This window comes from Corylus avellana, chromosome 4 (genome assembly GCF_965113065.1).
Source record: "Corylus avellana chromosome 4, dhCorAvel1.hap1.2, whole genome shotgun sequence".
Lineage (NCBI taxonomy): Eukaryota > Viridiplantae > Streptophyta > Magnoliopsida > Fagales > Betulaceae > Corylus > Corylus avellana.
Window position 1 is genome coordinate 31,738,615 of NC_142493.1, and position 136,579 is coordinate 31,875,193.

A 136,579-nucleotide genomic window follows, 5' to 3' on the forward strand; every position below is an offset into this window, starting at 1 on the left:
CTCAGCCGGACAATGTTTAAAAAGAATGAGAATCTTCTATTCCCTAATCTCCTTGGATCCATACAGGAGCACAGAGGTACTTTTACCCAACTCCCTACCAGAACATAACAGAGCTATTCTTTTTTCTATTCAATGTGGGAGAAGGGAAAGGGATCAAAAAGGGGACTTTTAGAGAGAAAGGAAACGAGGAAGTTTCGGAAATGCTTTTAAATACATTGTGGAAAACGACTTATTTAGAGACCAAGTGTGCAAGGGAGTTGGTGCATCTTGAAACCTTCGAAATGGTCCGCTTCTCCAAAAAGAAAAGTTGAACATGAATACGGTTAAGGTCTTCATAGGAGCGCAAGGCCAATCAGTGAATAAGTGACCTTGTTGGTAGCAAGCGACCAAAGGTGTTCTTAATAGCATATGATGTTCTCCTCACAACGTAAAAAACCTCTTCTTTCATGTCTATTTAGAGCATCCACATCCTTACTTTCAAACACTTTTTTCTTCAAATTTTGAAGAACTACACTATAAAATCACCATACATCTATTTTTTTTTTTCTTTATCGCACTCTTCATTTTAAAGAAAATGCTACAATGTTCTTTCATATATGAAAGAGTATTGTAGATCATTCATCTTTTATTTTATTCATTTCTCTCTCTCTCTTTAACCCTACTAAAAAAAACTCTTCCAACTCTCCTCTTTTCCTCTCCAAAGCTTCAAAAGCTTGAATATTTTAATGAAATAGAAAAGAAAAATAAAAAATCATTGATCAAAATTTGAAGAAAATTTTGGAAAACTGAATGTGAATGCTGTAAAAGCTATTATCTCTTCACAATTGGTTAAAGGCACTGCTATTTTAGCCACCCTTTTGCCTCATCTTCTGTCAACATGATTAGTAGCAAGCTAGGGATGAGAAGGGGGCCATTGATGCACTTGAGAAGGTGGGTCTCTCTAATATTTTAAGGATAGACATTGTTGGAATGTGGTAATGGGACAATATGATTAGTGTGGAGCCCAAGGACATTAAACTCTTTTTTAGATTTGGACCACATCATCACCCACTAAGTCCACTGCTTTCTTCTTCATCAATTCTTCAGCACATGTTGACAAAAAAACCTAATATTGGTCAGACCCGAAAAAGGATATATTGGTCAGACCCATAACACTTTCTGACTTTGCGCAATTTTACACGTGGCAAACTCTCATTCGATGTGTTCCTCACTATTATTATGCTTACCTGCCAAGAGGAAAAGAAAGTTACCCAACTTCAAAATTAGGCACTTGTGTTAATCCTCACTGAATTAAAAGTGGAAAAAAAAATAAAAAAAATCCTAGACTTCAATCACCAGCCAACCCTAAAAGTTGTGATGATGGCTTTATCTTTATCTTTCTCTTACTTTATTTACTTAATTATTCTAAATGAAAAGACCACATATGCTTCGGTGCATTTCCCTGAAAAACACTTGTTTAGCCAAAACAGTTTCCAAGATGAAATAATAACCCATAAGAACTATAAAATTCACACATAAATAGGCACTAACATGCACATATAACCATTATTTACTGCTAGCAATAAGAAATCTTTGCTACAGATCCATAAAAGAGTTGGTATATATGTAAATTAAATGCAAAAGAAGCAAGAACTCTCTTGCATTCAATCTGCTAGGTTTTGTTTGGAATAAGAAGACTGTTAGGTTCTGTGAAGTCATGGTTTGTCTCTGACCCAGTTCAATGTTAGAAGCGCTACGGTTTAAATGTGATTTTTTTCTTATGCTCGTCAGTGATGAACCATGTAAATCTAAGTGTTTTGTGATTGCTTATTTTTGTGTTCTTATTTTTTGCAATATATCTCATTGATTTTGAAAAATATGATAGATTTTCTAAAAAGACGAGATATAATGATAAGAGTATATATTCAGCAAAATTAATGGGATGGGATTGCCCATGGAACAACCATTGATTAATGCAAGAAGAGATATTTTTTTTTGTGGTGAGTAATATTAGCTGCCATTTGATATAAAGAGCTAGCTAGGGTTTAAGGGCTGGAGTCAATTGAATAGAGAGTTTCTCAAATACAATAATCTTATCTGTTTCTGGATAAACTTCTCATCTATCTGCTGGCTAATAAGTTGCTGATATCTCTCAAGTTGGCGTTGCTCCCCGAGTGGTTACGTACGTCACCCAAGTAGTATGCAAGAAAAGTCACAGCCATAATATAGATGTTGGAGACAAAGATTATATATTTCAATTTCTCCTATCATTATGCCTCACTCATCTATATCAACTACTACATTTCAACTCCATCAGTCAAAGAGACCGCATCTTCTTCATTTTAAAATTTGGAAAGAAAATAAATGTTAAATTGGTCCCTCCACGTCGGGTTGGACAAGTAGTTTATTGGAGTTTAAAAGGTGACTAAACACTTTCTAAAATAATAAATAAATAGGTATATATATGCCGTTGAAAAGATAAAAACCAAATATATATATATATATATATATATATATATATATATATATATATAAACCGACCACCCCTTTGGCCAAATGGGGGTGGTTGAACCCGAAAAACGCTTCTTTAAACTCTAATATTGCAAATGCCAACCATGCAACAACATATTTGTTATGTGCGCACAACATCACACATGAAGCAATTTTCTTCCAAATATATCATGTTTTATTCGTAGCAAAATCATCTTTCAAAATTTTAGTGGCGACATCATTGTAATTTGTATCCAGCATTGTCTATTGTTGTTGCAAACACTTTATTCTCGATCCCCCATGTGGTGAAACACTTTTGAAGAGCATCAGCAACAATAACCCCATTATTGAAAAACATATATATACAAAACATTTAATAGAATAATAAATACATAATCAACTAATCATATCAGATCAAATCATCAAAAACATCATAATAACTATAAAAAAATCCAGATCATACATATGAATAATTAATAAGAGAACACAATATATATAAAATAAACCATTTATATCAGAATTTAGAGCAAACACAACATAATAGCATTAGAAATTCATCATATCAGACATGAATCACATATAAAAAAGACAACACAGCCTAATAAAACAATCATATCAGATCAAATAATCAAATACAACACAATAAACCAATTATATCAAATAAAAACAACGTAATAAATATATGAAATTCAGAATATCATACATATATCAATAATAAATAAATGATAAACGATAATTAAACACTAAATAGTAAGTCAGAGATAAACCAAAAATAAAATTATTATTATTTTAGAGAAATAAAAGTAGATTTCTCATAACCCAAATAAAGAGCAAGAGAGCTAAACAGTGATTTTTGTATTTAATTCTCTCACGTTTTGTCATGTTGACTTTGAATTATCAAAATTTGCAATGCGATAATTTCGTTTCCCAACATCTTTTAATTTCACCTCTACGGTTAGAGTTAAGGGTTAAATTAAACGGAAAACGAGTGAAATGTCTTTTATATACCTGTAAAATTTATAAAAATATAAATTTATCATTAATTAAAAATTAAAAATATAAAAATAAAAACCTAAATGTGACCCATGACCAGTCCAGAACCACAGCCACACCATGAGTCACAAGGGAATTTTTACTTTCTTTAATTTTTCCAAAAAAAATAAAATAAAATAAAAAGATTTGAAATCAGGGGTTTTTTGACCAAATCAATATCCAAAAGACTTTTGAATTAATGGTTTCCCTTGGCCACTGAAAGATGATATCCTGACCTAATTTTCTGGCCGTTTCTTCTTTCCCTCTTCCATTGCAATCAACTCTAGCTTAGATTATGTATCTCTGCGCAAAACTAAAATCCATCCGTACCGATATGCTCGACTAATTCAAATTTGAGATTATTTATAGCACTAAAAATATAAAAATATATATAAATCAGAAGCATGGTGATGATACATATATATATGTCATATGATCATATATATTCTCTCTCTCTCTCTCTCCAATAAAAACTATATATCTAAAGAAAGAAGCTCATTCCACAAACATGATTTGAGCAAATGGGGAATAAGATAACTTTGACAATCTGCACTAAAAGAAGGAACAATAATCATAGGAATTCATAATAAAGTTAATTAATGGAGTGAATTCTTTGTTTGTTTTTTGGTCGTTTAAACCATGAGTGTGTATATATATATGTGTATGCATTGGTTTGGCAGATCGAGAAGATCTAGAGAAAATCTAGGCCATATGACCTGTATCTTGAATATTTAAATAATTAATTAATATATGTTCTAAAAACTGATGAAGATATATATAGAGACATTAATGATGGGTTTAGACCAAAATAAAGATATTCATGATGATTTAGCTTGTGAATGGTCTAAAAGAAACTAGGCAAATGCATAGATATTGCAGCACTTGGCAACTTGATAGATATGTTTTAATTAAGAACATGTTGTAATTTTGGTTGAACCTGTCACCAAATTCTTACGTTAGCAAAAAGGAAAAAGAAAGAGCAAGTGAGTCGTGGTCGTGATTATAAAGTAATTAGCTTACATTATGCGATATAATCATGATCGCTCATATATATATATATGCCCCCTCATCAATGGCTCTGACTTTGAATGTTGCTAGCTAGAGTGCGGGAACTATTAGTAGTAAGTAAACAAAAATAAAAGGTTGTTTTCTTTTCTTTTCTTTTTTTTTAACCTTCTGCACTATTCCTTTTATATATACATATGGTGAATAATTTTTACCAACTTCTACCATTGATAGATCCCAATTGACAATGGGTTTATAGAATTGGATTTGGGTTGAGATCTGGTGAAATATTTAGGATATTGTACGGTGCAATAACTTTAATATGGGCTGTTCATTTTAAATAAACGACTCAAAATCGATCACGCCATTAAAGGGATTGAGATGCCTATCACAGCTATAGTCATCGCCTAACGGCCGGCCACTACCAATTCTACCACCATCCACCATCACATGTCCACGAAAAGCTTCTCTCTCCCTCACCCATGTAGAAGCTTCTTTTTCATTATAATTTAATTTTAAACATCTTTTTGTAAAAATAATTACTTATTTTCAAATGCACTTATAGTTGTAAAATAAAAATATAGAATATAACATTAATTATTACTTGTTTTCAAATGCATCGTTCTCTTGGATACCCTTTGATCCACAATGCAAATAAGAAATCCTGCCTAAGATACTAAAGATTTCTAAAACACTAATTTATATGAGGGGATGATTCGATCTGTTCATATAGAGCAGATAGAAGAAAGATTGAGAGAGCTCCAAAGACACTGTTCACTACTTTCTGTGCTAAAAAATGAGGAGGAAACAGAAGAAGAAGAAGAAGAAGAAGATCCAATTTCTGTCGATGTTTGTGGGATATTCTCAACCTCTTCTTGCATGACCACCTTCTGAAAAGTTTCTTCTTTATCTTTTTTCTCTGTTTGATCATTTGCCACCCCTGATTGCTTCAGCCTTAAGCACTCTGGAATCCCATTGAAGGCATAAAGAGAAGCTGAGAATTTACGTTCAAACATCATCCTCTTCATGGTCTCTCCAAGCACTGAAGCCTCCTGATCCCCATGATTCTCCAGCTCCATTAAAGGCCCCAGTACCATTTCCTCAGTTATCTCAAAAGGTGAACAATAAGAGTCAGATCTCTCAGCATCCACAAACTGCAAATCTTCTTTTTCTTCAATTTCTTCCTCCATATCCAAGGCTCTCACACAACTACCCTCTTCAAATCCTCCAGTCAAACTTGATGATTCAAAACTTACAGTAGTAATGTTATCACTAGCATCAGCATTGAAGAAACTATCAAACTTATCATCATAATCTTTTACTTTTATTTCCTGCTCAACAGGCAAACAAGAAGTTGGTGCTGACGTGGCGGCAATGTGCCTAGCTTTTAGCCTAAGCAAAAGAAGATTGGTGATCTTTGAGGGAAGAGCCGGCGGCGTTGAATGACGAGGCCAAAAGTTTGTCCGGGTATTGGCTCCCCGGAGCAAGCAAGCAGCCTCATCGTAAGCTCTTGCAGCCTCCTCAGCAGTGTCATAAGTTCCCAACCACACTCTTATCTTTTGTATGGTGTCTTTTATCTCAGCAACCCATCTTCCTGAAGGCCGCTGCCGCACTCCAATGTATCGTTTTCTGTTTCTCCGAGCTCCACCTACTGCTGCTGCTGCTGCCTCTTCCATCATATTCTATCTTTTTCTACAATTCATGATCTTTTTCTACAATATATAAGAGAGAGAGAGAGAGAGTGGAGATTGATGGTGTAAGAGGCTCTCTTGGTTAATTGTAGGCATGTCTTTGTTCGTAGCTTAAAAGATCGGCTTTCTTGTCAATGCAAAAACCATATGGCCTGCGACTTCAGTTGAATATCAGAATCGGAATCTGGATCTTCCTCATGTGGAGTATATAATATATCTTCCTCAAGAAACTGCAAACTAATTAATTAAGCATTTCTTTGACCAAGTCATGCACTGCAATCTCCAAGTCTATAAATCAGGCTTTTTTTTTTTTTTTTTTTCACAAACAAAGGAGGACATATATTGTGTTAGAAAAATAATTATTTTTTGCTAGCTAGCTAGGCTTGACAAACGGCACCCTATGATCAGTGGCCTCAATTGGCATCAACTTTTTTTTTCTTCTTCTGTTTTTTGGGTTCTTTTACAAATTTTCATACTCTTAAAATCATTATTATTTTCTTTGAATTATTGCCCAAATTCGCGTGCATCCTTTGATTTTATTTTTAGCTACGATGGATCAATAATCCCTACATACTAGACTTTGTTTCCATTTATTTCTTTATTTTTATCATAACGCGTGCATTGTGCTTTGCATTGTAATGATAGTGATGTTTACATTCGCTTTTATTTTATTTTATTTTTAATGTTTATATTTGCATTTGAGTAGGACTAGAGCTGACACTTAAGTCAGAAACATTGGAGAGATCGATCAATCTAATGAAAGAGATATTTTTGGATCATTAATGTTGTTGTGTTGTAGATAAAAACATGCACTTAACGGTACGTTGAGGATTTTAATCAACCTTCGTTACTAACAACATGCAGAAGCATTCTCAAAAAAAAAAAACAACAACAACATGCAGAAGCAACATTTACTACCCAGGAAAAAATGAATACAATTATGTACATTTTGATTTAGACCCAAGATTGTGACGCACAAGATTATCAATTTTCAACCCAAACACTACAGATATAAAATACAAAAATCCAATAAAGCATAAAATCCATCCACACAAAACCATTCTATCCTGCCCCAAATGTATCAATTATAATACAAGATTTATACTATAGATTGATCTCATTATGTAACCTTAGCGAACGACCGGCCTGTTCACCTTCCTGATCTGCAATGGCTCCGTAACTTTTTACTTTCTTCTATAGGAATCACCTTGCCGAATGAAACTCTTCTGCTACGACGACCCAGAACTCTGGTGGCTGAATTTTATTTTATTATTTTTCTTGTAATTTGGTTGATGAAAAACAAATAGATGAATTAAATTTGTTTAGGCTCAAGGGTGTCTAGAAACCTTTTTACGAACAATGAAAAATAGTTTATGTGTCTTATGAAAGTTGTAGGTCATTAGGCTTATATACTTTAGAAGAAAACATATGTTTTAAAGCAAATTCAGCTAACAATTGTCTTGTTCAAATTGGATTAATTCTTGTTGGAATGCGAATTACTAGGGTTTCACGGATTCACCTCTAACTCCATCTCTTCAATCGACTGAACATCTCAAGTCTTAGTATTGGGACATGGTGAATGGGTTAGGTTGATTGACATTCGACCAAATGTCACGTGAGCTGCAGAAGAGAGGAGAAGTTGGAGGAAAGGAAGCATGTTAGTTAATTCTGTTAGGAGGCATTGCTGCATGTGTATAATAAGGTGTTATAGTTAGTGGAAGAAAGCTGTTAGAGTTAGTTGTGCAGTTGTGTGGTTAGTTGTAAACAGATTGTAACCAAATTGCCTTAATTGTTAAGCCTATATAAGGCTGGTTAAGTGCAAGGAGGAGGTATCTTTTTGGAGAATTGTAAAAGCATTGTGAGGAGATTTGCCATCTCGAATTGGCCAAGTTCATTCAATAAGAAGAAGTAGTTCCTTTTCTCTCTTTCTCTTCCATTTTCTCTCTTATATTCAGTTTGGCAGTAACCTTTCTGTTACAAGTGGTATCAAAGCCATTTGTTTTTTCTTTTCATGAAAACTAGATCTATGGGGCAAGAATCTGATTTAGCGCAATTCAAGAAGGAGTTTAAAAAGTTACAGGATGATGTATCAGCTTATAAAACTATTCAGGAGCAGTTGAATGAAAGGATTGATCGTAATGAGTGGAAGCATGATGAACATGCTAGAAAGCAGGAGGAGTATATGAGGCAGCAAAAGGAGCATATGAGGCAGCAGGAGGAGCATATGAGGCAGCAGGATGCACAATTTGCTCAACTGCTGAAATATTTCCAGGAGACAAAGAAGGCGCCAGAACCAAAAGATAAAAGTTCTTCTTTTGAGTCTATGGACGCAAATTTTGGCTCAACCTCAAAAGGAAGGAATCATGCAGCAGGTGGTGAAGGGTTTCAAGCAGGAGATGGATTCCATACTAAGTCCATTCGGTTGGAGTTTCCTAAATTTGATGGGGAGGATCCATTGAATTGGTGTTACAAGGCTGAGCAGTTTTTTGATCATTACTCTACACCAGATTGTCAGAGGTTAAAGATTTCTGCTTTTCATATGGAAGGTACAGCTTTAATTTGGTTTCAAGAATTGCATAAATCAAATTCTTTTGCTACTTGGGATGATTTTGCTAGAGTATTACAGACTAGATTTGGTATGGGGTCTTATGATGATCCTATGGAAACTTTGTCAAAGTTGAAACAAGGAGGATCTTTGGAGGAATATAAAAAACAGTTTGAGGTATTGGCTAATAGAGTAGCTGATTTACCTGAAGCACATAAACTGAGTTGCTTTATGGGGGGTTTAAAAGATGAAATTCGATTGGTTGTGAAGATGTTTAAACCTAAGGCATTAGTTGATGCTTATTCTTTAGCCAAAATACAAGAGGATTATGTGTTCAATTTCAGAAAAAGCAGTAAACCACAGTGGAGTCCACTCACTTATAATAATGCTGTCAGAAGTTTTGGGGGAGAGAGTAAGAGTACTGGATTTTTGGGAGGAAAAACTAATCTCTTTGGTCAGCAAAAGAGTCTTGAGAATTCTGTTAATGGTAATAATCAGAACAAGGCTAATCCTCCTGTTTCTGGTAAGGCAGTGTTACCAGTGCAAAAAATCTCTAATGCTGAAATGCTGGAAAGAAGGAAAAAAGGGTTATGTTACAACTGTGATGCTAAGTGGAGCCGTGGTCATGTGTGTGCTTCACCAAGATTGTTCTTGATTGAGGAGATTGAAGAGAAGGTGGACAAATTGAAAGAGGTTGATGAAGAACCAGATCCAGGTGAATTTTTTTTGGAAGAGTTTCCTGAAATCTCTTTACATGCAATTATTGGAAATCCTACTCCTAAGACTATGAGGATTGTAGGTATGATAAATAATCACAAGATAATAGTCTTGATTGATTCTGGCAGTACACATAATTTCTTAGATCATGAAAAGGTTAAAGGGATGGGAATTCAACCTATGGTTCATGAATCTATCAAAGTGAAGGTAGCTAATGGTGATGAGATTGTAAGTCCTGGAAAATGTAAAAACACAAAGGTTCGGTTGCAAGGTTATACTTTTGTGATTGATTTTTTTATCTTACCTTTGGCTGGTTGTGATATGGTGTTAGGGATTCAGTGGTTACGAACTTTAGGGCCTATTTTATGGGATTTTCTTAATCTCACTATGCAGTTTGTGTATGAGGAAAGGACTTGTTTACTGGAAGGGTTAGCTGCCACTATGAATGTTAGTTTAGAAGATGATGAATCTTTTCAACTGACTAGGGGTGAGAACAAGGGTGTCTTGTTGCAGATTCTTGGTCATGATTTGAACCAGCAGCAAGGGAATGAAGATGGGAGGAAACAGAACAGGGAAGTTAATCCTATGGCTCAGTTATTAGAAGAATTTGAAGATATTTTTGCAGATCCTAAGGAGTTGCCTCCTAAAAGGTCTCATGATCATGCAATCCATTTGAAGGAAGGTGCACAACCTGTTTCAGTGAGGCCATACCGATACCTTTTTTACCAAAAGGAGGAGATAGAGAAGATTGTAAAGGAATTGTTGCAGACTGGAGTTATTAGATGCAGCCAGAGTCCTTTTTCTTCTCCAGTGTTACTTGTAAGGAAGGCAGATGGTAGTTGGAGGATGTGTATGGATTATAGAGCCTTGAATCAGGTAACTATTAAAGATAAATTTCCTATACCAGTTGTGGATGAGCTATTAGATGAATTGTGGGGAGCTGTGTGGTTTTCTAAACTGGATTTGAAATCTGGTTATCATCAGATTAGGGTGGTGGAGGAAGATATCCATAAGACTGCATTTCGTACTCATGAGGGTCATTATGAGTTTTTAGTGATGCCCTTTGGTCTTACTAATGCTCCCTCTACTTTTCAAAGTCTTATGAATCAAGTTTTCAAACCTTTTCTCAGGAAATTCATCTTAGTTTTTTTTGATGATATTCTGGTTTTCAGTAAAGATTTCGAAGCTCATGAACAACATTTAAGGATTACTTTGGGTTTACTTAGGCAGCATCAGTTATATGCTAAGATGTCCAAGTGCAAGTTTGCTTGTAATGAGGTGGAGTACCTTGGCCATGTGATTTCTGCTTCAGGAGTTAAGGCTGACCATGAGAAGATTCAAGCTATGGTGGAGTGGCCTTTTCCAAAAAATCTTAAATCTTTGAGAGGATTTTTGGGACTTACTGGATACTACAGAAAGTTTATTAAAGGGTATGGATCTATTGCAGCCCCATTGACAGCTATGTTGAAGAAAAATGCTTTTTCTTGGGAGGAATCAGCTGTGGAAGCTTTTAATAGCCTTAAGGCTGCCATGACAGCAGCTCCAGTCCTAGCTCTTCCTAATTTTTCCCAGCCATTTGTGATTGAGTGTGATGCTAGTGACTTGGGAATTGGGGCAGTTCTAATGCAATCTAATAGGCCAATAGCATTCTTAAGTAAAGCTTTAAAAGGGAAAGCTGTTCATATGTCCACTTATGAGAATGAATTATTTGCTTTAGTGACAGCAATTCAAAAGTGGAGGCCTTACTTGCTTGGGAGGCCATTCATTGTTAAAACAGACCATCAAAGTCTGAAATTTCTTTTAGAGCAGAAGGTGGGCACCCCTTTTCAGCAGAAATGGATCACTAAGTTGCTTGGATATGACTTCACAGTGGAGTACAAAAAAGGAGTAGAAAACAGAGTAGCCGATGCCCTATCAAGAAGGGATGATTGGGAACCTGAGATAACCTTGTCTCTCCTATCCATACCTACTGCTAGTTGGATAGATGATTTAAGAGCTGAGTATGATACGGATTTGCAGCTGAAAGCTTTGTTGGAACAATGGTCAAAAGGGGAGTTGGATCCAGCAAAATTTCTCCTTAAGGACAATCTGTTATTTTATAAGAAAAGGATTTGCATTGGGAGTTCTCAGGCCATAAGAGCACAAGTTTTGCACTTTGTGCATAGTGATCCAATTGCAGGCCATTCAGGGTTTGAAAAGACCTTACATAGGGCCAAGAGGGATTTTTATTGGAAAGGGATGACTAAAGACCTCAAGAAGTTTATTAGAGAATGTGAAGTTTGTCAGCAAGCTAAGTATGAGAATATGTCTCCTGCTGGACTGTTGCAGCCTCTTCCCATTCCTAGCAGAATTTGGGCTGATGTGTCTATGGATTTTGTGGAAGGGTTACTTAACTCTCAAGGGAAATCAGTCATATTGGTGGTAGTAGACAGGTTGTCTAAGTATGGCCATTTTATTGCTCTATCACATCCCTTTACAGCCATTAAAGTAGCTCAAGTGTTTGTGCAAAGTGTCATTAGATTACATGGCATGCCTACTTCAATCGTTTCAGATCGAGACCCTGTTTTCACTAGTGTTTTTTGGAGGGAGTTGTTCAAGCTTCAAGGTACTACCTTGAAATTTAGTACTAGCTACCATCCTCAAACTGATGGGCAGACAGAAGTTGTCAATAAGTGTGTGGAGACTTATTTGAGATGTTTTGTACAAGATAGGCCTAAGCAGTGGCTGTCTTGGCTGCCATGGGCAGAGTATTGGTATAATACTACATGGCATACTTCTACCAAAATGACACCTTTTGAAGCTGTTTATGGTGTTCCTCCTCCACGGTTGCTCACTTACATTCCAGGGACTACAAATTTAGAAGCTGTCGATGAAGTTCTTAGATCCAGAGAACAGATTCTATCCTTGTTAAGGAGCAATCTGCAACAGGCTCAGCAGAGGATGAAGAGGTATGCTGATTTGAGAAGATCTGAGAGGGAATTTGAGGTGGGGCAGATGGTGTATCTAAGGCTGCAGCCCTATAGACAGCATTCAGTAGCTACTCGGAAGTCTTTGAAGTTATCTCCTAGGTTCTATGGACCATTCCAAATCATTAGAAAGGTGGGAAAGGTTGCCTATGAGCTAGATCTTCCAGTAGCAGCTCGAATTCACCCAGTTTTTCATGTGTCTCAGTTAAAGTTGAAGCTTGGTCGCCTAAATTCTCATCTTCCTAAACTGCCTCCAGTGGATGTGCATGGGGTCATCCAACCAGAACCTTTGAAAATTCTGGCTAGAAGGTGCAAAAAGAAGGATACTAGAGCCATTACTGAAGCCTTAGTGCAGTGGGTGGGCCAAACTGTAGATGATGCTTCTTGGGAAGAGTTAATTGCTTTACAGCATGCTTACCCGCACCTTGTGGGCAAGGTGCTTTAGAGGGGAAGGCTATGTCACGTGAGCTGCAGAAGAGAGGAGAAGTTGGAGGAAAGGAAGCATGTTAGTTAATTCTGTTAGGAGGCATTGCTGCATGTGTATAATAAGGTGTTATAGTTAGTGGAAGAAAGCTGTTAGAGTTAGTTGTGCAGTTGTGTGGTTAGTTGTAAACAGATTGTAACCAAATTGCCTTAATTGTTAAGCCTATATAAGGCTGGTTAAGTGCAAGGAGGAGGTATCTTTTTGGAGAATTGTAAAAGCATTGTGAGGAGATTTGCCATCTCGAATTGGCCAAGTTCATTCAATAAGAAGAAGTAGTTCCTTTTCTCTCTTTCTCTTCCATTTTCTCTCTTTCTCTTCCATTTTCTCTCTTATATTCAGTTTGGCAGTAACCTTTCTGTTACACCAAAGTCTGCCAAACTTCAATTCTTGACTTTTTTTTTGATAGCCCATTTTGACCTAATAAACATTTGAATTCAAAAAATTTTGTGAAAAAAAAAATATTGTAGCAATTTGAATCAGCTTTCTGACACCACGGAGATTTCTTTAGTATAATATCGGAATCAAAAGATATGATTGTTCTACTCCAATTAGGCCCTTTCTTGATAACATTTATGTATAAACTTGAGTTTTCATGTCTTGGACTTGCTTTTAATTATACAGACTTAATCCTTAACTCAAGCCTAAACATTGCAACTCATAACCCATATTTTAACGAATAATGCTATATATCACCCCCATTATCTCCTCATTCTCCCAAAGCTTATATGGCGTAGTCTCAATCAAAAAAATAATTTTCATACACCAAATACAATGGGGGACCTTGCTACATAAAATTTGGGATGGAAATTCGTATGAGATGGAAAGATATTTCTTAGGAATATTGATTGATTTTTGTTTTTATCAGGATCTCCATTCTGCTATCAACTAGTCGCACAAGTCTTATATATATTGAAAAGGATATTAAAAATAAAAAATAAAAATGCAGCCCTAAGAGTGAGGGGCAGCATGCTTTGTGAAGGGGAATAGTTTGCCGGGCAAGCCCAAAGGAAGCGACATAGCTGAATTCTCACGATATTCCTCATTTGCTGATTTTTTTTCTGGTGTTTGCTTGTAATCTTCGAAATTTCCACCCTTGATTAAGGCGTTAAGACACTCGAAATCTGCTGATAATAAAATCAGTAAATGGGACCCTGGCGATCCTAACGATGTGGCCGGGAATCTAGTTAGTGTATTTTAGAAGGGTAAAATTATCCAAAAAAAATTAAAATGACAATTTTATTTCTCTAAAAATACTAATTAATTGGATATTATCAATTTCATTTGAAACGCAGAGGATCATATTCCAACAATATGCAGGTACTAGTTCCTATTCTCCTTTACTCCAATTAAAGCTTTCCAAAAGCTTTTTGCTTTTTAATAGAAAAAACATACGCATTATTAACAAACAACTTCAAATATAAAATACTCAAAACCACTTTTACGTTTATACATTTATGTCACGTCCTAACATTTTTTCAACCAAAAATCAAAAAAATCAATACTCTATAGTTTATCATATAAGTACATATCATGCCAAGTTGACTGTTTGCCCACCTGCCGACCCAATTATCCAACCATTGTCTCACCATCCAATAACACCAAAAACCCTAAAATGGGTTAGAAGAAATTCATTCAATTTAGTCTATTAAATTAATATCTGTCGGTAGAATACGTAATTCTCACATATGTTTTTAAAATCGATAGATGTTACACGTTATGGTAATCTTATTAAAATGAACGAAAAATCACATGTTTTAAGGATAATCATTCAAGGTGAAGTAGTGCAAAGTCCCTTGAGTTAGGCTCGAACATCAATTGCACTATACTACTACAGGTGGAGTCCAGGCAGTTGACTAACGGTTAATTCCATAATTCCATATTGATGAAAAGGAAGGTAACACATTTGCAATAATTAACTTGTAGTTTGATCAATTTTGAAGAATAACTCTAATACTGTCTGTAATCTTGGCACTAAAGGGCTCTTAAGGAGCGATTTGTAATTTAGGCCAGCCATAAGAACTAATTTTGCATTTGTCCCTTAATAATATAAGGATGTTTTTCTTGAATTTCAACTGCTAATTTTACATGCAATATACGTACGTACATTAGCCATGCATATGCATGAAAGGTGGGGAAAATGCACACAAAGCATGCTTCTTTTTTTTTTACAGGACATTTCTTATTGCTCAAGTAAAAAGAATCAAGCATTAGATATGAAAAATGGCAGTCACTGTAATGTGGTAGAAATGCAATCATATCTGAGGCTCAAACTTGAGCAGATGATATAAGGGGACTGTGAATACTGTCGCTGTTTGAAGAGAAATGAATTGGCATAAATGCTGGGTCCTGATAAGCAGTGACCAAGCTATCGTAAAATTCAGCCATTGCAGCATCATTCTCGTCAGCCCTGTCTTTCTTTATCAAACTCTGAAAGTATGAAAGCTAAAGTCAGTGTCAAAGTGCAAGATTTGAAGGCATGCAGTAATGGTGTCAAATTCTAAAAGAGAATAAAGGGGGTGGGGAAAGAAATAGGAAAACTTGCTACCCCTTTGGCTTAGGGTCTTACAGGACAGGGCTTGTAAACATACCTCAGCCGGGTAGGCGGTGAAGACGGGTAGGAAACGTTTCCGGCAGTACTCATTAAAGAGGAGTGTGAGTATTGCAAGAGGGAAAATTAAAGTTGAAGCTACAGAGAGCTTCTTCAGCGTGAAGATTCCCACAGCAATAGCATGCATGAGTATCAGAGAAAATATCATTGAATTGTGTACGATAGGCCAAAACTTCCCTGCAGTTTCATACTTTGGTGCATATACATTTATGAACTGCATGGTAAATTTGTGGATCATTAGCACAAGCTATTTTGAGCTCAGTCCAAATGTCTTAATAAATTATTATGGTACACCATCAAAATAGGAAAATCTTACAAGGAATGTTCTTAGAATCCTTAGTACTTTCCAACATCAGTAATAATGTGCAATGAATAAAAGCTGTTAGTATTTTTTTTTTATTCGACTTACAACACAAGGTGTACAATGAGACAATCTTAGGGGCATGAATTGTTGATAAAAAAAAAAGTTTTGAGTTATTCGAATTCACTTTGTTGATCAATTTTGCATTTACCATACAGATAGAACCAAGTCTGTTGTGTGCTTTTTTACCCATACAAATCTAAAGCAGCCCAACTTCATTGCCTGAATAAGCAGGAATGAAATCAATTTTTCCAATCTAGGGCACTTTGACCTGTTATGGGGATCTGTCTAGCATTGCTAGAGGATGAAAATAACATCAAAAAACCAAAGCTTGCTCTCTTTTATTATCAAATTGTTGTTTCAACCAGTACCAGTTGTTGTGTTTCATTGAGTTTCAACTGGTACGGTGTTGTTTCGGCCGATTCAAAATGTACTTATGTTGATCATTTGTTTTCGGCTGGTTCAATTGGTTTTTGGGTCGATTCCGTTTGTTTTCGGCCTATTCATTTGGTTTTTCAACCAATTCAGTTTATTTCTCAACCAAGTCAGGGGGTTTTATGGCCTATTAAGTTCGTTGATTTTGTTTGTGATAAGTGGATTTTCCCTAAGATAAAACCATAAATAATAAACGTTAGTGTGGAAGAAAATAATATAAGCCCACCATTTATTTTTCTCAATTGTTATGAAATGCACCCAAAGAAGATTAGGAGAATAAGAGACAGTCAACTAACCTGGTTACGGTAGATGATGTATCCAAAACAGAAGTACACTAAAAGGAAGGGTAGAATGAGTGGAGCTAGGAAAAAATATGTAATCCCAAGAAGTCCAAAGAAAAGAAGTCTTGGAATGTCCCTGTGGTAAGGAATACTTGGAACTTCAAGTTCATCATCCACACTTTTTGTACAAGGTTTTCTTATTAGACTCCAAACAAGAGGGACAAGGCGAAAGAGTTCGGATGAAGCGCTTGTCCATCCAGATGTGACAACATAAGCAATGAAAAATGATGCCTGCAGCCAAAACAAATGATATCATAACAAAGAAAACATTTGAACCTGATGATTTTATATAATTGTGTCAAACATATACCCATGAATTTTGTGTTCCTTTTGTTCACATGTCTAAACTAAATGGAATGTCATTTGTATTATGATCTGTCTAGTTAAACATACCTGATAAAGCTTTTTAATGGCTGCATATATGCATAGGTACTAAGTGTGGCCATTACTTTTTCTTTTTTGGTCTAGCTATAAGTTGTGATTCGAAGGCAAACATGTGTTGATATGAATTTCAAAGCATATCTGCTACTCGGGCATAGGAGGAATTTTTTTTTTTTTGGTGATATTAGCTTGCCAGGTCATAATTCTCAGATTGTAAACTTCGATCAATGAATTTTATAAATTGATTTTGCTAAAACCAATTCAACTCATAGACTGAATCAAAAACAGGATCTGCCCATAAGCTCAAACTGGATTACTATCTGAATCCATTTCTGGGATTTGGGACAACAACTTGGCCATTATAGTCAGATTACCCTGCAAAAGTAACCAGAATTGAAAAAAGTATCATTATTCTTTTTTATTAGAAAGAAAAGAACCATATAGGACATCTGTACTACATCCTATCAAGAGATTGAATATGAAGATTTAAAAGAGCAATGACATCCAAGAAAGAAATCACAATGGATAGTGCCTAAGGCATGCAGCAAGTAGATCATTATCCTTTCTATATTTATTTTAAAATGCATAGACAGCATAATCAAATGAGTGCACATATCTTAAGATTCATTATCCTTTCACCTTCATGGATTTATTTGTGCCAGCCCCGAAATTTTTTTAACTAAATCAGGTAAGATTTTAAACAACGTTTCCACAGGGAACTTAGTCTCACCTGTGCCGGAACCGAAACTGCTAGCTTCGCGGGAATATTCCTGGGTTCAAGGAAGATGGAAACCTGATATAAAACTGATCCAGAAAATACAGTTGCAAAGAAAATGTTCCATATTGTGAACCAAAGTACTTTGTTACATGCACTCCTTTCTATGCCACTATTGGAAACGTATCCTTGAATGGAAGAAAGCAACTCCATCACAGGAGGCACCGTTTTCAGAAACAACATAAGAATAAGACTGGGAAGGTATCCTGTAATTACTTGACTAACGAATGTTCTGCAAGAAGACACGTAGAGTCAGTACTTTGCATCATCAAGAAATTAAAGAAAGCAGGGATAAAGCTTGCACATGAAAACATTCAAATGTCAACAAACTAGTGTGCTCTTGACTTTTAAGCTGCATATGGGTAACTACAGATCATATAGTATCACAAAATTACCATGGAGGTCATTGCATAAGAACAAAAGCAGTCTCCTTAAGCAAGAAAAATCAGTCAACAGTCAACACCACTGCAGTAATCATTTCTCATGCCTAATGGGTAACTGTATTTTAAACTACAAAGATCATGCTATATAATAAGTTATATGGCATCGATGGTAACTAGACTTCAAGACAATATTCCCCCACTCATTGCTCTGTAATCACTGTCACAAATCTCCTATCAAAGAACCAAAGTGCAAATTCCCCCTTTAAACAATTAATTAGAATAACAAAACAAAGTTAAACCTCCCAAGGACAGATGTACAGGGGGCATTCCCCCGAGCAGGGGGCACAGGGGGGGATGAGGTTTCCGGAGGTTTCCTGTATTAAAAGGGCATATCACTGTTCTGCAGTAAAGCAGTAAGCAATAGACGTGTGCATACTGTTTTAGAAAGAGAAAAAGTTTTCTTGATGTAGCTTGGTTAAAAGCCCGCATTTAGTTCATTCAACATATATTTCACAATACTAAATTTCCGGCCTCTCTTTTAGTGATTCTATACTTAAATTTTATCTGACTGACAATATCACTGCTTTAACAAGGAGATATTATAGTGCCACTGACAAGGGAGCACTGATAAAGAATCCTACATTAATAAGAAGTATTATACATGAAAAAACACGTATGATCATACACCTTTGAGGAAGAGCAGATATAATTAAGAAATCCCTTTACTAATAAGGTAGAACGTAAGGCCAGCTTTCAAATTGTAGCTTTGAATGATAGGGCTTAGATAGGGCCAGCCATTATTATTCTGACAATTTCTGGGAATATAGTGTCTCAAATAGGACCTGAAGCGAAATTATGTTCCTTCCAGTCAACTGCTAAAGCCACATGGTACAAGTAAAGGTAAAATGTACTACAAAACTAAATTCGTCATTGCTGTTTGTGGGTGTCAACTCAATAGATATGCAAAAATTTGACTCTTTAGACATCTACGAGTTTGAAGACTTCAATCTTGTTTATTCAATAGAATACAATTTTGGTAAGCTAGCTTAAACTTATGACTACGTAATGAAAAAATTAGGGGTGAATACTTCAGCATATACTCAAATATCATCTTGAAAAGTATAAATGTTTCAAATCCATTATGGTATGTGTACTCATATTGTTTATAAACCATTTGTTAGGTAGCATTACTCATTGGAAATTGTAGTTTAAAGATGGATGAATCTTGGAATCAAGAAATAGATCAGTTTCACAACAACAAAAACATGATTTTGATGATTACTTACATGGTAAGAAGGCTTTCCAGGAAAGGAAACCAACCTTCCAACTGACTCAGGTTTGTAAGACCTTGCACAACTACAACAGGGATAAGGAATAAGATTGTAAGAAGAATACATGCAACTACAACCACCAGCTTAGAAATCCATCTTCGCATAAATGATGAAGAGAAGAAAGGCCAGTAAACATCATGAGGCTCAGGTGCTTGCTCTGTGACCCATTGAGTGGGATTGATTGATTGTTGCAAGTGAAAAGCAATTGCAGCACCATACCGAGACTTGAAGGACACAAAGGCAGCATGGATTTCCTTTTACATTAGATCAAGAATGCAGGTTAATAGAATGCACCAGGTACCACAACAGTAACAAAGAGCCAATAAAACACTACGAATATATTACACTCATTTACAAGGCAGCTGGAACTTCCATTTTCATTAAATAAAGAATGTATGTATACCATTTTACACTCGGGAATAATACTTGTAACATAATTGCTATAAACATAAAGAATTCATATTATAAAAATGATGTATAATATTATTGCAATGTCTAATGTATACAGTGGTGGATATAACTAAATTTGATGCATATGATTCATACACAATAAATACAAAAACAAAAATACCCATATGCATGAATACTTGAATTTGTGAACAAGATCCCAACCAAAAAGATGTAAAATCTAACAAAAGACAATCTCTGCAAGATGACAAGAAAGTAGTTTAGCACATACTTCTCCAGCCAATGAAACCTCTGATTGCTCCAATCTCACATTCTCCTCTATGTCTTCTAACTTCTTTTCATAATGATCCACAAGATCAACATTGCGTCTAAACAATCCAAAGCAATTGAAACACCCATACCTGTGTTGCGTAGGATTTGACTGCAATCGAATAATCCTTTTGTAATACTTCTTGGCATCATTCTAGGGGAAAAAGTGAAACCACGTTACCAATGAGCATAGCAAGGTAGTCTACATATTCAAGGCATGTAAACTACGATTTAGCATTCATATTTCACATACAATACTCTAAATATCTCTTTAAATATTATACAAATTACTTTCAAAAATAAAAAAAGACTTCAATAAATCAAACAGAAATAAAGGCATACTTTTCCATGCACTTGCAACTGTTTGAAAGAAAGTGATTTAGGACCAGCAAGGTATTTGTAAAATATACTTATTGTAGTGTTATTGTTTGTGCTGGTATAGCTAGGGTTTTTAAGGATATTCACGTCTTTCTATTTATTATTATTTATGTTGATATTTATGGTCAGGACTAGAGTTAATTAAGAACTATGATTTAATGTCAATAGGGTTTTAGGTCTTTTTTCCTCCAATAAGTAGAGGCCATGACAGCTTTTTAATGGACATGGCAATGACAGTTTCACAATGGACTCGTGATTTTTTCTATCAATGAAGTTGCCTCTAGCTTGTTAATTCTTCTGAGATTTCAGCATCCCAGAAAGGTTTTCCTTTGTTTCCATTTGAGAAAGATGGGCTTCAAGAGAAGGTCAAAGTATGAATGTATTATACTGTGCCCCAACTGCATCATTCCAGATCATCTCCCTGCTTCACAATTCACATATTTGTGAACTGTAATTTCCTCTTTCTTTCATGTTGGTGTCCAGATGTTGTTTCTTGTAACTATTGCCAAGACATATACCAAGTAAATGCTAGTAATAATGCTCAACTATCCATCTATATACTACAACCTCAATCAAAAAAGTTATGCTTCAGAAATATATATCATAAGTAAGAAAACAAATGGATTCATTCAAATGCACAAAACAGAAATGGGAAACAAGTAAAATATCTGACAAGTAAATGAAGGACACATGATTCTGTGTTCTACCGGAAGAAACAAACATGATCTTTCCTGACAATTAAATTGATTTTTCATAAAGAACAATTCCATTATGAGAAAAGGGGAAACAGAAGTTTGTACATCTGAAAGGACAATAAACAATAGACTAAATGCTTACAATTAGATTCCGTAGTTTGTTTGTTCGACGAACAACCAGATGTGATAGATATGTTGAAGGGTGATACTCAGTAAAGAAGCTGTCAATACTGTCACTGATGCTGCTTCCGGCAGAAACAGGAATACTGCGAACTAAGATGGTGAATTGATGTGGCTGAGGTTTTGATGATAAAAAATAAGCAATCCTTTTTGAAGAAATATATTTGTATTCCTGCAGAATGAAATGCAAATCAGTAATCGTTGAAATAGAGGAAGGAAAATTTCGAGAAAGAAGAAGGAAGAATATATAGAGAATATGGTCTTATTTTCCTTGGTAATATTACTGATACAATTACATTGTGTATAAAGAGAACCAATACAGTCTAATATGAAAATACAATATATGGGAAACAAATGAAAAAAAAAATCTAGAAAATCATATCAGAATCAAATCAGCTGCATATCTTCAACAGTTTTGGCTCTTGTATGACTGTTATAACCATAACTGCCTTCATTTAGATATTCTGGACTTTTTCTTCTTTTGCTAGGAGTTCATACATTTTAACTAGCAACTTTAGAAGAATTCTAGGATCAGTATCATCAAATTCAGAAGCTCCAGTCAATATTTTCCTTTCAAGAGAACACCAAGTGGTGAGTAAAGGTCTACCACCAAGACATAAATCTAATATGTAATCCTGGCTTTTTCTTTACCCTCCATGATAAGTGTTCAGTCCTAAAATCATTAAAGTTCCAATCTCATGTAAAGGCATAGGGCTCTGGAGGCGTCAGTTAAACAAGTATTATTTCAGATCAAGTTAGAACTCTTATATAGTCATCCAGATAGAACTTCACTAAATTGACTTACGTAATACAGTAGAGAGCAGACAAACACTGTGACAATATAAACAGCGCAGAAGTGAATCCATAACCTGCACACACAAAAAAAAAAACAAAAAACTTTTAGGTTTTTCTCATACTTACCTCGGTTATAAGAGTACAAGATTAAATTCTGGATGGAATTAAAGGTCATCAAATTCTTAGGATATTTAAAGTATGAGTCAAGAATATAAACTACGAAATCATTTCATGTGCTTATTTAAAACATAATGTCTAGTAATGCAGGGAACATGAACAAAAATATTCTGAAGAAAAAATTGATAATAAATAAAGATTGGAGTAATTTGATACAAAAGGGGGGCATTTAATGACGAATAGGATCGCAGCAGCCAAAATGACTAAATATATAATTAGTAGGACTACTAACCATAGCAAATAACCAGAACTGCATCTAATAGATTTTTATAAAGGAAGCCCTTCTAATACACCAACATAAACTCGATCATTGAAGTCTTTGCCAGAGATAAAAGTAAAAAACAAGAAAACATCAACATTTAATAAATAAGCTTTGCTATGGTTCATGGACTCATGATCACTTCATTCAAAGTTTCATCTTTGAATATATGTAATCTTTAAAACAACTCAAGGCACAGCAAGGTAGAATTTCAGAAAAGAAAAAATCCTGCCAAGCTACATGACACTCAACCACCTGCAAATTATTGCAATCGACTTATAGCAACAGGTAAGTCAGATATTCTCTACACAAGATACTCGGTTACAATACATGCTCCACTAGAACTGGACAAAGGACCACAACTAGATTGGACCTTACATGATTGAAACCCATTGCCAAATGTATGAGTGCTTCCTCCACTCTTTAGTAAGGGTGTGGACCATTACTATTTTGAAATTACTTCACTCTAAGCTTTGCTAAATATTAATAAAATTTTGAGGTAACATTTACCTTTTTGAGCCACTGCTTACATTTGAAATGGTAAATACATCCAAGGAATTATTTGAAAAATCAACGAAGTCAACATCTTCAAGCTGATCTCCCGTGCAGTTCACTGGAAGAAGAACAAAGACCCCAATAATCCCAGCAACCACAAATACTTTCAAACTGCAGTATTCACATAAAAGCACGACTATGTATTAAGATAACAGAAGAGGAATGGGGGTAAAAGGTAAGCCCCGAAACCAATTAAAATGCTGAAGAACAATGTCAACGGCAAAAGCAACAGTTATTAGTGCTCTATAATGGTAGAAAATGAAAAAAATGTGTAAACACGCAAACAAACAAAATTTACATGACCAAAACGAGAAGAAACATTGGTGAATGACCCAGTTTACCAGAAGGTTATAATGCGCATAAAAACCACGGCATCCAAGCCTGAGGATGACAGTAGTTCCTCTTCAGAAAGCTTCCACGCTCTTCTCACCCAACCAGGGGACGGTATTAGCCTTTCTAGGTTGAAACCACTTCTCCGTGTAGAAGTTCCTTCAACCAGTAAGCGTGGTATATAAACATCATAGTTACTTGGTTGTTTCCTCAATATAGAGTACAATGTGAAGAATAAAACACATAGCCCAGAATTTATTCCAACAGATGTGAGAAGAGCAGAGACAAGCATTTCTTCAGAGCAATCTCAAAACCTCGAATTAGATGGCCTATCAAACACCAAACTGCACCAAGCATAAGCAAATACTTATGGATTAAGTCGAAGATGTAAGAAGCATATGAGAGTGCCAGAACAACTTAAATAAAAGTGTGCACAGACGAAAATTTATGAGATACAGCAGGGTTGTGCAACATAAATTAAAAAACAGAACCAGATGGAAATGCAGAAAACAAAAAGAATAATAATTCAAACAATAGTGACTATCCTACATAAATGAATATATGAAGTGTATGTGTGTGTGTGTTTATGTGTGTGTCTCATGTGATCCATATCATTTGGATCTTGGAACCATATAAAAGTGCAACTTATTTAAGAGTCAACTAAAACAAAAGCGATATCAATAATGCAAAATTATGATGATTGACATGGTTCTTTATCAATGCCATTTCAGAAGAAACTAACAAAAAAATGTGGATTCAGGTGACTAGTAATACATACATACATACATACATACATACATACATATGTGATATCTGCAAGGTAACAGCCAATACCTGCTGGTATCCGCAATCTATGGCAATTCTGACAATCTATTTTTTGGATGAATTACTCTGACAATCTACAGGTTTGATAAAATTGTATGACTGCGATTAACATGACTCATTATGTAAGGTCCGCTGCGGCCAATTACATTACTGATATCTGGGTTTTATAACACAAGTTACTAGATAAATACCAAAAACAATGCCAATTAAGCAATTAATAAATCTGTCATATCTTTCGTTTGCTAGGAATAAATCTAAGTCATTACCTATAACCAGAAATCTCCCTTTATCCTTTTCCTTTGTACTTCTTCACTTAAGTTTATAAGCAGTCAATGAATAACCAAAAACCCTGGAGGTTTTTTCCTTTTAGGGAAGGTTGGGATTCTTGTTGAGGATCAAATGCCAGAGTAGAAGTATCAAAAATTGAATCCCAGGAATTACAACCACTTGTACAAGTTCTAAAACAGGAAAATGTTGGGTTTTTTCTAATTCTTATAAGCTCTCACTCTCACACAATCAGACCCAAATACTTAATTTGGATTCAGAGCTCAAATGTTTCAACTTCAATAATCATAGAATTGTATAGCAAGAAAGAAGGAAAACCAATCAAAAGAACACACACACAAAAACAAACAAACAACAATATAAGCATCAAATTATCCAAAAGTGGGAGAGAAATTCAAACCTCGTGTTGTTGGCGCTGTGAAGCAAAGTGAACCCTACTCCTTGTAATGCTGATGCATCCAAAACAATAGATTGTAGCTACTGATGTTGGAGTTTGCAACTGTTTTTCAATGAAAAGTAAATCCATCCGGGATATTCCTACTTCCTGGTTCGATTTCTGGTTAGTTCCTAGTGAACGTAATGACAAAAATGTCCCTGTAACCCCGCTACGTACATCCACTATTATGTATTGTCGAAATAAATGACATGGACGGATCTTTTTGGGAATTCCATCTTCTTTGCTGACCCAGAAAATAAAAACGAAAGATTAGGGGGGGTTTTTTGTTTGAGGTGATTTTGGGAAGTTCAGGTTTATTAGTGGGAGGAAGAGCAGCTGGCGGTCCGCCAACTACCTACCAGTCAAAATACGCGCCAGCAGTTAGTTGTCCTTTTCTTTTTCCTGAAATTTAAATCTTGTACTTCATGGTGATTTTATTATCATTGATTATTTTAATTGACAAGGCACCACTTTTTTTTTTTTTTTTTTTAATTCCAAGATATAATTTTAAACCCATCCCAATCTAAACTTGAACCTCATCCCATTGTTGATCATTGAAACAATACCAAGAAACAAGTTGAAATCATAATGTCCAAATGTCCAACACTATTCATTCATGGTGTTTGTTAGAGCATAATTTTCGACTGGCGATCAGGAAAACATTTTTGTAAGAGAGTTTATCCGTCATTGTTACGAGTACTAAATCTTTTACAAAAAATTGAGTATCAAGATGTTGTAAAACTAATTATATGCTCTTTCCAATTAATCAGCTCTATGTCAATTTGATACTTATAGCATTTCTTATCGACCAAATATAATTCAAATGTAAAACACAATCATGGTGTTGAAAGTGAAAATCTCTCTACTCCATGCAAAATGTTTTTCTATTGATTGGGTTATCAACCAAACCATTGAGTATAAATATCGTGTTATCGGCACTTTTTTTTCTTTTTTTTTTTTTCATATTGATCGATTCTCTATCTCCCAAGGAAAAAAAGAAAGAAAAATTAAAAGAAAACCGACAAAAAGTCAATCAAGTCCCGAGTGAAATGGAGAAAGTAATTAAAAAGTATGAGGATTGGCACGTATAACGGTGTGAGTAACATGGTGAGGCATGTGGTGTTTAGTCATTACATGTTTTAATTCAGGGCACACGACACAGAAAAGAAAAAAAAAAAAAAATATATATATATATATATATATATATATATATATATATTAAAATTTATATTTTTATCTCACAATTATATTTGAAGTAACAGCCCTTTGATCCGTTTTCATTAAAAACAAAATATATCAAATGTTTGGTTGAAATTATCACATCAACATTATGAAATAATTGTAAAATAAAAATGTAGTACGACATTTTTCACAAAATATATATATATATATATATATATGATTATGATTTCAACCCAACATAATTTTTTGATTGACAAGATGATTTACTACCATTAACTATAGTTTATCAAGTTAATCATTACACGACCGAAACCTTGGGATCATGAAAGTACTTTTCATGCGAATGACCACCTAGATTTTGGAAAAAACAACTTTACTTGAAAAATTCTAGGCAATTGGAGAAGGCACTTGGCATCATTTGGAAGGATTTTTTTACTATTCATTCAAAAAAAATTTAACTCTCAATATTCTTACTTTTTACATTACATTAATTATTTTTTATTATTATTCAAATAAAAAAACCATTACAAAACTTTTTTTTTTTTTTTTGCTTTTTTATACCAAATATTTTTACTTTTTTTTTTCATAAATCAATTTTTGCTATAATTCTTATCCAGTAAACAGTAACTATCAATTGCCAAATGACACTTTTGGAGGAGTCACCTTTATTGGTAACTTTGAAAACATATTTTATGAAAAAACAAGCAACATATGTTTATAATCATCATTTTTATGTCCTAACCAAGAGCTAATACATTCTATATTATCATTATTTTATGATGTAATTCTTCATGGTGCCTAAAACCAAGTTCCCTAATACCAAACTACGCCTAACTAGTTAGTTGATGAGAGATACGAGCATTGAAGCAAATACAAATATATACGGCTATAAATAAAAGAACACACAATAATAATCAAGAATATAAAAGACTAAGCAACACAAGAATGAGTGATATAGATAGATATATTTGCTTGAAATGTACAAACTTGTTTACAGACCTTTAAATTATGTAACTTCCTACTTATGTATTTGAGTTGTTTGTTTTTATTTTTACCACATTAAAAAAAAAAAAAAAAAAAGACACGGCCTTCCTCGTTGTCGTCGTACCTTAGCCGCCAACTTTCTTCATTGTCATTTATTTTGCAAGTACATTCGACAGAAAAGAACCGGAACCAACAAACCCAAGCCTGTAAACCCGGGGGAGGGGAGGAGGGTCATTGTCAGTTATTGATGTTCGGTCCGGGTCCGCCATGGTTACAATAGTCTAGGTAGGCTGGAAGTGTGAATGACTTTCTCTGTTTTATTTTTTCTTTTAAATTTATTTACTCCTATTTATTTGTAGATATTTCTACCATAATATCCTCCGAATCCCAGAGAGATATTTATAAACCATATCGTCATACGTACGGTTACAGAAACCATAAAATCCAACGAAAGGAATGTAAACTAGAATGAATATCCTTGTTTTCTGGTCCTCAGAATTTCAGGCCTCGCACCCAAGAAATGGACGGTGCTGAGATTCCCGAAGCCTTCCATGAATGGCAGCAAATCCCGTCCCCACTTCCCCAAAACACTCCCACAGAGCACCAATTCGGTTTGGGATGGGAGAGTGAGACGGCGCTGGCGGTTGTCGGAGACAACTACCTCAACCCCAACGATGACGGCTTCATCTTCCCTCCTCCGGACCTTCAATCCCCAGAAGACCCAAACTCTGAAGGTGATGATGAGGAGGAAAATCGAAGGCCCCTGGTGGGATATGATCAGATAGGGAGGCGTTGTAGGGTGCGGTTTGAAATTCTGAGGGCCGCGGTCTTCCGGGTGGCCTCTAGAGTTCGTAACACTGCGGTGTGCGCCGGGGGGTTTTGGTCGATTGCATCCGTGACCGGAGTCGTTGCGGCGGTGTTGCTGTCATTCTTGTACGTAAGGGTGCGGCGGTGGCGTCAAAAAGTCCACCAACAGAGCAAGGATCGTTTTGTTTTTCTCATCAGAGAAAAAGACGAGGTTCGTTCATAAAGCCTTCAGTAAAGATTTAATTTTCTGAGTTATACTATGATTCTAGATTTCTTGTGTCAGACTTAATGAATTTTTTGATGGAATATATGAATCAACTACGGAACAATTCTGCTCTAGCCTCTTGCCACACCTTAAGAGCTTGTCTTGTCTTAATTTTTTTTCGAATTTTTGAGCAAAAAACTCGAGAGGCTGTCGTCTCAGTTCTAGGCTTCTGCCTCAGTTAAGGGAGAGATTCTCTGCAGCGCCTGCCTTGGCTGCAGCGGAAAGGCGATTGCTTGGTAATGGTAGGAAATCCTAAGATTAATGTCCATATATATGCGGATAATGTCTTGTCCTCGAGCATGTAACAGTAGTTCCACTCTTTTTGGCAAGGATAAGGCTGTTTCTTCTGTGATAGAGAAGAAGCATATTATATTTAATATGTTCATATAATTGTTCTGCGCTACTTATATTTGTTCTGACCATAAGATTCAATTTTCCCGGCAGAAGATCAACCAGCTCTTGCTCCACATTGCACAAATGAATGAAGTAGTATCAGCACGCCGCAGGGTTCCTGTGCTCAGAATTGGTTGATTGATCGTGCAAAGTCAGCCAACCAGATGTTGATTTAGGATCTGTCTCTCGCCTGTGCATTATGTGATGAAGTCGGCATCTTCTTGTGCATCAGAAAATGGAAAGAGATACATGCGTTTAGTTGCTTAGGTGCTTCTATATCATACCAAATTCTTCATATTGTATTAAGCACATTTTATCTCTCTATCTGAGTAGTTGTGTTCTTGTGATTATACTAATGGCCTAAGCTAGCAATACCATGAATTCCTTCTCAGTTATCTTTGTCACTCTCTGCTCCTACAGAGGTTTTTTTTTTTTTTTTTTTTTCCTGAAAATAGAGATAAGATAGAGCTCAAGTCTCATTAGAATGAATACAATTGTATTTCAAACACAAGCCTGTTTTTCTGTTCTTGTTTCTTTGCGTAGGAATGGCAGAGAGGGGGAAATGTGAATATGCCTTACCAGTAAGGTCAAAAAGGATTTCAATAAAGGAAAAAAAAAATCCCAACAAGAAGCGCACAGCTATATCTTTAAGCTGATTTGTAAGGAGCATCAAGCCAAATAAGTACAGAACAAGCAGCTACTCTAACCTGGTCCACTGCAAAACGATGAAAAGAGTTTCGAGGATTGCTCGTGTGATTTGATATTGATTGATTACCTGAGAAGCTGTTGATTCTGTCTGCAACATATGTAAATACCAACAGCATTATTAATTAAGAAGTTGGAGTAACAAAATATTCTGCAACATATCCTCGCCAATTTAGGCTGTCGACTAATGCAATCAAAAAAAAGGGGAAACTCAAACTACCCAATACTGCTCTAAAATAAACGAGTGACAGGAAGAGAGAAAGAGGTACCAGTTACCAAGAGAGACTAGTTAAAGGAGTAACAAATGGGTGACTCTGATCAAAATAAGCAGTCAATATCATGAGAACAACATTTTTACCCTGCTTTTCTAAGCAGGATGTCTGGAAACCAAGAAAAAAGGTAACAGATGATAAGACGAATATAAGATGTTGAGGAGCATGAGTAGTGAGACTAGATAAGATCAGAAATGATGCATTCACGATTTACCCATTATTCAAGAAAATGATACCATGAAGCACAGATATGAAAAGTTCTAGTATAGCAATTAGCTAGATGAAAATGAACTTCAAAAGCTTTGGAAGCACCAAAGGATTTCTGACCACCATGAAGAAGTTTAATATCTCATAAATAAGACCCAGTTGAGGTCATACTTGTAACACCATGGTTCCATATTAAGAAGATGAGAAGAAGCCCACATAGAGTGGATGGTTTATAAAAATAGTTATGAGTGTTAAGTCACACATTGCGTAGTTACTAAGTGAAACTAGACTTTATAATGAATTTTAGGGAAGCTCAAAATAGACTAGTCCTTTGGAGTAATAGTGCAGATGTGACTAGTGCTTTTCCCTGGGTCGTTACAAGTGGTATCAAAGCCACCTAGTAATGCCAGATCAGGTGGTATTGGAGCATTGCATGACGTGGCTCGGGGTCGTTATAATATGATCCTAGGAGAGAATCACCCGCTTTTGCTACAAGTCCATAGCTTCCGTTTCTTGGAAACCTACAAAATCTCTATGAGGAACTAGACAAAAACCTATTTGTTCATAACAGAACTCCGGTTAGGGAACTTTCACAAGTCCAGAAACTAGGCAGGAAGAGGAAATTTAGCAACACTGTTCCCCATGTAACCATAGCAGCCAATTTTCTGAGTCACATAAGAAGTAACAACCGTTACATAAAACATAAGTTTCTACTGAAAAATTTAACCTCACACCAAATAGAATACACATGTACGACCAAGGGCTAGTATGCGCATTATGGATTAAGCACAGTTGAAAGACTATGAAGCAGATGTACTGAACTTTTCCCTGTGTTCATTGCAAGAAACCTATATTTCAAACAGATGAATCCTAGAATCCAAAAATCATCTATTACTCAATAAAGTGAACAAGCTTAGTGACAATCTATAGCAAACAGGAAAATTAAAACAGAACAAAACAGATATGCATGCCGATGCAACGAGTAAGCACTGCTATGCTCCACTCCAAGAAACAGTGAGTAAAGGAATAGGATGCATGTCTCTATCAATGACAGTAATTATCGATCGTGCCAACTGAACCAAAGCAACATAAAGAATTCTATCGTATTTGTGGATTCCACTTTCAATAGCAGTTCTACAAAAACAAAACGAAGAGAGCCACTAACTCAGATATCAAATGGTGTTGATATCAGCAGATATCTGAAAAAATTACATTAGAAGACCATGAATGTATCAATCACAAGAAAAATGAATCACAGTCACGATCATAATCCCCTTTGTCCATCACGTGTTGAATGCCTAATATCAAACCGATCTACAGACTCTAAAGGAGTAGTAGTCTCATTCCTAATCCTCTTGATCTTAGGACTCAATAACCCCCTATGCCTAAACCCATACAAGTTGAGCACCTGATTATCTGCAAAATTGAACGCCCTCTCCATGCTACTCAAGCACCTCTCGACCGCATAATCCCCGTAGCTCCCACAAGGCTTGCAACCCACAAAATGCGTCACAAACGGCCACCTCTCGTCCCCCAATCCCGGATGATACTTCTCCATCATCTCCTCATACCTATCCACCAACCCAGCCCAGTACCCGTGCAAATAGTAAGAATTCTCTATGAAAACCTTGTCCATCCACTCATCCTTCTTCGAAATCAACAAGTATATCAACGCAGACTGATCATCAGCTTCGAAAGCCGGCCGTCCCTTCAGATTCGCCGTCAAAATCTTCCCGGCCTCGTCCCGAACAGGCCCCTTTGGACCCATTGGAGCCCAAGCATCGAGCAAATCCAAAGACCACTGGCAGTTCCTGAACAAAAAACTGCCAGTGTTCAACGCAATCCAGGACTTCTGATCGAACAACAAATCTGGGTACCCATGAATAACCAAATTATGATTGTTGTACTTCCATAGCGGAATCTCAAACACCATGTCCGTAAACAGAGCATCGCTGTCCAACCACCATATCCACTCGACCTCAGGGTGCGACAACATCAACCTCCGAAGCAATGGCAATTTTGCCCAATACCCGGCAAGCTCCTTATCCAAATGAGCCAAATTGTACACGATCTCAATCCCATGAATCCTACAATAGTCAATCTTGTTCTTAATAGACTTCAAGAGATAATGATCCCCAATTGGGTTGTCGCAAGGCTTCGGGGGCGACCCAGTGACGAGCAAAACCCGAGCTTTCCCATTGACGTGGCTGGGGAACTCGGGGTTCTTTGCAAGCCAGCTCTTTCTCTCGTCGTCCCAGTCGGAGATTTTGGGTCCGAGAGTGTAGGTGACGTTGGGGTTGATCTCGGGCTCGGGGGGCTCGTTGGGGTCAGAAGGTTCGTCGTCGGATCGGATCTCGGCGAGGATCCGGTTGGTCTCCTCAGCGATCTTCTGGGCGTCTACATCGGCGTCAGGGGAGCCAGTGAGGTTGCCGATGCCGATGGTGCCGCGGAGGACGAGAATGGTCACGAAGCCGCAGAGGATAGTCAGCTTCAGGTTGTTGAAGGTCCTCTTGATCTGCTTGCCACGCGACGCCGTCGTACGGCCCCTGGTTGTTGTCGTCGTAATAGTGCTAGTAGGGAGGCCAGCGGCTGAGCCTCGTTTCAGGGGCGAGAATGCGTCATGGCCCATCTCTCTGTCTCTCTCTCGCTTGTCTAGATTGGGATTTAACTAATGGTTCGCTTGTTTAGTTAGATTGGGATTTAACTAATGATTTCATTGCAATGGGGAGAAGACGTGGGGGGATGTTTGAGTTTGTGCGAGAGGTATGGGTCCATCTTCCATGGGAGGAGGCGTCACCGACAGGGAAGCACCGACGAGGTCCTGGTAAGAAAATCATTGTTTCAGTTTATTTTCTTATTAGGAAAATACAGGCAACGGTGGAGATTCTGACAAGTGGCGAGTAAAGGTCTAGACTTGATAAATTAAATATTGACAAATGGGTAGAGATCAGCTGTATGATTGTAAATTCCATGGGATTTTATAAGCCCAATCCAATGGGGATTGGTACCATCAACTTTGTTTTTATTTATTTAATCTTGCTTAATCATGCCACCTTGGCTTTTGGTTTTAATTAGGGCATCTAAATTAGTCATTTTTTGGTAATGCAAAAATTAATACGAATATAATAACCAATTTCTTTGGGTTGGACTCTTGGAGAACGATTAAGAACACAGCCTCAGATATATACGAAGGCCAAGAACAAGAAGTTGCAGTGAGCCATTGAGTTGTATCATCTGTTAACGGTTACCGATGGTCACAAACTGTTGATACTTGAATGCTATTGGGGAAAGAAAGACAACCTTGTTTGCCTTGTTCTGCTGTTGTGTGGTATTGATATGCGGATGGCTGTTTTTTTTTTTTTAAGTAAATCTTGTTCCTTTTAAGTAATAAAACATCAAATCATATGACTTTAAAAAATGACAACATCATGCAGAAAAAAAAAAAACCAAGATATTTTTCCATTCAAAAGTTCTATAAGTCTTATTGGACAACGATAGGAGGGATTATTAACTTTAAGAAAGTTGAAGGAATGTGTGTTAAAGTAATGATTAAATGATTAAATTTATATTTTTTTATTAGCTTAAACTTTTGGGATATCTGGTAATTTAACATGATATCATAACTAAAGATTCGATCCGGAATTGAACCTTAATTCCGTCAAATCATCTTCCATTTAAATTAAATTTAAAGTAATGATTAAACGATTAAATTTATCTCACTTATTTTGAGATAACTGGTAATTTAACGTGTTTTAATATCGAACTTGAAGCATCACCTAGGTTGAGATGTATGAGCTTTTTGAATCAGATTATTGAATTTCTATTAACAATCCTGTTTAACCAATTATTATTATTATTATTTTTATAAAATATGACTTTGGTAGCCCTTTGAATAAGCTTTTTAACTCCAGTAAAATTGTTTCATTCCATATTGAAATCATAAGATATGACCATTTTAAAAGAACTATATGCTTGTAAAGTAGCCTACATTAGAGTCTAATTTCAAGATATATATATATATATATATATATATTTTACAAAGACAAAATTAAAAAAAAAAAAGAAGGTAATTACATTTTGTACTCAAAATCCCATTCCGTCAATCAAATGCGTTAATTCAGACGGTCAAAGTGACAATGCATTGTAGTTAAAGGGGGCAAAGTGACAATACGTTGTAGTTCATGGGAGCAAAGTGACAGGTTGATCGTCTGAATTAACGCCTTTGACTGACGGAATGGGGTTTTGGGCACAAAATGATAATTTAATGGGGTCGGGTAGTAGGGTTGGCAGGGGGCAAAGTGACAATATGTTGTAGTTGATGAGGTCGGGAAGTAGAGTTGTCAATTCAACGGGACAAAGTGACAATGTGTTATAATTGAAGGGAGAAAATGTAATTACCCCTTAAAGAAATTAAGGTAAAAAAAGAAAAAAAGGGAGCCACCTTTCCTATATATATTTTTGTTTTAAGTTCTCAAGATAAATACATTAAGTAACAAACATCTAAAAATGCAAAACATTCATAAAATACAAACAATTTTCGATTTTGTGATTGGAATCAGCATTGACATGCCAAATTCACATTACATGACTCTCATATTGTGAAAAACCAACTAGAACAATGGGTCACCCAAAGTTTCTATCCACTGGTCTACAAATTCCAGAGGAGCAGTTGTCTCATTCCTGATCCTCTTGACGCTTCGTCGCAGCAGCCCCCTATGCTCAAACCCATATAACCTGAGCACCTGGTTGTCTGCAAAATTGAATGCCCTCTCCATGCTTCTCAAGCACTTCTCCACCGCATAGTCGGCGTGGCTCCCGCAAGGCCTGCAACCCACAAAGTGCGTCACAAACGGCCACCTCTCGTCACCCATTAGAGGCTGATCATATTTCTCCATCATTTTCTCATGCAAGTAGTACGAGCTCTCTAAATACACTTTCCCCATCAATTTTTCCTTCTTTGAACTCAGCAAATACGTCAATGCAGATTGATCATCCGCCTCCAACGCTGGCCTTCCCTTCAAATAAGCCGTCAAAATCTCCCCTGCCTTTTCCCGAATACGCCCCTTCGGACCCATAGCCGCCCAAGCATTCAGCAAATCCAACGACCACCGGCAATTCCGCAACAGAAAACTCCCCGTGTTCAAAGCGACCCGCGATTTCTGGTTAAACAACTCCGGCAAACCATGAAGAACCAAATTATAATTATCGTACTTGAAAAATGGAATCTCAAAAATCATATCTGTAAACAGAGCGTCGCTGTCCATCCACCATATCCACTCCACCTCTGGGTGAAACAGCATCAGCCGCCGAATCAACGGGAGTTTTGCCCAGCACCCAGAAAGCTCCTCGTCCAAAAGAGCCATATTGTACACAATATCAATGCCGTGAATCCTACAATAATCGATCTTATTCTTTATAAACTTCAAAAGATAGTGATCTCCTATTTGGGTATCACAAGGCCCGGGAGGCGACCCGGTTACCAACAAAACCCGAGCTTTCCCGTCCACGTGACTGGGAAATTCCGGATTTTTCACGAGCCAATTTTTCCTCTGTTCGTCCCAGTTTGAGATTCTGGGTCCCAGAGCGTGTGTTTGAGTGAAGTTGGGGTTGCCGGTAGTGCCGATGGTGCCGCGGAGGACGAGTACGGTTATGCACGCGCAGAGTAGAGTGAGCTTGAGGAGGGTGTTGAAGGTCTTTTTGACATGACAGGCGCGAGCTATGCCGAGAAGCGTAGAAGCTCCACCAAGGCATGCCATGGCAATGGTGGGGTTGGGAAAGGTTTGACGGCGAAGCTTAACGTCGGTAGTTGTTTGAATCTGGAGTAAGGAGAAAGACGTGCTGGGGTGTTTAATTTTGTGGTGGATTCAGATTCAAGTTCAACAATTATTTTATTTGGTCTTCGATCCGCACATGGCTTGGGAACCCCAAGAGTTCATTTTCTATTACGTTGGCAATTATTAATCATTACCTCTAACATGCTTGCCATTGCGATGCACTTCGATTGTTTTTCATCTGCCGGAGTTTCGCAAGACTAAGAGCTCGACACTTTAAGGTTGAAGGCGTTGGAGTGGGTGGCATCGAGGTGTTCATGCATCATTTTTCTAAAAAAAATTAACATCAAAACTTGTTCACTTATTTTACTCTTTTTATCACTGATTCACATCATTCATTTTTTAAAACAAATATTCTTACTTTTATTCAAAAAAAAAAAAAAAAAAAAATTACTTACAAAACAAAATTTTTACACTTTTTATAACAAACATTCTTACTTGTATTCACATCAATCTACATTGTAGTGTCTAAAAAAAAATGCTTTAACAAACAAAACCTTCGCTTGATCTAGTTTAAGAGTTGAATTTTATGGATGCAAACAATTTTTTAGAACTATCTTGAGTTTTACCCATTTATATGAGCCAATTCAGAGTTTATTTTTTGGGGTAATTACCTTTTGCTCCCATGAACTACTAATTATGACACCTGACCCCATCAAATTATCATTTTATGACAAAAAATCCCTTGACACTTTCCCCATATGAACTACCAACTATGACATCTGACCCCATCAAACTATCATCTTATGACAAAAAATCACATTCTGTCAGTCAAATGGGTTAAAATTGACTGTCAACTGTCATGTGCAAGTCATGTGCCATTTTAATTTTTTTTTCTTCCACTTTTGCCCTCATTTTAAATTGTTTTCATGTGATGGATTAGGGTTTAGGAGGGTATAAGCGTCACTTTTTCGGTTTGAAGTGAGGGCAAAAGTGAAAGAAAAAAATTTAAAATGGCACATAACTTGCATATGACCGTTGACAGTCAATTTTAACCCTTTTGACTGACAGAGGGGGCTTTTTGTGGTAATTTAATGGGGTCAGATGTCATAATTGGTAATTCATGGAAAAAAAGTGTAAAGACGCTGTAGTTCATGGGGGCAAAAGGTAATTACCTCATATTTTTTTTATAGTAAGTGTACGAAGTGACCTTGTCATAAGGATACTCTGTCATAAAAAAGCAAAAAGACCTGACAAATCCAATGGGATTCATGCCTCTATAGCTTCAAGATGAAAAGTACTTTGACTTAAGATGAAAAATAAATAAAAGTTTTGGCATGTATCCTTTTTTATGTGCCCTCATAATTAGCGGGGATCAAAGCCAATAGCTTCAAGAATTGTAGTCTTATATGGGACTTATCTATTTAAATATCTATCCCGCCATTTATTAGAGTAAGTCGGTCTCATATGAAACTCTTTACCGGGCGACTAGGAAACCCAATTTGCAGGACCAAAATAAAAATATCATATATATAAATACATATATGGCCTTGTGTATCATACTTTTAATCGCATCTCTCTCTCAGCAACTTCCATCCTTCCGCCGATGTAAAACACTCATCTTCGCCGATATATTATCATTGTTGTTGGTTGATGCATTTGTTCTGCGTTATAGATCGGTTATTTTTTTAGTATAGATTGGTTTTTGGATTCTTTTCTAGACGAGATTTGAGGTGCCTTGTCTTATTTGGATCTAGGGTTTTACCTTGCATGAATTATTCGATAAAATTTATAGTTCTCCGTAATTGTAATGCACAATGCTTAAGGTTTGAGTTTTTGGAATTGTTTTCATTCCTAACAAACTTCCTCAAAAAACAGAGAATAGAGAGAGGCTCATAGATATAGAGGTTGGTTCTGTTTGCCAAAATAGCTTGAAACCACTTCGGCCTCCTAATTTCCGCATACTAAAGGGCCACTATTTTTTTGTTTGATGAACTGCCGGCCCAAGGCGATTTTTGTTTTTCGATGGGTTATTTTCATTTTGCAGGACTTGGTTATTTTGAACCATCAACTATTTCTTCATCATATCTCCCAGCAGCCAGCAACAATTGATTCAATTGCTCAGGCTCTAGAAGCCAAAACCCCTGCTGAATCCATCTCTATTCTTTATCGTGTACTTGAAAGCCCATCATCTTCTTCTGAAGCCCTTAGGATAAAGGAACAAGCCATCACAAATCTCTCGATCTCCAAAAGTTTGAAACATTCTGACCCAATTGAGGCACAGCCCTTTTTTAACTACAGGCGCTCCTTCAAGTTCAACTGAGCCATAGTCTGATCCAGCTCTTGACTACTTGAAATTTTTTTTGGACCATTGAACTACTGGCCATTGGCTTATGGAGCCCATTTTATTTGGTATATATATATATATATATGAGGTTTGATACGGACACAACACAAACCCAACTCATGGCCAACTTCTCTCCTACGTATAAAAAAAAATTTGAATTTTAAACCAAACAAATTGTATTTTTTCCCAAATTTTCAGAATTTCAAAATCTTCTCTATCAATTTTTTTTTTTTTTTTTTTTAAATGATACATAGGAGAGAAGTTGACCATAAGTTGAATTTATGTTATGATCTTAACATTTTTCTCTCTCTCTCTCTCTCTATATATATATATATATATATATATATATTTTTTTTAAATATGGTATTTTGTTTGTTAAAAATATTCTGGACCTTACATAAGTAGCTTTCCATCACTAGTTTGACGGAAAGGTTAACGGACAAGGATGTCTCTGTTTACAAAGATTAATGTTATATAGTATATTTTTATTTTATTATGCCGATTTAATAATTATTAGATATTTTTAACGAAAGCTGGTAAAAAGGCATGTGAATCATGTGATGATAGAAAGATAAATAAATTATTGGTTGGGGAACATCTTAGTATCTTATTAATAAAAAATAGAAACGACAAAAGAATAAATAAAAAAAAATCTACCGCCAAGTTACTCCGCGAACAGACGAGAGAGACTATAGGCTGTCCCAATTGGACGTAACGTGAATTTTACCGTTGGTAAGTATCGGTTTTTACATCCAGATCCCTTCCTATGAAAGCAAACAATACTTGCAACTAAACTTCAGCGAAACGAGAACATTCCCCTCCAGATAGTCAAGGGACCGATCGATCTTCAATCAAAGGTAGATCTATGGTTTTCTCACATCTTCAATTTTGACGATTTTTTCTTCTAAATTTATTCGGTTCAGGTAGAACTAGGGTTTTGATCTTTCTGTATATGAAGAGGGTTGCATAGGAGGCTTTGAGAAAGAGATGAGTCAGGTATTCGAAGGGTACGAGCGCCAGTACTGCGAGCTCTCTGTGAATCTCTCCCGAAAATGTAGCTCGGCTGGTCCTCTTCCTGCTGGAGGTAATACCCAACTTCTCCCCTTTTTGAATCAACTATGCCAATTTTCATGTTATGTACTATTTGAAATGTTTGCCAAAGTACGGTTCTTTTAGAGTGAATCATTGTATTTGCTCTACTTTTGGCTCTTATTTGGACCGGTTGGTTGCTAAAACGTTTTTGCTTAACCGTTTATATGATTTTTTCTTTTCAAGTTTTTGCTTTCCAAAACCTTTTTTTTTTTATAAAAAAAAGTCTATGATGATAGTTGATTATTGTGGGTTTCTAATTTTCTGCTCATTAATGGGATAGTATAGTATCAAATGAACCCACGTAACATCTCCAATATAAGATACCCAAACCATTCTTGATTTCTGGCATAAAGCAGTAAAGCACTCACACCAAGGACATGGGATTTGATAATTGATAAGCCCCTATGTATATGAGCATCAGCCTCACTAATATATGGCATTTCAATCGGTTTTAAACTAAGAAACTGATGCTTCACTGACTGAGTTATGGAGATGCAATCGCACCAGGCAATATTTAGCAGGTGCTATTATCATTTTGATCTGGTATAGCTATGTCAGATGGTGTATCTACTTGGATGATTGAGGATGAAAAATTTGATTGTCAGGCTTTACCAGTATGCTTACTGCTTAGTAAAATCATTTAGTCTGAGGTGGGGGAATGGGGCTTGTATGCATTTTTAGGATTGGGAAATGCAAATTATCCATTCTGTTGCTTAAGATTTTATGAACTGGGAACCATTTTTGTGTTACTACGTGTGCAGAGCAGAAGCAGCAGAAGATTTCTGAGATTAAAGCTGCAGTGGATGATGCTGATGTTTTGGTACTGTGTAGAAAATATCAGTTTTATTTCCTTGCTGGATTTCCCAAATTCATTCATGTAACTTCTTTTTTTCTTCGAGTTAGATTCGAAAAATGGACCTCGAGGCAAGAAGTCTGCAGCCAAGTGCAAAGGCTATGATGCTTGCAAAGTTAAGGGAATACAAATCGGATCTAAATAAGTTGAAAAGGGAATTTAAAAGAATATCATCACCTAATGCTGATCAGGCTTCCCGTGAAGAGTTGTTGGAGTCTGGAATGGCAAATGTGCATACGGTATGTTTGGATCATATTGTTCTCTCACTCTTCCGTTGTTCTAAATTTGCACAAACTATTTGTTATTTTAAGAAAGTTATTTTCTCTTGGTTAGAGAGTCGTGACTTTAATTGGAGCTCATCGAAGATGATGATCGCTTGATGTAACTTTGTGGAACTCTATCTACTGTTGTGTCTTCTTAATAATTTGCTGTATAAGTGTAATTTATTTCAGTGCCAAAAAGTTATTTCATTTACAAATGTTTAAGATAAAATTGAGTTTAGGTTTTTAAGTATCGCTGGGATTGCATCTTTTCCATTTTTTTTAGATAATGGAGTAGACATTTTTGTTTTGAATGAGCAGAATGCTTTTAAGATATCTCCGTTTATGTTTTTCATATTATTGGTTTTAAAAAATCTCTGTTTTGAATCCTTGTTTACAATGCTTGGTCCTATTCTCCGATAGGCTGTGGAAGGCACACCCTTACTTTATCGAATTGCAGAAGGTAACATGGATTTAATAGTGTGAAAGTGTCTTCCCGAGATTTCTCAGGTTACAATTTGAATGCATATAGGTTCAGATTTCTCATGTTGCGATTTGAATGCATATAGGTTTAATCTCTTTCTCTCTCTCTCTCTCCCCTGATTTCCTAGAATAAGATACGATTTGAATGCAAAAAGGCTTGACATAGATGGCTTATATTCCATAACTTTGGTAAAAAAATATTTTAGTCATTTATGGATGATATATAGGCTTCTGCTGATCAAGGAGCGAGAATGGCAATGTCAGTTGAGAGATTGAATCAGTCAAGTGACAAAATTATGGAGAGTAGAAGAACCGTGCTGGAGACTGAAGAGCTTGGTGTCTCAATCCTAGAAGATTTGCAACAACAGCGTGAGACTCTACTACATTCCCATAAAAAGGTATGTTGTTTACTTGATGTTTTGTTTCTAATTGTGGTTCATTATGACTCAAACTTGATTTCTCCTGGCTTCCCTGTATGCCAATTGGACTCGTTTAGCAAGTCTCTCTTGTATACAATTACCTACTCCAAAGGATCAAAGCACGGGTTTATTTGTAATCATTCTTGTTGTAGTGCCAAGTACACAAAAACATGTGTATGATGCAGCAGCAGTGAGTAAATTTGTTGACTGATGATTATATTTCTTTCGCAGCTTCATGGAGTAGATGATGCCATCGACAAGAGTAAAAAAGTTTTAACTGCCATGTCGCGTAGGATGTCCAGGAACAAATGGATCATCGGCTCAGTTGTCGGAGTTCTTATTGTTGCAATCATCTTTATTTTATTTTATAAGCTTTCTCATCATTAACCTATACTTGACGTTGTTTCGGATACAGATGAGACTCGCCATTGCATTATCTGCTTGCTTGTATATAGATAGACTCATCAAACATGTACAATTTATCTGCATTGAATGCTTTAATAATTATATCATACTTGGGGTAGCTTACCCTTACATTATGTTTCTGCTACCATATGCTTCGGTTACAAACCAAGTGAAAAGACATCAATATTTTTACTATTTTGCTGTTTGTTGCCGTTCTGAATTCTGGATCCTTGAAGTTAATTGACAGGGGTTTCCTACCAAATTTTTGTTTCCCTTTTCTTATCATTCTTTACTTCTAGGTAATATTTTTATTTCATTGTGGTAATTATTTACTCTCAAATTGCAAAAATGATGCTGTATTGATTACATTGGGTGTAGAACTCAGCAAAGACGGCATCTTTTGTTATGTTTTATGTCTCATGTCGTCGTTAACAACATTTTTGAGGGGCAACTCTATTTTTCAAGGCTGTCGTGGCTGCTATCTAGACTTTTTTCCTTGACAAACGATTGAAGAATCTTTTATCCCACAAGTCCCATTATCAGTGAGACTCTACCCTAGACTTTAATCTCTAGAAGGAGATACCACTAGACTACCAAGGCTATTGGTGCCCTCCATCTTCTACTCGTAGTCGAGAAGCTTGGTTTGTTTACTTTTGTTTTTGAACACGAGTAAAACTTGAATTTATTACCGAACTATTGTTTACTTTTGTTTTTGAACACGAGTAAAACTTGAATTTATTACCGAACTAAATCATCTGTTAAAAAAAAAAAAAAAAAAAAACCTCGATTTATTTATTCTAATTGCTTAATTGTTTTTTCATATATATATATATATATATATATATATATTATTGTTAAGATTTTATTATTTAAATCAATTAGATAAATTAATTTGAATCTTAATAATATGTATATACACGTTCATTATACAAAGAGATTTTTTTTTTTTTTTGTCTATCTTCTTAAATATTTAAAATGTTCTCATTACAAGTTAAAAATAATACAATAATTATACGAGTTTTTTTTTTATTATTTAATAAACTAATCTTAAAATTTGTTCAAATACTGTTTATTTACCGGTCCTAGTTCTCGCTCGCACGTTTATAAGGCTCCGAATTTGACCCGTCGGCCTCACAGAAGCAACTCCGCCGGACCCACCACAGACGAGCGAAAAATATCGGCAGATTCGCGAGATTCACGGACGCCACCAGACCCCATAAGTTACAGATACACAGTCCTTCACGGCGAGAAATTCTTCCAAACTCATGTGCCGTATACAAAAGTAACAAAACCCGCCTACCCAGAGAAAAAGCTCAACCAAACCCAAAGGAAAGGGCAAACCATCACCCATGGATTCTCTCTCTTCAGTTTCGCCCTCCATAATTCTCCCCCCCAGCAGTGACCCCCACCGCCTACGCCGGCGGCGGCGACTCGCCGTGTTGTCTCTGGGCACCCATCGCGTTCCTCGTCTCTCTTCTTCTCTGTACGGTGTCCGATACTCTATGGACCCTTCCAGAAGGAGAGTTCTTGAAGTTTCTTGTAATTCGAGAGGTGCAGCGTCGGAAGAAGAAGATGACGGAAGAGAGGAGGTGGAGAGGGCGCTTCACCTGGACGGGACCATTCCCGGCACTTCGGATGAGTTCGTGAAGCGGGTGTCGTCGCGTGCCTACGACATGCGTAGACACCTCCACCAGACCTTCGATAGCAGCAGCTATGATGGTATTGCTTCCAACTGTTCCTTTTTCTTTGTTGCTTTTAAGTTTTAATTATAGCGGTTGCTCATCACAGCATTGTGTCTCTGCTTTTTAGTGTGATTTATATGATCTTGACATGCACAAAAATAACTTTACAATTAGGGCATAATTATTTATTTTTATCGATTTTTATTAGTTGACTTATGACTAAACCTTCAAACTCTTACACAAATTTCATATAATTAGCTAAGCAATCATCATAACACAAAAGTAATGCTGAATGCTAATTCAATCAACTTTCAATATTCCAAAAAAGTAATGTTCTTTTAATATTTGCACAGAATGCAAGGCATACCTTTAGTAATTCAAAGTTTTTGCAGCTACTTCATGTTAGCAAGTTCTTTCAATTTGTGCCTACAAAAAAAAAAAAAAAAAATCTGGCAATTTGTGCCAATCCTGCTAAAAGAGGTTATAGAACCTCAATCATAAGTAAAAAAAGATGTGTCAAAAGGTTAAATTCAAGCAAATCCACACAATTAAAAAAAAAAAGGAGAAACATTTTTTTAAATGTGAAAAAGATGTAGGAAATCTTTTCTTATTTCTTAGTCATTCATATTCTCTAAAAAAAAACCAAAGAAAAAGTGTTAAGACTGGGAGCTTACAATAATGAAGAGATTGTTCTCTCTGGTTTGAGAGGCAGCTAGGCACAACTTTGGTCAGCAAGATGGGTTTTCTTTGCCCTTTATTGTGACTTTTGACGGTTGAAAATCATGAAAGATAAAAGGAAAAGTAGAGAGAAAAGGGAGGCATGGCTTGGGTTTTGTTTTTGGGATTGGGATGGGCTGCTAGACACAGATATTTTTTAGGGCTACCATTGAGAAAGTGCCAAATATGCCTATAAACTTATTTTTTTCTCAGATCTTGGGTCTAACCAAGGTTGGGTTGGGATTTTTGGGGGCCACCATTGGGAAACTGTTATAGGTTTCTATTAGCCTTTTTTTCCCCCTATTATTTAGGGGGTCATGATCCTATATGGCCCCCCCATAACTTCGCCCTTGCTGCAGAGCTGTGCTGGTGGGTGACAGTTCATCCATCCTGACATAATATAACTCTAAAAAGAGAAAAATAGCACCCCAAATGGCAACTCAATCAGCTAGGGATGACACCTCATGAAGTGGGGGTAACTAGTTTGAATTTTTTCTTCCCCTCCCTAGTCAATTACTTATTGAAAAATATGAAGAAAATAAAAAAATAAAAATAAAAAGGTGAAGGCAGTTCAAATAAATCTCACTCTAGCATCACGTGCCTTCCACTTGGCATGATATCAATTATGACATGTGGATTTTGACATTTCCATATCTTTGCAATTAGATTGAATCATCGTCTATTATATCCTTTCATTCTAATCATTGTCTAAGCCTCACCAAACTTCTTTGGCCTCAGCTGATTGGAGCTTTTTCTACTTCATTTACTACCATCTTTAATACATTTTTTTTTGGAGTGTTAGTATATTGGCCATCACCAACTGTCTGATATATGTGGCTTAAGAGTAAACTATTTACTTGAAACACATTTGCATCTTTTTTTGTCTCTTAACCATTCTATCATTGTGGTTGAGAAATATCATTATTAGTGATATTGCTGTCTCTCTCTCTCTCTCTCTCTCTAGTTTAGAATGCAGGGTCCATTTGTATTTCTTATTTGAGTATTCCGAGTGTTGCTGATCATTCATTGTTCAAAATTGCTACATCAGTATATGATGTGATATGCTTTATTTCTGCTAGGCTTGGTGTTCTGTTCTTATATAATGCCCTTTTTTTTTTTTTGTTCATGTAAAATGCTTCTCATTTTCTATCATTTTTATTCTGGTACAGTACTGGAGGCCAACCCATGGAGAGAAACTTCAAAGCCTGTCTATGTACTCACCCACAGGGAAAACCAATTGTGCACAATGAAAACCCGAAGAAATCGCAGGTCTCATTTGGTTCAATAATGTTCCAACTTTCTTTTGGATAATTGTTACTGTTGCACCAGATCAATTTGTTTGTTCTTTCTGTGACAGTGAAGTTGAAAGGGAGCTTGGGTTACTGTTTTCTAAGGGGGGAAAGTTGAGGTCTGGAATTGGAAATCAAACTAAACAATCGAGAACTGGGACAAAGTTTCAGATGCTTGTGGAGGATATTAGGGAGGGAGTGCTAGTAAGTGGTTAAGCTTGGTTTTCCCATATTTGTGGTGTTGGAAGCAATTTTTGTGAATGCAAATACATGAGCAAGAACCCTATGTTTGTTGAACAACAAATTTACAGTTCATGTGCTCTAATTATCCGCTTGCTTACCCGCCAGGACCCCTTAAAACAAGAAGCTTTAAACACTCTAATCACCGCTTTCCATGGTACTTTCCTGCGGGAATAGTTCAATGCAGGCCTAGATCTTTTGCATTCTCTCTGATTTGATCTCTGGTTGCAAAAAATCAGAAACTTCATTATCGTTGCAGGTATTTGAAGATGAAAATGAAGCTGCAAAGTATTGCGACTTGCTGCAAGGCGGAGGTAAAGGTTGTGAAGGTGTTGCAGAGATAGAAGCCTCATCAGTAAGAAACAGAGCAATCTAAAAGATGTCGCTCACTTGCTCAGTATATAAAAATGAGTCTTTATAATAAGAATTTCTAAAATTATCTACAGGTATTTGATCTTTGCCAGAAAATGAGGGCGCTTGCAGTTCTGTTCCGTCGAGGAAGGACACCTCCTCTACCTCAAAGCCTCGAGCTCAACCTGAGGGCCCGGAAGCGGTCTCTTGAAGACACCGAGGATTTGGCATGAAGCTCCTGTAATTGGAAGAATATGTTCATGAAATTGTGCTACCAATGCTGAGGGTTGGAACTAAATATTGTAAACCAAGTTTTTTTAGCTGGATCTATAGTATGTATTCATTTGTAAGTAAATTATACAACTCAAATGCTCAAGGAAAAATAAAAGAAATTATACAACCCACATAAAATTTATATATTTTGTTTTTATCTTCGAAGGCCATGATAGATTAGTTCCACATGTCGCTAACAAGCCGAAGAACATCCATGTGGAGCCAACATGATCAAGTTCGATATGCATCTTCGAACGTGAATTTGATAGTCTTTCAAACTTTACAGTGCTATTCATAAAAGTGATAGTCTTTCAAATTTTACAGTGCTATTCATAATGTATAAAACTTTAGACACATGATGCAGATTTGGGACTTAAATGAATTCCTATTTCTCTTTTTTTTTTTTTGTGGACATGAAAATAATAATAATAATAATAATAATTGTATTAAAAAAATCAATCTCGACCCGTTCGCATGTCGGTAAGCTTAGGAAATCCAAATATAAAGTAAAGATTAAAGCAATCGCAAAAGAAAATGAAATAAAGAGAGAGAGAAGAAAGTAATAGAAAGTAGGCACGCTATTCACACACTCACACTGTCGAAGGCACGAAGAAAGTCGGAGAGAGAATCACATTCTGTTGAAAAAGTAAAACCGGACTAACGGACATAAAAGTGATAAAACTGACATTAGACCTACAGGCTACAGCGCCCCAGCTCTCTCTCTCCAATTCATTTCCCACTTTTGCTAAAGCTAAAAACAGATTCCAAAATTCGCCAAGTCACACAGCTAAGCTGCTGCACAAAATCTCGCGCAAAGCAGCCAATCACAATCAAATCTAGTTGATCCGATCCGATCCAATCGCTGGTGATGAGCTCGGATTCGTGCTCCGGCGGCGAGAACCCCGGAAGTAAGGGAGGCTCAACGTCGGACAAGGAGAAGCAGAAGGAGAAGGCGAGGGTGAGCCGGACCTCGCTGATCCTCTGGCACGCCCACCAGAACGACGCAGTTGCGGTCCGCAAGCTTCTAGAGGAAGATCGGTCCCTGGTCCACGCCAGAGACTACGACAACCGTACTCCGCTCCATGTGGCCTCCCTCCACGGCTGGATCGACGTCGCCAAGTGCCTGATCGACTCTGGCGCCGACGTCAACGCTCAGGATCGCTGGAAGAACACCGTAATTCGTTCGCCAATTTACTGCTTTCTTTTTCCTCCTCTATATTAGTTTGTTGTTTAATTGAATTCGATGTTTAATTTTCTATGATATGTCAAATAAACTCTTGTAGTTATAAGAGAGGAGCCTATTCAAATTGTAATTTTCTGCGAATGGAACAGTAAAACTGTTGCAAAATACGCGAATGATTGTGGATAAGCTTCGGTCAATGAGTGTGGAGTTGAATGAGGGAGTAAGCGTGAGGTCATACAAAGTTTCTAATGCATGAATTTGCTTGCGAATGTAAAAATGGAAGTGCAATGTCTGGTGGAACTGCAAGTGAATAAACTGTGCCTAAGTCTAAAATAACACATTTCTATATCGGTATTTGTGAACATGAACTTGCAAGTTGATTTTCATTGACGTCGTTTGTTAACTTGGGTTGAATGGATGAAGCAGCATGTTATATAGTTTTTGTGTTTTTCTAAAGAAATAGGATGAAACAAATCGCTGCTACGTCACGTAGCTATTATCTTAAATTCCATTACACTTGCAAATCTGGAATTTAAATGCAATGGTATGATATGCATTATCAGGAAAAGGGATTCTTTTTACTCAATATGGGACTTATTTATTTATTTTATTTTATTTATAAGTATTTAATCTGGAATTTCCCTCAGATGAATAATTATCTGGAGTTTCCCTCATGACAGCCTCTAGCTGATGCTGAAGGAGCTAAAAAGCACAGCATGATTGAACTGTTGAAATCATATGGTGGCTTGTCGTACGTAAGTATATTGTCCTCTCTCTCTCTCTCTTTTCCTGGACTTTGATTGATGGGATAGCAAATTCTGCTTTTTAAGGAACTAGCTCAGTCTTAAGAACTTTCTTTCAGGAAGAGAAAACAGTAAGTTTTAGCACTAGTTTCTTCAGATGTGTGTTGCTGGAAACTTGTGGTCTGTTGCCTTTTATTGCCATCAAGGATAAATTGAGGTCATAAGTTTTGTGGATTTTAGCTTCCACTAGCCCTTTGTAGTGTGGTTATATCATCATATATTTTTCTTTTTTCTTTTTTACATGTCTGCATAAGGGGAGGAAAATGGGGGATAAGTATTCGAACTAGTGACCTCCGCTTCATGAAACGTAGTCTCCAGCTAGTTGAGCTATCCCCTTGGGGACAACATCATCATACCTTCATCACATTGAATGTAAATAATGGGAGGGTTTGATTTGTGCGTTAATATATGATTTTTGGTAAAAAGAGAGAGAGAGAGAGAGAGGAGGGAAAGAACATAGGTTTGCTTATGGCTAGAGGGACTATGTTTTGGTATTTGGCCCACAATAATTAGACTTTGGACCGACCAAGTCGTCTTTTGCCAAAATGAATATGTGATAATATGTAGTGGTGGTTGTCAGTGAACCTTCAAATACTATGGTTGATTTGGAGTTTCCTTCACAACTGTGAGTTCCCTGCTCTTTCTGGAAAACATATCATTCAAAACTCCTATAAGGGGTCCTGCCCATGAAAACGGTATGGTTGTAAACCCTTATGATGCTTGTCTTTTCTATGTTTTACTAGTTGTCAATTAGAAGTTGGATAACATGGCAAGGTGCTAAAGAAAGTTGGATAACATGGCAAGGTAATATATGTTAGTGGAGCTTCAATTTCGATACGTGAACTTGTGTTTCCTCATAAAATGAAATGAGAAGGGGGATCGGATTCTATTTGTACTGTATCTGAAATGAATTTTGGTTATTCCACCCTTCAACTCCTTTGGACTAGATTTTTGAGTCTTTTAACCATATAATTTAATCATTCTATTTTAATACATATGAAACGTGGAAACAATTTACAAGTCACATATGACCAGTTTGCTCCAACATGGAAATGCACCTTTCTTGTTTGTTCTTAATGTTCTAGCATCACATGCCTTCAAATTGGCATCATATCAATGCTAGGTATATGAGACTCGTAACATTCATATTCTGTGGATTTTTTGTTTTATTTGCTTTTGCAGGCTCTAAGTTTGATTATGCATTTTGCAGGGCCAAAATGGAAGCCATTTTGAACCAAAGCCTGTTCCACCCCCTCTGCCAAACAAGTGTGACTGGGAAATTGAACCTTCTGAGCTGGACTTCTCAAACTCGGCTATTATCGGCAAGGTCTGACTCTAGTTTTCTTTAAATTAGTAATGAACAAACACTATGGGGGCAAGTCATGCAAACTGTGCCAAGTAGTCACTATGATTTATAAAATTTCTTGTTTGAATGTTTTAATAAGCGAGTCTGATGATGCTATTCAAATACTGTGACTAGGATTTTCTGTCTATTATTTTGCTGCAGCCAGAATTTAATTTTTGTTTTAGAAGTTATACATTCTGCCTTTGGTGTGTGGTATTTGTTCTTGGGGATCATATTACCAGTTATCACATGATTTCATTCCCATTGAAAGTATGCCACCTACACCTATACTTCATTTCCCCTGGCTAGGTAAGGTGCTGAGATAATTATTGAGAGAAATAGAATACATAGTATCTCTGAAATTGATCTTTGTAAGAGAGGGTAGTTCCCCTTAGGCTAAAATAATTCATCTTTACTCAGCACTTTCGCATAGTTGTTTCGTGCTGTTGGTCTGTCGTGTCTTTAACTTGTTGGTTCTGTCATTTAGTTTGCAACTTGAATCATTTATATTCTGCTCACAATCTGGGTGTCAGTGTACAGCTATCAGTGTGTTGCTTTAATCTATCTATATAGATGTGCTTTCACTGATGATGGCTGATGCTGGCAGGGATCTTTTGGTGAGATTTTAAAAGCCTATTGGCGTGGAACACCTGTAGCCATCAAACGCATTCTTCCATCACTTTCAGATGACAGATTGGTGATGTAAGATCCATTTTCTTATAACGTTTTTCTATAGGTTTTAATCATTTGTTGTATTATGGCTGTATAACCTGATTATTTTGGAGAAATAGTGTATTCTTTTCATATCTCTCTCTCACCCTCTCTCGTTCTCTCTGTCTGTGTGTATGTCTTCGTTCCAGTTTACATAATGAATCAACTCTCTGTATGTCGACTTTATTGTTATATCCTTTTTACACGGCTAGTCCCAATTCCGGATAAAGGAGGAGTTCATGGTTGGTTGACAGCCAGTGTAGAACTTTTGTCACATCTTATGAACATTTACATATGACTTTGGGGCTTTAACATAAAAAATAAAACAAAAAAAAATTAAAAACAAAAAACATGATTGTCAAATAAAGATATGGCCTAAATAGGGCCAACTAGCGTAAAAGGATCCATGTAACCACCCTCAATTAGTTGGGTGTAAGGTATAGTTGTGGTTGTGGTATATGTTATGAAATGCTCTGGTTGAGAGGGAGCAGAACCAAAGTAATGGATGAAATTTATATTTCATTTGGATTAGATATACTTTTCTTAGATGATTCGCTCAGCATTCTTTTCCGAGAGATGGTAAGTCTATAGAAATTGGAAGGGATCTTTACTATCCATTTATAAACATTCTGTAGGGCTTAAGAAAATTATTTATGTGGTGCTTGTTGCCTATATCAAAATTTCCTTTCTGACTCAGTTTCTAATTTACCAAAAAATGAAAATTGCTTACCTATTCTTTGCTTCCTGATTCAGTCAGGACTTTAGACACGAAGTTAATTTGCTAGTGAAGCTTCGTCACCCTAATATAGTCCAATTTCTTGGAGCTGTCACAGAGAAGAAGCCCCTTATGTTAATTACCGAGTATTTACGAGGGGTGAGTACATGCATATATTTTTTATGCTTCATATTGTGAATTGTGTTTCTTGAAATTGTTGCTAGTGATCTGAAAAATGTACTTGCAGAGAAACTCTTGCTTAATTGTTGCATTCATATGCTATTTTAGGGTGATCTTCATCAGTACCTCAAGGACAAAGGTTCACTTAATCCTTCAACAGCTATCAACTTTGCTCTGGACATCGCAAGGTACCCCTAATTCTTATGCCTACCTATAAGAAAAATGCAGATCCATACCCCGTAGGTCTGTTCTTGGTTGTTACATCTGCAATTCTAAATTACTGCTGTATCATAAGTAGGAAAGTTCATTTAAGCCACACCTTTTTGAGATTGTATGAAATAATTTTGTGTGGAGAGAGATGGATGTCCAGAGATATCTTTGCAGGGAAGGAAAGAGGCAAAAAATGGAGAGTGTGTATCTAATCACTTGCATACTGCGGAATGCCTTATTTTAGGCAATCTGATCAGGGCATTTGCATGACTCGATTATTACAGTCCTTACTAGGAGCAAGATGCAGTCTCAGTGAATTAAAATGTTATGCTAATCTGGCTTCTGTAAATCTTATGTGGGCAGAGGCATGGCTTATCTTCACAATGAACCAAATGTCATAGTTCACCGGGACCTAAAACCAAGGTTAGTAGATTCTGTATCAGATTTGTTGTCATATTCTTTATGTTGTACCGGAAACTGCTGATGTTGCGCTTTAATCAGTACTCTTAATATATCACTGTAATGAGGAGATTAATGTTCATAGGATATAATGCTTCTTCACCAATTGAAGAAGGACCTTCTCTTTCTTTTTCTCTAGCTTCCACCATCAAGAACATGTCGGTGGCTTCCATATTGCATTTTATATTTACCTGTTGAAATCTTGTTTATAAATTTCAGGAATGTTCTTCTAGTCAATTCCAGTGCAGACCATTTGAAAGTTGGAGATTTTGGACTAAGCAAGCTCATTAAGGTTCAGGATACTCGTGATGTCTACAAAATGACTGGAGAGACTGGAAGTTGTGAGTGTTTCTAATAGATTTTGTTTTAGCGGATATGAATTTTAATACTGAATAAATAATTATTTTTCTTTCTTTCTGGCATTAAACAAAACAAAAGACCGGTATATGGCTCCTGAAGTTTTCAAGCATAGGAGATATGATAAGAAGGTTGATGTTTTCTCTTTCGCGATGATACTGTATGAGGTAATGCTGGTTTCTGTAAGGAGTTGAGATCAGATGTAAAAGTTTTGAAATTAGTTCTAATTTGTTCCCAACTGGTTCAGATGCTTGAAGGGGACCCACCACTTGCAAGTTATGAGCCTTATGAAGCAGCAAAATATGTGGCTGAAGGGCACAGGCCTTCGTTTCGCTCAAAAGGATACACCAATGAACTGAGAGAGTGAGTTTTTTTAAAATTCTGTCAATTAAAAGGTTGCTTCTTTTCTCGTGCTTGTGTGGCCTACCTATGAACTGAATCCTTTTCTATTTCTTTATTTATGATGAAATGAATTCGATCCAAAATTCTGCGGCTGTATAATCATTAATAAATCAACTCAATCCCTCTTCCCTTAGAAGTCTACTCTCTCTTCCCTTAGAACTCTCTCTCTCTCTCTATCGATCTCTCTTCCCTTAGAAGTCTAGGTACATATACTGTCAAGATTGTCAGCCATCTTATCTTCCTCGCAGCCTTGCTCCTTGTTATTTTTCATCTCTCGTCCTTGTGGCACCTTTAACTAATCTGCACTTTAACTTTTGCATTGATTGATTTTGTTGCACATGAGGAAACCATTGTTGCTGATATTCTCTCATCGCCATGCTCATTTTTTTCCGTTACCAAGGCGGATGCCAAAAAAAAAAAAAGATTGTTACACATCTCTCATTATTTTAGCCATCTATTCAACGTTTATGTAAGCTATTCAATCACAACTATTCATGTTGTTCCACATGCAACTAGGCTGATGACTTCTGGCATATTGAATACTTATAATCGTTTAGAAAAACAGCACTGTGTTGATAGATGAATTAAAACCATTTTAGGAAATTATCTATCTTTGATATGCATAGCTGAAAAAGTCCAACTGCTAATATCTTTTTTGTATTGAATGGTTTCTAGGTTAACTGAGCAGTGTTGGGCGCCTGACATGAACCAAAGACCCTCTTTCTTGGAAATCCTCAAGAGGCTGGAAAAGATCAAGGAAAATCTACCGACTGACCATCATTGGCACTTATTCAATACATAACATTCAAGACCTATGTTACGGTCAGTACGTGGATAATATGTTTGCCTTTTCTGCCAGTCATCTCCTGTACTCCCAATTGAGCAGATGTGATTACGAATAGACTCAATTGGTAGTTTGCAAGAGAAATAGGGATGACTAGGTTACCGACTGTTCGAATTCTTATCGTTACCTGAGTAGATGATGTTGATTAATTTCCAGATTTTCTAAGATTATCATGTATTATCTTGATCTGAATTAGCCTGCCAAAGAGTCTTGTCCAAATTAACATATATATAATACATTTCATCATTTGACTGGATTTTTTTTTCTCTTTTTACTTTCGACTGTAATTTGTTTCTGCTCTGTTCTCTTTGAACAATTAGATGACACTTTTCAGCTCTTAGATCGTTTGTGTAAAGGCTTGAGTTGTTGATTCTGAAGATGATGTTTATGATATAGATGGTTTTGTTTTATGTACTAGTTTTTTTTTTTTTTTTTTTTTTTTTTTTTTTTTTTTTTTTTTGTACAGAGTCAGTTCTACCCATCTTTTTTTTTTTTTTTTGTATTATTAATTAAATAATGTATATATTTTTTGGTAAGGAATTTTTAACAGAAAAATTGTAAGAATAAAATTAAAAAAAGAACAAGATGGTTTACACTTGCAATTTTCTGGATGCAAATTGTGAACTTGAAACACTGTTCTCCAAGATTCGTGACGGTGGGCATCAGAGTGGATCTTCTATAGCTCATTGTGCGGGTTGTACTTACAGTCATCCGGACTTCAAAGACCAGAAATGGTTCAACTCGTTCGTGTTGCATTGCAAGGTAATATCGTTTAAATTTCTTGAACTGAAATGTTCGGCAACACAATCAAATCTTGCTTTAGACATGATTTACGATGGGATGATTCAGAAGTGTCCATTATTCACAATGCTAAAAAAATTTCTACCTGCAAGTTGTTTATAGGCCACTCCAAATGGGGTTTTTACGGGGAAGACTGCCAATCGTCAACAATATTCCCAACTCTCCCGTGTCATAGGGATCATCGCTTGTACTACCCACATCGACCACTCGTGTCACCCATGCATGCTTCCCTGACAAGAGTTGCCACGTTTCTTTACGGATACAAGATCACGTTTGCTAACAATTTTCAAAACCGTGTTTCCGGTGTCCAATCATTTTAAACTGTTATTTATATAAAACGCACTATGGGTCATTTTCTGCAACTTTGGCTTGCCAAATAGCAGGAATTGTGAACATTGACCAATATGAAAAAGTTACTACTGATGATTTCTTGTAAAAGTTGAAGCGGTAATTTATGTCACATTGTGAAAAATAATCTCACCAAACGGCTAGTTCTTAATAGGATTTTGCGAATGCAGATAACTTTAATTAGATCTCCTAAGACATCAATTTAAACAGAAACGAGATAATTGATGATTAAAGTTTTTTGTTCCAACATTGATGTAAGTTAGATATTAACACATAAGGAGATTCTGCACGCTGTAACAAAGACTCAAATTATTGAAAGCCCCACTTAATCTAACAATGCGATCTGAAAATTATTCTATCCGAGTACATCGTTGCTATAAGTTACATGAGCACAAATGAGAAAAATTCTCAAAAATTGTCCAGAATAAGATTAAATGAGCTTCTTTTTCTCAAAAAAGGTTTTCAAGTGCCATAGCTGCAAGCCTGCCACTGACAAGCAAACAAAAAGTGAGAGAATACTAAACCAGCCCATCCTGGAGTTCGTTGTTCTATTGAGCTCCTGCATTTCATCTTCTCTGAAACATGAAGCACAAACAGCATTGATAAAATAAGAAAAACAAAAATCTCCCTCTCTCTCTCTCTATGATATATTCAAGAAATTAATGTTTCCTTACCTTTCGCGGAGATAATACATTTCCTCCTGAATGGAAATAGCAGCATCATATAACTTCTTCAGTTCTAGTTCCATGACCTGGCATATAAAATAATGAAGACAACATAAATTGTTTTCCATATCTCAGCTCTAACATTTGCAAAAGGCTAGAGTTATTTGGCATATCACACAACTTAATATATATTAACTAAAAAAAAAAAGCACTTAATGAGAATGCAATTATTTGAAAAATATATAGAATTGAACTATACTTCTGGAGTAATTCCCAAAAAGGTAACTACTAATATTATGAGGAGTAGACTTCCTTTATTTAACAAGATAGACAAGAAAAATACCAATTTCGTTTGACTCCCAATTCCCAGATCTGTCCAGGAAAACTAACAATTTGAACAATAAACATGGTATAGTAGAAAGACAAATAATCTGCATGATCTTTTCATATTAAGAGACTGCATTCATAAATATTGTGTAAAGAGCAATCAGTTAACTCTGTGGACATAGCAAATAAAATGAGTTTCAAACTTACATAATGACATCACCGAAGAAAGAAACCCAAAGGCCCAAATTAGTGCAAGAATGTCTTTGGACAAGCAACATGTATAAGAAGGTTTTCTGAGCTAGGTTGTGAGCGCCCAGTTCTCAATAAATACGCAAGCCAATCATCTCAACCATATTTATAATCAGCAACATTAGGGAAACAGCCACATCAGTGTTTCGTACACTAATCTCCTAGGCACCAGGAAAAAGAATCAATCTATTCTCTTATTTTTATTTAACTGCTTTTAGGTTGTGTTTATTTCAACCTAAAATGTCTTCCGAAAAATGGTTTCCACATTTTCTGGTATTTGATGCAACTAGAAAATGCTGGTCAACAGCATACCTTCTTTTTTTTTTTTTTTCAAAGGATGCAGCAAAGAATAAGCCATTTTCCATTGGCTTCCCACTAGGGGGGGGAAAAAAAAACAAAATCTCTCCAGCTCTCTCTTCCTCCCGAAGCTTGTCTACCTCCATTTCCTCCAATCACCAAACCTAATTCCCCTCGAGCGCACCCTCCTCATCTCCGCAACTCATTGGATGAATTTGGACTCTCTACAATCAACACCCCCCTACACCCTCCACACCCTAGCTTCCAGTCTCACTCCAACTCCAACTAGATCGTCCACTTCAGACCCAAGAATGGTGACTACATCGGCACCAACGTCCACCATTTGATCCTTTTTGTTGGCATTGAATGCATAAGGACTCAACTGCCATCACCACCATTTGGCTCTCCAAAGAATTTCCCATTCCCACAGTGGTGTTGTATCTTCTCCCTTCATCTCTCTTTCTTTCTCTCTTTATGGCTGCCAACCTTCAGTGTCAATTGGCCTCACTTGTGGCTGGATTTAAAGTTTGGATGCCTTTTTGGATAATTGGGGATGGCTTAAATGCCAATTGACAATGAGTGTAGGTGTTGTTTGTTTAGGCTGATAATACTCAGGAGCACCTATAGTAGATTGCATCAGGGACCACAATAACCAGCAGGCAGAATTTATAAGCTTATTACTATTGTCTTCAATAAGCAAATAGCTCAGCTGCCATATTCGATGGATTTAGAACAATTCTTCAATCTTGCTTAGGAGATGACTCCTCAAAATATTGGGTTCTCTATATGTAACAATCCAGGAAAAGCACTTGTCACATGCACGTTATCACTCAAAAGGACTAATCAAGTTACAATTCGGACTCCTTAAAATCACTTATATTTTATATGTAAGTTACACACACTCAGTGGGAGTTGAACCCACAACCTCACCCTCCACCTTGCTACAAATGGACTAGTAAGGAACCAATGTAGGACTTTTCACTCTTGAACACTTTTATAATCCATCCACTCAATGTGGGTAATTCATTTGTCACAATCTCTTCCACTCAAATCCCTAACGTCCCCATCAAGTCCAACGTCATGTAGTGGCCCAACGCTACATAGTGTTACTAGGTTGCTCTAATAACATTTGTAATGACACAGAGAAAACGTTAGCCACATCTGCACTAGTTGCAATTTGAGGTTCCTAAAATCGCTTATAAAATCTAATCTCACCTAATAAAAAACCAATGTGACTTATCACCTGTATGCACCTTTTTAATCTACTCACTCTATATGGGCAAATTCATTTGTCACACCATATCCATCTGAAAATAAATTTGACCAACTTTACATCCTGACAAATTAATATGCCTTAATAGATACATTCCCTATGCTCAATTTTTTTTGAGTTCACTACGAATAGGAACAAATTCTGTTCTCCGACAAGTAACTCCTCTATGCGAAAAACTCAAATTTCATTGCCCAAAAACCAAACTTAAAACCAACGAGCTAATCACATAACAAAAGAAACTGAATAATTAGCAAAAACAAAAACTTACATCAACTTGTCCTTTCTTAGCAACATTGGACCAGTCCTTGGCCGCCACACCAGTCCTCCAATCGAAATCCACCGTCATCGTGACCTTGGGGTTGTGATCAGGCCCCCAGAAGCACGCCATGTAATCTCCCGCCTCCGGCGCCGTGAACGCGAACTGCCCCGATCCCACCAGCTCCGCGTAATGGTAATTATTCCCATATGCCGAAGTTACCTATATATACAGTAAAGAGCAATATTCACCCAATTACCACCGCGGTCATATCAAATTCAAAACCCCACAAGCACAAACAAATTTGGCAAAAAGAAAATTACCCGAACGGTGACTTTGTGGGTATCGGGCATGGGATGGGCCTCGTCGGGATTGACCACGCTGTACTTGCCCACCGTCATGGAATTGCTCTTTATGTCTTCGGCGATGCACTTGGTCTGACCCGATTCCAGGTCGAACCGAACCGACTCCGACGTAGACAATAAGAACCCTAGGATTAGAAGAAAGCACAGGTTGAATCGAACCATGGTGCAATTGTCAAGTTGCTGCCTTTTCTCAGAGAGAAACAGAGAGTCGGAGATGGGCACCAAGTTTCGGACTTTCTACGCGAAACGGGAAACCTGAATAAAGGAAGAGGGGAAAAATGCATTGTAATTTATTTGTGCCACATGGTGATCCGTGATTGGAAGTGACGCGTAAGTTCTTTAATTTGGATCGCGCTGATTGGTTGGTTATTATACGCAAGTATAGGCAACCATTAGCTTGCAACGTTTACTAGTTTGAGGCCCAATTCCGCCATAATTGCCCGTGCTTTTACATTTTTTTTCCTTTTTGGGCCGCCCATATTTGCTGCTTTTGATCCACAATAGGTATCCAATATGGGCTGTTGCGAGGCCCATTAGTCGATGTTATCTGCTTTAGTGTTCGCTTAAGGAAAAGTTTTATCTTGTATTTTGAGAAAATTAGTTTGTATTTCATTGAACTTCAACGAACAAAAGAGACATAAACTTTAACAGGCAAGAGGAGGCTCACATCACAGACTCAAGTTTTGTAATTGCATTTTTTTTACTGAGTCTTGAACTTACACTTTTACGTGTAAAATTGTTTGCTTTTATTAGGACACATAAGAGCCCGAAGATTTCGACCCATAGGATTTCGGGTAGGGACAAAGTAGGCTTAGTTGGCGGTGACACCATTTTGATTTTATACAGAGTTTCAATACGTTAATGAACAATGTAATATAGCAGTGTTGATCACAGAACATGTGGTATATATTCTTAATTCCATCCTTGCACCCAAATATATATTTAGGAAGCATGGGATTTTCTTCAAACCAAGGATACATGTGTAGAAGAAGATATTGGATTTGGTTATTACATTGGCCTCATAAAATCAAATCCTCTATGCAATCCACTTTTCTCTAGAGACTACTCATCTAGAATAACACCACACCATGCATGACACGAGATCTTCCACTTTATGAAGAACAAAAAGGGTAAAAAGAAGGTTATTTCCATCAAAATGGTCATAAAGAAGGCATTCAATAGAATGGAAAGGAACTTCCTCATTCTCTCGAAGGATTTAATAACTAGATTGACATTTATGCTCATTATTCACATTCCTTTCAATTAATAAAGGTGGAATTCCATATCATTTATCTTCCTTTTGCAAATCACCTCTTTATCTTAAGTAATTGCCAATACTTTTCCCTTTTCCTTTTATACTTTTGGAATAATCAATTATCAATAATATTGATGACTCAATTATTAGATAGTCTTACCAAAAAAAAAATTATTATTATTATTAGTATTAGATAATGTCATGTCATATAGGGAGCGTCTCATTTGTGCACATTTGGTGAATGCTCTAGACCTTGAAATATAATTAAGAAAACTAGTAAATGCTTCTCCATGGGTTGAACTGGACCAGATTTGTATGTTCCTAGGTTTTGTCAGTATTGGGGCCTAGTGGGACATTGATAATGATACATCTTAAATCACAAAACACTGAAAATTGTAACCTAAGTGCTAATAATGTGAGTGGGGTCGGAGCAAAAGTAATTCTAAATATTTAATTTTTATTTAATTTGGTTGTTTTAATAGAGGTCAATCTAAAAACAGATTAGCGCTACCATATTAACCCCGTAAAATAAAAGTTGTTCCAGGTGTAATGCTATAGATGCAATACATTTTAGCTAAGAAGATTGTTCCAATGGTTTAAGTTGAATGCATATTTTTAGCCAAAGAAGTAGTTCAGCCAATTTTATGGCCGATTTGGAGTAATTCTATCACTCCCAATAAATTTAAAGTGGCCAGACCACCAGGTTGGAGATAGGTTTTTTTTTTTTTTTTTTTTTATTTAGCAAAAATGGTAAACTGGAGAGACTGATTGTGACTATTTCCGCAGGTGCTCCCTCAAGTCCAACTGAGTCATAGCCTGACTCAGCCCCACTAGGGCATCAATAAGAATCCAAAGTGGCTAATACTAATCAGGCATATGTGAAAATTATTTATTGCAGATATTCGAACCCATACCCTTATACATGTTCTGACAACTTGAGAACTTTCATAACCCATTGAACCACGACCCTTAATAATAAATTGGAGATAGTTTTTTTTTTTTTTTTTTAAATGTCCACACAAGGGAAGGGGGAGGGGAGATTCGAACTAGTGACCTCCGCTTCATTAAGCGTGTCATAACCCATTGAACCACGACCCTTAATAATAAATTGGAGATAGTTTTTTTTTTTTTTTTTTACATGTCCACACAAGGAAAGGGGGAGGGGAGATTTGAACTAGTGGCCTCCGCTTCATTAAACGTAATCTACAGCCGATTGAGTTACCCCTTAAAAACAATTGGAGATAGTTGAACCATCCCGAAAGTCGTTATTCTTTCATTATTATTTATTGCGAAGATGAAAGTTTAAAGGTAATGATTTTGGGCACCCACGTTGTTCATTGAAGTTGTGGCAGAGCAGACTGTAAATATGGTGCAACCAGCCCCACCGTATTGACCATTCTCTAAATCTAGAAACAGGTGACTCCAGGCTCCAGCACTCTCATCTCTCATCAGCAATGACACCGACCATCAATACATATTCAACATGGGTAAAGCACATTGGACACAACAGAGCAGGACTTTTGTATTCATTCTTGATTCTTCAATTAATTTGTATTACATTGTCACAGATGTCAGATAGGGACCAAACAAAACTAGAGTGGACCACACACACACACATATATATATATATACTTATAATTAAATATTTATATATTTTTTGGCCTAGAAATTAGGCTTAACCCTTACGACTTGAATAAAAAATCATGAATTTGTTCTAATGACAGAGACACTATCTTATATATATGGACTTTGACCCTATAGAAACGTGTATAAATTATATTATTTTTCGTGGAATTGTGGGAGCCGGCCTAACTAAATCACACAAATCAATCGTGGTTAAAAGCCTACCCCTTTTTTTCTTTTTCATTATGAATAAGTTAGCCTAACCGATGTAATTGTCATTTTCTCGTCCTTTTATTTTTTAAAATTATTATTAAATTTATGGGGCTCATGTGAGTCTAACGTACTTATCACTTTTTTTTGTCCTCCAATTTCTTAAAATCATCATTATTGAATTAGTAGGATATATGTGTGGATTTACATGATCCTTACAAATCTAATGACGGTGAAAGAAAGGACTATCCATCCACCATGCGTGTAACATGAGGCACCTACCTTATACGGTTTTTTTGGCTAATTAAATGCGGAAAATAATTATAAGGAATGATATTTCTCTCCACATGAAAAAGAAAATGGGGATCCTATGAGAAGTTGTAAGGTTCCTTGAATAATAGAGAACGTTGATTTTTGTTGGTCCCTACTCTTAAGCGTCATGATATTCAATATCATTTTGTTACCTCTTTGTCTCAATCTTTTCGTGAAAGAGAAGTTTCCTTTCCTGCTGTGAGAATGAAATTGGACCCTCTTTTTTTTTTTAATTTTTAATTTTAGCTTTTTGTTTTTGTTGAAAATTGGGTTGACTTGACATAAATGTAACATATTTGTTATTTTTTTTATTTTTTAACATTTTATGTTTGAAGTAGTTTATTAATATTTTTGCTCTTTTATAAAAAAGAAAAAAAAAAAAGCTGTCAAGTGAGGCCAATTCTACAACGTGCAAGGTGCAAACTAATGGGTAATCCTATAGTATCATACATTGTAAGCATAATTTGTCTTTTTTTATAAATTCGTATTGATCCAAATATTATTGTCACATTATTTTAATTATATATTAATATACTAAATATTATTCCTCTTTTATAAAAATTAAGTTGAATTAAATTCTTTTGACCCATTTTGGACAGAAACTCTATCATTATGAATATGCACCAGAAAAGCAATCTTTGGATATGTCAATGACTCAATGTCACCAACAAGATCAATCAGCTGGAACAATTAGTTTTACTATGTGGATGAATAATGATCAATATTTATGCTTTTCCAATTCATAGCAAGCTTCCGGAAACGTTCATTTGTCAATTTCTTTTTGGACAGAAATTTTCTCTACCCCAAAGGATAGCTCAATCGGTTGGAGATTACGTCTCATGAAGCGGATGTCACTAGTTTGAATCCTTCTTCCTCCTCTTGTGTGTACATGTCAAAAAAAGATATTTCTTCCAAACGAGTCTTAAAAAAATATTCTTTTAACCCATTTAAAATGGGTTAGAAGATATTTCATTTGGACTAATTTAGAAGGAATTTTTGTCTTCTTTTTTTTTTGGTTGTTTTTTCTACAACCACCAGCTGGCCGTCAGGGAAGCTTCATTTGACAATGAGCTTTGCATTCAATTTTGGACGTGTCATAAAACCTCGAATTTCCTAATCATGACTAGCAAGTCAATATACAGAAAAAAGAGAACAAAACATTAAATTGTATATTTACGTAAGGACAAAACTTTCATCAAAATCCTGCGATCCATTTAAAATAGTGTCAAGTGTTTATAAATATTTAAAATGTACATTAAATTCTTAATGTCATTATAGCAGTTTATTAACTTAAACTAAATTTAATGTGTCTTTTAAATATTTATAAACACTTGACACTATTTTAAATGAGTTGAAAAATATTTATTCCAGACTAATTTGAAAGAAAATTTTGTCATTTATAAAATATGACTTTGCATATGATATGACGATACCAATAGGAAAATTTGAGTTTGGTAACAATTTTTAAAATTTTTCTGTTTTCAAAACTGGATATACGCACTTTTTACAAAAATTATTAACAAACAATTTTAAAATATTGCAGAAATAGAGAAATTATTTTATAATTGGAATTTTGTTTTATTGTATTTAATAATAATAATATATATATATATATATAGTTTTAAATAATATAATAATATATTAATTATATGACAAACATCTACATTATTAAATTGGTAAAATTCGATATAAACTATAAAATAATTATTCTCAATTTTCATCATGGACATTTGTAGCACTTACAAATAATAAAATAAAATTAAAGTGGTCAAAACTGTTTGTATTAACTGAAATAATAAGAAAAGGCCAAGAAATGTCCCTCTTCGGACCTCTCAAAATTATATTAAACGGTAATTTCAATATTAAAAAAGACCGCATTAAAGTCAGATAGGAAGTAGGAACAACCGGAGGCGTTAGAACCGGAGAGAAGTCCCCGACAATTGTCCATTCAAAAGCCCCAATCTGCTAACCACATCCTGTATTTTAGTTTTGAATAAATAAGATCCGGGACGAGAAAGGAATCTATTAACTTATATATTTGTGTATATATTTATTTATTTATTTTCCCAGGAAAATGTTATATAGTCTCTGAGAAAAAAAAGGAAATTTTCCCGGAAAAAAAAACGGAGTTCAAAAGAATCAGAAAAAAAAGTAACTGACCTTGCCGGTGTGTGCTGTGGATTGTTGAAAGTTACTTAAATTTGTTATCCCTATTCTTTTTCCGCTCGTGATTCTTGCCCTCTAGGGTTTTCTTTTTTCCTTGATCCTTCACAGCCTCATAATACTACATTATCGAAGTTATCCACATTCCAATTTTTGTTTTTGTTTTTGGTTTTCAAAGATTTAAAATTTGGGGATAATCTTAGCTTAGGTTACATAATGTGAGTGCCTTTTGAATTGGCGAAATCGGGGTTTGTGACAATTGATGTGGAGGCAGAGGGGATGAGGTGTGTGGCGGAGATATGGAGGTTAGATCGGAGAGTATACAGGTGCGGTGCGATAAGCTGCCGGCTCCGGTGATTCCGAGGACGCGGTTGCAGTTATGGTTCATACGAGTGTGCTCGAGCATTGTGCTCTGGACGTGTTTGGTTCAGCTCGTGGCGGTCGGTGGGCTATGGCATCCGCATCTGCTCTCTGGGATCACCAATCGGATGTCCCAGAGGGCTCAACTTCGCGTCGAAGAGGTGCGATCGCTGCCGCCTACTCTTCCCGCAAGTGAGTTCCTGAGCCCCCAAAGCTCGTAATGTTATTATGTCAGTGATCAGGATTGATTGAATCATTATTATAGTCACTGCTCTATTTATCTCAGTTTAGTACTACATGAACTATATTGGGTATGACGTACATTTTGGAGTAGTTTGAATTTATTGGAGGAAAATAATGTTACAGCATTAAGTCGTTGAGGAATGAATAATAAATGTTGGGAGATGGATACTTGAGAATACTGAGAAGCATTTCTCATGATAAAAATATGGAAGTTACTTGGCTTAGGAGTTGCATAAGTTCTCAAAGAGGTGCCTTATGGTCTTCTAAAATACTAGTGCATTCCATGCATTCACAAGTAGTTCTCTTCTAGGAGGCATATGTCAAGGCCATAATCAACTTGTAATTTGTGCGATTACTTCAGAGGTTGGAACTTGGAACATCTTCTGGTGCAATTCAATAATATTATATTTTGGCATGTGAATTCCATGCTTTTTAAATGATGAAAGTTATCAATTTTTATTTTTATTTTTTTTGCTTGTAGAATAAGATTGGAACTCCTGATATCTTGCAGGAAAGTATAAAAGTAATGGTTTTCTTAGAGTGTCCTGCAATGGAGGCTTGAATCAAATGCGTTCAGCAGTTTGTGCCCTTTTCTCTTTTTCTTTGCCCCTTTTTTGTTATCATATGTCAATTTGTTGATTTGGCTACTTTGGCATTTCAGATATGCGACATGGTGACTGTTGCTCGGCTTTTGAATCTCACTTTGGTTATTCCAGAGCTTGACAAGACATCCTTCTGGGCTGATCCTAGGTGTATTCATTGTTTCGGTTAAAAAGAAATGACTTAATTTTAAGTCTTAGCATTCTTTCTACAGTACTTAAGACTTAGTTACCTGCTTTTGTGGCTGTTTTAAAATTTTAAACCCTTTCATTATTCCTGCAGTAATTTTGAGGACATCTTTGATGTGAGACATTTCATTGATTCACTAAGAGATGAAGTGCAAATCATAAAAAGGCTGCCAAAAAGGTTTAATAGGAAATATGGAGTCGTACCATTTGAGATGCCTCCTGTTAGCTGGTCAAATGAAAAATATTACTTACAACAGGTTTGTGTACTTTTCACTACTTTGTATTTAATCGACGAAAATCTATGTTACTTACCAAGTTCATAGCTTACAGGTAGATTTATCTTTGATCAAGTTATTGAAAATACTTCTGCCCCCTGATTTGTTAAGAATGAAATTGAAACTTGAGCTTGACTTGGCTTGTTTGATATGTGTACCCTGACCAAGGTTCTTGATAGACCCAAAAAATATTGGAAGTCTGTTCATTTTTGGTGGAAGGGGGAGTAATGACCTTTGTGGAGAAGGTTCTTTGAGATTTGAGAAGAATAAGGTCCCATTTAATTCTTCCTCTTGAGCTTTCCCTTTTTCTCGTGGATTTTCTTAACAAAAGTCTGATATGAGGTTATATGGGATCTACTAGGACCATGAGGATTAAGGAATCCTGAATAGTAATTTATTAAAGAAACTTTTTAACAAACCAAAAAAATTATTGGGAAAAATACAAAATCAGTCTTTGTGGTTACACCGATTTCCAATAGTTCCTTGTGGTACAAAAATGTTCTGAGAGCTCCTTGTAGTATGCAAAAATAACAAATAGGTCCCTGCACTCAACTCTGGACTTTTTGTTATAGTTTAGATTATTATTGGTTTATCGTGATGTATTTAGACCTTGTTCAGTATCAAGACAGTCAGCATAGCATAATTCCTGGCATCCATCTAATTTTGTAATGCTCCTGTACAACATGTTGCCATAATGGACACGGGAAGGAGATGCTGCTTAAAGGAATCTTTTACACATTTCTTTAAGGGCAGCGTTGGTTCCTTCTTTTTTGCGCCTTTTTCTTTTGGCTTGTCACAGAATTTCTTGTCTAGATGGGTTGATTTTCAGGGGTCATTACTTGAATGATGTTTACCGAGAGATAATTATTTGCTGATTATAGACTCACTCTGAGATTGTTAATATCCTCTCCTTTTGGGGACCCCTTATATAAATCCAGTGGTACCACTTCTATTTGGGCTAGTGTGATTATCAGTTTTTGAGGTTTGCTTTGTAAGGTGGAGTATGTCTACATATATGTTCAGAAAAGCTTATAAAATTGGCAATGAATGTAATTCTACAAGTCAATATGTACCTACATGCACGCATGTGTTCATTTGGAAGTTTTAACGAGTATCGTTTTAGAAGTATCAGTTTGCTTTTCCTGTTTTGGTGTCCATTTTGTATACTTCCTGTATATTTAGGGGTGCCTTTCACTTTTTAATAAGACTGGGTATTACTTATCAAAAAAGAAAAAAAAAAAAGAAAAAGTTATTAATATACCAATAGAGTCAAGAGAAAGTAGTCAGTATCTGTGACCTCTTACTGTATTATTGTCTTTGCTTTCAAACTACCTCTCCCCCAGCAAAAAGGAAAAGAAGAAATGAAAATTCCTGTCAATCTTACTAGTGTAGTGCTTAGCTGCTTATGTAATTACAATTTACAAACATTGGTTTTCAGTAATAAGAGGAAAAAAGAAAAGAAAAAGAGGAGTACAATTCAAGGACATTGATAGTTTGAATAAATGGAAAATTCCTGGTTGCTTAGCTAAAATTGAGTGGTTTTGGGTTAAAAACCTGTTTTCATTTAATCTTCTTGAAAGTGCTCCCCCCGGCAGAACTTTTTGGGGGTGCAAAAGATATTTGTTTGAGGAAGTCCTTTAACAGTGGAGAGATCACTATTGCGTGCTTGGTCTCTATAAAAAATCCATTTGTAGCAGTGGCACTTGCATGACCAAATTACGATGTCAGCACCAATTAAGTTCGGGCTCAGTATTAAAGGTGTTAATTTTAAGAACTCTGCTAGCCTTGTAGTTATCAATAATCATGTCAGTCTTTGACTTTTTCTTGCTCCGCTGCACTGAAGAGTAGCTATTTACCATTTCCAGTTCACTTCAACGCAAGTCAGTGCTCCTGATATTAAAGTGAAAGTGGAGTAAAACCCAATATGGGGATATCAATATAAACATGCCCCCCCTCCCCCTTTTTTTTTTCTTCTTCTTCCCCCCACCCACCAAACATGCCAAGGAAAAGTGAACTGTGGAGTCTTTTGATGAATGAATGTATTGATCCGTCTTATTTTGGTGATTCATCCTGATCCTATGTCTTTGATTCCATTGTGCAGATTCTTCCACTTTTTGGCAAGCATAAGGTCTTGCACTTTAACAAAACAGATGCACGTTTGGCAAACAATGGGATCCCACTTGATCTTCAAAAACTCAGATGTCATGTTAATTTCCAGGCACTGAAATTCACTCCTCAGATTGAGACTTTGGGGTACAAATTGGTTCGTATGCTTCAAGAAAAGGGACCTTTCCTGGCTCTGCATCTAAGATACGAGATGGACATGTTGGCTTTCTCAGGTTGTACTCATGGCTGCACTGAGGAAGAAGCTGAGGAGCTCAAGCGGATGAGGTTTGTTGTTTGGGAGTTTACATTTTTTTAAAAAAAAAAAAAAAAATTTATCCCTTCTGGAATGCACATTTGAAGAACCTGACAAATGTTTTTTTATAAGTACACTTTGCTTATGAAGTGGTTAACTTGTAAAAGAGATTGTCCAGTGAATATTTGCTAGGTGATGTGCAGAACAAAGGGAAAAAAAATTATAGTATGGTCATAGTTTTGTGTCAAATGATCTGGAATTTTTTCTTTATTATAATGCATCATGTATTTGGAAAGGATGCCAAATCTGTGATGATTCAACTGGATAATCAGAAATGGCCTAATCGAGCAACTTCCTGTCTAGTGTCTAGTGTCTAGTGCAACAAGTGTGGTTCCTGCCTTAGTTGTTTCTGAATCTAACTCAGGGTTCTACCACTTGGAGAGGAAAGAGATTTATTTATGATCCCTCCTGACCAAACTGTATTTATTCTTTTCGTCGAATCTATAAAAGTGTCTTACGGTCAAAGTAGTGTGTATTCATCATATTGCACCTTTTTCATCCAGGTATACATACCCTTGGTGGAGAGAGAAAGAGATAGTGTCAGACAAGAGGAGAGCACAGGGCTTGTGTCCTCTGACACCAGAGGAGACAGCGTTAATTTTGCAGGCATTGGGTTTCGATAAGAACACGCAGATTTATATCGCAGCTGGTGAGATTTATGGCAGTGATCGGAGACTCGCAGCACTAAGAGCTGCATTTCCACGAACTGTGAGTCTTTTTCTATTCTGCATCTTGCCTTACTTTTTTCTCTCTGTGATTCTGCTTGTGATATTATCACCCTTTAATGGTAGTGAAAACCATTCTGCTTTTGTTCATTGTCCGTGAGTTATTCTAATTAAGATGACCTCGGTGGTAACATATTGAAACCTTTCCAAGTGTTTTGATGCTTGTTACATGCTGATGATCAAGCATGCCTTTTATGGGTTTGCCTTACCCATATAATTGACAAACAGTTGGATCATTTAGATCATTTCTACTGCACTTTATCTTTTTTAGAGAACCTCATCAGGGCTCCATCAAGTGGTTGGACCTAACTGTAGAATATGCCTGTTTGTTCTTATTGAGTATTTGTATCATCTCCCTTTTAGCTTTAGCGATAAGCTTCTTGACAGTAATATATGAACTTCCCCCATTTTGTTTGCATATGATTCTTCTAAGATCTGAGACCCCATAACAATTTTCAGGTGAAAAAGGAAATGTTGCTAGCCCCAGGGGAGTTGCAACAATTCCAGAATCATTCATCTCAAATGGCAGCTTTAGATTTTATGGTTTCAGTAGCCAGTAACACTTTCATTCCCACCTACGATGGAAACATGGCAAAAGTTGTGGAAGGCCACCGCAGGTTTGTTTGTATACCCTTCTCATAAAGGTGGACTTTTTCGATGATGTTGAAGACATTTCTAATCAGATATCTTGCAGGTATCTTGGGTTTAAAAAAACCATCCAATTGGATCGGAAAAGGCTTGTAGAGTTATTGGATATGCATCAGAATAGAACACTTTCATGGAATGAGTTCATAGGCGCTGTTCGATTGGCTCATGAGAAAAGAATGGGGCAGCCAAGGCGTCGTAGGGTTACTGTAGACAAGCCAAAGGAGGAAGATTACTTCTATGCAAATCCGCAGGAGTGCCTTTGTGGGGGAACAAATTGTGATGACTTGCTAGGCCCTGGCAACTCAAGTAAAACAAGGTGACTGCAACCACTGAATTTTTTCGTAGATATGGAGAAGAGAAGGCTACTAACCATGCATATGCGCGTAACAGAAGGTTTTGCACCGAACGGCAGAAAAGAACAGTTGAGTGCCCATTTGAGTGTCAAAAATGTTTATTATTATTATTTGTTTATATATTTATTTGTTCTCGTCCGGTTGATGTGTTCATTGGCTTTCATATAATTCCACAGTCGAAAGATATCCGATATTGTAGATCATTAATCATTGTCCCACTCGAAAGGCTTGTTCGGAATCAGTGATGAATGGAAATGAAGCTAGCATTGCCTCCTGGCTTATTTCCTTTTTGGGGCGTCCATATTTGATGGGAATGGGCAGTCCTAGCCTACTTTTGGACTAGGTTTTTGTGAACCAAAAAAAAAAAAAAAAAAAAAATTAAGAGTTGGTTAAAAGTGACACATCAACATTATTGAAATAATTGTGAGGTAAAATGTGACAAATAACATTTTTCAAATTTTTGACATGATATATTGTAGTCATGCAATCCAAGGGCTTGTAGACATTTCAATTAAGCTTAATTTGTAATGTACATGTCACTGGAGGGTGATTTAGTTATGGTCTGGTTGATCATGCGCCATGCTTGCAAAATCTATTAACATGATCCATTTGATGATGTCACCTATGGGTTAGGGGTTTGGATATGCTCTGGTCATGACACTTGTTTGGATTGTGATAACAATAAGTGCTAGTTATGTTACATATTAGAGATGGTAATTAGTGTTATGTATCAAATTTGAATTATGTCAAGACATAAATATTGGACTATATAAGTTAGCTCTAATATGATTAGACTATTCAATCCTAACTCATTAATTACATATTGAGTACGGGTCGAATTCTTGGGTGGAATAAAAAATTGTCACGCCTAAATATCGAGTGTCAGATTTGAGTTTGTCAAGGCATGGTTACAAGACTATATAGGACAATTCTAATCCGACCTATTTAATTAAACTAGTTAAACCCCTCAACCCTAATTTGCAAAGTTCGTGTTAAATTTGTGTCGTCTTTACGGTTCATGTAAAAAATTGTTAATCCTTCTATATGTTAGCCATTAAGAAAGATTGTAGCTCAACCAGGAACTTCTTGCTGCTCTTGAAGTACAAGTGTAAACTGGGCTGTAGAAGTAAGCTCAATGGATGCTCAATCGCACACCCAATTTAGACAATTGAAGAGACTACTGCAGCATATAAAATGTTGTCTATTGGGTGTTTCCTTTTCTCCCCTCTTAAGAGAACTCCAGAAACTGCGTTTCATTGAGGTACCAATCATAGTTTAGGAGTGACAGACTTAGCTCTAGTTGGGCTCCCAGAAGATGATATCACCTAGCTCCCCACATAGACCAAGATCCTTCAACCTCCTTTCTTGGTAATACTCCAGCTCATCCAATTCTGATTCCCTACCCTTGAAGGTCTCATCAATTTGATGGAGCACCTTCTTCTCCCCTTCTCTTATTCCAACTGCGATTTCTAGCCTTGGATCGAGATTTTCTCCTTTTAACTTCTCATCCTGCAATTCAAATATCTATTTAGTTATCATGGGTTCAGACTGATTGGGTATTAGAAGGCACCATTGCTCTCAAATTGCAAAAGAGTTTTAGTTGCCCTGAGGACCAGGGGAAAACGCAAAAGAGAAAAGAAAAAAAGGGCCGTGGCTCCTGACAACGCCATCAAAGGACGTCAGTATAACATTTTATTTAACAATTGATATGCTTAGCTGATTCAAGTAGTTGGGACTCATTGAGCTGAGGTATTATTAAAACAAGCATCATCTTAAAAGGTGAATATCACTAAGATGCCACATAATGACCTACCATTATAAATGCTGTGCATGGGATGGCATTTACCAAGCAGATATCTGATACAACCTATAGCGTGTGTTCAGGAGACCCTAATATATAAAAATTTCATATTTTTTCTTTGGCGTGAATACACTTCACCCACCACCTGTGGTTGAGAGGAATTTGATTTGAATATGCGATATAAAAAACTCAACTTAAACTACATAAAGTCATCCTTATGATGTGAACTCCTGATACGTTGAACCTATTTAACTATTGGTTTTCTGCATCTACTCCATATGTATGTATAACACATGAAAGCAATTGATAACATCACATGAGAAGTAATTAGTAACCAGAAATTAAATGGAGGGCAAAAGTTTACCTCTTCAATGGTGGTATGATAGGCAGAAAGAGCAGATTTGCATGCATCTCTGACCACTTGGCATATGAGCTCTTCATTGGCACGGCTTACAGGCAACTCAAGGTGGCCCCAGACAGAGTTTCTGAAAATAGATTCTAACAAGAAAGCATCGGTGCTCCCAAGTGCTACCAGCCGCAGATATTGAAGCATTGTTGGCGGAAGTGGACGGTCGAAAACAATGTCGAAGTACGCAGTCTCACCCATACCATTTGACTCAGCAATGTCCAGCTTGTCCCCAAAAAATGGGTCCGACTCAGATATTTCTAGTGTTAGAGTAAAAGCATTGCGATCTGCCTTGGATTCTATGAACCCATAGTCCAGAGCCAGGTCAGCGTTGCTCTTGTTTATGTCGTATTGGATCATAACCTGTTGACATAACTTCCAATTGTCACATATTAACAATATAAAATTAGACCTCATTCATAAGGGAAGGGTTATTCATGTAAACTTGAAAGGAGAAGTCATGGATTTCAAGATATCAAAATGGCAATGTTTCTTAGTTCACTCCTTATTAGTATCGACTCATGATGCCCACTTCTTTTGGCACATATCACCTCGTCTCAACACAAAATGACTCTAGATTTATAAATACGTATTCGGCATTGATGTTGTCCAACTTGTCGATGATTCTGAAATTACTATGATTTATGTCAAATAGAAAAAAGCATATGTGCTCAGATATATGGGATGCCAATGGAACTGGATACAATAAGAAACATTGGAAACTTGAATACTTCACCTGCTCACCAGCCTTGACAGAAACAGGGGTCCGTAGTGAAAATAAGGTATCCCAAGAGAAGAGACCTGCTGCTCCTTTAATCTCCCACGCATGATCTTCTGTGGTTATGCTGGGGCTATGGTTAATCTGATTCATAAGTAGGTCCTGATAAAGTTAAATTTCCAACTAGAGGCAGTGTAGCGCATCACATGAAAGTGGCAACAGCATTGCCTGTAGTGACCTATTTTAATCTGATAGTGAATCATGACCTGTGTGAAAATAGTAAATACACCCTTTATTTTTTTATTTTTTTACTTTTTTAGTAAAGCTTTCTGGGACACTTCCTTGAGACCAAAGTTCTATGCAAGTGCCTCATATGCAAGCATCACCTCTTCACTGCTATTTGTAACTCAAGTAGGTTGAATTAAATTCTATATACTCTTAGTGACATTCTCGAGCATGCATTTATGGTATGTCCAATGCAGCTTTTAGCCAATCAGTTTTTAACAGGCTTCAAGTTCATGGAGATGATCAACAAACGCTAATTTCCTTTTTGCATTATTAAATAATTAGTTCCAGAATAACCCAAAGATGTGGTTATCATGGAAAAATATAGATGTGATCAAAATACTCAGGATCCATGACATTTTTCTTAAAAAAAAAATTTATGAATCTTAGGGTCCATGACAAATTGTAGGAGGAGACCTTATGTCATTTTTTCATACAGATTAGAGTTACTGATAATTCAGAAGTCAGAAAGACTGCCACTGAAAACTAATATGAAGAGGGAAAAAATGCTTTACCAAGTCTGCAAGGGGGATCAAAACAAGATTTTGACCACGTAGGCGTGAAAATGCCCTTGATCTGAGTATTCCAAATGCCCAAAAGAAGTCATCCAGTGTTATAGGAGATGGAAAAATCTGCTTGTGAGGGGATATGATTTCTTCTTCCACTTTTAGAAATTCATTTTGCACATATTCTTTCACACTCAACGTCGTGCTCAAAAGTTGAGTTCCTGGAAAAGTCAGTTCAATCCAAGTCAATAACAAAAGGCAAGATAAAAGGGATTCTGCAGATCAGATTATGACATCTATCATCATCAAAGCCACATTACGGTCTTATACATTACTTAAGGAAACATGGGCGAATTTCATCCATTGGCAAACCAAACAAATGCAGTTGAATATTTACATTAGAAATTTCGAAATGAATATAACATAGTCTTCACATATAAGAAGACACATTGGTTAGGGTAAAAAGACTTGGATTACTTCCGTGATAGCTTCAAGTCTCCCATGGAGTTAAAGACCATTTTAACCTTCCACCTCCCTCCCGCAATTACTAATCAATATTCAAAAAAAAAAAAAAAAAATCCCTCCTAGCATAAATTATATCTAAAATGTCACACCAATGCACTTCCATTCTGAAATGTGGCTCCACATGAGAACATTATTGCCTTTTTAAGCCTGACTCAACAACCATCATGATTTACAATATGCTCAAACCGAGTAAGCAATTTGCACAGGCCATAACTTTCTAGGTTATGTCCACCATCACCAACAATATTAGTTCGTGTCAAATACTCACTAGCAGCACCATACTTATGCTATAATATATGCTCTGCAGATGAAGCTAACCATAGTTGAAACCTTAGAAAGTTTAAAGACTGAGCCTAACATAATAATTAAACTTGAAAGATCAATGCTAAACAGCAACTACACTGACCTTGAAGTTCAGCCAGCTCCTCTTCTGACCTGCACTGGAGCCATTAAACCACATTCATCAACCCCACAATATCAAATCCATTGAAAACACGGAATTCCAGCATACAAATGCCAGACAACCAAAAGTAAGCCAAACCCACCAATATATAGTGGAATTCGTGTACTCCGGAAGAACATCGAGGTAATAACGCCACGGAGAGTCGCTTTTGAGCTTCTCTCTGATCAGAAACAGAGCCACAGACACCCAGGGCTTCAAGTCGCTACACACACTCCCAATCTCGGAGGCGGCCACAGCATCTGGGTTGATCCACAACCTCTTGGGGACCTCCAGAACGACCTCATTCCGAGCAAGGTCTCTCTGGGCAACGAGGCCCAGGCCTTCCTGGACCAGAGCGGGCCTGGCCGGAGCCTTGGCGGACACAACGCCTTCGTCGCGCAGCCATTGCCAGAAGGTCTGGACGTTGGGCGGCAAATGGGGTGAGTCAATGTCGGAGCCAGGTTTGTGAAGTGAGGTAACGGTCACTGAGAGAGGCCTTGGTTGTCTTTTTGAATGGGTTAGAGCGGAAAAGCGTTTGAGGGTTTTGGTAGGGGAGAGGAACGCTGAGGGTGGAGATAATGTGAAGGGATTGACCATTGTCTCTCCCTCTCTGCTTCGATCTCTCTTCGTCTTTGAGCTTATCAATGTGATGAGATGAGATGAGATGACATTGTGGGTCGATTTTATAGCTTGTGGCTGTGGATTGCCTTTTGCCATTCCGGGCACCTGGAGCCTGGACCCTGGGTGATCTACGATGCTAATTTTCCATTCAAGTTTCGCCTTCCTGGGCTTGCTGACTTTTTAAGGCCTTCTGCTTTGTGGCTTGGGCTTGGGCTTGGGCTTTGAATCTATTCTAACCCAACCCTTTTTTTTTAATTTCTTTTTTTCTTTTTAATTATTATAAGAGCATGTTTGAAAATGCGTTAAGAAGCAAAGTTTTCAAAGTAAAGCTTCAATTTTCAAGAAACAGTTTCAAATTTAATTTTTTTTTAAAAGTGTGTTTTGACCATTTTTATAGTAAAAAAAAGTCAAAGAAGTACTTCTAATTGTTTTACCAAACATGTCAACTTTTTGTTTGACCCAAACAGGCTCACTTAAAAATATTTTTTTACTATTTCTCACGTAATCTCAAACAAGTTCTAAGCCAACTTAAATGAAAAAAAAAAAAACAATCAAAGAATTTTCTAAGAACAACTCTTCTCGATGCAAAAACAAAAAGAGAAAAATCATGGCATCACCACTAGTACGAGAACAAATAGTATTTTTGAACTAGAGATCTCCGATTTATAAAACGTAGTCTCCAATCGATTGAGTTACCCTTTTGAGACAATTGGTAGTTCAACATAAATCATGTACGATACCAAATAAAATGTAACTTTTAAAATTATTATTAAATTTTAATTTATTGGTGATTTTAAAAATCACTTCCCGTCACATCAAATTGTTAAGAAACTAGTAAATAGAAAATTGAACCAGTCATTATCTTGGAGAAGGATCCCCTCCAGTTGAATTCAACTGGAGAGGAGCCCTTTCCCAGTATCATTTGGTTGGTGTAGTTGATGTCAGGTTTATCATGGATTCATGGTCAAAGAAATTTTGTCATTGAAGAGTCATAATTAATGAAATTGAACTAGTCATTATCTTGAAGAAGGATCCCCTCTAGTTGAATTCAATTGGAGAGGAGCCATTTCCCATTATCATTTCGTCGCTGTAGTTGATGTTGGGTTTATCATGGATTTATTTTTTATTTTTTATTTTTTTTGACATGTCCACATAAGAGACGGGAGAGAGGAGATTCGAACTAGTGACCTCCGCTTCATGAGGCGTGGTTCACAACCGATTGAGCTACTCCTTGAGGACGTTTATCATGGATTCATGGCCGAAGAAATTATGTCATTGAAGAGTCATAATTAATGACCCTTTTTAGTTTTTTTTTTTTTTTTTTTTTTAATTTTACTAAGGGTAATTTCGTCATTGAGGAAAACATTGACAATTTTTGATAGTTTGGGAGGGACATTGTCAATTGAGTGGTAATTTGAGGAGGTTATGTGGACTTTTTCCAAAATATTTAATTGATATGTGAGTTGAATGACGTTAATTAACCTCTTTCAAATATATATTTTTGTAAATTTAATAGATTCAACATTAAATTTATGTCATTCAACGATGGTAGATGGACCTATCAAAACATGTGGACATAATATCGGAGAAAAATTCAATGATGGTAGATGGACCTATAAAAACACGTGGAAATAATATTGGAGAAAAATCTGATCTAAGCTTAGGTTTGACTATTCCTGTGGACTAGAGGCTCAATATCTGTTTGAAAACTCTCAATGACGCGGCAACTTCACAAAAAAATAAAGGTTATTTATTATATTCATTTCACATTGAAAGTAGCATCTTTTAAACATTTTTTTTAAAGTAATTGATATAAAAAATCATTTAAAATATGTAATGTCAACCGATATCAAACGAATGTGATAAATAAGTATAAATAATAGCATTACTAATAACAAAAGAAAAATATTAGGAGAAATTTAGAAATTGAAAGAAAATTTGCAACAAATAGAAAATTATTTGTCTGTCAACAAATAAATCACAACTCTTTCGGTTATATTCCTTGTAGCTCTCCTTATTTTATAATAAGCTCGGTGCTTCCATATTTCACTTTCATAGAAAAATAATTTTTTCAAAAAGTGTCTTTTAATTTTTCTTTGTGGGGCTCCCTAATGGAAGCCTCCTTTATTAATGAGTGAAAAGTCTGGAAAAAAAGAAAGAATCTGCAAGGTCTTTGTGGAAGAAACAAAGAAAGAATCTGCAAGGTCTTTGTGGAAAAAACAAAGCTGCAAAGTCTGTTTAAAACTCTCACTAAGGAAAAGTCACGGTTGGTTATGTAGCTAAATGTGATTAATATGGTATAAAATTTTAAATTTTGTTAAAAGTGAAAAAAATGTGGTAAAAAGTGAAAAAAAAAAAAGAAAAAGTTTTGTACTATTTTTTTTTTATTTAAAAAGTGAATGATGTGATTAAATTTTTTTTTTTTTTTTTAAGAGAAAATGATGCATGAACATTATTGAGGGAAAAAAAGGAGTTGCCAAAGGGGCCAAGTATTCCAATTTCCAAGGAATATCATTATAGAAGATCTAAATTCTAAAGGCAAATTTGGGTTTTTTGAGTAGTTTTTAATTTTGAGAAATGTTAGGTATTTTTCTAGTATTATTTTTATTTTATGTGAATATTATTTTTTAAGAGAAATGATAGAGACATAACTTTGGCCTAACTTTTCTCTTAAATAGTCATTTAAAAAAAAAAAAATTATGAAGTAATAACATCCTGTCTTTTTTTTTTTTTGGTATTTTTTTAAAGTATTTTTCCTCAGAAAAATTGTCATTTAAAAAAAAATGGTCATTATTCTGAAGAAAAAGACCTTTTTTTTAAAAAAAATATTAAATAAAAAAAATGACCACATAAAATGTTATTTAAAAAAATGACCATATAAAAGAAAAATTGGACCAACGTTGTGTCTCTATCATTTGTTAAGGGACTAATAAATCTAGTAACTTTTTTTAAAAAATAATATCCTCTTCGACAAAAAAAAAAAAAAAAACCGAAAAAACATTTGAAGAACACTAACATTCCCCTTTAATTTTATTTTGCAAGTATTTGAGTGACTTTGACTTGATGGAAAAACAAGACTTTACGCAACATGTGCATATGGTATATATTGAGTTAGTGAAGGGGTTCTCTTCCCACGCATCAAGTATTCTACCAAGCATCTTGCTGTTTCTTCATCTTTGCAGAGCACTTGAAGGCTAGAAAACATGAAATTTGGGAAGCAATTCACGGCACAAATGGTGCCGGAATGGCAAGAAGCATACATGAATTATAATTATCTCAAAACCCTTTTGAAAGAAATCCAACATTTCAGGCAAAAAAACCGGCCGCCACCCACCCCGGCTGGCCTAAAGCGAAAGGCCACACTTTACAGAGCTTTTAGTGGGCTAACACAGAGACACAACCAACCCACAAGCCCATCCACCCCTGATCACGACATTGAGACCCAAGCCATTCTAATCAAATCGGCGAACCGGGGTGGCTCCCAGAGCTGTCAGACTACGTTCCTCATGGCCTCCGACGATGGCGGAGAATATGAGTTAGTTTACTTTAAGAGGCTGGACGATGAATTCAACAAAGTGGACATGTTTTACAGGTCCAAGGTGGAGGAGGTGATGAAGGAAGCTGCTACCCTTAATAAGCAAATGGATGCTTTGATTGCTTTTCGGATCAAAGTGGAGAATCCTCATGGCAGCTTTGATATGTCGGTAGAGATGTCTCGTCTCGCTTCTGATGTTGCAGCTTCAACTGCTGCCTTGTCGGCTTCTACACCAAGAGGAGCCAGAGCAAGTAATAATTTTTTTTTTTTGTTTTTTTCTTCTTTTGGTATAATGAAGCTATTATTGCTTTAAGAAATTAAAACCAAATGATGTATGATGTATGATTTATGATGTATGAGCAGGAAGAGTTGCGATGGGCATGGATGTGATTGAAGAGAGTGAACAGAGCAGCCATGGACAATCAGAGGCATGGAGTGAGGAAAAAGATGTGAAGGAGACCGAAATGGTGAATTACCAAAAGGTTCAAGTACCGAAGCCGAAGGAGCTCGGGGGCACTAGACCAGCTCCACTGGAAGTGCTTAAGCATGTGAAAATGAACATCACTAAGGAGACTCCTCGTTCAACCATTAAAGGATTTCTCCACCCTTTGCAGACAGAGCTGGAATTCAGTAGGGAAAATCTCGAGAAAGTTGTAGGAAAACTTAAGCTGGCTTTTGTTGAGTTTTACCAGAAGCTTCGGCTTCTAAGGAGCTATAGGTAATCCATATATGCTTGTTTATTTATATAATATATTTAATTAGCTTTCATTCTGTTTCTTCTAAATTCAGATACTATTTGCTATGAATGATACAGCTTCTTGAACACACTGGCATTTTCAAAGATCATGAAGAAATATGACAAGGTACTCCTGCCCCATAAGCTACAAAAATCCATTGCTCTTTCCCTACAGGGTTTGGAAATTGATTTTGGTCCTTATACTTTTAGCCTAACACTGCAGATTACTTCACGGAAAGCATCAAAATCTTACATGAAAATGGTGGATAACTCCTTCCTTGGCAGCTCTGATGAGGTAAGATTTCTATATTCATAATAGAGAGAGAGGAAAAGAAAAAAAAACTTGTATTAATAGAAAGGAAAGTTCTTTTTTTAAGATGATTTTAGTGACATATAATACCTAGTCCAGTGCCTTTCCTTGTAATATGGTATGCCATTTGCCATTGCAGGTTTCCAAGCTTATGGAAAGGGTTGAAGCTACATTCATCAAGCATTTCTCCAACTCCAACCGCAATAAAGCCATGAACATCCTGAGACCGAAGGCAAAGAGAGACAAACATAGGATAACATTTTCCATGGGTACATAAGATCTCTGATGATTTAGGCTCCGTTTACTTCAACGTAAAATGGTTTCTGTCGAAAAATATTTTTAGGAAAGACATTTTTTCTGAAAATATTTTTTGTCGAAAACATTTTACGGCGTTTACCTTGCACATGGAAAATAATTTTTTTTTTTAAATATCTTTTTTTATATATATTTTTTCCAATAAGGTCTCTGCCGAGACCTGCACGGGACTTGTTCAAGACCTCGTACAGACCTGTCCAGGACCTCACCGGGACTTGCCCGGAACCCGCCTAGGACTTGACGGGGACTTGCTCGGGACCCTCTTGGGACTTACCTGGGACCTCGCCGGAACTTGATCGGAACCCGCCTAGGACTTGCTCGGGACCCCGCTGGGACCTGCCCGGGACATGATCAGGACCCACCCGGGACCCGACCGGCAAGTCATGGGCGGGTCTTGGGCAGGTCCAATCAAGTCTAGGGCGGGTCCCAAGCAAGTCCCAGGCGAGTATCGGTCAAGTCTGAGTGGGTCCCGGTCAAGTCCCGAGCAGGTCTCAGTCAAGTCTAGGGCAAGTCCCGGGCGGGTCTCGGTCAAGTCCCAATCAGTTCCAAAGTGGGTCTCGGTCAAGTCCCAGGTAGGTCTTGGCGGGGTCCCGAGCGGGTTTTGGACAAGTCCCTGGAGGGTCTCGGTCAGGTCGTGGACGGGTCTCGGGCAAGTCCTGGGCGGGTCTTGGGCAAGTCCCGTTCAGGTCTCGGGCGGGTCCCAGTCAAGTTCGAGCGGATCTCGTGCGGGTTCCAATCAAGTCCCGAGCAAGTCTCGGTCAAGTCCAGTGCAAGTCCCAGGTGGGTCTCGGGCGGGTCCAGGTCAAGTCCCGATCAGGTCCCGGTCAAGTCTCGGGTAGGTTCCGAGCAAGTCCCAGGCGAATCTCGGTCAGGTCCTGGGCAGGTCCCGGTCAAGTTTCAGTTAGTTCCCGGGCAGGTCTCGATCAAGTTCTGGGTGGGTCCCAATCAAGTCCCAATTAGGTCCCGGGCAGATTCCGGTCAAGTCCCGAGAGGGTCTCAGTCAAGTCTCGGCGAGGTTCTGGGCGGGTCTTGACAAGGTCCATCGATTTAAGAATAAGATGCTCACCGTAAACTATTTTTCGAAAATTAAAGAAGAATTTTCGATCAAAAGAAAAATATTTTCCGTTGACCGTTATTTTACGTTGAAGTAAATACCAAAAAATGTGGAAATCATTTTCTGAAAACCATTTTACGTAAGCTTTAGTATGATTTGAACTTCGTATGGAAAATTTGGATATCCATATCTTTCCCTTGAATCTGGTGGTTGGAAAAAATTTCAGGTTTCTTTGCTGGGTGCACAGCAGCTCTGATAGTAGCTCTTATTTTGATTATACGTGCCCGCGGTATCATGAAGCAGAAGGGTGGCACCCAGTACATGGAGAACATGTTTCCCCTTTACAGGTTTCTTCTTAAACTGGATTTCTAGTATTAAATATCCAAATCATATATACATAAAACGCTTAAACTTCCCACTGCAGCTTGTTTGGATTTATAGTCCTGCACATGCTGATGTATGGCGCAAATATCTACTTCTGGAGGCGGTACCGAGTCAATTATTCCTTCATATTTGGATTCAAGGAAGGAACAGATGTTGGGTACCTTGAAGTTCTTCTCCTCAGTTTTGGTCTTGCAGCACTTGCACTAGCCAGTGTGCTCTCAAACCTTGACATGCATTCGCCAGAATACAATTCCTTCACCGAGCTTTTGCCTCTCAACTTGGTTTTTGTAAGATTATATATACGACTTAAAACCCTTTCTTTTTTTTTTTTGTTCACATTTCTGAACCTAATCCTGCATGTCTTTCCCTGCAGCTTGTACTCATCATATTATTCTGCCCATTCAACATCATGTATCGGGCAGGTCGTTTCTTCTTCCTCACATGTCTCTTCCACTGTATCTTTGCTCCTTTGTACAAGGTAAATGGTGGAAAAATCTAATTATAATTGAACTGTGGTGTGTGTGTGTGTGTTAACATTTGAGACTTTCTTTCCACTGCAGGTCACACTCACGGATTTCTTCTTGGCAGATCAGTTGACAAGCCAGGTTGCAGAATCACTCCACGAATTTCCCTTTTCTTTTGTCCATCCAGAAATTCATTCTATTGATCATTATTTTTGTGCAGGTGCAAGCCCTAAGAAGTCTTGAGTTCTACATTTGCTACTATGGTTGGGGAGACTACAAACACAGACAGAACACTTGCAACAAAAGCGACGTATATAAAACTTTCTGGTTCATCGTTGCTGTGATTCCATACTGGTCTCGGCTCCTTCAGGCATCAACTCAAACTTACCTTCTTCCTTCACTACTACTCGAATGATTATTGCTGCAGCCTGCAGGCACTTATATTTTTCTATATTCCTGTCTCTTCTTCTTCTTCAGTGCCTCCGTCGCCGGTTTGAAGAGAAAAATTATAGGGACGGATATAACGGGCTGAAATATTTTGTGACAATTGTGGCTGTTTGCATGAGGACAGCTTACAGTCTTGACAAGAGATTGGGTTGGGGAGCGCTAGCCTGGATTTTCTCAGCCTGTGCAGCAATTGTTAGTACATACTGGGATCTGGTTATTGACTGGGGGCTTCTGCAACGGCAATCAAAGAACCGTTGGTTGAGAGACAAGCTCCTAATACCTCACAAAAGTGTATATTTTGTAGCCATGGTGAGTAAATGACTTTACATTGGAGAGTACTTTCATAAAAAATCTGACACTAATAATCTTTAACTTCATGATCACAATGCAGGTGTTGAATGTTTTCCTGAGGTTTGCTTGGATGCAAACTGTATTGGGTTTTAAGGTGTCTTTCTTACATGCAGAATCCTTGGTCACCATTGTAGCCAGCCTAGAGATCATTCGTCGTGGGATATGGAATTTCTTCAGGTAAACAACATTTTCAGTCAAATTTTGATATTAAATTTCCTACATGTTAATATACGCTAATAAGAAGTATTGGGACTGCTTGGTGAGAGTTGGTGCAAGTTATAAGCTTCTAAATTTTGGTGATTTATCAGGCTGGAGAATGAGCATTTGAACAATGTTGGCAACTTCCGAGCATTCAAGTCTGTGCCACTACCCTTCAACTATGATGGAGATGACGACAAGGATGAGTAAACTGTCACAGGCTGCATTTTGATTAAAAAAAGAAAGAAAAGCAAACACTATTTATCTCAAGGTTGTATGTTGCTCACATCAAGTGGCCAATGATTATAAGGCCACTAAGCTTTGGTCAAGCAAAACCTTACTTATGATCTTTCTTTTTTGATAAGCAAAAGAAATTTATTAGAAGCGCAAAGGGCACAACCAAATGTTAAAACCAGCTATTCTATTCCATCTTCTTCAAATCTTAATACAAACTATTCATTTTTCCTAATAGAATAGCCATTCCGCATACCAAATAGACCCTTGAGGTATTTTGTGACATGATCTTTCAAATCCAGCTGATTGCATTCTCACAACAAATCAAGGTATTTTGTGACTTTCAAGGTCGCAGAAAGTTAAAACCAGATTATGTAAATCATAAAAGAACCATGCCCGAAAAAAATAGTGTTTCAAAAATTCAAGCAGCCATATGGCAGCGTAGTAGCATACTAAAAGATAACTGATTTGCCTTTCTAGCTGCGATCAGGATCTCAACTCAAGGTAGAACAAGATACTTGACCAGGCTGAGCAGGCCTTTGCAGATCATTCTTAAAACCCAGAATCCCAAAAGACCTGATTTTCCAGAAAGCATAACATTGTCGACAATTGCAACAACCACTTCTCATATCACCGCAATCGACAAACCTTAACTCAAATTCAGAGGGGCACATATCTTTTAAAAATCCAAAATGACATTAAAACCTTTTTTCCAGATAAGATCAACCTGTTAGAGATTTCCATGACTCATGCAGAGAAAAGAGCAATGGACAGTCTAATTACCTAAATAACATAGAACTTTGCAGTACCAGTAGAATCATCATTTTTTAATATTGATGTGTTCGCAAACCCCACAAGCAACACCTGCTAGTCTAAGCGGCATGGAATCCTTTGTACACACGATGCCCTTAGCTACACAAGCTGAGTCTTAATTACTTTCAACCTAAAACAGAGAGGATTACAAAGGGGAGGGGAAAAAAATGTACTCGTGCAACATGATATATTTGGAACAGAAACCCCACCCCTATAATCGCAATCATATCTACAATAACCTACAACAATACCTTGGAACAACATTAGTGATGTTAAATGCAGGAAGTGACAGAAAATCAAACTCCCAAACTCTAAAATCAAGAGCAAATTAATGTGAAATAATTTTCTATAAGGGAAGAGACGTTAAAGGTTTGCAGAAACTCATAAAGTAACAAAAGTCCCCAATAATAAGCTCAGGGCAATGATAAACATGTGGAATGCAGTAGACGCACATAAGGGAATGGTTAAGATGCTCATATTCACCAAGTAATTGCATAAACTAACATGTCCGTAGAGACACAGAAGATGAAGTGCATTATTTGATATGAAATTTAAGCAAAAACATGGATTTTGCACCCCTTGCTATTACAGGTTACCAATTTTAAAGCAATCAAATGGTACAGACACACTAAAAATGAAGGTAGGAATGCAACTAATACAAATAAGTGCAAATCTAAAATTCAACCAATATGCCAACCCACACAAGATAACCAACAAGCCAGACGAGACACAGAAGAGCATTATAAGGGCAATCAATTAAGCATGTGAAGTGCATCGAGGCACAGAAAAGGGAGATGTGTGGACTAGCCATGGAAATCGAATTGCAATTTCACGAAGCTCCGTTCGATAATCCAAATGGAATCAGAGAAAAAAAAAAAAAGGTAACATGGAAGTAATATAACAGAAACCATATACAAAAACAGTTGAACACAGAAGCAATAATAAGGTAAGCTGAAGAAAATGATACTTCAAGAGACCCTTTCTCTTATATCTTTGCACTTTGAGTGTACCAACATACATAAATTTTTTCACTTTTGTTATTCTGAAGCCAAAAAAAGTGATAGAAGCTCAATCACTTCCATTCATCACGATTTCCTAATTGTCTCTAAAAAGGGGAGAAAACTCCGAAATAATTCTCTCTTATCGCCGCTCATACCGGCGAAATGGAAACAAAAAGTACAAGAAATCGATATTTTCATTTCTAATGAAATTGAATAAAAAAAAAAGAAAAAGCACCTAACCGTCTCAATTGTCAATTAGAAGCCTCTCTCTGCTCCGAAACCTTCGAATCCGAACCCGCATTTTGGTCTGAACCCTCAGAAGAAGCTTCCTTCTCCTTCTCCTTCTCCATCTCCAATTCCTTCACGGCCTCCTCCTCGGCCATCTTCTCGGCCTTGAGTATCGGCTCGTAGTAGTCGGCGTGAGCCTCCATGCACTTCTTCAACGCCCCAGTCACCTCCGAGCACTTCTCCACCAAGTCCTCCTTGTTCTTCTCGGCCTCCTCCACACAATTTTCCCACGCTATAAAGCTCTCCTTGCACCCACCCCCCTTCATGAACAAGCAGAACCCACACTCTCCCTCTTCTTCGCCTTCTTCCTCATTCTCAGAGACCTCCTTCTCCGATTGCTCCAATTCTTCTTGGGCATTCTCTTCTTTTGGTGTTCGGGTGGTGTCGATTGAGGGATCCAATGGTTCGGCCGAAGGCGGGTTTTCCAGAGTATTGGATTCGGGGGTTTCCGATTTGGGGTCTAGGGTTTTAGAATTAGAATCGGACATGCTACTGCTTTCTGAGTTGGGCGGCGATCCGGGCCTCTGAGAATTGCTGGGAATCGCCGAGTCAGCGCTGGGACTGTCGCTAGGGCTTGTTGTGGTGGAAGAGAACACGCTTCCCATGGCTGCTTAAAACCTCTAAAACCCTTGCGAAAAGTCTTCGAGCTCTGTTTTATTATTATTATTATTATTATTATTATTATTAAACTAACGGACATCTAGCAGAATTTATTTGAAAAGAAGTCTCTAGGGTTTACACGATGCGTACTGGGCATCCGGGACTCCTCGTGCTTACTACGCAAGTCTAATGATCTCAGCCGTCCACTTTAATTTGGGTGTGGGGAATAAGATGCATAGGATCCTCTCTCTATTTGAACCGAGATATTTCATAATTTATTTACAGATTTAATTTTGTAAATATTATCATATTGTGAAAATATTGTCTTGTTATTTAAAATTTTAAATAATATAACACTATGTATACCAAAAATTAAATCTTGATTATTATTTTTTATTTCACTTGAAATAAAGAGAATTGTTTCGATGATATTTTAATTTGAAGAGCAGGCTAAACAATGATCCCTTTTACTAAGTGCCTAGGAACATTTGATTTGCTTTTCTAATAAACTGGGATTGATTCATGGAGAAGCTTCAATTTTCCCAAATTTAAAGAGAAAAAATTTACTACGGCATTTAAAATCAATTACTATTACTTCAAATAATGTATTTTTTTGGGGATGAGATTTTAAATGCACAAGGCATGACATGAACCTGAGGCTAATGAAATCCAAAGATCCTACTGGCTTTAGGAATTGTTGCTCCATGTTCATTGTTCACCAGCATAAATGTTGGGCCTTTGCCCATAACAGAAGCTTTTCTATGCGACTATGCATATATAGAGATACCAAAGACTTCATAAAGTTTTTTCAAGACTTGGGACCATCCTCAAAGCAAGGGCAAAAGCATCATGGCCTTGGTGGACATCATCCTTGTCTTCTTCTTCTTCTTCTTCTTCTTCATCATCATCATCAGCCTCATAGTAACTGAAAGGAAGCGGGACCGACTTGAATGCGCGGTACTTGCCAACGTTGTTTAGGTGCTCGTTTTCCAACCTGATTGAATAAACAAGGTTCAAGCACAAACAAATTAGTAATAATCGCTTAATTTTGCTTTCCTTGAAAGCCTACACTATTAGACTCTCACGATTTTGTGCTACATATGACTGTATCAGCCTTCTAGGCTCTAGCCATTGAATCATTGATTGCATAAGAACTCAAAAACAGTGGTGTATTTAAGCTCTATGTGCTTTAATGATGGGTTTTTTTGTGTGTTGTGAGAACTAAAGAACAAAAGCAAACTCAACAAATATGCATTCTGATCTCAAAAAAGATACAATACCTGAAGAAGCTCCAAATGCCACGCCGAATAATTTCTAGGCAGGAAAAGAGTGTTGTTATGGTCATTTTATGGAGGGATTGCAATCTGAATCCTAACACCAATTGCATCCAACCAAGTCGCAGTACTATATTCAAGACCTGCTATGAGCCCAAACAAATTGGATTAATATATAGGAAGAACAATGACAAAAAAAATTTAAATCTCTCAAATCAAGAATGAAGAATACCATAGCTGCAAAGTAGACACTCTTGTGTGAAACTAGAAGTTTATCTCTCAAATATTTGTTCTTTGATTGCCTTCGCAGAAGCCCCCAGTCCACAACAATATCCCAGTATGTATTTAACGCTACTGCAATACAAGAGCTGACTAGTGCTAACACCAACCAGTTCATTCCCTTCTTTAGTTCAAAAGCTGTTCTAATAAGAACTGCAACAATGGTCGAGCAGTACTTTACAGCATTGAACACGTGCATTGCATCTTTGTCTTCACAAAATCGACGAATGCACTACAAAATGACATTATACCATCTGTCAGTGTTTTTCTACTTCTCTTTTTTAAAAAAAAAAAAAAAAAACGCAATAAGTTGAATGTTTCAATGTCTATTTGAAGAGTTGTTTTGCTTTCATTAAAAGAAGTCTGAGTATTTAGTCCTGCAATGTATCTGCATGCACGAGCATTAGCATTAGGTAGTTGGACATAGAGCCGTTGCAGTTTCTGCATGGGATCATATTTTATGAACTAGTTTCTAACAGGGGAAGAAAACTCTTCTTAAGCTGCACCTATGCCTCTGTTTCTGTATCGCTAGGATTTCATTATACAAGCTTAAATGGGAACGTGATTGATGCAGTAATAATTTCAACATCTTGGTAGTCTAAATCTGGATGGTCAGATAGTATGAACGAATGCAAGACCCAAAGTCAAGCTCAGTGGTCTCCGAACAGCAAGTAAGCCACTTATTATTATTATTATTACTATTATTTGATAAGTAATTGGCCCAAGAGGAGGAAGAAGGCAAGCCAGCCACAAACACTCGCACATTTGAATAGCATGACACAGGTATTTTTCAGTGGTGCAAGTTGAACAGAGAAGTCAGCATCATGCATGACATATTTGTACCCCAGAAATAAAAGTCTCCTGTAAACTAGTTAGAGAATCACCAAAGAATTCCACGGATGAATAGCACTTAAAAGGAACATAATATACACATACCCTAACCTTATAATTATGGGAGTCTATACTCATCAAAATTATGGGATTCTATCACGTATCCACTTCCACAATGCATCATGAGTAGCACACTCATAACACAGAGAAAAGAAAGTTCGATGATACCTGTAGGAAGCGCAGCCAAAATGGTATAACAGCAACAATGAAATAGAAGGTATTATAGACACCATGACTACGGCACTTTTGCCTCCTTGAGTATTCTCCCGATCCATAGTAGCAAATGTATAACTCAAAAATCCTAAAAGCCTGGACCTGAGGTTAAATGGCAGCAAACAGCATAATAAGAAAAATGTTATACATCCCAAATTTTTTTTCCCAAATATGGTTCCCAAATGATGTGCCACAATTTCAAGAGATGGTAACATATTTCCCAAAATAATAGATTGTATAGGATTGTGACACATCATTTGGGGACCATATTAATTAGAGAGAAGAAATTTGGGATGTGTAGCATTTATCGCATAATAAAAATAAAAAGTCATAGATACTCAGTATTGCAGCCAATTAAATGCATGGAAGTGTAAAACCTGGCTAGTAAGCTGGTCTGCCAAGAAAAAATCTGGTAGAGTAACCTGCAGGTAAAGACAATTGAGAATGATATCTAATTCATCGTAGGAATGTTATCTAGTCATTGACATTCCATTACCTGGTAGAGAGGGGCACAAATACAGCGGAAGATACAGTTAATGAAGAAGAAACGACTTGAACGGAATATGATGTTGAAAGGGCAGAAGGTGATGACAAACAGAAACTGCAGATGAGAAGATTGAAGTTAATCTGGGGACGTTTTGTATTATGCATGTAACTGGAACACCAGGAGAGAGTTTGGTGAGAAAAAGAAAATCGGCCTTAATCATGTAGCAGCAATTAGTTGTGACAAACAAGTTTAAAGTACTCTAGAAAAGAAAAGGATTAATACTTTAAGAGTCTTACAGTAACTAAGCCCAGAGGAACCAGTTCAGTGACTGTCTTGTATTCTTGAGTATTTGAGTCCATGTCCAGGTGCAAGTTTGCAAGGAAACCAGCTGATGCAAGTACTGCAAGACCAGTGCTGAGGAGGATAACTTCTCGATAGCCCAACTCAGTTCCTCGCTTGAAACCAAATATAAATGGATAGTTGACCCGATAACGCCTCCAAAAGTATATGTTTCCCCCATACATGAGCATATGTAGAACAATATATGCAAATAAACTGCAAGGAAATTCACATTGTTAAAGAGAAACACAGGCTGGATGAAAAGTTGAAAAAGTACTTTACAAGTGAAAATTCATGGATTAGTGGATATAAGTTTCAGGGAGGTCCTTAGTTACGTGTATAATGGGAAAATATTTTCCATGTACTGGGTTCCCTCCTCCTTATCCATAAGTTTATGAGCTTCTATTCTTAAAACAGTAGCTACCAGTAGAGCAATTGAGCAACCCAAAAAGAAACCTGAAATTAACAAGATGAAAAATTAAAGTTAATTAGTGCAGACCTTAGAACCACAACTAAAACTCAACCTCGAAAAAGCATATACAAAAATGTCAAAGCCATGCCGATGTAATGAATTGAAGATAGAAGGTTGAATTACTATTGATCACTGATTAGCAAAAAAGAATTAGTATTGATCACTTACCTGAGAAAAATGTTACACGGTGCTTTTCTCTTTTTGCTTTTGGCCTCAATGACTTCATGCCTTCTCTACGATTTGAGTTTGAAAAGTTCTTGATGAAGCTAGCCTCCACCCTCTCCAGAAGACGAGTAACCTAGAGTTAAACAAAGTGATGCAACTAGTTTATAGGAAATAAGGGTAAAAGAAGATGATCATTTTACTTTGGATCCATTGAAGATCCAATTCGCCTAGGATCCCTGTAGTAAATTAGGGTTTGACAACATGCAAAGGGAGGCAATACTCTTCCCTGTAGTAAATTATGATCCCTGGTGCAAGAGGGATTTGACCATCTCTAGTATAATGGCAGGATATTTTCTTAAGTAATATGCTCATATTCTGAGTCGAAATAATTGATAGTTGAGTTTATGAATGTGGATGTGGATAGATTGACAGTGTAGTGTAAGCCATTTAACCAGTGAGGCCAACCCATGGTAAACCAAGATTTAGTGATTTATTTCACTAAAGCATTCCATTATAAGTTGAGATTGCTTGCAAGACCAAAATCGGGGGAACCTCTGCATTCATTAATTGAATTTCGATATAATATGTAAGAATAGACAAAAAAAAAAAAAAGGAGGGGGGGAGGGGGGGGGGGGGGGGGGGGGCGTGTGCGGGAGGAGGAATTGTTAGATGGAAAGACTTAAATCTAAGAAACCTTTGAAATAGACGGGGAGCAAAAGAAAAGAGGATATCCCTACATAATCAAGGAATTTGATATACCTCTTTCATACCTGACAATTTCAGATTTGGAATGTTAGAAATTTATTTTAATTATTTAGAACCCAATGAATTTTATTGAATGATTATGCTCCAGCCTGGATTGATCAACAGTGTCTTTGATGTTGTCATTTTCAACATATCTTGTTATATATGTGAAACAGAGGCTGTATATCTTTTTAAAGAAAATAAAATAACCTGATGTATGATATGCCAATATTATGACTAAACACGAATGGAATAAAGGAAACCTCGTCAGAATTGCCAAGATAAGAGTTATCCACTATCTTCATGTATGATCTGGCTGCTTTCCTTGACGTGATCTACAACATTTCAAATAAGTTAAACACATCTCATTAGAAATATTATTTGTAATTGATGTTTCTATAATTCTTTTACTGATCTATATAAGAATATGAAATACAGGATCTAAAGAACAATATACATGTAACATGTTAAGTGTATGTCTGACCTTTTCATACTTTTTCATGATCTTGGAAAATGCTGAAAGATTCATAAAACTGGTTCATCCATTTGCAAAATGAATAAGCACATGAAAATAAAATGACATAAAAAGCAAGACTTTATCTTAGGAAGACCCATTTACAGTTTATCACCTGTAGTGCTTTAGAAGACGAAGCTTGTGGTAGAATTCAATAAACACATGTCTCAGTCGTTCTTCAACCTTTCTCAGCTCTGGTTTATTAAAACTCAATTCCTTTTCTTTGGAAACCTTGAAAACACCTTTTATGGTAGAAATCGGAGATTCGAGAGTATTGTTAATCTTCACACGCTCAAGAATTTCTAGGGGATCTTCATCACTACTACAACTGGTGGTGTTAACTGAATTCACTTGTTGATGATTATCATTTGTATCTACTTCAGGTGTCGAATCTATATGCTCCCTTCCTGCACATTTGGCGAGAAATCCTGAATTTGAAAGATTGGATGATCTTCTTAAGTAAACAGCGTTATTGTGATTAAGAATGGGAACTACATCATCACTTCAAGTATCAGTAGATTTTTCTAGCTGATGATTGTTACTCAAATGAACTCCCAAGACTCATATCCATAGGCCCCATTCCTGCACATTTGGCAGTAAATCATGTAATAGGAACAACATGGCCTCCATGCTTCAATCACAATGCTACTTATGACTGACTTGATTCAGAACTAGTTCACCAGGTTTGTAGCGTGAAAGCAAACTACAAAGAAGCAACTAGCTGTTAATTAACTGTCCCTAATGAATGACAATCCAAAACTGTTGTGAACTAGTTAAATTCTTATTCTAATTTCAGTTAATTACCAGAAAAATGGTATAATGAGGTGCTAAAACTTTTTCAGTTTTGGATTGTACTTTAATGTGACAATTGTATGTATTCAAGAGCATCTTACCACATTAAAGCAGCTATATGCCCTGAAAATTACTGCATCAAAACTTGTCGAAATATTACAAACATCTTTCCACCAATTTATTAAACACATACCGCATTAAAACTTGAAAGTGTTCTCTAAACGGAATGATGAGCTGCAATCATCTTCCTTTTTTGGTACAAAGCATATTTCTTTTATTAGTAAGCTACACAAATATGGAACAAATTATCGTACCCTCCTTTCCGTTTTTTAGTCCTAAAGATAATCATCCACCTGGATGCATGTCTTCCTTCTACACATATCTGTGCACAAAACATACCAGATGGTCTTAGTCCTGCATTTACCTGGACTCCTGTCTCCGCTGCAGGTGTCTCTTGTTGGAAGCGGCTTCAAAGAGACATTGGAAAGATTACGTCTATTTGGATTAGAGCCATTGAGATGAGGATTTTGCACCTTTATCCGCAATGCAATGAGAGCATCCATTTGTTTATTCAAAAGGGTAGCTTCATGCAACAGTGCCTCCACCTTGTCCTCGTAAAAAGTGTTGACCTTGTTGAGCTCTTCATCAAGTTTTCTGAAAAACACTACCTCAACCTCTCCTCCTTCCTCAGACTGCCTAAGGAACTTGGTCTTGTAAACCTTTCTGGAACCATCGCGCCGCAACGTGTCAACATCAATGACTTGGTCCTCGATATCCCCCATACTTGGAACATTGCTAGATTGTAGGTTTTGCCCACTGAAGGTTCTTTCCCATATCTGCTTCTGCCGTAATGCTCTGTTTTGTGTTGCAGGATGCTTACTCTGCTTGCAACGCCTGGCCTCTCTTAGTATCCTTTTGAGGCCATTATAGTCCATATAGGCTTCTGTCCACTCAGGCACCATTTGCTTCTTGAATTCTTTCCCGAATTTCATCTCGACGTTTATCTTTCCGTACAAGTTTTAAACTTCTTTTCTCCTTTTCTCAAGACTTTGCTCATGAACACAGAAGAAGAGGGAATGGCTTCAATGTGAGACAGGCGAAGAGTGGAAGGCACCTCAAAACGAAGCATGAAGAATGCTACCAAGACAATTATTGCATATACAGAACGAACCAATGCAAGAATTGAAATGAAGATATTACAGGAACCAAGAACTCAAGAAGGAGAGTGTGTGTGAAGTACCTTATTCTGGTGGCCCAAATACAAAAACCTTGAGATAGATTTTTGCTCTTTAGAGACTCCTCATGACCACTCTTCAAAGAAGCATTTGGAAACTGAAAGGTCTTAGCCTCAGCTAGCTGTGTGTCCTTTTGTACCCAGAAACACCTTGCTCTGCTGCATGCCATTCCAGTCAGTTAAGTCGTTGAAACAAAAGAAAAAAAAATCATCTGGTTCTCAGACCTCTCTATGCTCGCAGTCTCCACCAATCAGTCCCAGACATGTATACCAAAGTAATGCAGTTTTCCATCTGATTGGTTAGCACAGATTGTGCTCAGTGGCCTATAGAGCAGCGTAATCCATCTTGTATTACTGCTTGTTGCGGTGGAGCACAACGGCTTGACACGTGTGCTTATTCTGGGCTCTCTTAATATGCGAAAGGCCTTCTGAAGAAAAGATGGTGACATCAAGATCTCTCTCTTTCGCTGCGACTCAATACAAAGTTAGCTAATTAAAATTTGAGCGGGTCTAACCCATATGTTAAATTGGTTAAGTTAAGTTACTCTTATACGATCTAAACTCGAGACATAAGAGTTAGAATTAATAATTTTTGACATAACTTACAAACGTGATAAATCCAACACAAAATTAACATATTAAGGTTAAAAAGTCTTACATTATTTAATTAAATGAATCATATTAAAATTGACTTGTATAGTTTTATATATATATATATATATATATATATATATATATATATATATATCTTGACACGATTTGAAGTTGACACACAAACACAAATGGGCACCTCTATTTGAGCCAGTATTTTATACTTTCTACTATTCTTTACGTGCGGAGGTGTTAGGGACAAGATCCAAGCAGATGTATGTAGCTAATCACCAAGTGCAGCCTCCAATTTTAGTTGATCTTTTGCAATAACTGCTTAACTAAGAATGTTGTTAGAATCCCTAAGAAATAGCTCAATCGGTTAGGGATCATGCCTTATGAAGCGAAAGTCAATAATTTGAATCTTCTCCCCTCTTGTGGGGAGATGTAAAAAAAAAAAAAAAAAAAATGTTGTTGGGTTGGAACACAACCAAAAGAAGCCAAACCAAACACTTTATGATGATTACAAAATTTCAAGCATAGCAAATTACGCACCTTGAGCCCACTGGCCCAGGCAGAAGTGCACATCCCAGTGCAAAGACTACCGCATTATTCTGCCCATATGTCTACTCCGATTTGGTCCATTTGCATGGAACCCTTGTAACTATTTAACCAATTAGTTTATCCACAAACCCAGCTTCACTGGATGATGTTCTCGCACTGATAAAAACATTTAGTATAGAAGTGTGTCGACCCTGAAAAGAACAGGCTCAACATAGCCTGCATTCTTACAAGAAAGATCCAATACAAACTCCAACAACTTCATGAAGATTTGTTCAAAACTGGGAATTTAAAACTCTATGAAGCCATCAAGTTTTGATCTTCATAGCAGAAAACCTGATCATCTGGTTGAATCATCTTGCTCACCAACATTTCCCCTAATTCCACTGCAACAGAAGAAGTGTGGCAGCTTGACCCGACCACAGCCCCTGCAATAGAGCATTGTAAATTATAAAAAGGATAAATAAATGTAACTACAAATTTACTTATTAATTGTCAATTTAAGTAAATATCTAATTTTTAAGCAGGTTTCATAATTGTTGGTCCAAAACAAGCATGAGGTGGTGGATTTACATAACCAAACCTGATTTTTTTTTTTTTTTTATTAAACACAAACATCTGTTGGATGTGATTGATTGTTTTAGTAAACAAAGGCATAAGGTGATGCACAACGCTTTCTTTACCATAAATTCATTCAAATTCATATTTTCATCAAAGGCTTTCAAGAAACGACTTGTATCAGTTCATGTCATTATTTATGAAAATTGACCCCTTTCTCTTGCAAAGCCTCGAGGCCCTGCCTCTCCGGTCTAATAGGCAGCCAAACCTTTTCAAGTAAATGCTGTCACCTCTATTCTCTACTCAAATAGAGGCTTCTCACGTTTGAAGACCATGAATCAAACGAGGCTCAATGAAACCAAGAATGTTCCTTAGTTTAATTAAAACAGGAGAAACTTGAGTAAATGACAAACTGGTATGCTATAGTTTTAAATTATGAAAATCCTTCAAACCATAACCGGAAGCCAAATTTCCAAGAATCATTTGTTTGTCCAAAAAGGCAAGCAGAACTAAACTGTATCAAAAATAATCAAACATTGTTACCTAATTTCATCACGAAATTTAAAAATACATATATGTTTTCTGGAATATATGACTTCCACATGAAACATGAAACATTTGCAGATACCAATATTGGCAAAACACACTTATCAAAAAAAGAATTGGCAAAGTACTTACTTGCACCGCACTATCACAGGAATAGGTTTTAAAGCCTTCGGTCCATTTCTTATGCCTCTCTTATGGGGAGAAGTCTGCATTATATACAAAGCCTTTTAAGTATCATTTTCATACACAAAAAACATTCCATACCCAAAATCCCCACACACAAACTAAGGCAGTGAAAATTCTTCATTGAATGAAACGAAACCTCAAACTAGTCTAGCACCAAAAAGCCACCAACCCTCGTTGGCTGAAACAGATAAAGATAAACATGGAAGGACATGTCCAACAGGCAAGCCGGAATCATAAAGTAGTTAAAAGAAAGCTTCCAAGATAATCCCTACCCCAAGGCACACAAAGCAAGAATGAAAGAGGGAGATATTGATAAAACCATACCATATAAACATCACCCACTAATAACAATCCCAAGACTAATAATTCAGAACACAGAAAGTAATCGTTCAGATATCTTAACCCAAATTAATCCGAAACTACCAATACCCTAAACCCTTAAACTTCGATTCTAACACCCTAAACCCCAAACAAAACCATACTGCACATAATCCACCAAACCCAGACCTCCAAATCAAAAAAATCATACTCACAAATGTTCATTTCAAAGAGAGAGAGAGAGAGAGAGAGAGAAGCAAACTCTGAAGTGACGAGGAAAACAAGTAGAAACTGAAGTGATAATGATAACTAAAGAGTCACTAGGTACCTTCTTTTTGGGAACAGCCATAAGCTCCATAGATCCACCATAAGGAAAACTCGGGAAATCCAATCCGAATCCAATGTTGTTGTTGTCGTCACGGTTTTGATCGAACTCAGGCAAAACGCACGGTGGAGATGTGACCCCACGGTGAATGACCCCATCTAACGGCGGAGGCAGGGCCATGACGTGGCTCAATCTCCGAAGCCCTAACGCGCAGCTCATACTCCCACCAGCGCTCCTTAGCATCGCCGCCATTCTCACCGCCGCCGTTCACAGACCAGTTGGTCGGTCACCAAGCCACAGTGGGAAGTAGAGGCGTCGTAGGTTAATAACCAGAAAAGGGCAAGTGGACCAAACTTGAAAATACCATTTAATACTTGATGTTAAACATTTTCCTTAAAACTTTTTTTTTTTTTTTTTTGACAAAATAACATTTTCCTTTTCACAATTATACAAGTCCGGCTAAAATTAATTTTTATTTACCAATTTATTTGTGAAATTTGTATATAAGCAGACAGATAAGTGTGAATATTCACTTAACAAAAAAAAAAAAAAATTGTATATAATTGAAATAAAAGTTATAATACTCCCAACATTTTTTTTTACAAATAACACTTTTCTAACAAAATTTGTTTTTCAATTTGAAAGATGTCATTCTGTTAAATAGTTATTTCTCTCTCTGTTTTAAGAAGAATAATTATTTTTTAGGAGAATAACTATTGTAAATAATAATGTGCAACCAAACGTTCTAAGGAGTAGCTCAATTGATTGTGAATCATGCCTTATAAAGCGAAGGTCACTAGTTCGAATTCTCTTTCTCTCTTCTCTCGTGAAAAAATTAAAAATGAAAACTAACATAATGCAATTGCAATAATATCATAATGGAACTTTAAGGGACAATGGCTTGACTTAATACTTGTCTTGTCCTTAAGAGATATCTCAATCGACTGAAAATTACGCTTTATATTATTAGATCGAATCTCTTTCCTTTTTTCTCTTATTGTGCGAACATATAAAAAAATAATAATTATATTTGTCCGGGCTGGTGAATTTTTCATTTGTTATATCATACAATACAAATAGCTTTTTCACTTGTGTCACTATATAAAGAAGTTGAACAATATGATGTCAAATCCCTCGATCCATAAAAACAAAAAACAACCCATTAGTTTTCTTGTTTTTCATAGACAAATATCCATCAAAATACCCATGTTAAATTCTGAATAAAATCCAAAATCATCACCAAATGAATTTTTTTACTCAATTTAGAAAATATGGTTTGGCCAATATATATATATATTTTTTTTCCCATTTTTAACCATCACCATTATCATAATATCATTGTCTTCTTCATAATTTCAACATTATAAATATAGAAAAGAAGAACAAAAAATTGTAGCCGCAGCCATGATTTTATACTATAAATACGTTTGGATTTGACTGGTCTTCACAGAGCTCTCTCTGTCTGTGCACAGTACAGGAAATGGGAGTCAAAAACCCGTGATGTTTCAATGAGAGTTTGAATGGATCTGAAAGCGTTCAGGAGGCAATCATCTCCATCGAAGCCCGCAGGTCTACCACGAACTCTCCGAGCCGCAAGAGTCGCATTTACAAAATCTGGGTTCACTACGATGAAGCTGTTGAAGATCTTGGCTGCTTCTTTGGTGGCACTCCCGGTTCTTGTCACCCTCATGCTCATTCTTCGGAACCCACCGGCCGATCGCATCGCTGGCTTAGCTGAAGCCAGGGCTTTGGAAAGAGTAGCTCACAACGGCACGTCATTGGGTGTTGGTAAGGAACAAAAACATTGTTTGAAAATTGTGAAAATTGAACTAAATGGGGAATCTCAAGTTCTGTGCTGTTTTTGTAGAAGTGTAACTACACTTTATAGACGTTTGGTTCTGTAAGATTTGGTTTGTCTCTCTCATATTACTATCATTTTTTCTATCAGCAAGATGTTCTGATATATTGCCTTTTTTAGCACAATTAGAGATTTGCTTCATTGAGTATTAGGTGTTTCAATTTGTATGAAATTTGTCACCCTTTATGTTGTTTTCACCGATTTCCTCATATTCCTGTTTGATGATTTTTCAACAGTTATAAGTCACTAAATTGTAGGTATGTAGATGCTTACTTGGCAAAGAACTGGAAGAATATAATTGTAAGTGTTTTTATGCTGCTGTATAGAACGTATTCGGTTTGATTAGTATTCTGATGAAAAGCTATGTGCTTTTGACCAAGATAGCTTCACGGGTATATGGAAGATGTGTTCGAATTTGATTTTTGGCTGTGGAACATATTATCCGTCTCCAACTATTTGCTGTGTTTGTTTAATGTCGCTGAATAATAATATGCATTATCTGGATACTGGGTGTAAATTTTAGTATGCATTAATGTCACTGAATATTAGTATGTTGCTGTATGGAGTCAATTGTTTAAAAAGGCGGAATAAGGTCACTTTGTTAAATAAACTGTTGTATGGGAAGGCAAAAACTGCTCCTATGTCAATTAAGTTAATTTATAGCTATGCAGGGATACCTTCCCTTTTTTTTCTTTCAAGAAATTCATAGACTTTGGAAGAGTTGGGCATCTAAAACATAGTATTTCAAAGTTAGTATTTGACAGATTTAGGATCTGTTTTGAACTAGTACAACTTTTGGGTTGAGAAGGTCCATAAATCCAATGGTCAAAGACCTTGATTATAAGCAATAATGCGGTATTTTCTTTTATTTTATAGGTTTATGTTGTTTCCGTTAATTATTAGGTTTATTTTAGATGATCTTAGAATATTGTTGTATTCCGATTGTCAATAATTTAAAATACACCTTGTGTAAATAAATTCATAATAAAGGATTTTACTTGGGTCAAGCTATGCGAAAGCATAATGGTTTAAGGTTTATGACTTTTTTCTTCTCTGTCTACACTAATTTTGAAGTTTTATCTTGTTGCTACATGTATAGATTATTATCAAATTAACTCGTTGCTGTATTTGTACAACTTAAGCGACTCAATTTAGTTCAGGTTCATAAAATTTTTGTGTGTAAAAATTGGAAGTTTTAATTCGGACCTCCAGTTTTAAGTCGTTTATGTTTCATGCATTCATATCGTCATATGTACAGTCAAATCTATTCACATAATTTAGTTCCACAGTCTGGCCTTGAGTTTTACTATATTATCTCACCCTGTTTTGCCACTTAAGCTTTTAAAGTTGGTTTCATGAGTTTAGTTATCCAGTGCTCTCTCAATACTGTCTTACAGGATATCTTGGGGATTTAGAATGTCTAGATCAACACTAAAGTTGTCAATCTCAGATGTCATTACCTTAGGGTAAACTGGATACATTTGTGAGTTGAGAGTATTGAAGATAACTCAAAGCTTAGGCTGGAAGGTGTTGGCCTTAACCTTTATAATCTGTACAAACAAAGCAAGGCGTGGTGTTAGCTTCCTGTACAGGACTTCTGTTGTATCGTCTAATCATAATGTCATTCATTTCTTTACAATTTGCAGGTTCGGAAGATGTTTCCTCTCAACCTACTGACACACTTCAAGACAAACTGCTTGATGGGCTTCTTGCTCCAGGGTTTGATGAGGAATCTTGCTTAAGCAGGTACCAATCCAGTTTATATCGAAAAAATCCACTCCACAAACCCGCTTCTTATCTCCTTTCAAGACTACGGAGTTACGAAGATCTCCACAAACGCTGTGGACCCTATACCAAATCATACAACAGAACACTAGAACAACTCAAGTCTGGCCATAATGCTAGTTCTACAGAGTGCAAGTATCTTGTGTGGATATCTTTTAGTGGCTTGGGTAACAGGATTCTAACCCTGGCATCAGCATTCCTTTATGCAATCCTCACTAATAGGGTCCTGCTTGTTGACCCAGGAAAGGACATGGCTGATCTTTTCTGTGAGCCATTTCCAGAGAAGTCTTGGTTATTGCCGACTGACTTCTCCCTCAAAGATCAATTCAACACATTTGATCAGAAATCTCATTATTCTTATGGGAACATGCTGAAGAATAACATCTTAAATTCTTCAACAGAAACACTTCCATCACATTTATATCTTTATTTAGCTCATGACTATGACGACCACGATAAGCTCTTTTTCTGTGATCAAGATCAAGCTCTACTCCGTCGAGTCCCTTGGTTGGTAATGAAAACAGATAACTACTTTGTCCCATCTCTCTTCTTGATCCCCTCTTTTGAGCAAGAACTCAGCAAATTATTCCCACAGAAAGAAGCTGTTTTCCACCACTTAGGTCGGTATCTTTTCCACCCTTCAAATCATGTGTGGGGACTAATTACGAGGTACTATCAAGCCTACTTAGCCAATGCAGATGAGAGGATTGGGATTCAAATAAGAGTTTTTGACACGGGAAGCGGTCCCTTCCAATATGTGATGGATCAAATTTTAGCATGTACTCTAAAGGAGAAAGTGCTGCCAGAAGTAGATAGGAGCAGATCCATTGTCAGCCCACTGGGAAAGCGAAACTTGAAAGCTGTCCTGATAACATCTTTAAGTTCTGGGTACTTTGAGAATGTAAGAAACATGTACTGGGAACACCCAACAGTAACTGGGGAGGTGGTTGGGGTTTACCAGCCAAGCCATGAAGAGTTTCAACAGACACAGAAGCATTTGCACAACAGGAAGGCATGGGCAGAAATGTATCTCCTCAGCTTGACTGATGTATTGGTCACAAGTGCATGGTCAACGTTTGGCTATGTGGCTCAAGGTCTTGGAGGTTTGAAGCCATGGCTTCTCTACAAGCCTGAAAATCAGACAGCCCCTGATCCAGCTTGTCGTCAACTCATGTCAATGGAGCCTTGTTTTCATGCTCCCCCATTTTATGATTGCAAGGCAAAGACAGGAATTGATACAGGTACACTTGTTCCTCATGTGAGACATTGTGAGGATATGAGCTGGGGCTTAAAATTGGTTGATGGTCACAATGAGTTATAGCTACCTTACTAATCATTCTCGGTCTTTACTTGACCAATTTTGCATACATATTTATATGTAAAGTAGACTCATTTGTTATTGAAAGACTTTCAAAACTGCAAGCTTCTAGCGAGACTTTTGACTGGTGTTACTTCTGTATGCAATGGCAGTATTTGTTGAAGCGGGAAATTCTCCCATTTTCAGGCACATGATTGCTTGTTTCTAGGGTTACTTAATTTCACACTTTATTTGGAACCACTACTTTCCAAGATAACATATATCAGATAATTGAGAATCATTTAACAATTTTATTCAAATAAAAATAAATAAAGCTCTAATATTTTCCAGGCCTGTTATTTATTCGCTCATAGGGATCCAAACCCAACAAGAAAATTATGTTTCCAAAAGTTCTCAAAATCAAGAGCAAAGTGGAATTTACAAGGAAATCCACACTGTTGGCCCACTGGATTGAGGTGCATTTACGCTTGAGCCCAGACCCCAAGCGTTTGGGCCTGGATCCTGAGCCTATTTTAGCTTCTCAAAGATCTATGTCAACTGAAAAGGATGCGTACAACGTCATACTTCATTACTTACCTTATTCATGGTGGGAAGTATAACCGTAAACGAGCCGTTACACTCGACAACTAACTCGATACTCATTCGGTTAAGCTCAACCCAAACTCAAGCTCAACACAGTACAAACTCGCTTGTTACTGTTGAAACTCACTCAATTAGCTAGTGATACATGCCCAATTCGCTCTATTGAGGGAGTTCGCGAAAAACTAAACATACTCTTTTCATAATAAAATTTGTAGAATAAATAATATTATTAAACTAAGGAAAATATTAATTTATTTATATTTGGTGGTGTAAGGTAAGTTGTCTTTTTTCTTCTTTTTTTTGGGGCATAGTTGTCTTCTTATATATACATAAAATTATTAATTTTATTTTTTAGACGGTCTGATATTTATGTTCTATTTTTTTTTTCCAGATCGGATGGTTGGCTGTTAATTTGGCCATTTAATATTCATTTTGAAGACCAAACTTGAACACGTGCGTTCGTGCAAATCCTAGAGACACACGAGCACATCCCAGCTGTTGGATTTATATATACATCTCACCATCTTGACCGTTCAATCCTATTAACGTTAAAGGGTATTACAGAGCCTTGCACTTTTTGTCCAGCGCCATTTTATATTTTTGGTTACTTTTCATTGTACTTCTCTTCTCTTCCGCTCTTCTCTCTATCTCCTATTGACAAAACGTTGTCGTTCCTATTTACAAAACGTTGTCGTAGATTCACAGTTCCGGTGTCATTCGTTTGCCTTCGTGAGTGGGAAGAGAATCGAGCAGAGATCGCGAAGCAAAAGGAGGCAAAGACGCAGCCATGTCGTTCATGAAAGGAGATTTGCTTACTCGAACCAGAAAGCTGGTGAAGGGCTTGGCCAAGGCCGAGCCCGTCTGGCTCAAAGCCATGGAACAGTTCGTCTCTCTCTCTCTCTCTCTGACTCTCTGAATTTGAAAATGGTTCACGGCTCGTTCTAATGGATTCGTACGCATTAATTGAATGGTTTTTTAGGTTTTTATTTTATGTGCTTTGCTCGATTTTATTTTTATATTATTCAGCTGTTCTACGATACAAATGTGGCGGGGTTTTAGATAAATAGCAAGGAGCTTCTGAGCTTCATGGGATTCGTATGATAAAGTTAGATGTTGGATTACTTAAGAATGTGATTGATCCAAGTTTAATTCTCGTTTTCATTTATGCGATTGCTTAATTTGTTGCTTGTTGAAGGCTGTCAAGTTTTTGTTCTGGGATTTCTGTGTTGACTTAGATGTTGGATTACTTAAGAATTCACTGGTGCTGGTATAATAGAAGAGTACTTTTTTCTTAAGGTTGTCAGTTTACAATCAAATTTTTCAATTTATTTCACTGGAAAAGAAAATATTTGTAAGGAAGTGTGTAAAAGGAAAAAGAAAAAAAGAAAATAAAAGAGAAGAAGGAGCAGTCTGCTCTTTTTTAATAAATGTGTGTGTTGTTCTCTATTGTCCAAATTAATTTGTGTGTACCGTTGTTAATCATACTATATAGCTCTGAATAACTGCAAGCATCTTTAAGCCAGTCATATATCCCATGATATTTGAGTGTACAGATGATTTTCTGTCTGATTTTGAGGAAGGTGGTGTTGGTCTAAGTTCATTTGTTTGATCATTTACTTGTTTGAATTTGTGAATTCAACATCTCCCCCGCCCTCTCCTCCTCGTTCTGGAGGATAAGGTGTTTGATTCTATATTTGTTTGTTGCTGAAATATACTTTTTCTCCCTAAAATTTGGCTTACATTTTATTTTTGTCTAAAAAATTTAAAAGATTTTTAATTTTTTTCTGTAAAAAGAAAATTTTAAAATATAACTATATTAGCATTATGTTAGCCATATGTGCAATTCGATTCAGAACTGAGAGACGGAAGGACAATATTGCTACTTAAATTGTTTGTGGACAAAATTAGAGCTTTTTAAATTTTATAGATCAAAATTGAACTTAGGCTAAATTTCAAGGACCAAAAGTGTGTTTCAGCCTTTTTATATAAAATAGGTTATACTAAAATTTTAGTCCTTGAATTGTGCGTCAAACTTCAATTTTATCTCTAACTATTAACTGTTTCAATTTAATTGATGATATTTTAAGAGCACCTCAATATTGTTTTTATGTACCTTATTATCACTGTGCCAATGGTAATTGCTGATGTGACTGATGTTTTTGTGCACATTTCCTTATAATGCTTATGGGATAAGTTGGTTTATATATGAGGACACATGTATATTGAAATAAAGAATTAAAATAAATAAATAAATAAATATTTATGGTCTCTAAATCTTGATTTGTGAGACCATCTTTTGGCCCAATGTGTTTTCTGAACACTATAAAACATGTGTACATATAATGTCTGCCATATCAGTAATTTCCATTTGCACTGTAACATTACGGGGGGATAATGATAACATTGGGGCATTTTCAAAACTTAAAAGAGTCACTTTTCCAACTGCTCTTGAAATTTGACTTAGAAATATTATTTTGTGCTTGCTTTAAGTCAATTATTGTTGAATTCATGGATTCTTAATTTAAAGATGTTATTATCACAATTTATATTTAATTTGATGCCTATGATGCCCATATTAAGAATCTGTTTAAGAATTAGTGATATTTTTTAAGTTTCTTTTCATAAATCTTAAAATTTTGAAAATGTTGCTATCTTATGTGCAGTGCACCACCTGCAACATTTCGTTGTGCTGATGGAAAAGTTAAAAGGATCAGTCTTCCCGAGGACCCTTATATAAAAAAGTTCTTTCAGAAACATCCGGACTCGAAACACGATGATGCCATAAAGTATTGCTTTGTTTCTGTATCTCTAGTTTCTCTTTGTGATATTTGGTATCTATTTTCCTGTTCAGTCATTATAATGTGCTTGTAACATGCCTATCTTGTTATGAATTTGGTTTTCTAAAGGTGCTAACAGTATGTTGATGAAGAAAAACTGATGGCCCAAACTTAATCTATGAACAGAAAAAGGAACAAAACGTTCTGAGTATGTTTTGCATTCTAGTTCTATTTGTTGGCAACCTTGAATATTTGTAACATTTTAATACAGGTTGCATAGGCTACCTCTGTGCTTGAAATTGATCCTGACATGACTTTGCTTTGGGTGTTCAAGGGTTTTGTTATTGCATGTGTGGGCAAATACTTATCTTGGAACACGTAAGTAGACTAGTTGCTTGATTATGAAAAAATGGAAAATCTTTTGAATTCAATGTTGACTGACATTTTTGACTAAAAACGGAAATGCTTCCTTGCCTTCTTTGGATGTCTAAGAGTGATAATGACTTGATGGAAAAAAATAAAAAATAAATTAATGAACTAAAGAGACTATTTCTCAGGATAGGACTGTAGATCCTGATTTTTATGGGTTCAACTCAGATGAGTCATTTAGAAACTGAATGTACTGTAAATACTCAGCTACTTGCCATAATTGGGTCAAAAATTTAAATTGGTTTTGCTTATGCTTTCGGTTGATGCTCAAGTTTTCCTTTATTTTCTTACTGGGGCAATGATGGCTGTGGAATAATTTTTTTTTTTGAGCTGCAAGTCAGGTTACTTGTGTTTACTTCTTTTTAGTGTTTTTCTTTCATAATTGATTTCATTTCGCTTCCATCTTCTTTGAATTCTAACATTTGCTAAATTTTCATAATGAATCTTAATGATTAGTGGGCGTATATCCAATTTAAATTTTTGACTACCAAAGAAATATGCATAAAACTCGTGACTTTGGGTCATGGACTTTTCAATTGTACAATTTAAATAAGGTTTATGGTCTTATCATGACCTTTTTAGCAGCATGAAATTTGTTTTCTGGATTCAAAGGCATTATAACTCACTTAGGCTTCATGTTTCTACAGGATCTGTGGTTTTGAGCCCCCTCCTGCTCGAGTTTTTGGTTTACGGGTGCTTGACCTGAAGGAGCAGGGTGTTAGTGAGGAAGAAGCAATGGCTGTAGCTGATGTATGTATTGTGGATTCTTGGATTTAGCTCTTTCCCGGAACATATGCTCTTTGTCTCGCCCTCCCTCCACCCCAAAAAAAATAAAATTTAACTTTTTTTATTTGTTGATGCGCCTAGATGGAGTATCGGGCAGAGAAAAAAACAAAGAAGGCGGCATATAAACGATTGAAGCAGATTGCACGTCTTCAAGGGAGGAAACCTCCTCCTAACCCATATCCTAGTGCTGTCAAAGAGATTCAAGCGGAGGAGAGGAAGTATGTTCATGACCGTTTCTTCAAGCCCGACATACTCAAAATTGTGGAGAAGTTGAAAGAGGAGAGGGCAGCTGAGCTACGGGACAGATTTGGAGGAGGTGGCTTCTAACCTTAAAGTGGCATGAGAGCTCTAACGTATTGCCATGTTTTGCTTCTGGATCCTGAGTTCTGGTAATAACTATGGCCAATGAACCATGAGAGTGCTCATTACGTTGGCTTTGAGGCTTAGGTCACATATGAGCTGAAATTATTAGACCAATTGCATTAAAAAGGATTTCTTTTTCATTTTTAAATCTCATGATTTTTGTTTATATAGGAAAACACTACAAATTCTGTTATTGATTGAAGCTTTGAGCAAATATGTATTAAAATCATGTTTGCATTCTTATATACTAATCTTGCAAGCTAGGTCACATCACGGCTACGGGGTTGGCATATGGATTATGGAAAGAGACAACAAAATGACAACGCGGTATCAGATGCCTACCTTGAGCCCAAGGTAAGTGTAAATAGAAATTTTTCTTCTACCAAAGGAAGCTGGCCGTGGGCGAGGTCTAAAATTTCAAAGAATCTAACAATTGTCCATAAAACATTGGGGAATCATAAATTATAGAGTGATGATATAGAGACAGTGCTAAATCCACCGACTCACACACAATGATGACCTTGAGATTGAAATTAAAGCTTCAATATTTCTATATGGTTATAGATAACTATTAACAACTAAATAAATTCGATGAATCTAATTGTTGAATTAGCCTCTCTGCTGAAAGAGAAAGAAACGGAAGGAAAAAGAGGGACTGAAGAAAATAAAAAGGAATTATATACCCTTCCTGTGGTTCAAGAAAACATCTCTTTTCCTTTTTGTCATTTTCAATGTTCTTTTAAGCAAGAAAGAAATGATGCAATGAAAATAGATTATTCTTTGATAAACCAAGAGGGGAAGGATGATTCTTTCTTAACACTTTCACTGTACTTGTGTAGAAAAGATGGAGGCACGTTAAACAAAAAGAAGCCCCAATAATTCCTATACTCACTTTTGAGAGGAGTCCCCCAATTTCCAAATCAGATTCTATATATATCCCAAGTCTCAAGATAAAGGTATACATGGTTAGTTTGATTTCCATCCTTACCCATATGAGTATGCGACAATATGTTAGAACACAATTTAACAAAAAAAAAAGAAGGTGAAAATGTGTTTTTTCTATTAATTCCATTGGGCAGATTAATGCTCTTGCGCCATTAATCATCTCAAAACTCGTTATCTTTTTGGATAAAAGCCTGCCAACTGTAAATTCATGAATTTTTGGATGGTCCATAAGGATCTGAATTCCCTCCAATTGAGAAGAAATTAGAAATTCTCCAATTGTTATAAACCATTTTCCAATTGGTTTAGCTCGCATTTTATAGACCAATAAATTTAAAATAAAATATTATAATTAACAATGTCTAATTTCTAATTTTTTTTTTCTAATTTCTTTTTAATTGGAGGAGATGTCAATTCGGTCCATAAGAACTTGAAAATGCCTTTGCTTTTGGCACAGGAACAGAGAAAAAAAAAAAGTTGCCTTTGCTTTTGAACTGAACCGACCAACACCGTCTTCGGCAATTATCATTTTCATTTCAAAATGAAAGTTAATATATTTAACAAGTTCTTCTCGAATTGGAGTTAAAGCAAGAGTCTCTCTATCTTCTCTTTCTCTTTCAGTGCCACTCAATTTGCAAGGGTACGTCAACACTTTATTGACCCTGCAACTCCTACATCACCTTATCCTCTCGCATTGAGCTCCTCCATCTGCAGCCATGGATGCAGCATCAGCAGCAGCTTCATCACTGAAAACTGTTAAGGCCCTCACAATTTCAACCACCCAAAAAATTAGTAACCCAACTGCCTTAATCCCTCCATGGCTCTCAACGAAACCCAACATCCTCACTCTTTATGCCTCAAACTCCGGCCCCAGAAACAGTGTTCTCCGCCTCACCCGCTGCTCCACAAAACCGGACACCAACACAGGCAATGAAACAGACCAAAATTCGACCATTGAACCCGACTCAAATTCAAAAACCCTGAAACCTTCATCACCCATTGCAGATGAATCACTTTCTTCTTTATCACCATTATCTTCATCAGCATCTTCTTCTTCTTCTAGAGGGTTGGTGTTTGGTTTGGGTCCCGCAAACTCATGGGACAGTGCAGAAATTGGGTCACCAGTTGTGAAACGGTTCCTCAGTGATGAGGAGGAGAGATGGTACATGTGGTACTATGGAAGGTCTAATGGAAACCCGGCTTCCGATTCGATAGGCTTAGCGGTTTCGAGAAATGGAATTCACTGGGAGAGAGGCGGAGGAGCTATTGGATCGAGCGGAGAGGCGGGTTCCGTGATGAATTGTAGCAAGGATTGGTGGGCGTTTGATACTGAAAATATTAGGCCTTGTGAGGTGGTGGTCATGTCCAGTACTAAGGTTAGAACTTCCAGTGCTGTTTACTGGCTTTACTACACCGGATACAGTTCTGAGAAGGCAGAGTTTTCTGATAATACTTTGAAATTCAATTTGAAAAACCCAGAAAGGTTTTGCATTGGTGAAAATGATGGAGTAGAGAAGATTTCAAAGTCTTTGCCCGGCTTGGCAATTAGTCAGGATGGGAGGCACTGGGCTAGAATTGAAGGTGAGCATCACAGTGGAGCTCTGTTTGATGTGGGGTCTGAAAGAGAGTGGGATAATTCGTTTATTGCAGCCCCGCAGGTTGTGTTTCATGGAAGTGGTGATCTTAGAATGTATTACCATTCGTTTGATCTGGAAAATGGGGAATTTGGTATTGGAATTGCGAGGTCGAGGGATGGGATTAGGTGGGTGAAGATGGGGAAGATAATGGGAGGAGGAGGAAGCGGTTCTTTTGACGAGCTTGGGGTGATGAATGCTCGTGTAGTCAGAAACCGGAAGGATGGAAAGTATGTGTTGGCATATGAAGGTGTTGCTGGTGATGGGGGGAGGAGTATTGGGTTGGCTGTGTCTTCAACTGGTTTGAAGGATTGGCGGAGGCTTCAAGATGAGGCGGCGGCTCTAATGGCGTCGGTGGAAGATGGATGGGACAATCAAGGAGTGGGATCCCCGTGCCTTGTTCAAATGGATGGGGATGTAGATGAGTGGAGGTTGTATTATAGAGGAGTTGGAAATGGGGGAAGAATTGGGATTGGCATGGCAGTTTCTCAAGGAAGCGATATTACAAGTTTTAGAAGATGGACCGGATTTCATTTATAAGATTGGTATAATTTCATATTTATATTTATCTCATTATCATTCTAATTGCAATATAATATGCATACGCAGTTTTGAATCTTGATGGAAGAAAATTCTTGAATTATTTAGAAATAATCTTTTTTGTTTATGCCTTCAGTCTCCGGATCTGGGCCTAGGAATAATTTAACCTACAAAAATAGCGATGGTTTCCTGAGCCCACTTCCACAACAATTCTCCAAGTGTCATTGTGATTGGGCTTTGCTTGAAAGAGGTTAGGCCTAATGTATCAAATGTGATTTCAGTTCTTCCGAGCATTCATCACTATTCACTATTAAGCCAACCCCACGATCATCGTGGGGATGGTGGTGGCTGTCACTGTCAGCCAACCGCCACCACCATCACAACCATCATCCGGTGGTGGAGGCATTATACCCGCAATGCACAGGAACTTTAGCTAGATTGACCTGCGTCGCATCCACCTACCAAAAGAACTTCAACCTCTACACCACAAACAGACACCATTAAGCAAAATTGGGCGGTCTAGATTAGATGTGGCATCCCAAACAATTTCAACAGCTCGACAACCCTGAACTCTAAAAAGAAAATAATAATTAAATTTGTGAAGTTCATTATTAACTTATGTGAAATTAAATATAAAAAAAAATATATTGACCAATAACATTTCTCATATTTCTTTCTATTGTTTGGCAGAAAAAGAAAAAGAGTGTGCATGTAATTAATTTGCCAAATGGACCTCTAAAGTGTACCAAAAACTTAACAAAATCAAAAAACATTTTTAGGCAAATATCTGGGACCTTCGTTGTTTTGAAGCACCAGCAGCTAGCCCAGGCTGCGACTTCATATTTTAATTTTCAAAAGAAATATAACACACACATATATATATATATATATATATATAAGGATAACTTCTATACATAGCTGGTGTAAATGAGCTCCTTCATGCTTAGATTATATAGGTTCCTTTAATTATTATTATTATTATTATTTTTTTTTTTTAAGAATGTGCAAGAGGGCTGAGGGTGGCGCCAGCCACCCCAAGTGGGAATGGAGTGGCCAGCCAGCCACCACTTTCAATTTTTGTTTTAAAAAAAAATTAATTGGTTTTTTAATTTTTTTTTTCTAAAATTTGATATAATCTGGTGTGGTAGTATTTTTTCTTCAAACTTAGGTTTATTCTAAAATGCTGATGTGTCACTTGCTGAGTGGTGGGCACAAAGGGGTGACTTTATGCCACCTCCGTATAGAACTCTCTCTCTCTCTCTCTCTATATATATATATATATATATATAAAAGAGCTTGTAAAAGAGTAAGAGAGCAAAGAAAACGTGGAATGATAAATGGGATATTCTGCTTCTGCGTTGTACTAGTTCTGACATTCAACGATTTCTGTATCAAAATAATAGATGATGCTCCGCTACTTTACTTTACTTTTTTTGCTAAAAGTTGGCACGTCGAATGGTCCATCCATCTGGATGCCTGCAATTTGAATTGCAGATCGTAGCTTACTACTCAACACAGCCCAATAAAATAGAAGAATAAATATAAAATCAGTCTATATAATTTTACCTATTTGTAATTAGCACTTCGGGATATAAAATTAGCTAAAAGTAAAAACTCTAAAGTGATAAGCAAAAAATATATAAATATATCTCTACACCCAAAATTTTAGTGAAAACCTTTAGAGTGTCATGTCAATGCCAATCATATTATAATATAAGTCATTTATAATTAAAAATATAAAAATAAAATTTGAGAGAATTTGACCAAATGGAAGTTGGCAAAACCACCCTCAATGGTCACTTTTTTTCTTTTCTTTTCTTTTTTATATTTTATTTTTTAATCTATATGACATGTGTCGTAATATGATTGGTGTTAGTGTAGCCAGTTGATGATTTCTGTCAAACTTTCGAGTTGAAGTTGGGTGCAAGGACTAACATAGATTTTGCTTACCACGATGAGTTTTCAGCCACTTGTTATGCTCCATAAAGCTATGAGTGAAGAACTAATTTGTATTTGTTCCCTAAAATAACCGCTAGAGAGAAGACTAATAAGGTTTGGATGGAGGAGATGAGAAATGCTAGAAAGCCAAACAAATAAATTTAGAAAAAATTTTAAATTGATGTGGCAAGAGTTTTTAAATTAAAAAAAAAAAAATGCAATTCTCTATTTCTTGTCTACTACATCAGTATAAAAAATTTTATGGATTTATTTGTTTGGCTCCCTATCACTTCTCAGAGGAAATACCTAGCTGTATCAATAACATTGTACTTCTAGAATAGTTTGCTCTTTGATTTTTCTAGTATCGTGTTTTTTTCCAATATGAATGAAAGAATCAGAAAGCTTTATTAAAAAAAAAAAAAAAAGGTTGTATTTGTTTCTTAAAATATATTGCTCGCATGTTAAATCTTATCATATGTTAATGAAGACCAATATGTTGAGCATATATTACTTGTTCTTTTGTATTTTATTTGAGGAAAACCAATGTAGACATTTAATTTAAGTTGGTAATCATGAAGCATAAATTATTCCTGATTCCATCTTGAAATGTAGTTAAAAAAAGGGTAGAACACATCTAACGGTATTATAATTTTTTTGCAAATTAACGTAATATTAATGTGACACTTGTCATGTTACTCATTAAAATATGACATGTGTCAATGATAATCTATATAATATTTATCATGTTTACAAATTGATATGATAATTCAGGTGACAATCAACGATTTTTAAAATGTAAACTGTTACAGGATAATTCTCAGGAGACATATTTTTATAAAATATAAACTTGGGGTTAATATTTTACGAGACATGATTACAAAGGACGCAACTTGACCATTTTTAATCAATTTGGGGTTAATGCAACAATGCGAATCGTGTTACCTTTTTTTTTTTTTGTTGATGTCATAACCGCAACTCACAAACTAATGGGGAGGTGTCACGTAATAAGATTTTAAAAAAAAATGAATAGTGCCAATGATGAAACAATGATTGTCCAATTAAATAAAAATAGTTTATAAATTGTTGTTTAACTCGTGTACACTTCTTTTATTTTTTTATTTTTTGTTGGGAAGGAAAAATTTTAAATTACACAAATAAAATATTAAATTCTTCATAAGTTAATGGAATATACCAAATCGCGATCAAGCTTAATAAACAATTTCTTTTAGAGAGTAATTTTTGCACACCAAGTAGATATGAACTTAAGCTAAGTGTTTTTTTTTTTTTTCCTTAAAATTATTAACTTACGAAATTACTTGGATTCAATTTATTTCATGAAGTTGAGTTAATCTTTGAATTTTACTTTTTATTTTATTTTATTTTTTTTAACTTTTTTCTTAAAAAAAAAAAGACAATGTCTTCTGTAAATCTTTATATCCTCTTGATTGTCTGTTCATCAAAATAAATACGCGGACCACTATGTCGTGGATTCAAAAAATCTATTGAAAAAAAAAAAAAAAAAAAAATTCTTCCAAACCAATCTGGAGAAAATATCCTCTAACTCATTTAAAATAGTGTCAAGTGTCTATAAACATTTAAAACGTTAATTTAAATTAGTAAACTGCAATTAATGACTTTAAGAATTTAATGTAAGTTTTAATTATTTATAGACACTTAACACTATTTCAAATGGGTTTGAAGATATTTCTTCTAAACTGATTTAAAGAAAATTTATGTCCTTAAAAAAAAAAAAAAAAAAAACTTCCATATGAGTAAATCTAAAATGATGTCAAACTACAATAATCACATTAAAAAATACCCATATAATAAAATATGTACCATATAATAATCATAGAAGGGAAAGCGAAGTCGACGGCTAAAATTGCTGGTACGACAGGTGGGCCGAGAATCTGAGTCAAAATCTATGGCCGGCGGCCCAGTCTGTTTGGTTTCCGTAGAGGGACTGATGTTGACTGAAAGATAGGAATTTAGGTACTCACGTGGTCTTTCTCACGGTAAAATGGGACTGTCTGATGGTCTTGTCCTTAATCTCATTTGTTTGACAAAGCAAATGAGATTAAAAAATCAATCAATTAATCATCAATAAGTTGACGGTAACAGATGGTAAAAAACAGATTGTTAAATGAAATTCTACTTAACTATACATATAGCGCATATCAAATCAAAAAAGTGGAAGATTTTGTTTAAAAACATGGAAACAAGAAAAAATCTGATTTGATTTGTCTTTATTAGCGGATGATATGGAATTTACATTAGACAACATAAAATGTCATAATCTTATTAACCAACGGAAATGATGAGATAATGTGTGCAATAAGCTTGATAAACCATTTGTAAAAGGCAGAGAATATGAAAAAATGCAGAAACTGCATATATCTTTTTTTTTTTTTTTTAGTAAAATAATGCAAGGTCAGTAAGTTTATACTTATACTTTGAATTAGATTCTCATAAAAAATTTCAAACTCCATACTTTCTCTGCATATATTTGTATTGTTTGAAGCATCTCTCAAGAAATCTTAACGACGTGTTTACATTAGTAAATCAATCACATGCATAACCATTTTTACGTGACTTTTTTTTTTTTTGACATGTCCGCACAAAGAGGGGGGAGGGGGATTCGAACTAGTGACTTCTACTTCATAAAGTGTGGTCCCAGCCAATTGAACTATCTCTTGGGGACGTGACTTCAAAAACACACATTTACATAACCACATAAAATAAAGAATATCTTACATGCTTATGATAACTTGGGAAATATTACTACACTATAAACATGCTAAACCATTTTACAATGCTATATTGTGCATATTGAAGTAATCATTTGTTAATTTTTTTCAAAACCTGCATTCAACCAATTATCTAAATTTATTCTCTATTTTATTAAAATAATCGTTTGTAATTTTTTTTTTTAATTCATTTGGTTACAAACCTGTCTCCACCAAAAACATCAAATGGACCACCCACTTGCCGCTAACATACCCACCACATTGCAACGGAAGCTTTTTTTTTTTTTGGTCTTTTAATTAACTATTTTATATACAAGCCCAAAATGAGACATTCCAATGTGAATAGCCAAGTCAAGTCAACCAAAAAGGCAGCCTGAGGAGCGACCATTCCAGTTGAGAGAAGCTGAAAGCAACCAGAATTGTGTACTTAAATTTCTAAGGCTGAAGGACGGATTGGACCTATAGGTAAACCTAAGTACATTGTTATATTGGGATAATTGCCAATCGCGAATTGCAATTTTCAGTCTTTCACTTTCATAGCCTACCGCACTCCTTAAACATGGATTGGGATTCTTGGCAATATCCTTGAAATTGCCCATCAATTTTTTAAAAAAAATTTTGGTCATTCATTTTTCATCAAACAGCCACCAATCCGTCACGTGTCTCACTTAATATAAAATAATAAAATACTATTTAAATTTTAAAAATAAATAAAAAAATAATAAAAAAATTTTAAATTTTTTTTAAAAAAATGGGGTGGTTCGGCCGCCCCTAAGGCCAAACCCATAAATCAAAGTGGCCTTGGCCACCCCTAACTAGTCTTTGGGGGTGGCCGAAGGCACCCCCTAGGGCCACAGGGGGTGGCCCCCCTAAGGCCAAACCCATTTCGGCCACCCGTAAAGGCCAGTTGGGGGTGGTCGACGCCACCCCTTAGGCTAAGCTGGGGTGGCCAAACCACCCCATGTTTTTTAATAATTTTTTTTAAAAAATTTATTTTATGTTTATTTTTAAAATTTAAATAATATTTTATTATTTTATATTAAGTGGGACATGTGGCAGATTTCTAGTTGTTAGATGAGAATGGATGGCCATGATTTAAAAAAAATAAAATTGATGGGTATTGCCGAGGATCCCAATCCCTCAAACATCATTCCGTCCAAAGTAATTCTTTTTAGCCTACCAGCGTCCTACTATGGCGGAGTCTATTTAAAAAATAATAATAATAATTAAAAAATGAAAAAGAGTTGAACACTGGTAGGACGCCTGGCATTACTCTTCTATCCATATTCTTTCAAAATAGAAATAAGAATAGGTGTAACATTTCTCCGTGTAAAAAAGGGAGTGCCCATGTGGCTGCCAAGCACAATGTTTTCATGACCCTACACTTTGTTAATGCTTTTTGAAATTTGCTTTTTTAAAAAAAAAAAAATTAAAAATGAAAACGAAAAAAAAAAAAAACCTGTCATCAAAATAGTTGATTGAATTGATAATAGCCGTTACTGTCGGTCCCCACCTCCCTGATTATTGTCATTCTAGTCTCTGGTGGGGCACTTGCAGTCGGAGGGCCAATACATGCCAATTTCTTACTTTATTAGGCCGTCTAACTTTCAAACCGAATCTAAATTCTACAAATTTCTGTAACAAGAAGCCTGACCCCAACGACCCAAAAAATAAGTACAACACTAAATAATACTTTTTTTAGAAAATAAAGGTAATACTTTTTGTCCGTTGAGGTCCAGCTCATTATCTGTGTAGGCTTTTTACGACTAGAGATTAGGCAAAAAAAAAAGAGGAAAGCATCTACTAAATGTATTCCACATAATTAAGGTTGTCTATATATAGCTTTTTGTTTCAACGTAAAAATATATTTTAATTTTATTTAATTTTATTTTATTTTTTGGTTGTATTTTTCGATATTTGATGTGACTAATTTCGGTTAATTTCTTTAGTTTTGGACAATGGATTTCGTTTTCAAATTTCGTAAACCATTTTTCAAGTTTTGAGTTTATCTTCCTCAAACTGCAAGACCCCCACCAAAAGTTGCCGAAAGTCGCTGACTGTTTTCCGCTGTCACTCATTTTTTGTACAAGCCAAACGTTGATAAATATTGAAAATATTTTCCGATGAAAAAATTTTACGTCAAAACAAATAGAGCCTAAAACTAAAACTTCTAATGATTTTGCCTAAAAATTGTTATTTCCAACAGTAACCTAGGTGTGCATAACTTGGGCAAACATGGTGCCAAGTGCCAACCGCCTAAAATGACCAACAATAATATAAAGATTATTAATAAAAGGCGTTTTAAGTTACAAATGCCAAACACAATATATATATGACATTACATGATTTCCCAGGCAAATCGCATATCACATGCATGATATAATTTTAACTTTACCACGCTAACTGTGTGTACTTCAATGCATGATGTCTGGGAAATATATATAACCATCCTTCCATGGTTCACATTACATGAAAGTTAGGTTCAACACCATTCCTCAACCCTAAGTCAAGGGGTTCATAAGAATGATTCAAGGCACAGACAAGATGGAACTACTTATCATTTGTTTATGTATTTAAAGCTCAATTTAAAAAAGAAATAGTACCCACAAACCATTGCAGAAATCTTTGCTGATATCTGCAATCTGATTTAATTAGTTCCCAACTTGAACCATCCTTCCATGACTCACACTCCATGAAAGGTAGGTCAAACATCATTCCTCAACCCTAGGTCTCATCAGAATGATTCGAGGCACAGACAAGTTGGAACTGCTAAACCTTTGTTTATGTATTTAAGCTTTAGAAAACAAATAGTTCCCACAAACCATTAAATACCCACAACATGTCCATATCATTCATCATTACCAACACAAAATTTTCAATTAACACTATGTCCATGCAGTATACAATTTAACAAGTAAAATGAAATGAGTACCAGAGAAAGAATGAGAACAAAATATATCTTGTACTAACAAGATTTTATAAATACAATTTTTTTATTGATTTAAATAATGCTTTTAATAACAGGGGAAAACAAATATCATCTTGTCTTAATCATAATTTTGCTCAGAGTTCAAATGAAATAAAGTACCATTTCAAAATTTTAATACATTTGACAATGAAACTTCAAGTGTGATGTGATCCATCCAGAATAAATGGGTCCAGAAACCTCTGTCCTCAACAAAAAGCACATGTATTAAGCTATTTCTAATTGTAAATGGTCTAGTGGTTCAGAAGACTTGACATGAACATAGCTATGCATGATGCAACAAATTTACGCACTGAATTTGGCATGAGAAGCTTGTTGCACAATTTGTTCATAATTACAACCAAGAGAAAACAAATATAAGCATATTAAAGTTGGCTTCTTAATTATATGTTCTTCTGTCAATTTTATTCTCTTTTTCCAGCAATTAACAATAGTAGTCTTCTCTCACTATGAGAAAAGAAAAGAGAAGAGAAGGGTAAAAGAACCAAGTTGCTATTGGTTTCAAACTAACTTCTAGGGAATCACACTTGCCAGATAATAATTTGTTTATTATAATTCATACAAGATCTAGAGACATGTGAAACGTTTTTCATACCAACTAAGCAAAATATTATGCACATAATGAATGTTTCTTCTTAGTTGAATCAAGAGGCCAAGTTTTTAACTAAGGCAGAGTTATCTAACCAAGTCAACCCAAACTAAGGTCTTGCCTTGGCCATTTGAAAGGTAGAAGCACCCAATATTTATCACTTGGTGAAGGGAGCTACCAAAATCAGAGGAAGAATAGCAGATAGGGTTAGCTAAAAGAGTGACCACGAAAAATGTAAGGAATTTTCTTATTCCCCTTAACGTACAAGCAATGTTTTAACAAATTTCTGAATGAACCCTAGCATTTTGGCATTTTTTAATACCTTTAACAGAATCTGAAGTTTTAACAATATTTACCCTTTGTAAAACATTGGAATAACACATTTCACAAACTCTAAGTCAATGTTTGCTCAATGCATAATAGAATGTTCTTTTACACTAGACTTTCAGGTTAAAAGAGATTAACAAGTAATAATCATGCATGCTTCAGAGGTCAATGATGTACTTGAATAGAACTTGCATTATGAAAGGGTTTATCTATAGATACAGAAAATCGTGGGCAAATTTTCAAAATAGCCCTAAAAGAAAATCTCTACCACATATAAAAGCCACACGAATGTGGCACCAAGCAGTTTGTATTTGACTCTGCCATTGATATCAATCCAATTTCCTTTCAGCCCCCCTGTAGTCCTATAATAGACACAGCAGCAATCACAAGGATCAGAACAGTTAATTCCCTTCCATCTCATTCTTTAGGGAGAATGATGAATGCAACAAATCTAATCCAATCTCCATGGCTTTCTACACAACCACAAACACTTGCTCTTTATGCCTCTAGCACATCGTTGTGCAGTAACTTTCCAAGCCACCAAAGAGGTCCATGTCCCAAGTCTAGAAACAGCGCATTCTTTCTCACTCAGTGCTCTACAAAACCAGGCATTGACAGCAACAATGCAACGAATAGGAATCCTGCCATTGAACGGGATTCAAGTTCAAAATCTCAACATTTGGCAACTCCCACACCAAATCAAGCACTCACATCTACTTGTTCAAGAGGTCTGGTGCTTGAATTGGGTCCCAAAAACTCCTGGGATGGTAAAGAAATTGGCTCACCAGTTGTAAAAAGATTCATAGGAGACAATGAGGAAAGGTGGTACATGTGGTACCATGGAAGGTCTGACGGTACCAACACTTCCGATTCCATTGGATTAGCAGTCTCGCGCAACGGAATCCACTGGGAAAGAGGGGCAGAACATGTTAGATCGTGTGGGGATGCAGGTTTGGTGATGAATTGCAGCAAGAATTGGTGGGCTTTTGACACAGAGAGCATTAGGCCTTCTGAGATGGTTATTATGTCCAGCCCAATGTACAGTGCTGTTTACTGGCTTTATTATACAGGATATAGTTCTGAAGAAGCTAACTTACCAGGAGATCCAAACATGTTACAAAACCCAGAAAGAGTTCAGAGTGGAGACAAGAAAGATGCATGTCATAGAATTGGCAAAATTTCAAAGTCTCTGCCAGGCCTGGCATGTAGTCAGGATGGTAGGCATTGGGCCAGAATTGAAGGGGATCATCATAGCGGAGCACTGTTAGATGTGGGATCTGACGAGGAGTGGGATTCTTTGTTTATTGCCGCACCTCAGGTTGTTGTGCACAGCAATGATGATCTCAGGATGTATTATCATTCATTTGATGTCAAAAATGGGCAGTTTGCTCTTGGAATTGCAAGGTCCAGAGATGGTATCAGATGGGTGAAGCTGGGGAAGATAATGGGAGGGGGGTCAGATGGTTCTTTTGATGAGCTTGGGGTCAAGAATGCATGTGTGGTGAGAACCCACAGAGAAGGAAACTATTTGATGGCATATGAGGGTGTTTCTGCAGATGGGACGGGGAGTATTGGGCTGGCAGTATCTCCAGATGGACTGAAGAATTGGAAGAGGCTTCAAGAAGACCCAGTTGTTAAGCCTTCAGAAAAAGATGGATGGGATAATAAAGGAGTGGGATCCCCATGTCTGGTTCAGATGGAAGGCAACGTAGATAAATGGAGATTGTATTATGTAGGTATTGGGCATGGTGGAATGACTGGGATCGGAATGGCAGTTTCAGAAGGCAGTAACATAAGAAATTTTAGAAGATGGGCAGGATCTCACTTGTAAGATAAATGTATAGTATTGGTGTATGTCAACATATCTCAATAATTGTTCAATCAAACTATTTTTCACTCTAGATCATAACACAAAAGTAGAATGTGTCAAATTCAGCTACAAAGCAAAGGTTGGTACTCTATCCCTTGGCTACACTCCATCTCCATGTGTGTATAAACACAACCCCATAAATGGAACATAGCACCGGTATTTTCTAAGGTAAAGCATAAAATAGGATAGAAGGATCTGATGTCAAACAAAAGTTACATGTCAAATACTTTTAACAGATAACTAAAGAAACACCCAAAATTCTTCTGAAACTCAGTTTTTACTAGATTTGAATTTAAAGTCCAAGTACCATTAATAACCAGCATGGCTTTCTAACTAATAAGAAGGACCCAAAAAATGACCAATTCACGTTCATAAAGCATTAAGGTTTGAAAGGTGCCACAGGCACCGCATTACTCGTAAACTCAAACAAAGCATTCTGTCCCAAATATTTGAAGTCAGGCCAATCAAATCCATAATTGGAAACCAACTCCATCTGAGATCATTCCAACTGCTACCAACAGGATATCATGGCTATGTTTAGCAACACACTCCTCCTCTTTCTTTCATTTCTCCCGAAAAAGTCGACCTCTTTTTTTCCTATTACCAAACAACCATCTTCACTTTTCTCTCCCAAAAAATTCAAATCTCCTTTCACTTTTATATCACATCAATCACTTCTTACTACTATTCAAACAAAAAAACTCACAACAAAACTCTTTACCAAACGGACCCCCTATTTATCCCTTTTGATTCAATCTACATTTTTTCCTGCCTTCCCTTGCCCATATACCACCCTAAAGATGAATCAAACTGCTCCTCCTTAATGCAGCAGTCATTACACTTGACCAACCATTTTAGACTTCATATGTCCTCCTATTTTGCCCCTACATCATGTCAATGCAGTTATTACTTTCTTGTTATTCTTTGCACTACCACTCACTGACGGAGTCCACCAGAATACTTGTTATGCAGAATATTTTCTCTGCTATCATTTATCCACTGGCTCCTGGGATGGAGCTCAAGATCACGAAGTCACAGACCAGCATGAAGCTTTGTGAAGCTTTGTGATTTCAATAAGTAGTTGTGTTCTTCTCAACTACCTGCAGTTCTATTTATTTAAGTTTATTTAGGATGCTATTGTTTACGGTTGTTATAGTTTATCAATAAGAAGGCCATTGCCTAGAAAAGGATGTAACCGAGCATTATGATGATTATGCAAACTATTGGAAATTCCCCAACATTCTTTAGATGAGTCGTCGCTTTACTCAGTAGTGAAACTATACTGTTCATGCTACTGCTTTCACTGCCGGTCCTCTGTTCTTTGCATGGTTCAACTTTTGTTGGGTCAATTTGGAATCAGAGCCAAAGATTCCTTGTCGTGCTTACTTTCCCAAAAATGAGTACCCAAAAAGTGGTAGACCTTACAGTGTGTCCCGTCTCACCCAGCAGCAGTGAGATGATTTATTGCTGGACGTAGCCCAACAACTTGGGTCTCTATCCAAACGTGTGGACACTATGTGGATCCATATGTTTGAGAAACCTGAAGGCTTTGGTGAGAACAAGAAAGAAGATGATGTTGAGAATGGATTGCAAAAAGAAACTTCAGAAGGAGGGGATCACAACAATGGAGAGAATCCACACCAGACGTACAATACCCCCTTCCAAAGGTCTAGATTCATTCCCCGTTCCCATACACATGAAGGAGTACCGCATTAGAGGTTTAAGACACCATTCCTGGAATGGAAAGAAAGTCTTGATGGGCGCATGGATGATGCTACAAAACGAGTTCGGATAGACGTGCCAGATTTCCATGGCAAACTAAATCCATATGCTTTTCAAGACTGGATCACGTCCTTAAAAAGACTATTTTGAGTGGTCTGGGCTGGCAGCGGAGCGATGAGTTGGCTTTGTTAAAATGAAGTTAAAGGGGCAAGCTCGAGTTTGGTGGCAAAGCATCGAGGGGCAGCTCCATCGTCTTAGGCAATGTCCAATTGCTGATTGGGATGAGATGAAACTCAAAGCTTCAAGAAAAATAGCTCCCCATCAATTATGAGGAGTCCCTACTCGAAGAGTTGCTGTTTCTCCGTCAAGGAGGCTCATATGTGGAAGATTATACCAATAAATTCCACAAGCTGAGTATTCAAAGCAACATTATACCGATAAATTCTACAAGCTGAGTATTCGAAGTCATATTGCTGAAACAGAGAGGCAAACTAATGCAAGGTATAAAGCTAGCTTGCAAGATGACATCAGTAAAGATCTTACCACAGTACGCCTTGCTAGTGTCGAGGAAGCCCATCAATTGGCTTTGAGAATTAAGCAGCAGAGTCGCACTACCCAGCCCAGGCGTAACATGAAGAACTGGGGAGTCTTATCCCCACGAAATTCCACCGCTGCTGCAACACGTCCCAGCAATACAGAACGGTATACTTCAAGAGGAGCTCCTACACCAGATAGAAATGTTATGGAGCATGATGAAAAAAGAAAAAGGCAAGATGGTAATTGGCATTGGCAGTTGACCTAGAATAGCTTGGCTAGGAAAGCCTTGTTAAAATCAAAGATAAAGTGATCAGCAACCATAGCTGATAACTATGGTTGCTATGTCCAAACCGAACCTCTCTAAGGCAGGGCCTTTTGGACCCAGTCCTACAGAATAAATTTCGATCTCGTGCATCGCACTTTTGAAATTTCTTTACACAGAACTAACTGGAAAATGAGCAAACCTTAAGACTAAGTCCTTCACCACTTGGGACAACCCCTTGGGATTAAATCAATTCCTAAACCTTACCTAATTAAGAATTAGAGATTCATTAAAAATGTAATTGCATAACAATTTTGGAGATGAGATTTTCTTTTTGTTGGGTAATAAGGGAGTGTTCACGAAAAGCAAAACTTCTTTGAGATAAGTTATACTGATTCATGAATATTGCACATATAATATATTGCACATCAATTATACATTATCATGATCTATAAATTTGGTTCATGTATAATTGATGATATTTGAAAACCCCACATAAATAATTATGGAAGTTTGTCCATATAACGTAATATTGTTACTTTCTGTTCTTCTGGATACGTTCCAGAGACATTTAAACAAGCACATAATCCCCGAAAATAGCAATATAGAATTTCGACTTGTGTAACTCGAATTTGACATCGGCTCTCAACCTAAATGTTTAGTTTTCTCAAACACAAAATGGAATTAATATTGGTTTATCCAAATTCCATACTCAGTTAATAAATAAATAAGCAATCTCAAAGTATTATTAATCATAATAAAAGCAATAAACAATGATAAGTTGGAATCCAATTTACCATTGCGATGAGAACTTGTTGCAGAATCAGCTACTCTGAACTCGTTGCAAAATCTTAAGCAAACCTTCAGAGAGAGAGAGAGAGAGAGGGGTGGGGGTTTAAGCTGTGCACTGTGGAGTAATTACCGATCGTGTTAATTGTCTTTTTGCTAATTAATAAAGAAAATGATATTCGACGGCATCCACGTGGCGGAAAATGAAGTTCGACGCATCCACGTGGCGGAATATAGAAAGTAAAGGTATTGCCACGTGTGACGTCTTCCTAATTGAACATGTTTTACAATAGAAAATGGACAAGCAAACGAATTGGAAAAGATAGTTAATTTACTAGGAACGATGTAAACACAACTTTGGCTCAATTTTGGTATTTTTTTTTTAAAAAAAGTAAATAAAAAATTATGAAGTAATAATATGCTATGAGGTTTTTTTTTTATTTGGTATTTTTCTTCGGAAAAATTGTCTTTTTTTTTTTTTTTTAAATGGTCATTTTGAAGAAAAATACCATTTTATTTTTTTAAAATACCAAATAAAAAAAGACCAAATATTTTTTATTTTTTTATTTTTTATTTTTAAATAAAAATATAAGAGAAAAATTGAGTTAAAGTTGTGTTTTTAAAGTGTATCTCTATCATTTCTCTTAATTTATAAATAAATGAATTGAAAAAGTAAAATTAAGGAAAGCCCAATAGTTCTTGGGTCATTATAACGGGCTTGCACAAGGCCCATGCTAGTTCTTGACTGAGTACCACCCACCACATTACCATTCAAAGCCCCACTGGGAACAAGGCAAACCCTTCCACCCACCACCCCCCCAAAAAAAAAAAAAAAAAATGCGGTGTGTATAGGCTCACAAGTTTGTAACAGGTTCACTTTTATGATGTTGGCTTTGGATTCAATAGCAAGTTTGTAACAGGTTCACTTTTATGATGTTGGTTATTCTTTGCAGTATTGTTAGTGGTGTTGATCCCCTAGAGTCGAACCCAGTCGGGCCACAAACGGTGGCTTGCTATTGTGCTTCACCGGAGCACCAATGTTATACCCAGAGGTCACTTGGAACACACAAATCCAATCAAAAAAAGGGTTAAAGGGTCAAATAGATTATTAAACGAAGGTAGGTCATAAGTTACAAATGATTATTATTAGTATCATATATACTTCATTAGCATGTTTTTGTGCACTAAAATATCATATGCCTTGTCTTTGAAACTATGCCCTAACCATTTTCATAACATACTCATTTTCTGTAATGGCGTAATAACATGAGCAATACTGTTTTCTTAAAAATGCATATTAATTTTGGAGTATACAATCTTTTGATTACTTATATTAATCCAAACTCATTGCATTGGCTAAGTTTCATTCTTGGACTATTCACTAAGTCGTTGACTTAAATAGTTACTTCTTCACTCATCAAACATCTCGGTGTTTTACAATTTAGCTGATTTATTAAAAGGGTAAATATATCATAAGTTCATGAGTCAACCCGTCAAAATAAAAAAATTCATAGGTTTTTTTTTTTTGACTTTTTACTCCCTGGATTAATCGAAATGGCAAATAAATTTTCACCGTTAAATTTTTGTAATGCCCTTTAGTCCCTATCAAAACAGACAGTTTTGCCAAGTCAGCATAATAAATTTTTATCAATTTAATTTAAAAATTAAATATTAAAAAAAAAAATTGAAGGAGTGGCTAGCATGGGGCAAACCACCCCTTGCCCACCCCTGGGGTGGCTTGCGGCCACCCCATAGGGGTTGGGGGTGGCCAAGGGTGGCAGCCCCATCGCTGGCCACCTATTCAATTTTTTTTAATATTTAATTTTTAAATTAAATTAATAAAAAAATTATTATGCTGACGTGACAAAACGGTGCGTTTTAATTATGACTAATGGGTGTTACAAAAATTTAACGGTGAGAATTTATTTAGCATTTCGATTAACCCAATGAGTAAAAAGTCTAAAAAATAAATAAAACTAGAAATTTTTCAGTTTTATCAAGTTGACTCAGGGACTTATGATATATTTACCCTTATTAAAAATACAAGTTAGAGTTGTTCGCAATGTCGAGAATGTTGAGCAAAGGGCTTGTAGTGGCAGATTTATGTTTAGTATTGTCTATAGTATATTTGATATGGGAATGCTATGTATTTTTCTTGTGTTCTCCTAGTGTCATCCTGATTCTAGGTGAATATTATTTTCTAAAAACCAGGTGAGAGAAATAAGAATCAGTTTCTTTTTTTATTTTTTTTAGAAAATAATATACACATAAGATCAAGAGGATACTAGAAAAACACAATGAGAATACCTAACATATCCCTATTCGATATTGTCTCAACTCTAGAGGCTCTAAGTTTGTATAGATGATAGAAATACATTATTAAGGTATAATTACTTAATTAGCATTCGCTTCGTATCATTATTTCGAACTCGTGCCGGATTGCGGCTAAGGAAGTTAACGATTAATTACGCAATCGAGATCCTTGCTTCGAAATGGTTCCACCAAAGACTGTTTTGGTGTTCTTTTTAAAACAATTATGTATATTATTTATTTTATAAATTTTAGATTTTTTGACTCAATTCCAATAAAATTTGTGTGGTAATCAAACTAAAACTAAAGAATATGATTAGGAATTCCATTTTAACTCATTGTATTCCAATAATAACTATTCCTATTTCTAAAGGAATGATCATTTTGTATACATACATGCCCTAAATATTCTTTTAAAAAATTTTAGCTAAAATAAATGGTGGTGGACTGCCATTTATTATTATTTTATATTATTTTTAGGACATGTGTTGCGATATAAGAACATATGACGTGGACTGCCGTTAATTGGAATGGACAAAAATTAATGGAGTTGGTGATTCGGTCTTTTCCAAAATCCGAAGTACTAAATTTGTCATGTTTTAAAATTTAAGAAAATATATATATATATATATATATATATTAAAACTCAAGTACCAAAAAAAGTTATTAACCCTATAAATGATGCGTATCGTTTGTCCAGATCGGAGGAGATACCAAAGATAAGAACTACACACGAAGGAATTTATGACACAAGAAAAGTAAGAATTAATTGATGTGGCCTATTTTAACAACATGGTCATTTAAAGCTACTTTAAATTTTTAATAGTCTGTCCAACGGTGAATAAAGCATGAAATGCTAATGCGTGCAACTACTCCATCTATCATGCATGAACGGATCCAAGCCATTTTTATTTTTTTATAGACAAATATTATATGATCATCTCTCAAAGGTAATTTCAAGCCGGCCCATCAACATTTTAAAACCTTAGCCGGCCCTAGGTTTTCTCAGAGAAAAAACTAGACCAGTGGGGAGGAGGGAGCTCCCTTTGCCCTCCCCCCTACTCCCCAATCTTCTTTCCTCCCCCTCTCTTTCTTGTTTTTTTCCTTTATTTTTTCTGTTTATTTTTTTAGTTTTTTTGGCTAGTCCAATTGCTCCGGCCATCTATATGCTTATTTGCACTGTCTCCGTCCACTCTACACTGTGCTGTCCCATTCTTCGCCCCCTTAGAATCGATTGGGCTTTTTGCCTCGATTGGTGTAATTTTTTTTTGGTTTTTTATTGCATTTTTGTTTTTTTGTTTTTTTTTAAATAAGAATTTAACTTCTTCTTAGATCTATTTTCATGAGTGGTATCGGGGTGAATGTTTTTGTCCTGACCTTTGGGTTGAGGATAATTAGTTTCGGTGTGAGGGTTTTGCCCTTATGACCAAGAAAATAAATGTTGGGAATATAGGCTACCTATGTATTAGATTGAGTCTATATAACTGAAGTTTGAACATGAATTAGCGGATGTTGAAGTCATAGATATGATTAGATTTTAATATTTTAATATTTGTTTTTATGATGTTATAATCTTATAGTTTTGACTATGATTTATTAGAACTTTATGTTTTCTGATAATGTAAGGACTTTATACTCTTAAATCTATTTTTCAAAGAATAAATAAAAAAGACTCCCATAAAAAATCAAAATTTCCAGCCGGCCCTAAATAAGTTCTTTGCTTGAGCCCACTGATTTATATATTAATTGTACAAACCACTGCAACATTAGTGAAGGGGTCCCATATTCAGAGATACATATTACGAGGGAGGATACGCAGACATGTAGACAATAATTACTACCAGTACCACGACAATACTGGCATGCTTACTACCCCACGTTGTCTTTATGTTTTTTCCTTTTTTCAATACCACACGTTTATTAAACATGTAACTTGTTTATGACCAGAAATTTGTTTAACTTAAATCTTAATTCTAAAATTATGTGTCAAATTTGCAGGTTATGGGTTAAATTGTCAACCATAAATTAAGTTAAACTTAAAATTTACTTAAAAAAAATATATATTGTATAAATGTGTCAACCCGTGAACCCGGTTAACAAGCGAACCCATTTATGTCAAACCTGAACACAACTGAAACCCATTTAACCTAAACCCTAACTCTAGAATTACATGTCGTGTTCACGAGTTGCAGGTTAAATTGGTAACCCTATTTACGATAGGCTTTTTTAAATAAAATTAAAATTGATCAGAAGAAAATTAAATTCACTTTATTAAATTTAGGGATAAATTTTGTTAAAATTAAAATATATATATATATATATATCTCTTTCAAGGAATCAACAAACTCCAGATTATAAATTTTGTTAAAATTAGATAAAAATTTCTCTTTCAAGAGCCAACAAACTCCAGAAAAACTGGAACCGATGGAATGGGTTCTACCTTTCTTCCTTTTCTTTTTGAGAAATTCATTAATTAATCTACACCTCCACGTATAAGTTTTATAATCATAACTTCCAAATTTAAAAATTTACAATATCCATATCTTATTTTTCAACTCTTTAAATTCACCTCTTTTAGTGCAAGTAAGTTTACCCTTTCTTCCTCTTTATTTATTTATTTTTTTTTTATACCTTATTAATTTTTGAAATTAGGATTACAAGTTACAATAATATGTTGGGATCACCTGGTATTTCATATTCTTCCATTCATTTTTCATATAATTTTAACTATGAAATCCGTAGAACTCACATCTATATTTGCATGAATTCTACATATTTAATAGTTATTATTATTATTATTTTTAAATGATCTGTAAAATACAAAATGGGATCTCTAATATGTAAAGCAGGAAGATAGATGTCTCCCATAGCTAGAGTTCCATGACTCCATGAGGGACATTAACTGAAAGCTGCTACCATCGGGACAGTAGCCTGACGAAAAACAAAGTGCACTAAAGCCCATCCATTTAAAGCATCTTCAATTGTGTTAAAAAAAAAAACCATCTTCAATTGTACACTCTTTCCAAACAAAGTTCGTCATTCTCCCCTGTTTCTGCAAGGTAAATAATAACGTTCTGGCCTACGTCTGCGTTGAAATAAATAACAAAATAAAAACACACACAAAAAATAAATAAAAATAAAAACATGTTCAAGTGTGACGTAAATCCATCATAAAGTCGGCGGGCCCATTACTTCTTGACTTCATGTGTTGGTTTCGGAGTTTCCTTACATATTTATGTGAGGAGTTGAGTTGAGTAGCCGATTTTGCCTTGTTTAATTAAAAGCCACGCGTAATGATATATACTAAGATTATTCGGTATTTTACTCATCCAAATAGAGTGTAGTTAATTAGGACTCTTTAGAAAATAGAAATTCTAATAGAATATCAAACGATCGACCCGATTGCTCGATCAATCGATGATTTTATTGAATGATCGATGCTAGCTAATTGGGTAGAAGGCCTATTTTGTGCACTTTTAGATTTAAGAATGTTTTTAATTAACTTAAATAAGGACTAATGATATTACCTTAATTACATAGATTTTGAACTTAGAAACTGTCAAGACGTATACCAAGGAGATCTTCACGACCACGATGAGTAAATGAAGTCGATATGGATATTTGTTATTAATTAAGATTCCATATAGCATGATTATTTTATGTATTAAACATGCATACTCACTGCTTACATGAAATACAATTTAAAATTATGTGAACTCTATTTATGTGTAAATAGGAGATGATCGAATAAAAGAAAGTCGAATCGTGTGAGTTTTATAAATGCATGTATATAAAAGACAAAAATTAATTGTATCATATGACATACACTACAAGAAATATTTTTTTTTCTGACGTACTGTTTCTGACGTGTCAGGCAGTCGGACACGTCAGAAAACGTCCCTGACGTGGTGTTCCTGACGTGTCTCGCGCGTGAATAGTATCAGTGTCAGAAATGGAAAATTTCTGACGTGTTGATTTATAACACGTCAGAAATTTCTGACGTGTCACAATTTGACACGTCAGAAATTTTTTTCTGACGTGTCAAATTAAACACGTCAGAAATTTTTCTGACGTGTCACAATTTGACACGTCAGAAATTTTGGTTAATTTTTTAAATTCTTTTCCACCCCCCAATATATTTTTCTTTAGTTTTTTTGGAACTATACCCGAATTTTGGATTACAATTAACCTGATATACAATTTATCCATCAATCATTGCAAATAATTCTAGCAATTTTTCCGTCAATCTATACAAATAACATAAAAAAACTTAAAAAATATATACCTCATTTCAAGCACATGCATATATATAAACCTAAATATTTCAACCACGTTAAAAATATAAACCTATATATACATTATCTTATAGGTTTAAATTTTTTATGTGCAAATATAATGCATATTCATGCATTATATATATATATATGGGGACCCTAAAATAATTAAATAACTAGGTTAGTTATTTAATTAATATGAAGTTCCAATATTCATGGATATGAATTTGTTAGAAAAATTAAGGGGATAGTACCAAAGTGTGTATTTATTTGGAGTCTCTATAAGTTTCACAATGTTTGCAGTTTTGCAATTCAAAAGTGCAAACTTCGTGATAATATATAGGTATTAATATATACCTAGTAGTGTGTGCATTTGTTATATATGATCGAGGACCCTAAAATAATTAAAGAACTGGGTTAGTTATTTAATTAATATTCATATCCAATATTCATGGATATGAATTTGTTAGAAAAAATAAGGGGATAGTACCAATTAAAGTGTGTATTCATTTGGAGTACTGTCTCTATTTAATTAATATTCATGTATAACTTACAAATTAATAAGAGATTTAATGTACGTCTCAATATTAAGACTCATTCAATTTAAGTATTAATTAAACAAAGTATGGAATTAAATCTCTATAATTATCACTACGTGCTACACGTACTTAATTAGAAGGTCAAATGATTAAAATTGAAATTAAATAATGTTGTATAAATTATTTACTAATTAATAAGCCAACATTTTTCAGCTAAACAAACAAAAAATAAAAAAAATAAAACAACAATCCGGCGACATTTTAAAAACTATTATATTATGAAACAAAAACCTAGCTATCATCAGAAACATCATCTTGCATGCATGCATGTGCATATACAACGAACGTACAATAAGTAAATAACATTTCAAGCAAAAAAAAAAAAACAAACACCTCCATCAATTAATACCTACTCACAAATGCTCGATCAATCCAATATATATATTAACCAAACATCATACGGATTCATGACCAAATAAAACATAAATTTGATTAAACAAGACAAAATATATATATATATATATACCTACAGGAGATCGAGCTGGAGTTGATCGACGACGGAGAAGTTTCAGCCGGCCGGCGAAGTGATGGAGATGGCCGGAGCACGTCACGTGAGCTGGAGAGAGATAGAGCGAGAGAGAGAGAGAGAGAGAGAGAGAGCGCGGGAGAGGGAGCTGAGAGAGAGAGAGAGCGCAGGAGAGAGAGCTGAGAGAGAGAGAGAGTGCGCGGGAGAGGGAGCTGTGGGCGCCGGAGGAGAGAAGAAAAAAAAGAATGGGAGGGAAGAAGAAGGCAGGCCGGCGGGAGAGCTGAGGTCTGGAGGGAAAAAAAAAAAAAATGGGAGAAATCCCAAATTTAAAAGCAAGCCGGCCTGCAAGTCGTGGCCGATGGGACGGCCAGCAGGCGCTGGCCTTCCCAAGGCCACGCCTGACGCGCCAAGCTGGCACGTCAGGAACGCCTGACGTGCCAGCTTGGCACGTCAGTATATATGTATATATATATATATATATATAATTAAGTTATATAATTGTATTATATTTATAAATATAATTGTATGATATATATAATTAAGTACGTTAATATATATACTTAATTATATCCTATAAATATAATATTCTAAGTATATAGTATTTAATTATTGTAAGTATAATATATAATATATTGTAATTAACTTAATTATAGCAAAGGTTCTAATATTAATCTAAGTATTTTTCAAAAATCAAAGAAGAAGAAAAAAGGTTTGTAAATTAATATATAGTATTTAATCACAAAAGATTTTGTGTTTTCATCCCTTGAAGTTCCAATATCTCCAAATTAATTGAAAATGACATTTTATACAAAAATAGTATATCGACATGTTTATGTATATATATATAATATGTTTTGGAATGATTGGTTTTGTAAAGCAAATTTTCCAAATCAAAGTTATAAAAATGACATGTACGTGTACGTCAAACCTAAATTAAGGATATATAACGTACATTATCCTATAATTTAGCTCGTTCAATATTTTGGAATCTCCTTAAAATAATAAAATTAAGTAATTAACATGCATTAGGCATATTGAAGTATATAAATATTAAATAAGTTGTATAAACAAAAACAAAAAACCAAAAGAAAACAAAAATAATAATAATAATAATAATAAACATAATAATAATTGTAGAAATAAAAATTTCTGACGTGTCGTTTTGACACGTCAGAAATTAATAATTTTTATTTCTAATTAAAAAAATTGCGTCAAAATTAAATTTGGCTAAATTTTTACTGACGCGTCAAGTTTTGCCACGTTAGTAAATCCTGACGTGTGAACTTGGACACGTCAGAAAATAATTTTGCTGACGTGTCTAATTCGCACGTCAGTAATTACTGACGTGGCAAAAAAAAGACACTGTTTGCCACGTCAGAAACTCCCATTTTTTTTTGTAGTGATAGCGTGTTATGGATAGATAGCATGCAACCATAGGCTTACCATTACATGAGGAAGACCCAATGGTCCATCATTTATTTTTCTGTTGTTTGGCCTTAAATCTAATGGTTTTATAGATGATCGACACAATCACGTACGGGTGGTGGTCATAATAAACGGCATCATTAGTGGTGTGGATCACCCGGAACCATATCTGGTTGAACCACTAGCAATGATGATATGCAGCATCAGTGTTATACTAAAAGTCTCACGGGACAACTCAAACTCTATCAAAAAGGTTTAAGGGCTTCAGTAGACACTACATAGTTAAATTAAGACATGTTTACTTCAATTATCATATATTATATCTATGTTGCATCAGCATGACTTTATGCCTTGTCTTTTGACAAGAAACCCATTGCATGTTATTAACAATGATTTATCAATCTTTTTATGGAATAACCAAGTTCACCATATGAAAACATGTTTTTCTTATGCGTCTTTGATGTTATTCAGGATTGTGATTTGACATTTGATGATGTTTATTACATATTGTTCATGGGCAAGTTAAACTTGATTGATATTAATGGACAATTTTAGACAATTTGGTAGTGAAATGTGAGAAAATTGATAATTTGTACAAGTTACTTGGGAATATAATTACAGATGGAGTTACAACTTCCACTTTAGCATAATCAGATAGTGATGATACAGTTTTGTGGCATACGCGACTTGGCTGTTTAAGTGTGCACTATAAATTTGAACTTCATAAGATAAATTTGTTAAAATGCGTGAACTCATACAAATCGAGATCCTGGAATTTTATGTATGAAAACCAACAAAGAATGAGTTTAAAGGTGATGTCTTATACAAGCAAAAGTGTTGTAAACTATATTAACTTAGATGTTTGGGGATCGGTGACAGTATCTTCAAATGGGGATGTATATTATTTTCTCAATTTAATTGATAATTTTTCAATAAAGGCCTGAGATTATTTCATGAAGCACAAGTCAGGGTTTTCATATCTTTAAGCAATGGAAAGCGTAGGTGGAAAATGAAACTGGAAAAAAAGTAAAGTATTTCCATTATATTAGAGTATAAGGACGCTAAATTTTTGGAGTTATGCAAAGCATAATGAATGACTTGTGTGGACTCCACAAGACACTGAAATTGCTGAAATGATGAATAGAAAATTGTTGGAAATGCGAGATGCATAGGTTGAATGCAGGATTGCAAAAGAGTTTATGGGTTAAGAAAATTAATTATGCGTGCTTCATCACTAACCGATCTTCATTTATAGCAGTTGATTTCATGGTTACAAAAAAAGTATGGCCAAGGAAACTCGTTGATTATTCAGTTTTGAAAATATTTAGTTGTCTTGTATAAATTCATGTGAAAATGGGGAGTGGTCGAAATTAGATCAAAAGTCAAGCAAGTGTATATCTCTTAGGTTAAAAATTTGTGTGTAAGGGTTATAGGCTATGAGATATGTGGTGTTTGTTAAGGCCTATATGCTAGGAGAATGGGAGTATGAAGAATCAACTTACTGACAAAATGAAAACAAGTTGTGGATTGGTGGAGGTGAAGTTTGATGAGCAGAGTTTACCCTTGGACAGGCTAGACCACTAGGCGAGTGACGTGCTCATCTAGGGCCCCTGAATTAATAAAGCCCAAAAAAAAAAAAAAAATTGCCCAAAAATTTTTTTTAATAATTTTTTTTTTTGTGTAATTTAAGGCCCATTTTTTAATTAGGCCTAAATTTTTTTTTTTCATAAAAACTTAAGGCCTCTAATCATGATAAGTAAGTAATTTAAAAAATGTCTCAATTTAATAAGGCCCCAATATAATAAACCCATTGTAAAATAAGACCAATTAACCCAAAAAAGTAAATATTCTTATACTTAAAAATAGCCTCACCTATGCATCTGAAATTATTTGATATTAAAATATCATTTTAACCCTACTTAACCACCCACTTTCTTACGATCAACAGCCTCTCCTCTTATCTTCTTTTTTCTCTTTCCTTAGTTTCACTCAAAACAAAACGTGATGGAGAGAGATGAAGCAAGAGATAGAGAGAAAGGCTAGGCAAGAGAGAGAAACATGTGTATCAATGAGGTATTGATTCATTAATAATAATAATAATAATAATTTTTTTTGTAATGTTTATTTTTGTGCTTGATTTTTATGGTGGGTTTTGTATTGGTTTTTGACAAATTTTTTGGTAGGTTTTGTTTGAAACAGAGGTGTATCAAAGAATCAAGTGAGAAAGTTACTGCCACGGTATATATATATATATATAATTTTGTATGGGTTCTTGATAATATTTCTGGTGGGTTTTTTTTTTTTTTTTTGTTAGTTTGCTTTTGTGTGCTTCAGTTTTGGAACATGTGCTTAATTAGCAGAGATTTGGTGCGGTTCTTGGATTGATTCATAAAAAAATTTGATTTTTTTTATTGTTGTGTTTATTTTTATAAGGATTAATAAAAATGAGAACTCTAAATATAATAATAATATTAAAATAAATATTATTTGATTAATATATAAATATTAAAAAAAAAAGCCCATTTAAAAGTTTTGCCTAAGGCTCCAGAAAACATTGAGCCAACCATTCCCTTGGATAATAGTGATGATGAACTATTTTTAAAAGACTACGACTCTAAAAAGAGTCTTATTCTTTAGCAAATTAAAGGCAAAGAGAAATGTGACAGAAAAGAAAATTTTGCAGTTAGAGCGCCGCACAACATAGAAGAAAAAAATAGGTTGTGACAGTGAGAGAGAAAGAAAGAGCCGAGCCATTGCTTGTTCAAGCGAAAGAGAAGTTTGTCATTTTGTTTCCTCCTTTGAAGAATAATCTTTTTTTTTGTGCGAAAATGAGATTTTGATGTATTAAGTTTTTATTAATTTTTGTCTTCACTATTTTCAATTATATCTTAAAAGACAGTAAATTTTTTCACTGTCTCCTAACATTAAAGGAGCGCCCACTTGAATCTTGGTGTCGCAATGTATAATTATTTTGCCTTATTTATCGTAATTATAGCTTTTTGCAACAAAAAGAAAGAGTGGTGTTTAAATTTTGGATAATTCAGAAGAAATTTGAATAAAGGTGGTGATTAGATAACTTATTATTTAATTAGATAAAGTCCTACTATTAATTATTACATTGTGATGCAGTGCATGCAGCATAACACCTAACTATCCTGCAATTTTTGACATTTTCAGAACACAGGCGACCCAGATGACGAAGCATTCACCAGATTGAGTATGCTGTTCCAGTAATTCTTGTTATTCTCCCCATTATCATTATCCAAGCTCTCGATCTCTCCAGCCGTCGATGAATTCTGGCCGTCACAATTATAAGGCAAGATATTCGTGAAACCTTCCATGATATAAGAGAGAGGCATGTTTTCATTCCCGTCTGCATACCATGTACTTTCCATAGTACACGTCATGTCCTGCAATGCCATCGCCTCACACGATATTCTTTCTTTCGCGAAATCAAGTGCTGCAGTCTTTGTGCTTTCATTGAATGCAACAGTTTGGATGGGGAGTGGGTTCTCGGCCGGGAAGTTCAACGTTGACGTCGGAGACTCGAGGTCGTCGCCGGCGATTGGGAAAATGCCGGCACTCATTGACTTTGACCATGACCATACCCCTTGCCATGCTTTGAGTACGTCAAGGCATGGAGGTAGTAAGGGTTGAGCTGGGGTTTTGCTGATGAGCTGTGCCGGTACAGGGTAAGACACAAGCTGGGATTCTCTTACCAGTCTGGCTTCGGCTTCGAGCCGTGCGCTCTCCCACTGAGCCATGTGGCTTAAATTGGCCACGTCTTTGCAGTGGCCGCTGCCGGAGCACAGAGCATCGCTTTTAAGCTTGTGGGTCACAGGATCGATCCCCATCTTAGCAAGTCTTTTCTTCAGATGCGTGTTCCAGTAATTCTTAATCTCGTTATCGGTTCTCTTAGGCAAATGAGTTGCTATAGCAGACCATCTGAAACAAAAAAATCATGTCTAATGGAAAAGATCGAGGTGCTATTTCTTTTTCGTGCCACATTAAACAATGCAAAAGCTAATGAAAATAATAATGGCTGCCACAAAGAAAAAAATCTATCGTGATATTTTTGCGGCTACTTCTCAACTTTCACGTCACTTTAAATATAGTGACGTGTAAACATTAATAACAGAGGTGTCGTGTGAATACTACTTTAGGAACTACCTGTTCCCGAGAAGAGCGTGGAGCTGAATGATGGTCTGCTCTTCCTGCAAGCTAAACTTTCCTCTTTTAATGTCTGGTCTGAGGTAATTAGTCCATCTTAATCTACAGCTCTTCCCACATCTCCGAAGCCCTAAAACGCACCCAGAAAGAAGAAAAAGAAAAAACTGTTATTTAGTCGTACGTAGTCGTAAAACTATATTATATATATATATATATATGTGGGTCCTCGTAAACCTACCAGCCTTAGCGGGCAAGGCTCGCCAGCTTCCATGGCCATGTTCGTCGATGTAATCCAAAAGCTTTTGGTCTTCCTCTGGGGTCCATGGCCCTTTCTTCAATCCCACCTTCTCACAACATGGAGACCTGCCCATTTTGCTGACCAAGTAAAAGAACTTTAGGCCTCCAAAGTTCCCACAAGAGAGATCGAGGGGGCAGGGAGGGAGAGTCGGAAATGCAGCAATGGAAAAGAGGAAATCGTTGAGAAGAATATGGGTCAGTGACAATTAATATAGAAACGATAAAGAGCTAACTATACAATGATGATTGATGACGCACGAAACATTTCTTTTCCAATATTACCCTTGCCTTTATTAACAAAACCTACAAAGATTCTGGGTAGTTTTAGCATCCCTCAAACCTTCGAACCCGTCGATAGACAGATTATATGATGCACGCCAGGCGTTGCCAATATCTTTACCCGATTGAGTGAAGGAGGGA

The 136,579-nt window shown here is 36.1% G+C and overlaps 19 protein-coding genes, 1 long non-coding RNA gene and 1 pseudogene across 24 annotated transcripts; 10 read left to right on the forward strand and 11 right to left on the reverse strand.

The window, feature by feature from the left end:
• Positions 1–5,231: 5,231 nt before the first annotated feature.
• Positions 5,232–6,185, reverse strand: LOC132178427 (ethylene-responsive transcription factor ERN1-like). Its single transcript, XM_059590865.2, has one exon. It carries the CDS (start codon positions 6,183–6,185, stop codon positions 5,232–5,234), a length of 954 nt encoding a protein of 317 aa, XP_059446848.2.
• An 8,762-nt stretch (positions 6,186–14,947) lies between these two features.
• LOC132177597 (Early-responsive to dehydration stress protein (ERD4)) lies at positions 14,948–25,429 on the reverse strand. Its single transcript, XM_059589982.2, has 11 exons — positions 25,121–25,429; positions 23,622–23,954; positions 23,236–23,391; positions 22,300–22,363; positions 21,457–21,666; positions 20,204–20,395; positions 19,480–19,778; positions 17,766–18,042; positions 16,610–16,885; positions 15,498–15,731; positions 14,948–15,336 (listed from the first exon to the last, which is right to left on the reverse strand). The coding sequence occupies exons 2-11, from the start codon at positions 23,900–23,902 to the stop codon at positions 15,175–15,177; spliced, it is 2,151 nt and encodes a 716-aa protein (XP_059445965.2). The 5' UTR covers positions 23,903–23,954; positions 25,121–25,429; the 3' UTR covers positions 14,948–15,174.
• A 2,312-nt stretch (positions 25,430–27,741) lies between these two features.
• LOC132177794 (uncharacterized) lies at positions 27,742–29,182 on the forward strand. Its single transcript, XM_059590252.2, has 2 exons — positions 27,742–28,340; positions 28,839–29,182. Exons 1-2 carry the CDS (start codon positions 27,843–27,845, stop codon positions 28,923–28,925), a joined length of 585 nt encoding a protein of 194 aa, XP_059446235.2. The 5' UTR covers positions 27,742–27,842; the 3' UTR covers positions 28,926–29,182.
• A 1,869-nt stretch (positions 29,183–31,051) lies between these two features.
• On the reverse strand, positions 31,052–33,114 carry LOC132177793 (putative xyloglucan 6-xylosyltransferase 5). Its single transcript, XM_059590251.2, has one exon. It carries the CDS (start codon positions 32,598–32,600, stop codon positions 31,236–31,238), a length of 1,365 nt encoding a protein of 454 aa, XP_059446234.1. The 5' UTR covers positions 32,601–33,114; the 3' UTR covers positions 31,052–31,235.
• A 1,467-nt stretch (positions 33,115–34,581) lies between these two features.
• LOC132178428 (putative xyloglucan 6-xylosyltransferase 3 pseudogene) lies at positions 34,582–35,727 on the reverse strand (annotated as a pseudogene).
• Positions 35,728–38,841: 3,114 nt separating this feature from the next.
• VTI1B (Vesicle transport v-SNARE family protein) lies at positions 38,842–41,741 on the forward strand. Of its 2 annotated transcripts, none has more exons than XM_059589783.2 (6): positions 38,842–38,946; positions 39,048–39,173; positions 39,943–40,001; positions 40,085–40,273; positions 41,005–41,175; positions 41,428–41,741. In XM_059589783.2, the coding sequence occupies exons 2-6, from the start codon at positions 39,077–39,079 to the stop codon at positions 41,581–41,583; spliced, it is 672 nt and encodes a 223-aa protein (XP_059445766.1). In that variant the 5' UTR covers positions 38,842–38,946; positions 39,048–39,076; the 3' UTR covers positions 41,584–41,741. The 2 variants fall into 2 exon arrangements, with proteins under 2 accessions (XP_059445766.1, XP_059445767.1); XM_059589784.2 differs by having other exon boundaries at positions 38,855–38,946; positions 39,013–39,173.
• Positions 41,742–42,699: 958 nt separating this feature from the next.
• Positions 42,700–46,310, forward strand: LOC132177450 (plant/protein). 2 transcript variants are annotated; one of them, XM_059589782.2, is made up of 5 exons: positions 42,700–43,320; positions 45,170–45,269; positions 45,358–45,493; positions 45,769–45,884; positions 45,976–46,067. In XM_059589782.2, exons 1-4 carry the CDS (start codon positions 42,951–42,953, stop codon positions 45,871–45,873), a joined length of 711 nt encoding a protein of 236 aa, XP_059445765.2. In that variant the 5' UTR covers positions 42,700–42,950; the 3' UTR covers positions 45,874–45,884; positions 45,976–46,067. The 2 variants fall into 2 exon arrangements, with proteins under 2 accessions (XP_059445765.2, XP_059445764.2); XM_059589781.2 differs by having other exon boundaries at positions 42,703–43,320; positions 45,789–45,884; positions 45,976–46,310.
• A 527-nt stretch (positions 46,311–46,837) lies between these two features.
• Positions 46,838–53,618, forward strand: VIK (VH1-interacting kinase). Its single transcript, XM_059591980.2, has 11 exons — positions 46,838–47,327; positions 48,017–48,091; positions 49,350–49,466; positions 50,092–50,186; positions 50,949–51,069; positions 51,199–51,278; positions 51,664–51,723; positions 51,979–52,100; positions 52,198–52,283; positions 52,364–52,479; positions 53,194–53,618. The coding sequence occupies exons 1-11, from the start codon at positions 47,022–47,024 to the stop codon at positions 53,318–53,320; spliced, it is 1,305 nt and encodes a 434-aa protein (XP_059447963.1). The 5' UTR covers positions 46,838–47,021; the 3' UTR covers positions 53,321–53,618.
• A 1,218-nt stretch (positions 53,619–54,836) lies between these two features.
• Positions 54,837–58,201, reverse strand: LOC132178689 (transmembrane emp24 domain-containing protein p24delta9). The gene is made up of 4 exons (XM_059591190.2): positions 57,902–58,201; positions 57,591–57,800; positions 55,186–55,262; positions 54,837–55,086 (listed from the first exon to the last, which is right to left on the reverse strand). The coding sequence occupies exons 1-4, from the start codon at positions 58,103–58,105 to the stop codon at positions 54,942–54,944; spliced, it is 636 nt and encodes a 211-aa protein (XP_059447173.1). The 5' UTR covers positions 58,106–58,201; the 3' UTR covers positions 54,837–54,941.
• A 5,237-nt stretch (positions 58,202–63,438) lies between these two features.
• Positions 63,439–69,713, forward strand: LOC132178988 (O-fucosyltransferase family protein). Of its 2 annotated transcripts, XR_015911919.1 has the most exons (9): positions 63,439–64,058; positions 64,621–64,688; positions 64,771–64,859; positions 64,992–65,154; positions 67,274–67,563; positions 68,095–68,299; positions 68,776–68,933; positions 69,011–69,385; positions 69,494–69,713. XR_015911919.1 is itself a non-coding variant. In XM_059591588.2 (8 exons), exons 1-8 carry the CDS (start codon positions 63,806–63,808, stop codon positions 69,282–69,284), a joined length of 1,500 nt encoding a protein of 499 aa, XP_059447571.1. In that variant the 5' UTR covers positions 63,439–63,805; the 3' UTR covers positions 69,285–69,713. The 2 variants fall into 2 exon arrangements, 1 of the variants encoding a protein (XP_059447571.1); XM_059591588.2 differs by having other exon boundaries at positions 69,011–69,713.
• Positions 69,714–70,338: 625 nt separating this feature from the next.
• LSMT-L (Rubisco methyltransferase family protein) lies at positions 70,339–74,665 on the reverse strand. Its single transcript, XM_059592710.2, has 6 exons — positions 74,104–74,665; positions 73,965–73,993; positions 73,043–73,254; positions 72,261–72,386; positions 71,483–71,887; positions 70,339–70,826 (listed from the first exon to the last, which is right to left on the reverse strand). The coding sequence occupies exons 1-6, from the start codon at positions 74,595–74,597 to the stop codon at positions 70,614–70,616; spliced, it is 1,479 nt and encodes a 492-aa protein (XP_059448693.2). The 5' UTR covers positions 74,598–74,665; the 3' UTR covers positions 70,339–70,613.
• Positions 74,666–77,781: 3,116 nt separating this feature from the next.
• On the forward strand, positions 77,782–82,993 carry LOC132177826 (EXS (ERD1/XPR1/SYG1) family protein). Its single transcript, XM_059590292.2, has 13 exons — positions 77,782–78,407; positions 78,520–78,874; positions 78,971–79,019; positions 79,116–79,187; positions 79,342–79,471; positions 80,798–80,918; positions 80,996–81,242; positions 81,329–81,433; positions 81,516–81,560; positions 81,640–81,789; positions 81,897–82,175; positions 82,258–82,394; positions 82,526–82,993. The coding sequence occupies exons 1-13, from the start codon at positions 77,825–77,827 to the stop codon at positions 82,623–82,625; spliced, it is 2,373 nt and encodes a 790-aa protein (XP_059446275.2). The 5' UTR covers positions 77,782–77,824; the 3' UTR covers positions 82,626–82,993.
• A 1,430-nt stretch (positions 82,994–84,423) lies between these two features.
• On the reverse strand, positions 84,424–85,397 carry LOC132179306 (uncharacterized). The gene has a single exon (XM_059592011.2). The coding sequence runs from the start codon at positions 85,354–85,356 to the stop codon at positions 84,715–84,717; it is 642 nt and encodes a 213-aa protein (XP_059447994.2). The 5' UTR covers positions 85,357–85,397; the 3' UTR covers positions 84,424–84,714.
• A 507-nt stretch (positions 85,398–85,904) lies between these two features.
• On the reverse strand, positions 85,905–92,560 carry LOC132178545 (phosphate transporter PHO1 homolog 10). The gene is made up of 13 exons (XM_059590983.2): positions 91,946–92,560; positions 90,845–91,136; positions 90,700–90,748; positions 90,479–90,550; positions 89,475–89,604; positions 89,170–89,290; positions 88,792–89,050; positions 88,505–88,609; positions 88,386–88,430; positions 87,964–88,110; positions 86,858–87,136; positions 86,632–86,768; positions 85,905–86,345 (listed from the first exon to the last, which is right to left on the reverse strand). The coding sequence occupies exons 1-13, from the start codon at positions 92,511–92,513 to the stop codon at positions 86,147–86,149; spliced, it is 2,403 nt and encodes an 800-aa protein (XP_059446966.2). The 5' UTR covers positions 92,514–92,560; the 3' UTR covers positions 85,905–86,146.
• Positions 92,561–93,839: 1,279 nt separating this feature from the next.
• LOC132178773 (Ribosomal L32p protein family) lies at positions 93,840–96,183 on the reverse strand. Its single transcript, XM_059591320.2, has 3 exons — positions 95,841–96,183; positions 95,141–95,214; positions 93,840–94,332 (listed from the first exon to the last, which is right to left on the reverse strand). Exons 1-3 carry the CDS (start codon positions 96,087–96,089, stop codon positions 94,245–94,247), a joined length of 411 nt encoding a protein of 136 aa, XP_059447303.2. The 5' UTR covers positions 96,090–96,183; the 3' UTR covers positions 93,840–94,244.
• Positions 96,184–97,215: 1,032 nt separating this feature from the next.
• LOC132177716 (galactoside 2-alpha-L-fucosyltransferase) lies at positions 97,216–100,983 on the forward strand. The gene is made up of 2 exons (XM_059590152.2): positions 97,216–97,625; positions 99,342–100,983. Exons 1-2 carry the CDS (start codon positions 97,358–97,360, stop codon positions 100,799–100,801), a joined length of 1,728 nt encoding a protein of 575 aa, XP_059446135.2. The 5' UTR covers positions 97,216–97,357; the 3' UTR covers positions 100,802–100,983.
• A 989-nt stretch (positions 100,984–101,972) lies between these two features.
• LOC132178672 (uncharacterized) lies at positions 101,973–105,980 on the forward strand. The gene is made up of 4 exons (XM_059591162.2): positions 101,973–102,262; positions 104,044–104,166; positions 105,234–105,336; positions 105,454–105,980. Exons 1-4 carry the CDS (start codon positions 102,168–102,170, stop codon positions 105,697–105,699), a joined length of 567 nt encoding a protein of 188 aa, XP_059447145.2. The 5' UTR covers positions 101,973–102,167; the 3' UTR covers positions 105,700–105,980.
• Positions 105,981–106,024: 44 nt separating this feature from the next.
• Positions 106,025–108,902, forward strand: LOC132179129 (Arabinanase/levansucrase/invertase). Of its 2 annotated transcripts, XM_088515976.1 has the most exons (3): positions 106,025–106,089; positions 106,575–106,691; positions 107,299–108,902. In XM_088515976.1, the coding sequence occupies exon 3, from the start codon at positions 107,394–107,396 to the stop codon at positions 108,849–108,851; it is 1,458 nt and encodes a 485-aa protein (XP_088372102.1). In that variant the 5' UTR covers positions 106,025–106,089; positions 106,575–106,691; positions 107,299–107,393; the 3' UTR covers positions 108,852–108,902. The 2 variants fall into 2 exon arrangements, with proteins under 2 accessions (XP_088372102.1, XP_059447755.2); XM_059591772.2 differs by lacking the exon at positions 106,575–106,691 and having other exon boundaries at positions 106,045–106,089.
• Positions 108,903–116,555: 7,653 nt separating this feature from the next.
• Positions 116,556–122,696, reverse strand: LOC132176908 (uncharacterized). The gene is made up of 3 exons (XR_009439682.2): positions 122,627–122,696; positions 121,574–121,752; positions 116,556–116,704 (listed from the first exon to the last, which is right to left on the reverse strand). It is a non-coding gene; the product is annotated as an uncharacterized LOC132176908 (long non-coding RNA).
• Positions 117,602–120,562, forward strand: LOC132176907 (uncharacterized). The gene has a single exon (XM_059589068.2). The coding sequence runs from the start codon at positions 117,872–117,874 to the stop codon at positions 119,267–119,269; it is 1,398 nt and encodes a 465-aa protein (XP_059445051.2). The 5' UTR covers positions 117,602–117,871; the 3' UTR covers positions 119,270–120,562.
• Positions 122,697–134,859: 12,163 nt separating the features above from the next.
• LOC132177415 (transcription factor MYB106) lies at positions 134,860–136,343 on the reverse strand. Its single transcript, XM_059589721.2, has 3 exons — positions 136,101–136,343; positions 135,863–135,992; positions 134,860–135,637 (listed from the first exon to the last, which is right to left on the reverse strand). Exons 1-3 carry the CDS (start codon positions 136,231–136,233, stop codon positions 134,866–134,868), a joined length of 1,035 nt encoding a protein of 344 aa, XP_059445704.2. The 5' UTR covers positions 136,234–136,343; the 3' UTR covers positions 134,860–134,865.
• Between the last annotated feature and the right edge of the window lie 236 nt (positions 136,344–136,579).

What these genes read in the sequence shown, in the direction of transcription:
- LOC132178988 (XM_059591588.2), top strand. Translation starts at nt 63,806, where the DNA reads ATGGAGGTTAGATCGGAGAGTATACAGGTGCGGTGCGATAAGCTGCCG. An exon ending in TGAATCAAATGCGTTCAGCA is followed by an intron (nt 64,689 to 64,770) that starts GTTTGTGCCCTT and finishes TTGGCATTTCAG; the next exon opens with ATATGCGACATGGTGACTGT. An exon ending in AAAAATATTACTTACAACAG is followed by an intron (nt 65,155 to 67,273) that starts GTTTGTGTACTT and finishes TCCATTGTGCAG; the next exon opens with ATTCTTCCACTTTTTGGCAA.
- VIK (XM_059591980.2), top strand. Translation starts at nt 47,022, where the DNA reads ATGAGCTCGGATTCGTGCTCCGGCGGCGAGAACCCCGGAAGTAAGGGA. An exon ending in CATATGGTGGCTTGTCGTAC is followed by an intron (nt 48,092 to 49,349) that starts GTAAGTATATTG and finishes TGCATTTTGCAG; the next exon opens with GGCCAAAATGGAAGCCATTT. An exon ending in TCAGATGACAGATTGGTGAT is followed by an intron (nt 50,187 to 50,948) that starts GTAAGATCCATT and finishes TTCCTGATTCAG; the next exon opens with TCAGGACTTTAGACACGAAG.
- LOC132177450 (XM_059589781.2), top strand. Translation starts at nt 42,951, where the DNA reads ATGGATTCTCTCTCTTCAGTTTCGCCCTCCATAATTCTCCCCCCCAGC. An exon ending in CGATAGCAGCAGCTATGATG is followed by an intron (nt 43,321 to 45,169) that starts GTATTGCTTCCA and finishes ATTCTGGTACAG; the next exon opens with TACTGGAGGCCAACCCATGG. An exon ending in AAAACCCGAAGAAATCGCAG is followed by an intron (nt 45,270 to 45,357) that starts GTCTCATTTGGT and finishes TTTCTGTGACAG; the next exon opens with TGAAGTTGAAAGGGAGCTTG.
- LOC132179129 (XM_088515976.1), top strand. Translation starts at nt 107,394, where the DNA reads ATGGATGCAGCATCAGCAGCAGCTTCATCACTGAAAACTGTTAAGGCC.
- LOC132178672 (XM_059591162.2), top strand. Translation starts at nt 102,168, where the DNA reads ATGTCGTTCATGAAAGGAGATTTGCTTACTCGAACCAGAAAGCTGGTG. An exon ending in TGGCTCAAAGCCATGGAACA is followed by an intron (nt 102,263 to 104,043) that starts GTTCGTCTCTCT and finishes TCTTATGTGCAG; the next exon opens with TGCACCACCTGCAACATTTC. An exon ending in AAACACGATGATGCCATAAA is followed by an intron (nt 104,167 to 105,233) that starts GTATTGCTTTGT and finishes ATGTTTCTACAG; the next exon opens with GATCTGTGGTTTTGAGCCCC.
- LOC132177415 (XM_059589721.2), bottom strand. Translation starts at nt 136,233, where the DNA reads ATGGGCAGGTCTCCATGTTGTGAGAAGGTGGGATTGAAGAAAGGGCCA. An exon ending in AGCCTTGCCCGCTAAGGCTG is followed by an intron (nt 135,993 to 136,100) that starts GTAGGTTTACGA and finishes GGTGCGTTTTAG; the next exon opens with GGCTTCGGAGATGTGGGAAG. An exon ending in CACGCTCTTCTCGGGAACAG is followed by an intron (nt 135,638 to 135,862) that starts GTAGTTCCTAAA and finishes TTTTTGTTTCAG; the next exon opens with ATGGTCTGCTATAGCAACTC.
- VTI1B (XM_059589783.2), top strand. Translation starts at nt 39,077, where the DNA reads ATGAGTCAGGTATTCGAAGGGTACGAGCGCCAGTACTGCGAGCTCTCT. An exon ending in TGGTCCTCTTCCTGCTGGAG is followed by an intron (nt 39,174 to 39,942) that starts GTAATACCCAAC and finishes CTACGTGTGCAG; the next exon opens with AGCAGAAGCAGCAGAAGATT. An exon ending in TACTACATTCCCATAAAAAG is followed by an intron (nt 41,176 to 41,427) that starts GTATGTTGTTTA and finishes TTTCTTTCGCAG; the next exon opens with CTTCATGGAGTAGATGATGC.
- LOC132178427 (XM_059590865.2), bottom strand. Translation starts at nt 6,185, where the DNA reads ATGATGGAAGAGGCAGCAGCAGCAGCAGTAGGTGGAGCTCGGAGAAAC.
- LOC132177597 (XM_059589982.2), bottom strand. Translation starts at nt 23,902, where the DNA reads ATGCTTGTCTCTGCTCTTCTCACATCTGTTGGAATAAATTCTGGGCTA. An exon ending in ATGCGCATTATAACCTTCTG is followed by an intron (nt 23,392 to 23,621) that starts GTAAACTGGGTC and finishes TGAATACTGCAG; the next exon opens with TTTGAAAGTATTTGTGGTTG. An exon ending in TCACCGCCTACCCGGCTGAG is followed by an intron (nt 15,337 to 15,497) that starts GTATGTTTACAA and finishes TCATACTTTCAG; the next exon opens with AGTTTGATAAAGAAAGACAG.
- LOC132176907 (XM_059589068.2), top strand. Translation starts at nt 117,872, where the DNA reads ATGATGAATGCAACAAATCTAATCCAATCTCCATGGCTTTCTACACAA.
- LOC132178689 (XM_059591190.2), bottom strand. Translation starts at nt 58,105, where the DNA reads ATGGTTCGATTCAACCTGTGCTTTCTTCTAATCCTAGGGTTCTTATTG. An exon ending in CCCACAAAGTCACCGTTCGG is followed by an intron (nt 57,801 to 57,901) that starts GTAATTTTCTTT and finishes CTGTATATATAG; the next exon opens with GTAACTTCGGCATATGGGAA. An exon ending in CTAAGAAAGGACAAGTTGAT is followed by an intron (nt 55,263 to 57,590) that starts GTAAGTTTTTGT and finishes TTTATATGCCAG; the next exon opens with GTCATGGAACTAGAACTGAA.
- LOC132177794 (XM_059590252.2), top strand. Translation starts at nt 27,843, where the DNA reads ATGGACGGTGCTGAGATTCCCGAAGCCTTCCATGAATGGCAGCAAATC. An exon ending in TCATCAGAGAAAAAGACGAG is followed by an intron (nt 28,341 to 28,838) that starts GTTCGTTCATAA and finishes TTTTCCCGGCAG; the next exon opens with AAGATCAACCAGCTCTTGCT.
- LOC132177793 (XM_059590251.2), bottom strand. Translation starts at nt 32,600, where the DNA reads ATGGGCCATGACGCATTCTCGCCCCTGAAACGAGGCTCAGCCGCTGGC.
- LOC132177716 (XM_059590152.2), top strand. Translation starts at nt 97,358, where the DNA reads ATGGATCTGAAAGCGTTCAGGAGGCAATCATCTCCATCGAAGCCCGCA. An exon ending in CGGCACGTCATTGGGTGTTG is followed by an intron (nt 97,626 to 99,341) that starts GTAAGGAACAAA and finishes TACAATTTGCAG; the next exon opens with GTTCGGAAGATGTTTCCTCT.
- LOC132178773 (XM_059591320.2), bottom strand. Translation starts at nt 96,089, where the DNA reads ATGGCGGCGATGCTAAGGAGCGCTGGTGGGAGTATGAGCTGCGCGTTA. An exon ending in TGGCTGTTCCCAAAAAGAAG is followed by an intron (nt 95,215 to 95,840) that starts GTACCTAGTGAC and finishes TATATAATGCAG; the next exon opens with ACTTCTCCCCATAAGAGAGG. An exon ending in CCTGTGATAGTGCGGTGCAA is followed by an intron (nt 94,333 to 95,140) that starts GTAAGTACTTTG and finishes GCTCTATTGCAG; the next exon opens with GGGCTGTGGTCGGGTCAAGC.
- LOC132177826 (XM_059590292.2), top strand. Translation starts at nt 77,825, where the DNA reads ATGAAATTTGGGAAGCAATTCACGGCACAAATGGTGCCGGAATGGCAA. An exon ending in TCCTTGGCAGCTCTGATGAG is followed by an intron (nt 79,188 to 79,341) that starts GTAAGATTTCTA and finishes TTGCCATTGCAG; the next exon opens with GTTTCCAAGCTTATGGAAAG. An exon ending in ACTGGTCTCGGCTCCTTCAG is followed by an intron (nt 81,790 to 81,896) that starts GCATCAACTCAA and finishes CTTCTTCTTCAG; the next exon opens with TGCCTCCGTCGCCGGTTTGA.
- LOC132178545 (XM_059590983.2), bottom strand. Translation starts at nt 92,513, where the DNA reads ATGAAATTCGGGAAAGAATTCAAGAAGCAAATGGTGCCTGAGTGGACA. An exon ending in CCGTGTAACATTTTTCTCAG is followed by an intron (nt 89,291 to 89,474) that starts GTAAGTGATCAA and finishes TGTTAATTTCAG; the next exon opens with GTTTCTTTTTGGGTTGCTCA. An exon ending in TTCCTCTGGGCTTAGTTACT is followed by an intron (nt 88,610 to 88,791) that starts GTAAGACTCTTA and finishes TCTCATCTGCAG; the next exon opens with TTTCTGTTTGTCATCACCTT.
- LSMT-L (XM_059592710.2), bottom strand. Translation starts at nt 74,597, where the DNA reads ATGGTCAATCCCTTCACATTATCTCCACCCTCAGCGTTCCTCTCCCCT. An exon ending in GGAGCTGGCTGAACTTCAAG is followed by an intron (nt 73,255 to 73,964) that starts GTCAGTGTAGTT and finishes TGACTTTTCCAG; the next exon opens with GAACTCAACTTTTGAGCACG. An exon ending in ATCATACCACCATTGAAGAG is followed by an intron (nt 70,827 to 71,482) that starts GTAAACTTTTGC and finishes TTTGAATTGCAG; the next exon opens with GATGAGAAGTTAAAAGGAGA.
- LOC132179306 (XM_059592011.2), bottom strand. Translation starts at nt 85,356, where the DNA reads ATGGGAAGCGTGTTCTCTTCCACCACAACAAGCCCTAGCGACAGTCCC.